The sequence below is a fragment of the Bradysia coprophila genome, unplaced genomic scaffold (genome assembly GCF_014529535.1).
Source record: "Bradysia coprophila strain Holo2 unplaced genomic scaffold, BU_Bcop_v1 contig_350, whole genome shotgun sequence".
NCBI lineage: Eukaryota > Metazoa > Arthropoda > Insecta > Diptera > Sciaridae > Bradysia > Bradysia coprophila.
Genome location: NW_023503608.1, coordinates 5,987,423 through 6,131,601, shown reverse-complemented (window position 1 = coordinate 6,131,601; position 144,179 = coordinate 5,987,423). Strand labels below are relative to the sequence as shown.

General features: G+C 33.8%; 6 protein-coding genes and 1 long non-coding RNA gene across 18 annotated transcripts; 3 read left to right on the top strand and 4 right to left on the bottom strand.

Moving 5' to 3' along the window:
• Positions 1-237: 237 nt before the first annotated feature.
• LOC119080474 (Krueppel-like factor 10) lies at positions 238-2,103 on the bottom strand. Its single transcript, XM_037188854.1, has one exon. The coding sequence runs from the start codon at positions 1,661-1,663 to the stop codon at positions 527-529; it is 1,137 nt and encodes a 378-aa protein (XP_037044749.1). The 5' UTR covers positions 1,664-2,103; the 3' UTR covers positions 238-526.
• A 5,768-nt stretch (positions 2,104-7,871) lies between these two features.
• LOC119080567 lies at positions 7,872-8,297 on the top strand. Its single transcript, XR_005088337.1, has 3 exons — positions 7,872-7,945; positions 8,005-8,091; positions 8,143-8,297. It is a non-coding gene; the product is annotated as an uncharacterized LOC119080567 (long non-coding RNA).
• A 101-nt stretch (positions 8,298-8,398) lies between these two features.
• On the top strand, positions 8,399-8,936 carry LOC119081101 (putative cystathionine gamma-lyase 2). The gene is made up of 3 exons (XM_037189841.1): positions 8,399-8,447; positions 8,512-8,710; positions 8,777-8,936. Exons 1-3 carry the CDS (start codon positions 8,399-8,401, stop codon positions 8,934-8,936), a joined length of 408 nt encoding a protein of 135 aa, XP_037045736.1.
• Positions 8,937-11,258: 2,322 nt separating this feature from the next.
• LOC119080494 (probable serine hydrolase) lies at positions 11,259-18,257 on the bottom strand. Of its 4 annotated transcripts, XM_037188891.1 has the most exons (5): positions 18,141-18,242; positions 16,888-17,047; positions 16,692-16,800; positions 15,799-16,629; positions 11,259-11,319 (listed from the first exon to the last, which is right to left on the bottom strand). In XM_037188891.1, exons 2-4 carry the CDS (start codon positions 16,924-16,926, stop codon positions 15,842-15,844), a joined length of 936 nt encoding a protein of 311 aa, XP_037044786.1. In that variant the 5' UTR covers positions 16,927-17,047; positions 18,141-18,242; the 3' UTR covers positions 11,259-11,319; positions 15,799-15,841. The 4 variants fall into 4 exon arrangements, with proteins under 4 accessions (XP_037044786.1, XP_037044783.1, XP_037044785.1 ...); XM_037188888.1 differs by lacking the exon at positions 11,259-11,319 and having other exon boundaries at positions 15,648-16,629; positions 18,141-18,257; XM_037188890.1 differs by lacking the exon at positions 11,259-11,319 and having other exon boundaries at positions 15,648-16,629; positions 18,183-18,249.
• An 11,009-nt stretch (positions 18,258-29,266) lies between these two features.
• LOC119080426 (medium-chain acyl-CoA ligase ACSF2, mitochondrial-like) lies at positions 29,267-34,540 on the bottom strand. 3 transcript variants are annotated; one of them, XM_037188777.1, is made up of 8 exons: positions 34,428-34,540; positions 31,384-31,561; positions 30,965-31,314; positions 30,768-30,906; positions 30,488-30,711; positions 30,066-30,234; positions 29,747-30,003; positions 29,267-29,687 (listed from the first exon to the last, which is right to left on the bottom strand). In XM_037188777.1, exons 1-8 carry the CDS (start codon positions 34,493-34,495, stop codon positions 29,318-29,320), a joined length of 1,755 nt encoding a protein of 584 aa, XP_037044672.1. In that variant the 5' UTR covers positions 34,496-34,540; the 3' UTR covers positions 29,267-29,317. The 3 variants fall into 3 exon arrangements, with proteins under 3 accessions (XP_037044672.1, XP_037044673.1, XP_037044671.1); XM_037188778.1 differs by lacking the exon at positions 34,428-34,540 and adding an exon at positions 32,321-32,514; XM_037188776.1 differs by lacking the exon at positions 34,428-34,540 and having other exon boundaries at positions 31,384-32,293.
• Positions 34,541-63,296: 28,756 nt separating this feature from the next.
• Positions 63,297-130,128, top strand: LOC119080423 (protein vein). 5 transcript variants are annotated; one of them, XM_037188772.1, is made up of 8 exons: positions 63,297-63,611; positions 74,448-76,795; positions 110,789-110,830; positions 116,960-117,131; positions 118,222-118,364; positions 118,444-118,558; positions 120,262-120,323; positions 128,601-130,128. In XM_037188772.1, exons 2-8 carry the CDS (start codon positions 75,583-75,585, stop codon positions 128,735-128,737), a joined length of 1,884 nt encoding a protein of 627 aa, XP_037044667.1. In that variant the 5' UTR covers positions 63,297-63,611; positions 74,448-75,582; the 3' UTR covers positions 128,738-130,128. The 5 variants fall into 5 exon arrangements, with proteins under 5 accessions (XP_037044667.1, XP_037044665.1, XP_037044666.1 ...); XM_037188770.1 differs by having other exon boundaries at positions 63,297-63,651; XM_037188771.1 differs by having other exon boundaries at positions 63,297-63,691.
• Positions 130,129-132,035: 1,907 nt separating this feature from the next.
• Positions 132,036-143,624, bottom strand: LOC119080413 (protein cycle). 3 transcript variants are annotated; one of them, XM_037188752.1, is made up of 13 exons: positions 143,277-143,617; positions 143,027-143,218; positions 137,396-137,467; positions 134,292-134,625; positions 134,109-134,226; positions 133,639-134,056; positions 133,524-133,563; positions 133,239-133,453; positions 133,101-133,174; positions 132,746-132,862; positions 132,486-132,680; positions 132,284-132,415; positions 132,036-132,221 (listed from the first exon to the last, which is right to left on the bottom strand). In XM_037188752.1, the coding sequence occupies exons 1-13, from the start codon at positions 143,507-143,509 to the stop codon at positions 132,172-132,174; spliced, it is 2,190 nt and encodes a 729-aa protein (XP_037044647.1). In that variant the 5' UTR covers positions 143,510-143,617; the 3' UTR covers positions 132,036-132,171. The 3 variants fall into 3 exon arrangements, with proteins under 3 accessions (XP_037044647.1, XP_037044648.1, XP_037044649.1); XM_037188753.1 differs by lacking the exons at positions 137,396-137,467; positions 143,027-143,218; positions 143,277-143,617 and adding an exon at positions 137,114-137,137; XM_037188754.1 differs by lacking the exons at positions 132,036-132,221; positions 132,284-132,415; positions 132,486-132,680; positions 132,746-132,862; positions 133,101-133,174 and having other exon boundaries at positions 133,235-133,453; positions 143,277-143,624.
• Between the last annotated feature and the right edge of the window lie 555 nt (positions 143,625-144,179).

The following is a 144,179-nucleotide window of genomic DNA, read 5'->3' as shown; positions in this document are numbered from 1 at the left end:
AACAGAAATTACTTCAAACATCAGCAATGAATCATTTCGAAGAAAACACTTCGCGTTTTTTGGAATAGATTGATAGATGTTTTTGGACATCATTGAGTGGTCTCACTACCATTAAGCATTGACGTTATTGCAAAGAGGTTCCGGTTTTATCTAACTTTTCGTTTGGTACTGAACTGTTGTCAATTGTAAATCTGATAAGATTCAGAAGGACAATCAATAAATACGAACGGATTTTTTCCATAAAATTCAATATATTTTGTATTTTTTTTACTTTGCTGTTCTTTTGTCCTAGTCGAGTATATATATAATATAATTTTAAGTATATGACTTCCTTTATATACACATGTAACATATATCACAATTTATAATAAAATTAATCAAAAAACATTTATATAATTCACTAATTAAAACGTTAGACATCTTCATATTAAGTGAAATCATCGGAAAGGAAAAGGATAAAAATATGTGTAGTTATGTGTGGATGTTGGTGGTGGTGCTTAAACGTCTATTGAAAACATTTTACAAATCACTTGTGCCTTCGTTGAATTTGAATCGTTTCCGCTTCATCACTAGCCTTATCCTGATGGGCGGTCATATGTCTCGTCAAATGGTGACGTTCACGAAAACTTTCATTGCATACTGGACACTTTAGTTTTTCCTCGCGTTTCCGTCGATTCGTATCATTTGTGAATTCACTTTTATGATGCGAACGCATATGATAGACTAAATCGCTGGTCATTCGAAAACTAATGTTACACTTGGCACAAACATTTTGTGCGGTCAATGTGAATGAAGTGGCAATCGTCGGTGGAATCAAAGTGGTAAGCAGTGCAGCGGCGGCTGGATTTCGGACGATGCCAGTCAGGTCGGGCTGCGGAACAAACGGATGATTCGGAGTACCGAACGGGAAGCCTGCACTGGGCATATAATTGGAGATTTCGGAACCGCCCTGATTCTGAATCGGACGGTACATTAATTGCTGTTTCAATTTTTGATGATTATGGGCAGCTTGCATTTGACTAATCGTATGGAAGTGACCGTTGTTGACGAATCGATATTCGGGTCGAAAGTTCTGATAAATGATGTGCCTGGGAGGGCTCGTTGATATGGGTGGACTGCTCGACGGACAGCTCATTTGGTCAGGACTCAACGGTGGTGGTGAGTCCTGACGTGCATGTGGAACTTTCGTAAATGCACTCCGGATAGGTAAATCACTTTCATAGTTGGGCATTTTAGCTGGCGGTAAAATCGATGGATCGTCATAGACTCTAGGTGAATTTGACGAATGCATTGTTGCAAATCGTGCTGATCGCGGCGACTCGTTGTTGTTGAGTATTTCAGCACCAATTAAGTGTAAACCGTTCGTGGGGATGATTTTCTCTTGGTCAAAGTAATTCGATTCATTGTCTTGTTCACGTAAACTTTCATCACTTTTCACACTGATTTGATTGGGATATGTAACAACTGCGTCGGCATTTAATCTTTGATGCTTTTCGTTCTGACGACTTTTCATTTTCTCATCAGGTCGCATCAGAAATGCCACATCAAATGATCGTTTGGTGTTCGATTTTTGATTAAGTTCGATTTTTGTTTGATTTTCACTTGAGATACGCGGAGACGGCATTTTAATATCCGCTCGTTGATTTGCATAGTCCATTGTCATTTTATAAAATTATTTCACAGCTAAAAATTCAGCTCGTACTTTATCACCAAGTCACAATACAATTTTCTCTTCACAATTTTCGAGCTCTTGCACAATATACGTGACATTCACTTCAATTAACAATCACCGACTGAATCACATGTCGCATTTACACAACCTTTTGTAGAATTCCTAGTCGTTACTGTATGTATATGCAGCGAGAATATTGTTCCCCCTGTACCATTATCCTTCGTCCCCATTCGTCGTACATAGATAAAATTCGGCTCGCACATATTTACCATTCTCACCCTCCGTCTGCTTTCTCATCTATCGAACATATTCTGCTTGAACAAACAACATTTTGCACTGAATTTCGTCCAACAACTTCATTGAACACAAGTTTAACGAAAAGAGACTCATCGCGCGATTTATTATTATATACGAAATTACGTACATTGAGGTTGAGTTTGGATTTATAAGCGAGGGGTTGTTGAAAGTCCTATCACAGTCAACATACGGGCTAGTGTGTACAACGAAATTTTTGGGGTGGAGCGTCTCGTCTGAATGTGTTGGAAAAATATTGGGAAAATGAATGAACGGGAGAGAGAAAAGGGCGTGAAAAAGCGTCGAGATGTTTCGTGTAAAAAAACATGTTGACTGTGTTGAATATACATGAGTGGATGAGTGCCGAGAATTTCTAAAGCTTGTTTGGTTTTTCGTGTATTGTTTGGTGGTGGGTAGAAATATATAGTCGGAGATGTTACAGCAAAGACGTCTTGTTTTGTTTGTTGATCTGTTTGTGTTTGTACACATTTAGATTGGGTATGGGATGGTTTATGAATAAAGCCATATGAGTTTGCGAATAAACGAAAGCTTTTATGTGCTATGTGAAGGTGATGAATGCTTGAAAGATAGGATATGTTTTTGAAAATATATTATTTATAATGGGGCACCTTTTTCTTGTAGCCGAGGCACAACGAATATGCACGTTCAAATTGTATTAGGAACATCTTTTTCAAGCATTCTTTTTCGGGTTAAGGAATTTTTGAGTGAATTTTTCGAAACCGATTCGGATAGAATTGTCTTGATAATTTCGTCAAACTCTTTCCAGACAATGATGGCGTTGGATGACGTAAGTGACTCATTTCTGCATCACTAAACTTAATTGCTTTGTTTTGCCTTACCATCTTTGTTTTCCTTTTTAACCATGTGAGTATCGATCGAGACATGTGATGATCTGGACCTTTCGTATGTGACAAGCCAACGCACTACGAGAACAGGCAAAAGAACAGAATGTAAATATGGGGCCCACTCGACACAGTATTAAAGTTGATAAAATCAATTCCTTTTCCAGTTCATGAATTGATTCCAAATCTTTTACTTCATTTCTTTGAACATGCTTATTAGAAGACTCGATTGACGCCGTAAATCCGTTTAAAATTCAATTGCTAACAGATGATAACCATCCGTAAGAGGTTAATAGTTTTACGTGCTTCTGGTCGGTAAATGCGAAAGATGTACTCAAAAAATTGCATTTACCGACCAGAAGCACGTAAAAATACTTTATGTTACCTTCGGCAATTCTGACTTTATTATTTTCCAATCATTTCACAGAGTATATAAATTTACAAGCTCTACGGTAAATGTGAAACGTAACCAAAAATCACCAAATACTAGCTTGTTATTGGGTCTATCACTTCCTTTGATCTAGAAATTTGAAAAAAATTTATTGGAAATCTTTTACTTCATTTCCTTTAAGGCCAGATTATGGTCGCATATATCGCAAAGATGAAAGCGGGCATAACCTGGCCTTAACAGGTATTTTGGTGTTAGTAAGAGATTTTCGGAGATACAGGAAAGCGAATCATCCCTTCCTCTATATTGTAGATTTTGTTTCGACAAGATCATTCTTAGCCTGTTCATCTAATCGAAAGAAAAGATTTAGCTTTTATTTGACGAATTTTACTAAGACATATGAAAAGTTTCATGCAAAAACATTTCCCTAATTCAATTTCACTGAAACGCACATTCAAATTTAATTCGCTGCTCCTCACCATCCAAGCAAAGCTAACGAACTTAATAATCATTCAACTTTATTATAAGTATATGAACGAACATCATAACAGACGCTATTTTATGCTTGCATTCCTCACCATATTCGAATCGGCAATATAATTAATTTGCACAACTGTAAGGTTATGAAAATTGTGGTCGTTGTTTTGTTACTTGTATTAACTGAGTTCTGCTTATTTATTGTATGGAATGTAGAAGACACGAGCAAGTGCGGTTGAAGAAAAGTTTTCCATTTTCAATTAGGGTTATGGAATAAACATGTTACGCTACACACTAAATTCAATCGGCAAAGAGGAAAATGATGTGATCTATCTGTGTGCATAAAATTTATGTTGTCAAGTTCGATTGAATCGGGTCTTTTTTCTCCAAACAGTGCATGTATTATTGGGGGAATCGGTGGTCCATTCGGTGTTGATAAGACTCTTCAATAAATATCTTCTTTTTAACACAGAAAAAAATATGGGATTACAATTTTTAGCTTTCAAAAAGTAATTCTTTCGGGATTAGATTTTCAATCTTCGGTAGAAATTGAAAAAATGTAATTCCTTCAGTGATTAAAAGTAGGACTAAACACTAATATTGGGAATTGAACGATGATACTGCTGCTAAGAATTTTCCAACGCATATATGGATTGGTGTAAAATTATACGAAATGAATATCTTATACAAACTTATGTTGGGGCCACATTTCGTCTAACAAATTTCCTCTCTAGGTATAATTACTATAAGGTTACACGATTTACGTACAAGGAGATACGGTTATGTGAGAAAATTTAATTGAAACATACATTAATTTGGTCTTAAAATGTTTCAATGCCTTGCGAAAAATAATTTTTTTTAGTCGGTTTATAAAGATACTGACAGTTTGAATAAATCATTAAATCAATGTAGACACTACAAAGATATACTAAAGACATAGAAATAGAAAGAAATTGCAGGAAGGCCACAATTAAAATAATGAAAAAATAGTGACGCCTGAAGTCATCTGGCAATTTGCATTTTAATCCCACGAGGAATTAGTTTCTTTGAAACAACGCAACGGTTCACAATAAGTCACGTTGGGATTAAGAACAAATTGCAGCAGTAGTGGTAAGATCGTAGACTGAAATGCAGGACGTCTCGGGTTCAAATCTCGTCAGGTAAATAAAAAATTAATTTCTGTTTGATAAAAACATTTCTCATTCCAGATTCACAAAAAAGCTTCTTCTCATATCAGATATTTAGATAAACACTGTAACATCACCATATCCGAAAAAAAATATGGTTTTTTAATGATTTTTTTCTTAAAAGTAGGAGGGATTCGAATATTTTTTCATTGCACTGCAAATAACATTTTGAAAGAATTTAAAACATTAAACTTTAATTCCTATAGGGAGTACTTATTTGGGGATAAGTTCAAGTAATCTGAGGGATGAAATTTAAATACTAAAAAAGATTCGTTCGCGTACTTTTAATCCCAAAAAGATTTAGATCTAGGTCCATATTTTTATCTGTGAACCTGTTTTTGATTTCCTACAAGGGAATGCAACCGGTTTTTTCGATAAATTTAGTTTACGAAGCTCCATATCTTTGTTTATGCAGCTTGAGAAAAGACTGAGCGTGAGATTACTTTCTCTAGACATCTGACTTTTAACACAAAAAACTACTTTTTAGTTAATTAGCAAAATGTTGAAAGTATAATGGTTTTTGTAAATTGAAATTCGGAAAATTTCCCGGTAATTTTATCGCCATCTAAACACTAGAAAAGCTCCCGTTCCAACGCTTTCTTATTTAACAAAAAAAAATATTTTTTGTGTTGGAAGTCAGGGGTCTAGAGATAAAAAACTACCGCTCCACTTTCACTGAAGTTGCATAAACAAAGATCTGGAGCTTCCTACACCATATTTACCGAAAAAACCGGTTGCATTCCCTATTTTCTATAACATTGTTATAATTCTTTCATACCGAGATACGGTTAAATCTCTTTTCAACGTGCAAGGATACAGTACCGAACTGGCTCGAAAAAGCCCATCGGGGGCTCCATGCAACTCAATTGCAAAAGGCCCACAAATTAAATATTGTCATAGAAAAATCGAAAAGGCCCATCGGGAATCCACCGAATTCACCATATGGCCAGTCCGGGCCTGCAAGGATATTTGATTGGAAGTTCTTTTTCTGCGGTTGTTTCGTCCGGGACTAATTTTTCATAGATTATTTTTCTCTCAACAAAAAGAGTTGTTTGGTACACATTTTTAAATAAAGCCTTTCTCGCACTAGTGCCAGCAAACACTTTAATGCGGTATTCTGTCTAGAACTGAAACCAAATGTTCTGAAGTAGAAATTAATTCCAACAAATTACACGATCAAACCTATATCACAAAGAAATCATTTGTCGTTACATTAAATACAAAAATAATCCAAGTCATGTGACTTATACCCAGCATCTGATGTGCTTAACATTTTTATATGGCAATTTCACGCTTTTTGAGTAAAAATATCCCTAATGTAATTGAGTGAATGTGTTCACAACATTCATTTCAAGGAAACACGTGTCAGATTTAATCGATCACACCTCACCTTCTGCCTTCCTGCTGCTTGGATATAAAATGATAATAAATAATTTGATGTCAAATTGCGTTGGTACTTCATCAATTACATTGAAGGTGGGTAGAAGACCTCGAGAGTTATTATTTTTTTTTGTTATTCACAAAAATTCCGATTTCCCCACATGTCCTTAACGACAAACTCATTTTACATTGATGTATCATTGCTTACGGGTATTGATTTTAGGGTTGTTCGAAAATCGAAAAAAAAATAAACAGAAGGGAAGTTTTAAACGAGAATAGTTACGAGAGATTGTTCTGATTTATTTTTAAAGGACCATATGCTGTTACCGCATCAACGTTCTATTCAACCATGTTCTGATGACAAAATCCACTAAGCTTATCTGCGTTTAGGATGTGGTTTTATTTTGGTTGTGTTACATATGTTCGCATTTTTAAAAACGAACATTAAGCGTAAGCGCTGGTAATGAGATTGCGATTATCGATTTTCTTTTTAATTAAGCTACGTAGTGAAGACCGAAAATAGAGCACGCGCATATGTCTCACATTTATTTTGGAACATGTTAATGCTGGCTAAAGTGTGTATTGTTTGCTTGTTATCCGGTGGTGATAGCTACTTGTGATAGAACTGTATTTGAGATTAATGTAAAATTCACTACGTTCATACCAACGATAGCATTGTTATCATTATGTTTTTGATACATTATCGAGAGTCATGGCAAAAAAGGCATAAAGCCTACGTAGGCACCACGGTGGGCCCACTGTAATAGCAAATAGCTGATAAAGAAATCAAATATCGGTGAGGTGAAAGTTGTTGGCACTGCCACATTTTTGTGTGGTGACTATTTTGATTTAGCAATACATTTTCACACTAAGACTGTAGAATGTCTATTATTGCTTATAAAATGGATGAAAGATCGAGGTATTGGTCCAGAAGATGTGAAATTCCCAGCTACGAAAACAATGATTTCCTTAGCCCACATCTCAAGAGTATTAAATGACATGTATAAGTTTCAGGCAGCACAGAAAGGTAGCGATTCCAACAACCTGCACCTCCCACCTCCCACGCAGATAATAGTTTTTGTTTGTGGATAACACATAATCTAACGATAACGACAGATACATAAAAATTGCGAGTTAAATCTCAATTTCACCATAACGTTCACAATTGTTTTTGTCGACTTCAAGCTACAATGAGCGAATTCAAGAAACACGTAGAAGGATTTGCTACAAAAGCAATTCATGTAGAACAAGAAACGGATTCATGGTCCGACAAACAGATCGTTCAGCCAATAGTCACCACTACCATATTTCGAATGGAAGAACCGGATCGTTGGCTTGTAAGTCACTGGAAATATTACATAATTACTTCAGAATTTACATTCTACATACTTTGATACAGCCACATTATTACAGTCGCACTGGTAATCCTACACGAAGTTTGTTGGAAAAATGTATGGCGTTGTTGGATAACGGCAATTATTGTCTTGCATTCGCTTCCGGTCAAGCTGCAGCCTCATCAGTCACATCGATTTTGGCGGCTGGAGATCATGTCCTGTGTGCCGAAGGAATCTATTCTGGGACACCGGACATTTTGAAGAATTTGAAGGATAAAGACATTCAGTTTGATTCGGTTGATTTTACTGACCTGAACAATGTGAGGCAGGGAATGAAAGCTAACACAAGGGTAGGTCGCTACGGACGTCTATAAATTATCGTGCAAAATTTGATCATTTTTTTCGTCAGATGATTTGGATGGAGTCAATCACAAATCCACTGCTCAATGTGTTAGAAGTTGAAGGAGTTTGCGAAATTGGACATTCTCATCCAAATGTATAAATCGATTTCAATGTCCACGTTCTATTATTAACTGTCCAATTTTAGGTCATTGTTGTTGTCGATAACACATTTTTAACTTCCTACTATCAACGTCCATTAGAACTTGGTGCTGACATTGTCCTATACTCTTTATCAAAATACCTAGGTGGACATTCCGACCTAATTATGGGAGCTGTTGTGCTGAATGACCAAAAAATCTACTCTCGCTTAAAATACGTTCAGCATAGTAAGCATTATCAATTAGAACATTCGACTTATTCATTAATTTATGCGTTTCCGCTGCAGCTCATGGTGCAATACCATGTTCATTCGATTGCTATCAAGCACAAAGATCGTTAAAGACATTAGCTGTACGAATGAAGCAACATGGAAAATCGGCATACAAAATTGCTCAATTTCTATCAACTCACCCAGCAATCGAGAAAGTTCTCCATCCTGCTTTGCCGTCTCATCCGCAGCATCATCTAGCTCTGAAACAATCGTATGGCCATAGTGGAATGATATCGTTTTATGTGAAAGGGGGCTACAAGAACACCAGAAAATTCTTGCAATCAATGAGAGTAGTAATCTTATGTGGTAGTCTTGGTGGTGTTGAAAGCGTTGCATCGATTCCGTAAGATCACTATCATAATTCAGTATTTTAAATAATTTGCTGACTCCCTTCCTTTACGTCATTCAGGGCATTTCTGTCGGCAGGCGAAGAAAATTTAAATCACCTGGAAAAATTGGGCATCACTAGTAACTTAGTTCGATTTTCGGTTGGTTTGGAAGATTGCAATGATTTAATAAGAGATTTGGATCAGGCACTGAATTTATCGCAGACTAACGAAAGCGAATAGTTCATAACACGTTCACTATGATTAAAAATGTATTGAAATGTGATGAAAAAACGTTAAATGTTAAAATTTTGTGCCCTTTGTTAACACGATAACTTGAGTAAATCTCAACCGATTTTCAAAAACTCTTTTTTATTCGACGAAGTGTTGAAATCCTCAGGTCAAGTTCGAAAATGGGTATAATCGGTTCAACCATCTGGGAGTAGTTCTCAGAAGAAGCCTTTTCTGCTCTTTGTTAACACGATAACTGGAGCAAAGTTCAACCGATTTTCAAAAACTTTTTTTTTATTTGATGAAGTGTTGAAATCCTCAAGTCAAGTTCGAAAATGGATGGTATCGGTTCAACCATCTGGTAGTAGTTCTCAGAAGAAGCCTTTTCTGCTCTTTGTTAAACGATAACTGGAGCAACGTTCAACCGATTTTATAAAACTTTTTTTTATTTGACGAAGTATTGAAATCCTCAGGTCAAGTTCGAAAATGGGTTGTATTGGTTCAACCATCTGGAAGTAGTTCTCAGAAAAAGCCTTTTCCGCTCTTTGTTAACCCCAGTTACAGTGTTCTGAAGCGATTTAAAGAAAAATGTTTGATAAAGCCCAGAATTCCTGAGGTTAGGTTTCAAGATACATTATATTGGTCTAACGATGTAGCTGCTGTTGCTAAACGAATTTTTTGATCTATTTCAATAAGTCTTTCTTGTTATTTTATTTTGTCTTGTTAACAAAAGCGAATAAACCACAAAAAATTAATGAGTGTGAAGTTTGCGGCCAGAGCGAAGCGAGGGCCGCAATTCACACGACTTGAATTTTTATTGAAGGCATTCATCATTTTATAGACAATAACGGTCTAATATGAGCATAAAACCAGGCCAGTAACAGAAAATGAAGTTGTGAATCAAAAATTAGTATCGTTTTATAGTCTCAAGACTTTACAAAGATTTTCAGTAAAACAAAACAGAATTAAATTATTAATGAGAGATTTAGACCGTTCTAGTAGTTCTTCTTAATCAACCAATAAATCATTACCAACATCTATAAACCTTGTGACATGGTGGGCATGAGTTGACGGGTAAGTAATCGGAAAAAGTTTTAGGTGCATTGACCATTGACAAAGTAAAATGGGAAAAGTGTCGGATATTTTGCATAAAATTTCCTATTTTTTTTACTTCTATTCGAATAATCCTTTAGAAACGGCAAACGTCACAGCACTGCTACTAGCACGAACACTGAATTGCAGTGCTGTGCAAACGTTCATCCAACAAATCTGATGTTAGATATATAATCTTATACTTCATTTGTTTTAACATACATTTTTTACTATATAAGAAAATGCAAGCCAGAGCTAATGCTTATTTTTGTCATTGTTGTCGATAACAGATGAATCTTGTTGAAACTGGTCAAACCTGATTTTGAATTATTGGCAGTTTTTAGGTGAAATCAGGACACCTGACCTGTCTCCGAACCTTAAGTTATTTTTAAAAAATTCTTATAATTTCTGGGTTCTAGTAAAATGTAGAATACCAACCTGTCGATAACCTAATCAACTTTTTCAATTTCTTTGAAAATCGCCTTTCGTTTAGAAAATTTTGGATACATCTACACACTCCAAAATTAAAAAAGTTTTGAATAATAGATAACTTCGTATGTAAAATAGTGATAAACAGCATTAATAATTTATCCGATCAACTTCGGTATAAATATCGATTTTCATTTGCGTTGTTGTTGCTTTTTTCTCTTAAAACAATGACCATCTGTTTAAAACTAAATTTCATATTTTTTCCTTCAAACAATTTATAGCCGAACATCTTCATCCCATGTATACATATAATGTTTATCGAATACCATCAACAAAATGGAATAGTTGATAAATTATCAAAATTGCGAAAAATCATCACAGATGTTTCGACAATATATTCATTGTTATGTTACATTACGAGTATATGCGAGCGAATTGTCTCGGGGTCGGGGTGTATAGCCTTTCAAAGTAATATACAAAACTCATTCAATAAATGTTAACTAACCACCATCTCGTTATCAACATATTTTATGCGTAAAGGATATGGTTTCATTCGGCATATATAGTGTACTTACTTTACCAAATTTATATAGATGTGCGTAATGGTACAAGGACCTTGCCTCATATCGTTTAAGTGGATTTTTCTTTTCGACAAGTGCATATGCACATTTGAATTGAAATGAATGTGGCTTTGTTTGGGAGTCAAAATCAGAATATATTCATGGTGTTGGTACAGTAATGCATAATTTGTACAGATGGATAGAAAGAGAGAGGGATAGGGAACTATATTTTTCATTTATGGTTTATTAAACATTAAGAGAATCTCTTCTCTTATATTATACAACATGCTGGTGCTAATGCATTATGTTATGATATTGATCGTTCCCTACGTGCACTTTGCAATATGTTAAATAATGTTTTGTGATTACCATTGAGGGGTTATTATTTAAAAAAAGAAGATTGACATTAAATATTCAGCATTCGGTATTCATTACTCTGATAAGTATAATTTATTGAGAAACCAGACCATGAGAAATGTTGGTCACCAAGAATACGATTTATATGTTATTACTCGTTAAAAAACCCGGAAATCCGTAAAGAACAGATTTTCTTGAACGGAGACATGATTTACAGGTATAATTGCAATTTTTTTACGCAACAGGGTAGTACCCCTAAGACTAGGAACGTTTTTAAATTCTTCATGAATAAGCTTTCACGTTCGACTCTATCATCTGTTGTTCTATTACACATTTGAATAAGTCGCCTTTTTATCGCGCAAAAAAGACAGGATTGCAATTTCTTTTTCTTTTCATTTTTCGGGTAATAAGGGGTCGACTTCGTTCAAATTTTAGGGGATTGTAGTACTGGACTAGACCAATCACATAAGCTACCAAATACGTCGGGCTGTTGGCTGTACTGGCTTCAGTGACTGTATTAAGAAAAAATTTCTCTGACTAATAACGGCTGCGGACATTAGCAAACCTAACGGTTTAGGGTTCCATTGGAAGTCTTAGGCGCGGTACTTCCTAAAAATATAAAAACTTGCGCTGGAGGGTCTATTGGCAATAAGAGATACTGCAATTTCTAAAATGTCACCTAGTAGTCCAAAGAAATTTCGACTGGTTGTTGACCACTTTGAATTTTTTTTTGCCTTAAATTTAATTTACAGAGTTGCTTGGTACCTCAGCTTTCCAATGATAATATTCCCGACTTTACTTCTTACATAAAATGGAATTTTGGTTGACTTTTATGAAGCAGCCGAGTTTGTGGTTGGTTGGATGCGTGTGCGTGTGATAAATGCCCCTCCGACCTTGGCCTACATTATGGAACAGTTTGCTGTACCAAAAAAAATAAATTCACACGAGAGCGAGTCACTAAAGTACCCGATGGTCACTTTTTACCAGAAATTCTCGTTTTGTTTCTGCATAAATGGAGAATTAAAATGAAAAATATTGTTTTTCCGATTGCAAACTACAACTAGTGTAGTGTAGTGTAGTGATGTCATTTCTTTTTTTACGTATTCTTCTCATTTTTTGTCCGAGTATTTCGTATCTCCAGCCACTGGTTGCCATTATGTACCACAAGAGTACTGAAAACAGAATTAAAATTACCGATATTGTCGCTTCACTCGTATAGAACGTTAGGGTCATCCAAAATAAAAACTCATCATTCCTCCAATCCAATGGAAATCCAGTTTCAGGAATAGTGTCCTTCTTCAGCCGATATATGGTGAAACAAGTGTCTGACACGCTGCACAAAAACAAACCGAGGAAAACAAAATCTTGGAAAATGTCATGAAATTTTCCAATTTCTTGTTAACTGCCGTGAACGACATATCACGATTTCGCCAAATCACATAAAAGAACTTCAACAGCAAAACAATGATGATCAGATCATCGATATTACGAATAATACTATGCCACTTCTAACACATCCTGCTACATTGGGATCAAATATAGAGGATAATAAAGCGAATAAAAGGTTTTTCATATCCTTTCGCCAAGTGTTGCCGCATCTTCGCGATGTCAAAAGCGAAGGCAATAAAAGAACTGAATTATCCGCTGAACGGATTTATGAATTTGAGTCCGGAACATTTCTTTAAATGTCCACTTCAATTGACAACCGTAATTCGACTATATAAAACCGAAGTTATGACTATTATAACCATGGATTATATTGACAACATTATCTGTTAAATACATACAGCTACAATTAACTACAATTAAATATGAATGCTTTTCGTGTGAAACTAATTGGGCTTTTGAAAATTATTGAATCTGTTGAATGAGAGATTCTATGGAATTTTAGCACTCTTGTACCAACTAGGCCCCACCTCTTGGGTGGGTCATGTCCCTTGACTGGCTTTTTTTTTCTATAATTCCAGTCTTAGTTTTCTAACCATTTTTAAATGAGGTGGTGTTTTTGAGATCACAAAATTAAAGTTACATGAAAAGGTGATGTCTCTTTTATTCAGAAAGCAGCAGTCATCACATGCTTCATTTTACTCATATTTATTTAATTTCCTGAAGAAACAAAAAGAGCTATGAGTTGAAGGTCCAGCGAGCGATGTCTTACTCCTAATATGAGTCTCCTACATAGTCTACTAAAAGCGTTGAACAGGTGGCACATTTCTTGCCTACCTCTTGAAAAAAAAACTCATGTGAATTACGGCCCTCGCTTCGCTCTGGCAAAATTCACACTCGTGCAAACACTTTAGGAACGAAAAAAATTCTTTTAAGAACACGATTTCACGCAAAAATTGTATATCGCAGATTACCAGTCCAATAAAGTCCAATGTTCGAATTTAACCACATGAATTACGATGCTGGTCGAAAACACTTAATATTTTCAAATCTGCGATTTTTGAAGCCTCTGAGAATTACTCGAGTTATCGTGTTATCAAGCAAGCAAGATTGTTCTAGACTTCTAGATTGTTCGACCAGAAATCCAGATTCACTTGCTCGTCGAATTTTTTCTGGAACCTCACTACTCCAATATTATCCATCTACGAACTTAAAATCGGGTAAAAATTACTTAAGTTATCACGATAACAAGGATCAGCGTCTGAGTATAATTTCTCCCATATCTTGTAACAACGATCACAAAATTATATTCACATGAAAAATCAATGTCTCTTTTATTTAGAAAACAGCAGCCATCACATGCTTCATTTTACTCAAATTTAATTTAATTTTCTGCAGAAACAAGAAGAGCTATGAGTTGCTGGCCCAGCGAGCGATGTTTTACTCTATTACGAGTCTACTATATTGTCTCCTAAAAAGCGCTATGAGTGTCAAATAACAGAAAACATACGCTATGAATGGAAGGTTCAGCGAGGTACGTTTACAACTTAAAATGAGTCTCCATATAGTCTACTAAATGAGCTGAAAAGGTGGTGTATTTCCTGCCTACCTCTTGAAAAAATATAACTCGTGTGAATTACGGCCCTCGCTTCGCTCTGGCCGCAAAGTTCACACTCGTTCAAGCATTTTAGGACCGAAAAAAAATCTTTTAAGAATACGGATTTCACTCAAAAATGGTCGTACATCCCAGATTACTAGTACAATTAAATTCCAATGTTCGAGTTTAACCACATGAACTACGCTACTAGTCGAAATTGATTTTTGAAGCCTCTGAGAATTACTCGAGCTATCGGTAAGCAAGCAAAAACTCTTTTGGGAAGTACTTCTTAATTGTTAGACCAGAAATCCAGAATTTCTGACAATATGTTTACAATTACTCCAAACTCACTACTCCAATATCATTCTCTGTCAATTAAAACCAAAATTTTGAAAATCGGTAAAGAATTACTCGAGTTATCGAGTCCACAAGGAAAAGCGTCTGTGTAGAATTTCTCCCATCTCGTTGCTCTACCATTATCCATCTGCAAACTTAACCTCAAGAATTTCAATCTTCGTCGAATAGCACAAAAAATTTGAAAATCGGATAAGAATTAGGGAAGTTATAGCGGTAACAAAGAATAACATTCTCTTGAGAATTATTCCCATCTCATTACTCCAATATTGCCCATCTACGAACTTAACCTCATGATTTTCATTCTCCGTCGATTAAAACCAAAATTTTGCAAATCGGTAAAGAATTACTCGAGCTATCGAGTCCACAAGGAAAAGCGTCTGTGTAGAATTTCTCCCATCTCGTTGTTCTAACATTATCCATCTGCAAACTCAACCTCAAGAATTTCAATCTTCGTCGAATAACACAAAAAATTTGAAAATCGGATAAGAATTAGGGAAGTTATCGCGGTAACAAGGAATAAAATTCTCTTGAGAATTACTCCCATCTCATTACTCCAATATTGCCCATCTACGAACTTAACCTCCTGATTTTCATTCTCCGTCGATTAAAACCAAAATTTTGCAAATCGGTAAAGAATTACTCGAGTTATCGAGTCCACAAGTGTACGGACGTTTTCTGTATTTAACGTTTTTTGTCAATGTAGAACATTTTCAAAATATCAAAGTGAACTTAGCGTTACGGACATTTAAGGGTATTTTCTTTCATAAGACCCTGACTTTCAGTCAAGGGAATAAAAATGATAAAATAGGAAAACTTGTAGAAACTTGACACGGTTTGAGAATTGGTTAAAGATTGTGTTTCAACTATTTTGAACACATTGCGCTTATGGGACAGATATATGCACCTCTCGCAATAAATCTAAGATATGCACAAAATACAAACAGCTTGGTTAAAACATTTTTTTATTTATGCCAACGCATTATGCGTTGTTTATGCCCCTCTACTTTCCTGCACTTTATTGAAATCAATTTGATTTCATTAGTTTATTGTCCATTATCACTAGAACAACTTCAACCAACTAACATCACAAAAATATCAGAAAGCAAAAGCCTTTTTTATGTCTTGTCTTACAAACAAATTCATAGTTTACAGTCTAATGGTCGATATCTATCAATAAATTTAGAAACTACTGCCGCTACCGCTTCCGGATTATCAAGGTGAGCGTGATGTCCCCCTTCCACTCGATGCAATTCAAAGCTCTGATTCGATTGCATATTTTCAATAATTCTAAGGTACTCCGTCTCGGGGAACAATGATTGTTGCGCCTTAATAAAACAAAACGGCGACACTATTCTCTTCGCCATATCGTCGTACACATCGACCGGAATGATAATTTCGAATTCCTTCAGTCGACCGTCACACGAAAAGTAATATTTGTTCGGATCACTTTTTGACGGTCTCGCACCGCGATACATTAAAAACGGAAGTGATTCAATATTCATCGGAAATGACTTATTAGAGTGTCGCTTTTTAATTAAATCGTCGTAGGTGTAGCTGGGTGGTTCACTGTTCTCCTGATTTCTTTTGTCCGCTATGTATATGTTGTTAATGTCACGAATTAAGAACTTTAAGGCAAAATCTCGCCAGAGCGTGTCCGGCTTAATCAGATCCACACTGATGACCATATCACATCGATCCGGAAATGTTGAAGCGAATGTATACGATACCATTGCACCCAACGAATGGCCCAATAGTGACACACGCTTCCAGTTGTATTTTTTTATCACAAACATTAGGACGTACAGGAACGTTGAATATGTATAAATCATTCCATGTGGTATCGGAGACGATAATCCGTGGCCAGGAAACTCAATGACTAGATAACTTAGATGAGTCGGTAGAAGCGGTATAAGACGATCAAAAGTACCTAAAGTAAAAAAGGTGGTTGTGATTGAAGAAGAAAAGAAGAAGAAGAAAATCCTAACTAACCAGCATTGTCTTGCCATCCATGTAAGCAAATTATCGGTTGTAAACTTTTTGAGCCCCACCATCTACATGCGATATGACCCCAAGGTACTTGTATGTTGAATTCATCAATCTATAAGACAAAAAGTATTTCACAGTTTGTATAGATTGTATTGTATGTATTGTATGGTCGGTGAATTAGCCTTGGAGTCAGCCGTACCTGTATTTGATGGTCTAATTTTGGAGCCTTGATTACCATAGTTGATTTGCTAAAGTTTCAGTATTCTAGTTTCGGCAATTAAGGATCACGAAGTTGTAATCTGCAGACTGGTGAAGAAAAATTGACCTTTAAATTGTCAACTGTGTACAAATAAGTTAATCTAATGAATAAAGATGACTTTTCATTTAAGATAAGAAAAGATATCGATATATGAAGTGAGCCGTCTGTATGTATACGAGAAAACACCAAAAAATTATCAAAAATTTTGACAACGGTCTCGTTAAGTGGATTAGCTTAATAGCGTAAAAATATGGGAAGTAAGTGACTAAATAAGAGATATTTTGGGAAGTTTCTTTCGAAAATTGCATTGCTATTACACTATTACATTGTCTGTCCAATCAGAGAGATAACTGCAATAGTGCAGGTGTTCAAAACGAAGAGAAGCCACAAACTAACGAAACGACATTTCTAGCGAATGAATTTCTTATCTCGATATTTCTCTTTGGAGTTGTTTCAGTCAGCTGTTATTTTAAGTCGGAGCATCAGTGAAGGAAAATGTATTAATGCAAATTCAAGGAATTCAGGAAGAGTCCGAATGTTAATGGTCCGGAAGCAGCTATTAATTTGCTATCGACAGCATTAACAAAAATAAACGATAATAACATCCGGATAACACATATAAATGTAGTTAAATGCATGCCGAAACAAATGAAGTAAAATATTTTGTATCAAGTAGTTGGTAGGTGTTACTTTGATCAAAGGAAGTAAAAGATTCGAAGACAATATAATCGATACGCTAGCTGTTATCAAAACGTTGATTCAAAGTGTTACACTCGTGCTGTTATATGGCATGGAATTCTCTTGAAGACTAGCTAGAAACGCTAATTAAGTAGCACTTACACTTAAAACATCTGGCATCTTTCATTATAAAACTTAAAACTAATTTTCAATGTATTGTGTGCATTTTGAACAGTTCTCATTAAAAAACAAAGTTCCAATTTAAATGTGCCTTCACTGAACTTTGAATAGTAAAAACTAATTTGCTAAAACTTATTTTTTACATAAATTATCCGAAATTCGATGAGTATTCAAATATAAAACTTGAAGTGATTACAGTGATTAACCAACAACTTTACGATCGGAAACAACTATACTCTTCAATGATTAAACTAACGCGATACTTAATGTTTGTTGTATCAGCAATGAAAAATATATGACTAGACTCACAACTCATTATCAACATATTATTATACAACCGACGCTCTTTCGTTAATACTGTTGTGGCTAGGTATTACAACTATTTATTTTGTTCGTCAGTTGTTCGTATTCCAATCGTTTTTTTGCTCATGTCTCACACCAGTTACACTGATAATTATGGACGTATATTGATTATTATAATTATATCTATCGACACATGTATTCGAAATTCGAAGCAACTGATAAAGTCAATTCGACAACCGTTGGCGGGTGAGTTTAAATTTTTATTCTAAAATTTGAAAGGAAAAGTCTGAAGAATAATATTCCATGATTAACACAAGCCCTGAGAAATTAATGGTGTTCTTAGTAGACGCATATTTTTATTAACATCCTTCCTGATCGAAACACACGCATTCCTCCCAAAACAAGAATCATAAAAATACATATCACCATCGTATGGACAGGCACAATAACCCATCAAAACAATAAGGTTTAAATCATGTATGTAACTCAAACTCATAACAAACTCCTGTGTATATGAGTGTAACCAGAAAGTTCATACAATCTTCATTGGATTTACCTAAAAATTATTCCGAAATGATTGCAACCCAAATACCATATTGAACATTTCTCTATTTTAACATATGGACTAGTGGTCGCGATGGGGGTATATTTTAAATCCCTGTTGATCGCATAAAACATTTTACTATATAGGGAAAATGGAATTCTTTGATGATTTAAGTTAGCTGGATGGTACATAGGGTGTTGAGTCAGTACCAGTTGATATGTGTAACACAATAACCGCGTTTAAACGAATGCGAACATTTTTCTTTATTTTTATGAAAACCAATTCAATAACGGACTACCCTGTACAGCAAACAATCAATGACAAGGGTGCAATTTGTTCATAGTAGTACCGAGCCTACCCTCTGTTTAAGTTAAATAAATATTCTCAATGAATATCTCTGCCATAATTTCCATTGAAGTCATTCCCCTTTGCCCAATTTCTGAATGGTTTTAAGTTAAACTAACACCTGTTCCAGTGCTTTTGTTTAGTGAATAAAAGCAAATTTATGTACTTAGGGGTTAAATGCAAGTTATCAGCAAATAAAAACGAATTATTAGGAAGATTTAGAGGAAATTTACAAATGAACTGTGGAGATTTAGAAACGATTTTCGTTTCAATTGAAAATATTATCATTTATTAATGGGTTTGGTGGTTTATTCGGAGTAGACTGACATCGAAGTAAATGTGTTCGTCAGAGTGATATTGCAAAGAAAAACTTTTCTGTACTACCAGTCATAAACCATTCTTTATTTTTTACTCAGTTCAACCCTGAACTGTTCAGTTCATCACTCTTTAATTTTCATCAAATACTTTTTTAAATGTAAAAAATCCAAGCCCTCTGGCCTTGCCAAGAAAATAAGCATGTGGTTTTTCATAACATATGGCATCAGGTTTTTTTGAAGTATTCAATGTTCTAATTTGAGTTGGATTTCGAATAGGAAAATGTAGAAAAAATCCCCTTTTCATTTATCCAATTCGATAGTGCGTTTCATAATAATTCGGACGATTATTCGGCAGAACCGTTTACTGGTTATGCTCTATTTTGTCAATAGTAATTTTTTGCCCAAATACTTCATTCTTGTATTTGGAGATTATAAATGCTGTTGAAAGATCAATGTAAATTTTCAACAAATTATTTTCGTGAGTTTTTGTGTGACATAACAGCTAACTTGAAATTATTAATGAGAGTAACTGTGGATTTACATAGCAACGTAAAAGTGACAGATGCAAAAATTTTCTCATACGGCAACTCGAAATTTCATTCATAATTTTAATTTTATGAATGAAATTTCGGGTTGCAGTATTTAAAAAACATTGCATCTGTCACTTTTACGTTGCTATGTAAATCCACGGTAATGTTTGATTTCCTCTTACGCCGTTTACACTCCGTTTACTCTTTAAACAATAAAAATGAGCTAAACGGCGTAAGAGGAAATCAAGCATAATAAGTTCAGGATCTTGTTTAAAATAATGAAACATGTTTATGTGATAATAAATATTATGCACGTGTGACAAAGCGGTCGAGGCTTGCCGAGACGGCTTGTCATACGTGCATATTCTTTTTTATCGCATAAGTGAAAACGAGACAACAAGATATGCGAATGACACTTTGACAATTTACAAAAGTATAATGTTTGTTTATATATCCTAGGTGAATAATTTTTTCGGGGAATCACACCGCGTATGCGATAAAAAAAAATTCTGACAAGTACTAGAATATTGCCGGTTGTGTGCTTGCTGAACGTATTGGACTGGCACCTGTTATCGACAAGTTCTGACTGATGAGGTCTTATATAGCAAAAAGCATGTTCAAAACAAATGAAGTAAAAGATTTCTGAAATAAATCTCTGAAAATCTACGATCAAATGAAGTAATAGTTGAACAGTAAGACGGTTAATAAGCTTGCTGTCTGTGACAGGTTAAGAAGAAGCTTTTAAATGGGAGAGTTGTAAGCTCGATTTTTAACGCTGTTTCTGGTATGGCTACATCGTCATAGTTACTTGGACAACTTTTATTTATAGCTAGATTCAGTGGCGCTTCTTCATAGAGACCAATTGGACCATGGTCCAGGGCGCTGGTAAAATGGGGCGCTGGAATATGCGAACAAAAATTTCATACTTTGCATGATAATTCATGGGATGTTGCCTCAAAGGAAAAAAAGTCCGCTGCGCGGCCTTCCTATCATAACACTGACATCTTTCGAATACAGTATGAGGAAATTACGCAGACCGCTCAAGTCTTTATCGTCATCCCGTCAGTGTAGAAATTGATAGTTTACTTTATTGATTTAGATCATATCTCTAAACGAGGAATTGAAGGAAATACTAGAAGTTGAAAAGTTACAAGGAATTGACTGGAAATACGAGAAATTTGACGTAAATGAAAGGAAATACGGATAAGTATGACAAACGAAAGAACTAAGCGAATGAAAAAAAAAACTTGATCTTCTCACTCGCTGCAGGTTTCCGGTCCTAGCTATTCGGTTTGTAAAATACAGTTCACTCACTGATTGATCCTTTCATTTACTTTCAATTTCTCGTATTACCAGTCAATTCTTGTAACTCCTTCAATTTCTAGTATTTACTTCAATTCTTATTATTTACCGGATACTTCGGCAGCTACGACACTGCAGTAATTTCGACGGTTTTTTTTTCGTTTTCTTTAAATTTGGAGGAAATCTTAGAAAATTATCGGAATAAAGAAAAGGAAAGAAAAATTTTAGAAAATTGTTTCTAAAAAGTAGACAATGAATTGGATAGTAACAGAAAATATCGTGGAATTCTTAGAAATTATTAGGAATTATAGGAAATAATAGGAATCAAAGTGCAAATCCGCGAAAACGGAATGTACTTTTCTCCTCGTCTCTGGTTCAATTTACAGTCGGAGAAACATAGATTTCGGGATTTTAAGAGGCATCATCGTTTTCATCGTTTTTCTGTATTCTCTCATTTCGCATGTAATTTCAAATGGCAATTGAAAGAATTACAGAAACGATGGTATCTCTAAAAATCCCGAAATCTATATTTCGACTGTAACGGATTTTTTTTATTTTCGAGCTTAACCGCAGAATAATGTGAATGGATTAAGGGACTGGCAGTTTTTGAACCTTAATTGGAATCCTGCTTTTTTCATGTATCTCAAAAAAATGTCCTACATGTCCTGCTGCAAGACACGAAACATACATTTGGACACTGGATTTCCATTTACTTTTGATTGTACCTTTTTCAAAAATGTAGACCAATGACGACCGCAATAACGACCACGAGTTTGTTAGCTTTCAACAGAGAATAGATTTGGCTGTAGCAGTTTGAACAGCTCTGAGGAAACTGAGCAGTTTATGGAAATTTCGTTAAATTTTTCTGCTCACTTTTCTTGGAGTTGGTCATTGACCAGTGGTTAAACGAATACAACGAAAACTAAGTTTTATTTAAAGCTTACACATTCGTAACACATATTGCGGTCGTACATTTTTTAAATCAGATTCTGATGAAAAGATATTAACAAAAATGAAGTACGTGACACACAAATGGCTGTAATTTTAGCTAAGCATTGATGCCTCCTAAAGAAAGAAAAATTTTCTCGGGGTATTTGTTCAATCCTGGAAGACTGAATCAGATATGATCAAGGGTAGTGTTTGGTAAAGGCTTGCTTGAAGTCGAAGACGCATGTCTCAATTTTTTTACTCTAATCTCACAAATAAATTTTGACCTATAAATATATTTACAAAATAAAAACAATCAAAAACGAGGCGCTAGATTGTAGTGGTCCAGGGCGCGCAGTATGCTAGAAGCGCCTCTGGCTAGATTGCCAGACAAAATGTAGCAGACAGATTAGAAAACGGATTTTGTAATGCAAACAATCCATTTGAGCATGCACACCGTCTCGTATTACTTCTTTCGGCTCGACAAACTGTCGTACTCACCATTTCGAAGAAAAAGAAAAGTCTGCACCCAAGACGTGACATAAATTCGAAATGTAATCAGAATACCATCTTGGTAAATTTAACAGCATTACCACTTGAGCCAGAGGAATAAGGGGACGAATAAAAAAGTAAAACAAAATCGTCCGACCAAAGAAATAAAAACTAAAACTTTACTTATGTCGTCTAATAGCATTGAAATGCTTAGATAATCTTATCTAAGTGACATAAGTGAACATAAAGAGAAGACAGAGAATATATAGAAGAGACGAGGACTGTTTTGAGATGTACATGCTATAGCTTTCCATCATGATTTGCTGCCAGCATTGGTTATTCAATCATTAAATCTGTTTTGTTGGGGATACAAGGGTGGATATATGCGGAGACTTAATTAAATTGAATTAATTAGCATTAGAGACACGCATCGCATATTAAATCCAAATAAGCAATTATAATAAGCAAATTGATGCAATAATGAGAATTGTACACTCACTCTGTACGACACATTCGATATCATTTGAGATTTTGTGTCATGTATGTTTACCAAATATCATGTAGCACCTTAATAATGAACAGAAAGGGGATGAAGATTTCATTTCGTATCATCATAGCGTAAACACCATAACCGGGAGTATATTGCCAGTCAACCCTTTTTCATGGATCCTTAAATATTATGAATTTATGGCCGTATATTATGTGTATGCATATTAAACCTTATTTTCACACAACTGAAATGTACAAATGCTGAATGCTGTATCCGATTTTGGATACGTTTGACACAAAATGTGTGAAACAATCAGATCACGTTTCGCAGCTAAAGATAACAACATACGCAATTTCAAAACGAAATTATGTGGGCCATCTTCTACTCACATTATTGCTTAAGCCGATAAGTAGGGTTAACTGTTAACAACGTAAGGGACATCTTTTGTAATTTTGTATTTCATTTGGTCATCAATCTATGTATTTCATAAGGAAGATAACTTGTAAACATTGACGCAGTCGTAATTGATTAAGTTTCCACAAGATAGGTTTCGTAACTTTAAGGTAGAAGAGAAACTAGACCCTTAACAGCACAAAAATGTATTGTACCTAAAGTGAAAGAACATAACGGGTCAGTTTGTGTATATGAACATATCTCACATCAATGATTTCTTAGTTTCAGCCACCTCCCTCACTTCTGGTTCTGGTCGCTAAGAATGCTAAACATTTTCACAGAACTAGATTTTCCATCTTTATTTCCAAGCTGATTCTCATTTATTTTCTATCAAATGATACAAGCAATCTGTAGAGCAAACGAACTTTATCTTGGACCGTTTACTCCATCTTGATCCAATATACCGGTTGCTGCTGTTTTTTAGCTTATCCACTCATACATACGGGTGAATAATTTCCACGCATGCACGTGGTAATGGCAACATGAGCTGAAACAACACTTATTTCATAGTCGCCAACTGTAGCATAAAATGCTATTTCCTGACTAGTGTCGAAATATCGGAACTTCGTGGCTTATTTCCTACGTTGTTTAGGAAAAACATTGTTCCTAACTCATAAAAGGTTTTATTAGAGAATTCGATTCCAGCTCTCGCCTCCAGCTCGCAGTCGCTAAAAAACCATTTTAGCATGCGGCAGGGACTATTATATGCAGGGACATCGCGTCGAAAGAAGTGTTTGATACACGATGTCGTAGAGAAATGAGTTTGATTGCCTTGCCTGCGAAAATTGTGCATTATATAGTAGTTTGTCCCTCGCGAAAACGATTCATTGACAACATGTAGGAAAGTTAGGATATTTTTTCATTGCAGTTCAAAGTGGAACGAGTCATTGAAAAACGATTTTTGGTTTAGTGTTGGTGGCCATAAAATTTATGGCATAAATCGATTGAATCTCATTCTGCTCGGATTTATGTTAAAATAGCAGTTTCCAAAGTTCAAAACCTCACTTGTGAGTTCGGCTCGTATGACGAATGGATCCCTCAAGCAATGAATTACTCTCGCAGGACCCAATATAATCTAATAATCACAAACTCTCGTGGCTACAGCGAGTATAAAAACATTTATCTAAGTGCATCGATCCATTGACATCGATCCAACACTGCCACAATTACCATATTTATAAATATCTTCGTATACTGTTTATCCAACGATTAAACAAAATCTCCTTACGCGGTAGGATTTACAGAAAACCTAAAACACATTTGTCATCATTCTGTTACACAAATCGTCCCCTCTCTTTCGCAATTTGCAAATCCGGACACACAGTAAAATAGGATTGGTTTTGTTGTACACGCAAAATATCACTTCCATTTAAAGATCAGTAAGATAATTAAATCATAACCCTTATTCACGGTTCAACATACTCATCATCATCATCATTGTCGGCTTTAAATGTGATTTCAAGAAAGAAAAAAATATGTGCGACGGGATGTGCAATATGAATAGGAAATGTGGAAAGAGTGAGAGTCAATTCTTCTGTCACATCTAGGGTGAGAATGGATTTTGTTTTTTATTAAATGCTGCATTCAGTGGTGCACACATTATTAATAGGATTATCTGAAAATCTATGAAAATAAATAGCGACGGATTTTTTTTATAAGTTGTAACAATGGATGAGGGGAGGGTGGCTCGGAATATATGCAAACATTTATTTATATATTCGCTTTCTAATCAACATAAAAATATTCTTTTTCTTTTCGATTGTGTCTGCTAATATAGATAAACCAATCGACCAAATACTCGATAAAATATTCTTTTTTCCAATCAAAATACAATGTTCTCCTCTGTGCATGCGATTGATTCTTTGATTCAGAGAGCTCATTATGTATGCTAATAGATTTCGTACACAGTGTTGATTTTTCAAAAGAATTTCAAAGTGCCATAATATTGGTAAATCATCTTTGCTTACATTTTACCATGGATTCGAACGAGGATTTAGATTTTTCAATTGACGAACCTTTCCGGTCGGTTTTATATTGTGTCAAAGTCAGATTTATTTTTCTCTTCTTTTTCCTAATGGAAATGCACACGAAATCACATCATCGCAACCACACGGTAACGGTAGGGTTTTATTATGTAGATAACGTGGCGATGGATCTCTACTGCGTCGGAAAGCGTAAAGGATTTCAAGGAAACAGAAGAAAAACAAGGAAAATGAGGAATCAAATGTAACTTTGGATCAAGACTGTTTTTGCTTTCGGGCAATTTTTTGGACAAGCTCGTTAAAGTCTTATTCCAGTTTGTTAGATGAATCTCATGATATTCCAGTTTAAGACATGCTCCCTGAGCAAGCATGAAATTGTAGTTTCGCCCTTTTTCAATTTTTTCCTGCACCTTCTGTCGTATTAAGCGAAACTTCTTTAATCAAAAATGTAACGTATATGAAAACGAAATGTATGAGTCTACATATTATGTCGCCTGGTAGTACTAAGATTGAGATCACGTTCACCTTTCTGGGTGTATTTCCGCAATGCACACAATCAAATGGACCTAAAATCTCGATGGAAAGAATGGTGGGATGCCGCATCAGTCCACAACAAAAACTTGATCAACGATCCAACAGCCGAAGTGAATGGTTACAACTTGCCTCGACGCACTTGGCTTCGATTGAACCGATTACGCACTGGGCAAGGATGCTGCGCCTTCCTGTTACATCGATGGAACATTATAGAATCGCCACTTTGTCAGTGCGGTGCGATACAAACGATGAAGCATCTGCTTGAAGAGTGTACAATACATCGCTTCCAAGGAACAATTGAAGATCTACATACTGTAACGTTGGACGCTATAAATTGGCTAAATAATTTGAATGTTGACATTTAGAGTGGAAAGCGTTGAGAAGTTTTCGATAGAGTTTCAAAGATTTGTAATTTGTTTTTTCTAGTCATTTTAAAATAAATAATAAACTAAAATTGTAATTTCTTTACACAGTACCACTGCCGATTCGATTTCATTTTATTGTACCGATATATAATTCCCAGCAAATATTTTTATCAAGATTAGAGTCTATGTTTTATGGATCTTTGTTTTATCATAAACTTGTAACTCATCGCATTTTTACGTCTTAACAATTTGTTATATTCTTTTCCACTCAAGATTTATGTTGATAATTTCACCATTCGATCAAAGTTTTCACATTCGAAAGACGCTTTTTTATTCGGTTTTATTACATTTTTGTATTCGTAATGGTAAATGGCGGGTGTCAATTTCCTTTCATCCCAACAAGAAATAAAACTTTTAAGATTTACATCTTGTTTTGGGCGAAAAATATTGTTGTAGTTTATGGGTTACGTCTAGGGTGTGTTATGGATGGTGACTTTGCTTTTCTAATTTAAATGGTTCTTATCCTTTCATACACAAATCTCGTTAGTTTTTCTTTTACTAACTCTTTTTTTGTTGAATAGAAGTTGAAGTTATTGCATTTTAAGACCATAAAGAACGAATGAATTGCTAGAATATATTCCAATGTTCAACGGCTATACTTGATTTATTTCGTGTCAATTAGGACTTAGCATTGACTTATGACACAGCTCTGCTCCTATAGCATCAACATAAGAAATATTCGGTGGCTTATGTAATGAAAATAGGCCTGGCATTTCTTTTGGAAAGACAGAAGTCATATTGCTTGGTGTGAATAAAAACACACAACACATGCAATCGTAGACACATATATATGCATAAGTATATACATGTTTGGAGGCTTTTTGACGTTGGAAAAATTAGTGTTCGTGCTAGGAGAAGTGCTATGCTTATGACCAGTAAGGAATTAAATGATGGTGACCTCACGCCTGTTGTCTGTAAACTCTATAGTCTATAGAAACGGCAGAAATAAGCAATAGATAAAAGTGGTCTGAAACAGGAAAATCAATGTTACAACAATGAAGTAAAAGATTTTTGTTATTTTGGATTGAAAATACTTTGATCCAAAGAAGTATCAGATTCGGTTATGAATTGAGCTAGTAATATGTTTGTTGTCCATGAAAATCTAATGTAGCAGAACTAATTCTGAAGAAAATTTGAATTGAAGACACATTTTGCATCGATTGGTCAAATATTTCGGCTCCCATTGTCGAATTGATAATTGTCAAGTGATATGAAAGTCTGACTAATTTACATTAGTTACGCTCACAAGATGCTTGAATATTTAGCAATTTCAAATAAACAAAAATAGAATAGAAAGAAATCAATTGCCACAATCAATAAATTTTAGCTTTCAAAGCGCTATTGAATGAATAATATACATAAATAGCACACATCACACACAATGAGGGACATCCTTTTGTATTCCGACCAATAATTCTAATATTCATATTCAGTTTGTGCATTTTATTTTCCCATTCTTGATATGCATATTCTTTCGCTTTATGTCTTCATTTCGGGGGTCATAATGATGATAATAAAGACATTTTTACGTTCACCCTTGTTGAACATATCCGATTCGTATACGTATTGAGTTAATACAAATATATGCACCGTATCATGACATGAATGAGAATATTGTACATCGTGAATGGTTGTTTGGGGAAAAACAATATTTTTTATTGTGTTCGCTTTGTTTAACCATTGCCATTGGAACATATTACTTTAAAATTTCCTCTTCAGAAACGGATGCTTAATGTGCTATGGTTAGAAAATAATAAAACGATTTGTTCCACTCTGGTCACGTGTCTCGTTTCGTAGCAAAAATTCGTTTCGGAAATAGATAATGAGATTTGGTCTTTTGTTTCGCAAAATTTCTTCGGTGGTGTAGTTTCATTACGCTTGCGGGTTTGTTGGCGTTGTAAGAAAATTAAAGGCAGAAAAAAGGCTGTTAGGTTTTGACGTATGGGTGTGCCAACTACCATATCCGATCGAGCACCTTTCTCTCTGCAAAGATCTTGTACGCATCGGTGCTCAATCAGACGGGATGATCCCACAATGCATGCCATCAGTTTATTCTTTCTTGTGGAGTAGACAGACCGTGGATTCAAGCCATTTTTCAGGTACACTCTCAATGTTTCACGTTTCTTATTATTTATCAAATACATCATGCAACTTAACTCCTTCCGTCATTTTTTAACAACTCTTTATGTCGTTTCGGGTTTTTTGCTGGCCGAATACTTTATAAAAAATTCTAATTTTAAAATTTGAGAACGTTGATGCTGAATTAAGGTCGTTAGAGTCTACTTTTGAGGTTTCTCTTTTCAGAAGGGCAACGATTTGGTTATTATGGAGATCTGAGATACCGACTCAGCTCGATGAGTTGAAAGTTAATTTAATAAATTCTTCAACACAATAGGATCAGTCTAAACCAGAAAATAAATTTTTTCAAAATAAACTGTTGAATCTCAAGTATTATTCATATTTCTATAGGAACTACGCACTTCAAGCATGAGTGGTACTCTAAATAGGGTACTGAAACTTGACAACGTGTCGCACAACTGTAAAACACTGTAACAATTTGTTCTTGTAAAATGGTACTCTATTTGGCAGCCGTTGACTGTGATTACACTTGCTTGAAGTGCGTGGATATCCATATCCGGGGTCTAAAATTCACTTTGGGTCAGGCGGTTATCAAATCTTTCGGATTTCGGTGTTCTCGGGTTTCGAACAGTGATGAAACAGTGTAAAGCTGTGAAATTACATGGTACACTGTCGTGACGCTGGCGTGGTGGATTAGCATTAAATTCACATGTCTCGTCTTTCATATAAACGAATGGATTGTTCAATCTTATTTTTATTCGATATAAATATTATACATACTGTACACATCTAGGCTGGCTTAACAAATTGTTCTTGTAACTTAAATTTTTGGATTTTACCTGACGTTGTTTTTGGAAAATCATCGACGAATTTAATGTACCTGGGAATTTTAAAATGTGCAATTGAACCCTTGCAAAAGTTTCGAATATCGTCTGCAGTCAAGCTCTTTCCCTTTTCACTGGTGCGAATGTGTACACAAATTTCTTCTCCCAATCTTTCATCTGGAACACCAAACGCGTAGTTCTCAAGAATGTCCGGATGAGTGGACAGAAAATCTTCAATTTCTTTCGGGAAAATGTTCTCTCCACCACGAATGATCATTTCTTTATACCGGCCAATTATCCTTCCGTAGCCATCTTCTTGCAGCACAAACTGGTCTCTGTAAACGCAGAGTTAATTTAAGTGATCAACCAAAGCGTAGAGTTCATTTCCACTAACCCAGTCCTGAGCCACCTATCGTTTGAAATTGTTTCTCTGGTTTTTTGCGGATCATCGAAATATTCCAACATTGTCGAATAGCCGCGCACGCACAATTCCCCAGGTGTACCGAACGGGACAATCAGACCTTGTTCGTTGGTCACTTTTGCTTCCAAGTGGTCCAGGATGAATCCTACTGTTTCTGTGACTTGGTACTCACTGTCTTCTTTCGTTGATATAAAACAAACCGGTGATAATTCGGTCATACCAAACACAGTCTGGAAGTTATTTCCGTTGTGGAATTACATTCTCTCTAAAAAAAGAATTGGGCGAAACTTACTTTAACGGATCTCAACCCAAATGTACTTTTTATATTGCGGAATAATTGTGGCGAACACGTAGCGCCTCCGGTTATAGCGATTTCAGCGGTTGTGATTGGCAAATTCAATTCCTTCTGCTTAGCTATGAGATCAACGTACATTGTAGGCGTACCATTAATGAGAGTGCATCTGAATTTAGAGATATAAAAGAGCTAGGACTAATTTCATAGTTAGATACATTGCCATTATATCGAGATGGTATCCTTCGGTTCGAGAATATTTGATGTAAATTCAAATCTTCCGAAGAGAAAAACATTTAGCGGGCAACTTCCGGGCTTATTTGAAATGCCCGCTCTCAGAACGAAATTTACATACAAAATCTAGAATCGGAAAACGTCTCGACCTGACAATGTCAAATCTAATAGTAATATGGAAAGCTCACTTTTCATCGACAATTGCCCGAAGCGATTGCTCCGGATTGAAACCAGGTGATGGTAATACTACTGTGGAACCATGTTCGATGGCGACGCATAGTGAAATGACGACTCCGTATGCATGGAATAGCGGTACCTGGACGCATATTTTATGATATTTTTCATCTAATTCCATGCGGTTGGCAACATGAATTCCATTATTCACAAAGTTGTAGTGGCTCATCACAGCGGCCTAAATCAGATAAAGTGATAACGAACGAAGGACCATAAAATGAGACATTATCAGACCTTTGGCTTTCCTGTAGTGCCGGACGTAAATTGTATATTGCACGGATCATCTGGCTGAATTATACGCGACCTATTGTTTAGATCGATAATGTCCTTGTTTGAGGGTGCCGAACAGATGTCTTCAAATTTGAAAGTTCCTCTACAAATAGATGATATTTACAAGATTCCGAAAACTGTGTGTGTAGGAAACTATTTACAGATGATCGTTATCGGAATCCATTATGACGGCTCGTAGACTATTGTACTCGGAACTCCTGATGATACCGTCTGAAGTATCTTTTATTTCTGGCACAATTTCACAGATCATATCGTAATAGTTTTGTGTTTTAAAAGTTTCGGTGGTCACGATTGCCTTAATTCCCACTTTCTTTATGCAGTAAGCCATTTCAGGTATCTGATACGAATGATTAATAGCTACCGATATCAGACCTGCTTTCGCAGCCGCCATCACTGCAATGTACCAGTTCATAGTATTTGGCGCCCATATTGCAATTCTATCGCCTCGGCTCAATCCTAGTTTAAGCAGTCCCGCAGCAAATTGATCGATCTGTTACGAATCAAAACGGAAGAAGTGAACCCAATGATCAGCATTTTGATTACGACCAAAAATATGTACCTTCTTTAGTGCCTGGCTATACGTCAACCTTTTACCTTCGTGATAGGAAACGATTGCATCATTATCACCAAATTTATCAGCAGCACGTTCCATCTGTTGACCCAGCGTTCGATATGCTAATGGCTCCTTTCCAATGTAGTGATAGTAGGACGATGTGTGAGCATTTTGTGTCACATATCTAAAAACAAATAAAAACTTGTTATGAATCGGCTGAAGAAGTTGTAGGAGATCACCATCGTCTATGAGGATAGGCTTCTTCATAACAAAATACTGCTCGATTAGGTAAACGATGAAACATATTACAAGTTGAAGGGCGAGGTTGAAAGATTGAAAGAATATAAAATGAACTTGAGCAAATTTTGTTGCTGGTCAGCAGAGCATTCCTTACCAGAGGATAAATGGTAAAGGTATGGTACTCTATATATTTTAGACCTGTTTAAATCGTAAAACTTGTAATTTCAATTGTCTTTTGTCCGTATTGACTTATAATTGGGTTTAAGATGTCTCCTTCTACTTCTTTTTCAGCCTGTTTCTATTCACTGCTGGACGTAGGGCTCCCCAATTCTCTTCCATTCCGAAAGACTCGTTGGCACTTGATGCCAACTTGTGCCTGTAATTCGCTTTATACCATTATTCCATCTGGTGGTCTACCTCTAGGTCGTGTTTTAGGTTCATGATCTTTTTGGTCCAACGTTCCTCCGTCCTTCTTGCAATATATCCCGCCCAACTCCACTTTAAAGATGCTATTCTTTCCATGACATCAACGACTTTTGACGTTGCTGTCGGATCCATTGATTTGTCATTCTATCTCGTAATTTCAAGCATACCATTTCTTAATTTATTTTTGGAAGCTTTTGTTAACGTTAACTTTCAGATTTAGTCCGTAAAAAAATCAAAGGTAAATTAAGAGATAAAGTGGATTGGTACTCTAGCGTACATTTTGGATATATTTAAAAAGGAAAAAAGAACATCAGTTCGATGGAGATGGTTTAACATTATTTCAATATTTGTCCTGGCTTTATTCCAAAGAAAATGTTGATGCACATTGACAGTCTTGCTGACACTGACAGTCCACAACAATGCTCCTAACTTCAGTGTTCATGCTGTACTGTGTCACATGTTGGAGTGTAAACGTTCTTAATTCAACTAAAGCTTGTCATTACTACACACAAAGTTTTAAAGTTATTATCAGTCAACAACCATCACATTATCTCGATTAAATATGTCGATAAAACTATAAAATCAATATGCTTATTATATCTATTTGTGATTGTAAAAACGTTTGCGAGTCTATGTGTGTCAAAACACTTGTTCTTAACCAGGAGACAAACTTCAATTTGTTTACCATTTTGATCAATATGCTAAAAAGTAAATAGTGTTGGAAAGTCATTTAAATAACGTTGGTCTGTAACAATGCCAGATGTTGACGAACTAATATTTAAAAGATGTAGAATACACGCCAGTTCGAGTCTGTAATAAAACTTTTGTTTCCCAAGCTTAAATAAAAGAAAAAAAAATTGTTCGCTACCTACTTTCCTCAACACACCCCAAACAAAAAATTTCATAGAGTTTGACTTTTTCGCCAAAGTTTTTTTTTCCAAATTTCGTTAGTCAACTTCAACAAATATAAAATCAAAACTGGCCCATGTGTCCACGGCAAGGTTAGTTCTGAATACTGTATACTTTCATGATTCATAGAGACTGTTTAATGCACAAATAAGTTCGCCTTAGTTTGATTTCATCCTGTTTCACTTAAGCTATGTTTGACTGATCGCCCAAAACCACTTGCAGTGACGCAAGTCCTGTTATCCACTTACAAAAGAACTGATATCGGTGTAGGTGACGCTTACAGATTCGACACGCAAAAAGATATGCATCACAAATGGCAGCTGATGAGGAAAGTACGCGAAAGTTTTATCAACAAAAATCTTAGCAGAAAATTATAACACAAAAAAATTGGGTCTCAAGTCGCAACTCGACACACTTGACACACACGTCCTATGGCCTAGAGCAAGATAAATAATTAAATAATTAATAACAAACAATATCTCATCTACTATTAGTTTGGCAAGCAATCTTCCACTTCTTTTGAACAGTTTTATACAAAATCTTTTACTTCACTATTTCAGAATACGCTTACACGCACGTAACTTTGAAAACCGGCACATTTTAACCCACAAACGCTTTTGCGCTTTTTATAACGTGTAAAACATTCATAAGTTGACCACCTCCAGGGGCCGGAAAAATCGATCAAGTTACGCAGGTGGTCAACATACAAGGCTTGCTTTTCATTTGTCACTTTTTTTTTTTTTTGTTTGGATAACTTTATTTAGAGGAATATATATACTGTAAGTCCTGCGTAAGTTGACCTCTTTGATGCTCACCACACCCAGTAAGTTGACCGCTTTTCTCATTCCCAATTTTGAAAAAAAATAACTTTAAAAAAACGAGAAATAAAAAGGAAACCTTGTGTAATCCGAGTAACTTGACCGAATTTTCCGGTCCCTCCTCAAGGTGGTCAACATACACAGTGGTCAAAACATATTATAAGTGCAAGCTCTGCCATAGTTTTCATAAGTGTTCCGAAAAAGTGCATAAGAAACATCTGACTTTTTTTTTTTGAGACTTGAAATAAGTTGAATTTTTATTTAAATACTCTTTCGTTGATTTTACAATTTAAAGATAGAAAATTTTCTATTATTTTTCTATTTTTCTATTATTGAAATTGCATAAAAACAACTTTTTTTTAAAAAATACCAACAAATAATTTGCGTCAGATGGTTTGAAAATGTCTCCTAGCTATTTCCCTATTTATAAGAAAAGTTTCTTCCGCAAATGATTTGGTGTTCAAAACTTATCAAAATTATCAAAAAACTGGATTTAAAAAGCGTGAGATTTTCATATTAAAAATACGGCAGCAGCTGTGTGTGCGTGTTTAATTCTTCACAAATATTAAAAGCTGGTATCAAAGTGCAGAAAAACAATAATCTTTAAATATTTAACTTAAATGAACAAGTATGATACAAGTATATCATTTCGCATACCTTCGAACGAAGCCACAAATATTTTTATTTATAACTTCAGCTTTTCTTATTACTTGTAGAATCGTCATATTTTATAAAACACGTCTATCCACTGAATGTTACTGAAACCGACTGAAAGAATATTGATCTAGGAACAAAATAAATTACCTACAGATCAGACACACCAAGTGTTTATCATTTGTTTTAGAGGTGTGCAGGTAAGCCACAGCGGGTGGACCGAAAATAGGAAAAAGAAAACCCAGAAAGAATTCGTTATAGTTACCTTCTATCGTATATTGAAATCTTTTTCGTCTCGCTTTGTCGTTGGCTTTTTGGTCGACAATATCTTTTCAACTGCTTACCTTTTCAATTTTAGGTAACCCTAACCCAATCTGATGAATAATTTTTTTGACTTCTGGTTTTTATTGGTTTTACTTTTGTTTTTGTTGTTTCCTTTTTTATTTTATTTTTAAACACAGCTGCTTCGATTTGGGTATTGTTTAAGCTACTTGACTTCTGGTTTGGCTTTAGCCCTGTATACGAAGTACTGTGGGATAATAAGTTAACGACATACCGAGCCAATAAGCCAAATGAAAGTTAAACCCTTTTGCGAAAATGAATGATTGTTATCTTGAGAATGATCTTAGAAACTGTTTGGTTTTAGCTGTATCTAACAAAGTGTGACTTGTGATTCGTACTGGATGTCATAACAGTGCTACGCGCAATTCTTCCGACAAATAGTTCCTGCGAAGATTTATGACAGACGCATTGAATCGGTTAGGTGGTAATGAAACGGTATAGAGATGGAAGAAAGTCTGACGAAGGCGAACTGACTCACTCTCATTTATTACGATGAATCACACCCATTACAAAATGCGATATGCACTTCCCCAGTTTCTAGTGTGCCCACATTGAAAAGCATTTTTTTATCTATTATTGTTTTGTGCTCAATTACTTAGTAACAAAATAAAAATTACTTTCTACATAAGTAATTATCGCAATTATTATTTAAAGACTCAATTTCACCTATTTAAATATTGACAACATCTGGAATTCGGCTCATATATGACGCGCCAAAAAAGTGGTATAACTATTTAAAATTTAAATAAAAGAAAGAACGTACCAACGTCAAATAAATATTTTTGTTTCTTTTACTTATCAATACCTATCACCTGACCGCGCCGTTGTTAAACAACTGAACATATGTTAACTGTCTATCATTTTAAGACCGATACGAAACATACATGGCCTAAGCGTTCACTAGTAGGGTTGAAGTATTGCCAATAAGAACCCAAGAGAGAAATCCCTGTTTTTAGTGATAGTTAAAAAAAATGTTTCTAGGGCAATTTGAGTGATATAAGTTCGGTGACGCAAAAAGCTTAAAAACTTGGATATAAGGATATATAGAGGGAATTAGGTTTTGTCACAAGTCACAACTGCAATCCAATTCGCGTTATTCATTTCACATGTGCTGTTACATTTACGTATGTGTATTAAACTATTAAACACAGATATCACCACACCAACACTCTCTCTAGCAAACAAACTTCGTTTTGGCACTGTCAAAATACCATCTTATTTCTTTGTTTGTAGACTAATTTCACATGTAAAGGCTACGATGCATTTTTACCACCTTGATGAATGTAGTTAGGTTACTAGAGAGGGTTTTGATATAATACATTGAATGAAAATGTTTCTGGCATAGAGTTACACTCTTGAGGTGCCAAGGTGGAGCTGTCATTATTTGAACATGTCTGGTTTCCCATATAATTTTGTGGTTTCCTTTGAACGACAGCGCCACCATGCCACCTCTCGAGAGGTGCCACGATGACGCTGTCATTATTTGAACATGTCTGGTTTCCCATATAATTTTGTGGTTTCCTTTGATCGACAGCGCCACCATGCCACCTCTCGAGTGAAACTCTATGGTTCCTGGTTCAATTTTTCCGCTGAAAGAAAGAGGAATGAAAAGAAGATGCTATGTATCTCATAGAGCACTTAGAAAGTCGTTAGCAGTGCTAACTTAGTAGACATGTTACACGTATTTGAATATTTTTTGCAATAGTCTCGTACGGGTGCCCGGCTACCATTTTTTTGATAAATTTCAATGGAAATGGGAACATTAACATCTGTGTTTACAAAACAGCACGAGCGACACTTTTCTTATTTTACAATTAAGTCCCGATCGTTAGAATAATGAGAATGTGAGTGTGACATTCACATTGTGAATTTCACTCGTATATTATTTTATTTGCGCTTATCGTACAATTGAAATGCAGGGTATATCAATAGTGATGATCAATTGTTATAAATGCAGACTCTCACATGTTGCAGGAAATAGGTGATTTTGCCAATCTACTCAGCGTTTTGACACATATACTCCTTTGGGAAATTACAGGTCAAAGTGCTGCTGTCATCTGAACTACTTTATGGTTGTTAAATATTCCTAATATATAACTCAAGAAACTAGTGGTTTTACAAGCCAAGTGTTTCTCGATATTTTGCAAGTCCTTTTCTTAATTCTAATAAAATATTTTACTGCGAGGTCTGAGTGTTTTTCGAATCTACCCAATCATGTACGTAAGAAAGACCTATCTCCAATCATTATTGTGCAATTAGAAATATTCTCTGAAACACATCTCAATACAATGACTTGACTCGGTCGCAAGACAACATACACCGAAAGTGCTAACCCTTTATCCCCCATGACCCTTTTATATAACTTATTATGAACTGTTTGTCACACCATAAACTCATTCACAAATCGAAATGTTGATGCATCATTTCGTTCATTATGTCAACACAATTTTACAATAAAATACACTCATTATGTATTCATAGAAACAAATTGAAATCGGCGATAGCTTGTTATGTATACAACCATATTCGGTGCTATGAAAATAGCATCCATGCGAAAACACACCTCTTTAAAATCCCGCAGGCCAAACAATAAAACGGTAGTTAAATTAGGTGTGCAGTGTTCGGTATATTAGATTGATGTTCTTCCACCACTTTATGCAAATGGAAGAAAAATCTCATCATCATCAACTGGCATCTATTCCATCATGTTTCCGTGTTTATATATATAACGGAGATATTAATAACCCGCATTTTATAGCTCGGAAAATTTTCGTATACACAACGCTTTTACGTAAACGGTTAAAAAATTTGCCAACATAAAAAGGCAATTCATGCAATGGGGATGACACGTAAAGAAATCTCATTCATAATATCGCCCTTAACAGTAATCTTTGGCTGGGTAAATTTATATGGGGAAACGATACTGTCGGGAAATTGAATAGAATTTTCTTGCAAAAAAGGCATTTCGCTTTATTTACCCGGAAGGTCGTGGCATGTTAAGTGAATGATATTTCTTGACGTTGTACTGCGGTGCAAAGGTGGAAAAAATAAATTGGGGTACTAATGTCCTAAAGAAATATGAACGTTACTGTTGGTAAAGTTAAACATGATTGGCTTTACAATCAATAGAACAGTGTTGCCTTTTTAGAAAACGAGGTAATATCTATCAATCTTTTGAAGTAAGGAGATTGTTGCAACCAAAATATATAAATTTTCCAGTTGTAGCATGTAACGAGTATAGATGTAAGGATGAATGTTGTCATTATACAATAAAACGTTATCACAAAATGAAGGTTTTTAGCTCTGTGTACTGTGTGGGTGCTCGACTTATAAAAAGAGGAGGGATGGCACTAAGTGTAATTTTTACAACGAGCTTACATTATAAAGGTTTGCATGACGTTACTATTCACTAGAAATGTACATAGTATGTACATTTTGTGTTCGCGCCTGATAGTAATTTGTGAATAGCATTCTCGTGCGAACAGTCAAAAATCTGATGATTGATCATACTAATGGCAGAAGTCATTGCCATTGTTTTCACATTCTAACCCACACAAACGTACGGTTCCATAATAATAATATAATCTACCAGCGTTGATCGGTCATTAATTATTATAAACGACGATATCTTTCCGTGTAAAACACCTAAATGTTCACGCAGATAAGAAAGAATTGAAATACAGATTAAAATATTAAATAAACTAAACTGACACCGCATGCAAGAATAATTTATGTGAACAACTGAACAAGAACAAGGGTGCAAATAGAATTAAAATTGATTCAATTGTACAATGAAGGGGAGATATTATACGTAATGAAAATATGACTGAGTTTCGCTAGCTAGACTATCGAACCGTTCAAATGTTCATTATAATTTGAAGTTCTTCAGATAAATCAATAAGCTTTCAATTTACAGTGACACCTACATTTTGCTAGTTGAAACTGAAAAAGTGGATGAAACTTTTTTGGAGGCTTTATTAGTGCTTGGTTTGAAGACAAAATAACAGTTAAGCGACTTAACAGTGACCTTTTATTTATCAGCACAAAAAACTGCATGAAATTCACTGCATCGGATCGGGTTTTCAAACCATTAGGAAGATAGTTCGATTTTCGGTTCGAGTTTAACAAGAAAATATGATTTTCGATTCCAGGGTTGGATATGACTGATTATACGACCGTGTAAGCGGTTATATTTATGCAATTCAGCATCAAAATGTGCAAAATTTGCTAACTTTATATGCATCAATCGTTGGAGAAATCGATGCATCAATCTCGGTGCAAAGTAATTTATTTCAAGATTTATCTCAAAATGATGAATCTTGATCAATATTTCTGTTCACGTTCGAAATTAAGGTATCTTCCATCTACTTCTGATTTGGACCAAGATCTCTAAACTTGGCACCACCTCAAAAATTGAGCAAAGGGTTGAGTCCGACACTATTATCCACTAAGTGTGTGTCGGTGGCTAAAGTTCATCATATTTATTAAAGATTATTCGTAACAAAAATGCTTTGTAGCAGGACATGAAAATCGATTGACTTTTTTGAATCATTGGAAATTGAGTAGCTCTCTCGGTTGAAATGTTCGTACTGCTAACTTTTCAATTTTATTTGAAAAGTAGATTATTGAATCATTTCGCATCTTGCAATCGAACAAGAAACTTTACGCTTTCCACAAAAAAACGTTAATTAAGTAACCGAAAATTAAAAATAATTTACAAAAATTAATAAGCACAAGCGATAAAATGTTATTTCTTTGCTCTTTACAAGACAAGTCTAGCTGAACCAACGACATTATATCGTAACATCTTAAAAAGATATTTATAGTCAAAATGCAGACAGTTAAAATAATATTCAACTATGAACAACCATTTTTTCGGTAATCCTAGTATTAAGTCGTCATTCAAATCGTCGCAAATACACCATTTCAAACACACCACAAACTCATACGGTTTTTACATGGAGATGTCATTCATCAGGATATTGGACGTGATTTTTCAATGGTTTCGTTCTTCTTTTTTTGAATGGGAATTTATTTTGTTCGTCTCGGACGAATTGAAAATCAAATGAATATTAATTCTCTGGGGAAGAAGATTGATCCTTCGATGATTCTTATCAACGCGTCAATACGGCTTAAGATGTGTGTTGGAAAGGAACTCGATTTTTTTCCTTCTTCTTTCTGCCTACACCTATGAGTAGCACATTGTGTATATATATATATGTGTATGTTGTACACCAAAACAGCGGCGTGATTATGTAGATTGACAGATTTAGAACTTTTGACATAATTGTGGTGAGTGGTGATGATTTATTTTCGGATGATCTCTTTTTACAATCTTCAATATCGCGTAAGCATATAACTTTTCCTTACATACTCTCGGCGACTATAAATGATATTCATATCGTTCGTAAATTATCCTAAGTTATGTATAGCCATGCATTTCTGACTAGACGTCGTTATTCATCATTTCTTAGTACTCAAGTAAATTCCAACAACAATGGCAACGTTGCAAAAATTGTCCTCTTCTATCATCTGTTATCGACAGCAGCGAAAAATGAAACAGTTCTATCTAACTTTCACTTATACAGCAAAAATTTTGAAACAAATGAAGTAAAAGATTTTGTTTTACAAAATAGATATTTGAAGGCTTTTAGTGTTACAATAAGCTTTGGTGTGAGTTAAAACACTCAACACATGTACTGTACACACATACATGAATCTAGAGGCAATTAGAACTCTGGCATACGAGTATCAATTCTACAAGTGCTATGCTACAACAAATAGTAAACAGTTTTAAATCGATTGAATATGGTTGTAGAAAGCCTATGAAATAAAACCTTCCTAGCTTGCGCATGGTACAATTTCTTAAAATTTTACATAGTTTCATTATACTTGTCCTCTATTTGTAAATGAATCTATCATTGTAATATGACTAACACATACCAAAAGGTTCAAAAATCTAATAGTGATGAACAAATAGAACGTTACGAACGTACCACGCATTCATTAAAATATCAAATACAAAATCACAACCCATTATTGCCACTGCACAAAACACCCAAATAAATATACATTTTTGCGGTAGATATTCAATTGATAATGGCAAACACATACACACAACATTCTCCGCAGAAAAAAAAAAATTTTGATTCTTTGAGAAATGTAGTAAATTAAGGATAACATTTTTAACTCACCGTGTGGCGAGGATTGGCGACCACCTCGTTGATTTTAGTTTTAAGCATTTTTAATTATTTGTCCTTGATCGCGAGTCATGACATTTTTTTACTTCTGCTCTGCTATCGTGTTCTTCACATTCTTCCTCAGTTTATTATATGCAGTTTTTGTATTGACTTTGTGTGAACATTTTTATTAATAATGCAAATTGAGATGTGCACCGAGTCTTACCACTCTGTTTATCTTTGATGCATAAACTAAGTTGAAGAAATAATCCAGCAAAATGGTATAGTTGATGGGTCTGATATCGGGCTACTCGCACGAACAGACACAGAATTTAGTTGCTAATGCCATTTTGTCACCATTTTGTGTGTACTAGTGAAATGTTTGAGGGGAAATGTTAGTATCAATATATTTTGTGAAGTATAAGTCAACGGTTGTCGACAACGAGCACGAGGACAATAAGCCGTAAGTTCTCACTTGCGTTGAAAAACGTTATAACAAAAGAAAAATAAATGATTTTCTAACAATCGCTAGAAATTAGTTGAAGTAATAGATTGAATGATTATACCCTGAAACGCTTGTTGTTCAAAAGGTTTTTCACATTCACTTTTGTTAAATATGTTTAGCATTTACTTAGAATTAAAGTGTCTCTCATGAATTTTTAGGAATTCAGATTAGGTCAAAAGTGATTCATTCGGGTTCAGGTATTTTCCGTTCAGGTTTTAAACCTGATCTGTTCCAGGCCTTACTTCGAACAACGCAAAACAAAACTAACAAACGCGCTTATTTAACGTGAAGTGAACTGAAAAGTTATCAACACATTCATTCCTCCAAAACCAGATTCAATCTAAACTTAACAAAATTAATTTTTTCTCGGAAACCGAGAGTGTTGATTCGGGCCGGTAAAAATTCGGTTCAGTCTCCCTAATATTTACTCCATAGCTCACTCACCTCTATCATATCCTATTAATTTATAATTCTATAATAAATCTACAGCCACCCAACGTTTAGCATGCTTGGTAACTTCCGTCTAAGCTATTCTTTACAAACGCAAACCGCCAGACTACATTATTTTGGTTGCATTATAAGAACTAACTTGAAACAGGAACTGGAAATTTGTGTGTCAGGATATATACATACAACCAAATTATCTCTCTACACAAAAGAAGCGTTAAATCACTGAAATACGATATACAATAAATAAACCCATAAATACCGTAACAATTGGTAATTTACCATAACAACAATAACTTAAAAAAAGGACTTCTTATTTTCTTTCTCTCTTTTTTTTTTTAGAAAACTCACCATTTATACAATTTATTGAAATGCAGCAGGGTTGTTTATTGTAAAAATGCACATTGCGCTCATACTATACTTATATACTATACACAGTCACACACCAGATCGTATTTGTTTTTAAAAATATTCAAACGTAAAATTACAGAAATTTACCTGAGGTGTTTTGACGGAAGGTAAGTAAAGCCAATAAGAATAAATAATAATAAAAAAACAACATTAAATGGACCTACACCATCGAACGGTCTTTCGTTTGATTTTCTGGTGTCTTTCACATATATTTATATATTTATTCATCATATCAACATTTCGACTCTGATGAGAGTTTAGTATATATAGAGAGATAGATGGATATATACCACACATATAATATAATATGGTGTGTATGGTATGGATCTCTGATGAGCATATGCATGCACAAGCAAGACTAAAGGCAATAGCAGACAAGATTTTGTCCAGAAACGATTAAGTAGATGATGGTATGTGTTAAACCCTATTAAAACGTGATAAATAGTCCATGTTCAGTTTATGGATCTGTTTATGTCTAAATTAAATTGGTCATCTTGATATGACTGTGTAGATATATCTATATAAAATACACACAACAATAATAAAAAAAAAACGAAAATTAATTTGTGAGAATCGACAGCAAAAACATTAATTTTATTTGAGTTGGGATATATTTTATAATGTTAGTTTTATGTGTGCCTTGCGTTTGTTAAAAGAGAAGTGTAGAAGAAGAAAAAAAAACGAACGAAATAATAATAAATTGATTATGGCTGGAGCTAATCTCGAATTATGGTGACACATCGAAATTTGTTTAATTTTTATTATTTATCTGTTCTTGTTGAATGCTAATGGGATTATATTGTCGTTTTAGATTGTTAAATCGATCAAAGTATACATTTTACATTCTTTGATATATTGGAAATCGTTTAATTGTTTGCCTTCGTTTTCATTTAAATTAATGTTGATTCTATTAATTCACTCGATCGAATACAGATCATCTTTTTTTGGTCGTAATATATTCAGCTATGTGAATTATTACGAAACGTGAATAAATTCCTGACCTCTTCACCATTTACATATGTGCGAAACGTAATTACGTTGTCAGATTTTGAGTGCTTCTCTCGGTTCCGGGCAAAGCGAATGATGATTGAATCGTAAAATTTATTGGTACAGTTAAGAACGTATCAAGCTGAACATGCTTGCGGGCTGTGACGATTCAAATTGTTTGATGTTGCACAAAAAAAAGAGAAGAAGAGTACTGCTCACTCTCGGTCAGTGGTACGTAAACATGACATGCAACAACCATTATCACGTAATTCCCTTGACTGAAAGTTATGGGTCTTACGAATGATAAACACTCTAAAAATTTTGTCACAAAATGTTCCCTGCCATGATTGTCTCCCCGCTTGATAACACAATAATTTGGAATAATCCTCAATAGATTTTCAATTTTTAGACCCGTACGAAGTACTGGGGTCTTATAGGTTTACGCATACGTTTGTAACACGTCGAATTGGACTCCCTGAGTAAGGGGAAACCTATTGTGGTTGTCTAGAGATGCCAAATCCGCGAGAAAAAAAAATGTCCGTCTGTCTGTCCGTCTGTCTGTCTGCACGATAACTTGAGTAAAACGCATCCGATTTTGAAAATTCTTTTTTTTCCCGTTTGGTAATGTCAAAAGACAGGCTAAGTTCGAAGATGAGTGATTTTGGATCGACCCCTCCCGAGCTGTGGCCCAATAAGTGCTTTACGGTTTTTCGAAGATATCTCCGGACATTTAAACGTTAAACTTATAAGTGATACGTCAAATAAAAGGTATTTACAATACCGATCGACAAAAAAAAAGTTTATGGAAATCGGATGACCGACTCGTGAGGTAGACCCCTTGGTGTGGAACAGGCACAGGGCGGCAAGCAGTTTTTGCTTGTAGGTCGGCCAAATTTGAACATATTTCGTTCGTTTTAGCTTTATTAGATAGGTATTGACCGTACCAATCAGGGAAAAAAAAGTTTATGAAATTATGTTCTCCGGAGCGTGAGCTAGGTCTCTTGGAGTGAGCTCTTATCTGGCTACTCGGCCGTACAGTGAACGTGGAGTATTTTGTCAATATCTCGAGTAAATTTTGACTGAATTTCATGATTTTTGTTTTGTTTGAAAGGTATTAACAAATGTAAAGCGTCAGTACTATTTTCGGTTTCCTAACAAAATGGCTGCCGGCGGCCATATTGGATTTTATTAAAAGTGATATAAAGTGGGAAAAATGATGCTTAGAGAGTTTCTGTTAACATGGAAATAATGTGTTAAGTGTGAGGGGTTTCAGGGATTCCATATATGGACATCTATATATACCTATATACAGCTATATTGAGCTATATACAGGCATATAGAGCTATATAATAGCATATTCCTCTGTGAAATGTTTATTTACAGTGAAATATAGGTAAATATAGCGGTATATAGCTGTTTAAATAGGAATTTATGAAATTTGACTTCGTACGGGGCTGTCTATATTGCCTCCGGCAATTTAATTGTATATGATAACAAGGCAAAGAGTGGATAATGTAAGTGATTTAAAAGGAAGAATAGTTTTTCAGCAGAGAAGAAAATGAAGTAAGAGAAATGAAGAGTTTCACATTAAAGGCTTTTGATACGAATAGGTGTTTCGTACGGGTCGGCGTTAGCTATGTTTTTTTTAATAGATGAGGAATACAATTCCTGGAGTTAAGTTCGAAGATGGGCTATTAAGGACGGGTGGTAGTCGTTTGTATAAACAAAATTGTTTTGAGTAAAATACAGTTAGAAACAGTGAAATTTCAGCATGAATTTGCTTCAGCTGATCCACATAAACTATCAAAACTGTTTATACGGTTTCACCACTACCACGTGTGTGCGTGCAGCAGCTTCAAACGTATAAACAAGTATGAGCAGTGTTGTTGGTATGAGTGAATCAGCTGAAACACAGCTGAAGTAAATTCCAGAGCCTCTGACTGTGAGAGAAATGTGCAATTTATGAGAAAGCAAGACAGCAAGCAACAATCGCAAAAATTGATTGAGAAAGTCATTCAGTTAAGGGACCTGACCCACCCAAAAGAGTCTATAAAGTCTTTGATAAATCTGAAACGAAATCATTATGTGGGCAGATACCATATATGTATTTTTATCTAAAATTGATTGTGAAAAAAGAGGTGAATTAGGTGAAATTGCGACGCTAAATTAGGTGGAAATTGAAGCAGTGATCTGACGATTGACCTCGGAGAAGTCGATCAAGTAATTTTTTCTTAAATTTACTTAATGTCGTTTCAGCTAGTCGTTAGCTTTGAGCAGTTGAAAAAAATTTGTATGAATCCAATATGTGGGAATATTCACTCTGCCATCTTCATCTTACAAGGAATTCTAAAAAAACCTTTGCTAAAACCTGAACCTAAACTCGATGCTATACCTTCTGCTTACCACATCGACGACACAAATAAACGACGAATATCTGTGTGTCTTATATAGCCAAAATTGTTAGTTGCGAGATGAACAATAAAACTTATCAAAAGAAGTAATAGACTCGAAAAGTTCGAGTTGACTTACGGGTGATACAATTCTCTAGAGAGGCTAACAAACTGATAGAATTCTTATTTTTTGCATTCAGAAACATCTTTCATTGTAACGTGTAGTCGTTGCATAATTGTTTATTATTAATTAGCACCACTATCATAACAATTTGATTATGTTTGCCAATGCAATAAAGTTCGTTGTTTGCTTGACGAAACAAACATATATAAATACAAAACTATCGGTATAAAAAGTAATTCCACCTTGTTTTTGCTTGTATATTAAACATTTGTAAATTTGAAAGAATGAAAAAAAAAATTGTTGCTATTTTATGATTGGTTGTATGAGTGCTGCATCTGCCGTCTTTAAATTGTTATATTTTTTTTTATTTAAGAAATGCGTGCGGTAGAGTTTCAAGCAAATCATTATGTGTACTTAAATTTCTTGTGGCTCGTGCCATCTTTGTTTACTTTTTTGTTGTATAATATTTAATTTGAAAAAGAGAAGTAAATTTTATTGCCGGAATGATGTTCGTTTCAACTTTTTTTTTAGTGTCGAAATATGGACCTTTATTTAGAGCATTTCAAGAATTTAACGAATTTAATTTTAAAAATTCGATGAAAACCTTTTGCTTTATTTGTGCTGGAGATTAGACAGAGAAATTCTTTACGAAAAATTGCGTGTTCGAATATGGTTACGTTTTATGATAAAAGTATCCCATCTATATGGCCCCGAAATATTAACCTGATCTTGATGTATAATCGTACATTGAGCCAGAAATGAGTCTCTGAAATCGTTTATTCAAACACAATGAGCACGAGACCCCCTTCCTGATTCATCATTCACCGTAATATGTATTTATAAATCAATAAACTTTTCTATTTGTCGAAGGGATGAATTAAGAAAGGAAGGACACAAAACAAAGGTTATACAAAATGTGTGCGACTCTACTATATTCATCCACAAATAACTATTGGGTGTGTGGACAAATGGCCAGCTCAGATCATCAATTGATTTGTAAAAGTGGCAATTACTTGTATTGACACTTCTTTTATTGTCCACGAAAATGAATTATGAGCAAAATGTATTTTTCTGTGAAATTTCGTTACCTTTTTTTGTGACACCGAAAATTATTGGAAAAATGTTACAATTCTGATTGGGGTTGAACATCTGTCTCGTAATTATTGTAAATAAGAACAGCAAATAATTGGCTTATTTGGTTGTAATTTGGTGAAATAAAATTTTTGCGATTTTATAGATTACAGAGGAAACGGAACATTTTACGATAGGCGGCCCTGTTTACATTGCATTAATTTGAAGTCGGAAACATTTGCAATGTCTGTATAGTCTGAATAATAATAAACAGAACTGCATTTCATCACTAACCTTTTAGAAGTTGCTAATTACATATTGTAGATCTTTGGCTAATGAATGTCCAAACATATGAAGTAATAGATTTTGTATAAAACATTCGGCGATACGTTAAAGAGAATGAGTAAAAAATTATATTATTACAAATGGTCAAGGTGCTCTGTTCTTAGGAGTATGCCCAAAATTCTAGTTTTCAACGGACGTTAACAGATTACCTCAATTAGCTCTTTTCATGACCGTAATACTCAATTCTTTGATCATATCGTTAAGCAAAAGCGAAAAATGGAACGAACAGAGGAGACTACAAACCATATCTTCCTCGCAACCATACATCCGTTGTGTATAGTTCTAATGACAAATATTTGTGTAAACAAAAGCCAAACAAATATTTAAACACAGCCTGTTGCAAAATAAGTTGATTTAGTTTCATTCTTTTTCTTTTTGTATCCAGACCGTAACTTGTTATTGACTTTCCTAAAAAAAATTGAGGGGCTTTAAAGTGCTGCATAAAGAAAGTCTTATTAGGAGCACGACACATGTCTTCACTGTTTACGTAAAGAATATAATGAGAATTACATTATTTACTGCACGAGAGATATAAATGGTGATAAGGAAACGAGCTGGGGTAAAAGTAATGAGGACGTTGGCCCTACGCGTTTTACCTGTCAAGTTTGCTAAAGTTAATAGCAGTCGAGGAATACTACATAGTCTATTGATTCAATTGTTAAAAAAACAGGATACTTTGCTTAGCATTAACGGATTACAGACGTACCCATTTGTAGAGCTTGTAGCCTCTTCACTGCATCATCCACTGGAAGCAAGGGCTTTCCAACTGCTAGACAATAAAGCAATAATGTTGAATTGTGGATATCAATTGTCTCCATTCCTCACCACCAATAAATATTTTTTAAATTAATTATCGCATTACTTACCCGCTCAATCGATAAATAACGTTAGTCTCATCCAAATGTTTCTCTTTTTAACGATTCTTGTTGAAGATAATAAATTTAATCTTTTATCGAAAATTTTAAATTATAACCGAAAAATGTTTATTTTTATTTTACCAACCACATTCCACAATTCTCCTTGACCAACGTGTCGAGCAAAGAATCCAAAATGCTTGTCGGCAACACTTACCATATATTCTCATACAAATCAAAAAAAAGGAAAGAAAAAACTCCGAACATAAAAAATGCAAACAATTTTCAACAAAACAAAAAACAATATTTTATTGACACCTATAAATAACGATGTGCATAGAGTAGGAGAATATTATTGGCGTCAAGATTTTTTCGATAAGATCAATGGTTGGTGTCGTATCAACGCCAAAAACGAAAAAACAAACAAACAACATAGTTGCATCCAATTTAACATTTTCGTTTATTATTATTCGGTTTTATTCCCGTGCACCAAATTCAAACACCATAGGCATCAAAACGCCGACCCCAGACATCTAAATGAGCCGGCATACACTTTGTCTGGTCGTTGCAACAAAATTAAATTCGATTCTTTGCAAAAGAAAATTCTTTTTTTCGCATGTCGATCGAATCATGTGAACATTAACGTAACACTTTCCAGATAAAATGAGGTAGAGTGTAAAGGACGAGGCTATGGATATGAATCATAAACATAAATTATGAACAATTATTTTATTGTCGGGTAATATTTAGGTTTATTAAATAATCATACCACGATACCACTCATCAAGGGCTATAGACCACTTCTTTTAGATTAACTTTACTGTAACTTATGCTACCATTTCTTACTGTGATGTCGAGATCCATTACCCTTTCAGAAGCGTCAAAGCATATTGCAGAATAAGTCTGTTATATCAATTGTTCAAAGTATCGATACAATGGTTTGATACAAAATCTTTTACTTCATTTGTTTTAACATTCATTTTAATACATAAGATATCGTAAGTTATCCATTATGTTTGTCGTTGATGTCGAAATTAACTAATTAATAGATAGTATAGACTAAAAATGGTTTCGTCAAAAGGGCTATTAGTCAACTTATATTGATTATCCCATACTTTAACCAGAACACCAATCTTTTCGCTAGACGCTTGCAGTCTCCATGAGGTTAAGCGTATGACATCATATTGATAAAACGATCGGCATCGGTAAGTATCGAAATTACCTTTAATTTTACATAGTCGTTACCGTAATCAAATGATTTCGAATTAAGATCTGTTTGACCGATAACTAACACGTAGAATTTCTATCGAAAAATTTATTATGTCCTTAGAATGTGCTACACATAAATGTAAGAATGGAATCGTTAATGTTCACAATAATCAATATTAAAAGGACGACTTTAACACCTTTTTATCTTCGCGTTAACGCACGATCTTCGGTTACATGCATATAAATTTATATATAAACATAAAATGCACACAGCATAAAATCCATATATGAATAATTTCAATATCTGTTTTAAGGTTTTTGATTCCAAGAAATTATTTGAAATCGATAAAATGTATAAAAGAAATTTATTGCTGGCCTAAATAACTAATTATCGATACTCCCATGTTCGTTTTGGTCGCGCGGTATTTGGGAAAAAATCAAAAAGGAATGAAAAAAAAAATCGAAGAAAAAAATATCAACCAAAGTTTATTTAATGAAACGAAAAATCGATGAGAAATTTCTGGATTGTTATGGGTGGTCAGTCTGGTCACTCTCTCTATATGGTTTTGGTTTATATTGTGTATGGCATGGCAGTCAAAATATTATTTTCATCGCAAATGCAACATCAACTTTTGAGCTTCTTTATATTGTTTTTTTTTTCTTCGTTACATCTTTTTTTTTTACATCACTTCGTTTTTTCTTTCGTTATTCATTAGGTAGTCGAGTTTAGAGAAATAAATTTAATTGAATATCTAGTAGCATTATATCGATGAACATTTGGTATCATTAATCTTCACTTCATATTGGACTAGTTAATACAATCTTGTGAACATAAGGACATAATCTACAATTCGAAACAATTTTAATGAGCAAAGCTGAACAGGGTAATTGACCAAACTCCGCCCGTCGAGCTGACTAGTAAAAATATTTACGACATCAAAGCTTAACAGTTCAAGTGCACTTAACTGAAAGCTCACAGCAACTTCACATAAGCTGTAAAAATGACTAGTAAATGTTTGTTTAGCAGAAGTAACGAAGTAAAGAGCTCACACTTATCATTAGTTTTGGGTCAGATTACCTTTAATGAAATTTATGCTAACATTTGTTTCTCCGGTGTAAAATGTTCACATAACAGTCCATTCGTTAAAGTTCATAACAGATTATTACACTATTTTACCTAACTCAGAGCAAACGCACCAATACTGGATTCAATATAGCTTTCCGCACTAGTGCGATAAAGTAAATGATGAAATTTATTCGTTACGTTATAGTTATTTATGACATCGAGTGTGAAGTGCTTTATTAGGCTCTAGATCTGTAATTATGGCCGTAGGCCGTGTGTTATAATACACATCGTGAGCCCAATCAAGTACTTCATACCGAGATTCATACAACGATTTATGCAACAAATTGATGAAGTGTATTCGTAATGGCTTTTTATGTCATCGAGTGGTCTCTAGATATTAGGGTGTAGCGTTTTGACGAAAGTATTTTGTTTTTTAAGGCCTGCGGGTAGGTTCGATGCAGAATGGTCCACTAAACACGAAAATACCAAATAAAAATTTTTTGAAGTTCGAAGCTCCCATGCGCACCTCTGAAAACCGACTTTTTTGGTCTCAAAGCCATAGTGAGATTAGTTCTGCCGGCTGTGTGGAAAAATATATCTTAACTGTATATGATAATTAATCGTAGAGACCGTGGCTTCAATTTGGCATACTTTAAAATTTAAAAAAAAATGAATCACCGTTGAACAATTACAAAAAGTGCTCCCGACCATTACTTTTTCAGAATTTTTTTGGACTTAAAGCTTTCTAAAATATGTGACTGGAAAGGAATATAGTCGTGTCATAGCTCATTTTAAAGGGAATTTCCCAGAATTGCTGCATTATTAACGCCAGCAATACTGAAAACAATTTGGAACCGTTTTTGCATAAATTCTGTGACAAATTAAAAAACTATGGTTTTTCTCGTACCATTTTCTACACACTAGAAGGTCATCGAATCTGCAACCCGATGACTCTTTACGTCGAGTCTATATTCGTTTGAAAGCTCTTGAAATTCCCTTTAAAATGAGCTATGACACGACTATATTCCTTTCCAGTCACATATTTTAGAAAGCTTTAAATCCAAAAAAAATTCTGAAAAAATCATGGTCGGGAGCACTTTTTGTAATTGTTCAACGGTGACTCAATTTTTTTTTTTATTTTAAAGTATGCCAAATTGAAGCCACGGTCTCTACGATTAATTATCATATACACTTAAGATATATTTTTCCACACAGCCGGCAGAACTAATCTCACTATGGCTTTGAGACCAAAAAAGTCGGTTTTCAGAGGTGCGCATGGGAGCTTCGAACTTCAAAATTTTTTTTTTGGTATTTTCGTGTTCAGTGGACCATTCTGCATCGAACCTACCCGCAGGCCTTAAAAAACAAAACGCTACACCCTACTAGATATGTGCCACAGGTTGTGTGATTTATGTAACGGAAGCACTAAAAATTTTCAGTTTTCAAACATTATGATGCTGAGTTGCAGAAATAACTATTATGTGCCGAGAACATGTATATCGAGGAAAAAGTTTGCACTAGAGGGATAAATGCTAGCCCAAATATTTAAATTGAAGCAACAGACATTAATCGTATTTATATCTATGTGTCTAATGTTTGTTCTATTTTTCGAAATCTTAAAATTTCCTTTTCAAAGCTGATCAAAACAATTTATTTTACCATCTTCCAAAGAAGAAATTATCTAATCGACCATCATATGCACAATTTCCTCGTTTCCCGTCTCATTAACAATCCATTCAACTGCGTCAAATTCATCATCCATATAATACTCATATACTGGTTCATCGAATTGATCATAAAAGGAGTCTTCGTTTTCATCGAAACACTCATCGTCGTCTTCAACCGCAATCTCCTCCGTCCAACTATTCTCAACATCAGCACCCAACGCCTGTTCTCGTGTAAGTTGATCCCAATCGATTATGCCATTCAGATCGATTAATGGTGCATCTCGTAACAGTTCCCAATTGATTTCGAGTGGAGGAGGAGGAGGATTTTGAGTTTCCAGTATGTCTGGAGCTTCTTGATCTCGTTCCAGCATTTCAATTTTTATCTGATGAATACTGACAAAATTTGATGCGAATTTCAAAGCCAATGCGTTTTTAATATGAAATAAAAATACTTTCTCTCTGCGGTGCTTTGATTAAGCTTTCATTCGACAATTTTGTAATGATATATAGTGATTAAATCGACTTCTCTAGATTTTTGGAAAATGTTTGACCAAAACACTCTTACTTTTGCGCAATCTGCTACTTCATTCGTTAAACGTACCAATTTTTCCTCGTTGTCGATATCAGACGAGTAATCGTTTTTAAATGTGGTCAAAGATTTTCAATAAGCTTTAGCCCAATTACTAAAATATAAGAACAGCCGCTAATAAAATTGATTGGCGGGTGCTGCATATTTTTCTTTTGCACCTTAAATGGAAGCAAATATTGTCAAGAGGAGCCATGTATAGCACATATAAATGTCCGTTCTGCGTATATATATACTACCAACATTTAATACACCAGCATCATAAATTCGTAAAATATTCATCGTATCTTGCATCGCATATATAGATATAAATATTTCACCTGATGTGATGTTATGTAGAAACAGAGAAGGTGTGTTCGCTGATGCTTCTGTGGGGTCTATACGACAAAAATTAAGTTTAAAAATCACTTTTTTCCCTTATGGATGTGTTGTTTTCATTGTGATCGCATTTCAGAAATGTTGTGTTCACCGTTAAAATTATTAAACGAAAAGCAAAACTTTGTGAAAAGGTTAAAATGATGAATAAATAAAAATAATGTGTAGTTACGTACGTGTAGCATATACGTATAAAAATGTACCTTTTATGAAATGAAGAAGACAAAAAAACTGTATATTGAAGAAAGTCTTGTACTTGGGATTTTGATTTTTATTTTCTTATCCATTTTTGGCTGAAATACGATGGGAATCTTTTTCGGCTTTTTTGCCCACTTTTTGCCGTTTATTTCTTTTTAAGTTTTTAATCGCATGATTGCATGATTTATTCAAAATAATTCGACAACGACCGACGGTGTATTATTGCTTAGTTAGTTAGCATTAAATAATTAAGGGAATGACCACGACTTTATCACTGACACAGTTCTGTTATTACATGCAAATGATGAATTAGCGAAATAAAATTCAAACATCTGTCCGGCGAAATTTGAGACCTACAATGGACCAGTTATATGTCGATTAATTATGAGTGTCATAGCTGGGATAATTTGTGAGTATTAATGCATTACACATACTGAAAGAACACGCTCAGACACGAAGTTGATCACGAAGGCACACAAATTTTCTAGTGGTGCCTCGACGAACGTAGATGAGAATTTTTTTTTGTACTAAAAACTCCCTAATCCCTTATTAATATTTTTTTTTTAACTTTTTTTTATTGGAGATGATTTGCGTCAGGCTTGCTTATTAAAGGGCGTGGGTTAATTTGGCACACGGTGCAAAAATAACGCAATGTTCAACTGCGTAAAAGGTGAATTCGCACACAATTTTACTTCACTAAAATTTCGTAAAAGGGATAAGTAAGTTGATGACAGAGCTAACAAACATTTACAGCATTAAATTTGTGTGTGCGAGATTGTGAAAAATGGGCTTTAAGAATGTCATATTTTTGCTTCGTGTGTCAGATTACCCGATACCTACTAACGGGCGATGATACTGATATGAAAATATTCACTGACTCGTTTAAATTTAAGTTCCAGCTGACTTCGTAGGCGACCTCTGCAGAACCTTGTATTATGCTTCACTTTCAATTTTAATACAGCGTCTCACAAGCGTCATCGTTCAAAGAACCACTTTCAAATTAAACAAAGACACCTCCAGCTATGAGATGTCACAAATCCCGACATTTGACAAAGTTTAAAATTTCATTTTCCGCTTAGAGTAATTAGTTAGTCTAAGATTTTCCGAGCGTAAAAATCTGCTTCGTCTAAATTTAAGGACTTGAATTTGGTAACAAGCTTAAGAGTCAATTTGCCAAAACTTCGAACGACTTAAAAACAAGCCATCGGCGATTTTTGGAGGGTATACAGTAATTGAATCAGGGGACCCTCCTGAGTCATTTGCAACAAAAAAAAATCCTCAAAGTAATTATGTTTTCACGCCAGAAATCATGAAAAATTGTACTGAGCGAGGGTGACCAAAATAGTTTTTGTTGCATACCCGAGGAACGTATGACACAATTGAATTAGTTGGACTTTTTTCAAATTTTATAGGTCCTGAATGAAATTTCCCGAAGCGTAAGGTAACAGTAACTCCAGTCCTGACTTTAAATTGTCTCATACGTCAGAAAAATTAAAATAGACGCAAATAAAAGTGAAATTCTACAGATTTTTTGTGTTAGTACACTTCAATCAAAATTGAAGCTCAACTAAATTCGTGCCGCGGTAGGTTCATGGTGTCATGAATAGTAGAGGTCACTACCTACCCAACGACACCCATATCTTCCAAGTCTATCATTGTAATTTTTTTTAAACACTCTCCAAAAGTTGGAATTTTTTCCCCTAAAATAGCTACTGCACCACATACACGAAAAAATTTCGAATTTTTTTAAAGGTCAACGTATTCGTCCTCAACGTCTCTGCCAACCACTATAATTTCAGATAAATGCGTTACACATTGTTGGTGATATGCAACAAAAACTATTTTGGTCACCCTCGCTCAGTACAATTTTTCATGATTTCTGGCGTGAAAACATAATTACTTCGAGGATTTTTTTTGTTGCAAATGACTCAGGAGGGTCCCCTGATTCAATTACTGTATACCCTCCAAAAATCGCCGATGGCTTGTTTTCATGTTTCATACAACTTGGTTGAAGTTTTGGCAAATTGACTCTTAATCGCGAATGGATCAATACTGTAAAGCCTTTCATAGGCGGCTAACATATGACTACTACAATTATTAAATCTGTTGCTTCTTTTATATTGAGTATATCTTCAACAGATCAACACGAAATCTTTTACTTCATTAGTTTTAATACACATTTTGCTTATTGTTATTTTTGTCGTTGCTGTCAATAACATGGATGGACCTTCATTTATGATTGTTATGATTCTCTTCTGCTTCATAGATTGTGTTAGATTCACCATTGAGAGCTGACGTCAGCTTAGCTTTAAATTATCTTCTACATTTCTTTCACAGTCGAAAAGCATATTTTCACGTTACGACAATGTTGTAGGCTTAACAAATGATATTTGTAATTATTCAGCGAGATAGACTACTATATGACGTGACAATGTGCGGAGTGTGCCAAAAAATGAGCCATACTATGCGAAAATTAATTGCACTTCGAAAAGGCTACTGCTTGAATAATATTTTACTTCCCACTACTATCATAAATCAAGCTTTCTAAGTTGTGACATATATGCGAATATGGAATATTATTCCAAACCCACCAGATTCATCACACAGCAAAAGAAAAACATCCTTTGCATTTCGAATCCCACAACAAGAAAATTGTTAACATTAAAAATCAACAGAGATGGATTCGTACGATGTGATGCTCTCCCTCTGTGGTCCATCCATCCAGCGCTATCGAGCAACATATTCAATCGACACTATACGCGAAAAATCATCACAACTGAATGTTCGCTTCCGCAAATAATCATTTTTGTTTAAAAGAAATGAGTAATTAAATTCACAACAAAAAATAAACTTTCTAAACTTACGCGCGTAAAAGAAAAATTATAAAAATTTCTCATTTTTCTTCGTTTTAGTTTTTTTTTTACTTTGCTCCAAACACCGTTTGCCTATGTTTTTTTCGTGTTTTTCTTATGTTTTATAGTAAATTGAATAATCAAATTCGCATCTGTAATTTGCAGGCGCCAACTATCTTTATATCCTGTAGCGTCTCGACGGCGTCGTTTATGTTGCCAAGCAACTTGCTCGTATCGGGCGAAAAAAAGTTTTTTTTTTCTCTCGGAAAATCTATGTAGCGATGATGGGTATATTGTCGTATGAAGTATAGCCGTTCAGTAATGTATAGGTTTGATGTTGTGGACGATGGAATCCTCATGTTCTATAGAAGTTCTTCTTTTCTACCACTCGTGTGGCTCGGGCAAAATTATTGTATGTATAATAAATGTTGTGGTACGTCGACCGAATTTATAGTAAAACGGATAATTTTATTTTTGCTGGTGGTGTATAGAGGTATATGTATGAGTCGAATAGACGTACTTCATGATTATGGATGCATGACAATAAAAGCTTGTGGATTTTATGTGGGTTTTGTAGACTCATTCGAATTACAGCGTTCTCAGATATTGACGCAACCATACAAATTTTAAGGCATTAATTTTGACTACATTCAATCTGTTAGATTAGGTCATCAAGAATTAACTATTTCTTTTCCATAAGATCTTTGGACACAATTTTAGTAGTAATTCACATAAAATGAACCATCAAGTTCGAAAAACGTTTATAAATTTTTTATGAAAGCTATCATGCTATCAGACTGTCAGACAATAAATAAAACAAAATTATGCGAAATTATGGAATTTTTCATTGGAGAAATTTTTTACTAAACAACCATTTCCCTTTTTTTACTACTATACATAAGGTCGTACGCGCTCATGTAATTGCCGCAGTCAATTTTTCATTTTGCTATCGTCTACAGAAATATCAAAAGACGACATATAAAAGGATCGTATAGAGCATGATAATAAAAAAAATATTATTGTTAAAAGATCCATCTTTGCCAGAGAATACAATACTTTGAAACGAATTTTATGTGAGGTCATGGTACTGTTGAAAAGCTTTTCTTTCGTTTTTTGATATATATCGACGCGGTTCTTCGATTGGCGTAAGTACTGCGTTCTTATTAATGTTATAAAAGAAAGTGGATGTGAAAAACGTGTCAGTCAGTAATATTTGAATTGTTTTTTTGATGAATCATTTGTGAATTTATTTGTAAATTTTGCTAAATTGGAAATTAATTTCTATTTCCTATTTTATGTCACAAAGGCTATCCCTATTGTGAATGGAAGCCACAGTCGAAAAAATTTTATTTGTAGTCCACAAACAAAATACAGAAAAGTCAGTGATAATATATATTACACACTTGTCACGAAGAAGTCGAGGCTTGCCGAGACTGATAGTGACAAGTGTGTACTCTATTTTATCACATAAGCGAAAACGAGACAACAACATAGACCTGAAGTGTAATTTTTGAATTTTTGAAGTAATTTTGAGAGCCGAACACCGCGCTTATGTGATAATAGTAGATTATTCACCTCTGTCCACATGTTTATTTAGACACTTGGGGAGTTATTGCATGAGCCGAAGGCGAATGTTCTAACCCCAAGTGTCTAAATAAACATTTTGACAGAGGTGAATACGCTATTTTATCTACCAAAGGCGAAATTTTATCTCCTGCAAGCTGATATTTCATACATTACGCGTTTCTGCATATAAACACAAACACATACATAACCACAGCCTATACGATTGGATAATTCACACATAACCCACCTAGGGTAAATTTACTTTCCATCTACATATTTGAAAAAAAAACGCCGAACGGCGGAAGCGAACACGGGACCAGCAGCATATCAACCAAACATGCTGACCACTACGCCAACAAATCACATAACGCGATGCAATTGGTGTCGGTAGTGGTTCGTTAGTCACTTCTACATCGATCAAATAATCAGAGTAGTCGGAGTGATGTGATTTGAACGAAATGTTGAGGTGGATAGTATATGTGTGTGAGTAAGTAAATAAAGGATTCTCTGTATGATGTTTTTTTTGTTGTGAATGAAAACAAATTTTTGTGGTTATTTCGCTAATGTATGAAATATCAGCTTGCAGGAGATAAAACATTGTTCTACCTTGGTGTATATTTCTCGAATATTTCGCTGGCGCTCGTTATATACAATTGTACATACGAAGTTATTCTCGAAATATACACCAAGGTAGAAAATGTACTATAAAAAAATAAAAGATTTTACGTGTTACGGCATGTTTCATTTTCATTTACATTGCCTAATCACGTAAAGCATTGTACTTACGAGGTTCCAAGTTGTTATTTGACAAATGGGGAATACAGCCCTCCCCTTCGGGTCGGGCTGTAACACCCCACTTATCAAATACACAACTTGGAACCTTGGAAGTAATATACTATTACAAAAATAAAATCTAATAAAATAGCACTCTCTCCCACCCACAAGTCCCCACTTAGTAAACATAGTTTGGTAAAGTCGTTTATCGTAACATATTGTTTTTGAAATTAAAAAAAAAAATAATATATATTGTATTTCAATTGTTGAGTTTTGACTTTAGATATAATAAACTCCAGGTGATTCCAGAGTCTAGAATCCAGACGTGAGATATACATGTAACTCGGAAGTTTATGCTGGAAGATAACCTAAACTTTCACAGACATTACGATTATCATGAGGATAATAATTATCGAATCTATTACTTGATTTGGCATAAACATTTATCATTTGGCATTCGACTATAATAATCTTTTACTTCATTCGTTTGAACAAGAATTTTGTTATATATATGTTGACGTTAGTCAGATCTGATTGATTATATTTGTCGTCGTTGCCTGAAACATATGTTATAACCTGATATAACTCGTGTATCATCATGTTGTAGAAAAGTGTATGGAAAAATTAAAGTGTCACTTTTATTTCGGGAATCCCGTTTTTGCATCGTTACATCACGTAAAAATTGCCTTGAGAGAGATTTGAAATAGGATTTGAAAATCTTACCTGTCACAGTTAACTTTGTCTCCAGGTAATCCACAATGCCTGTAACAGCTGTACTTTTTGTATGGGGAGCTACAGCTGTAGCAGCTATAGTGGATTACCTGGATACAAAGTTACCTGTGGCAGGTAAGATTTTCGACTCTTCTTTGTCAGTGTTTGGCAGTAACACTTAACGAACTTTCCAGGTCTCTAATAATTTTAAATAATAATATCTAAAATTTTGCAACTTCACAACGAGAAGGGTTCGACTTAAGGGTTCCTAAGTGATTTCATTAGTTTTAATGTATATTTTCCGACAATAAGAACGATATAACTATACTCTTGTCATTGTCGATAACAGATTCTAATGCCAATTTCTAAAAATTGTTCTTTAGCTAATAACGAAATATTCGAACAAAATGCTGCTATAGAAAAACCATCGACGAGGAAATAATATATATGACGTCGATATGTCTAGTGTAATAAAATGGAAGAGTCGCAGTTAGCAGAAAAGTCACAAATACCATAATAATATACACAACACGTTATGTTATATCAGTTAAGCTTGCTATAATAGCTCACAAAGCGACAACACGTTTTAAAAGTCATCCATGGTATGTTCTTGAAGAAAGAAAAAAATTGTTGAAAAGCAACAAAAACCAGAACAAATGCAAAGAACAGAAATAAAACCACGGACAGATCGGTTGTTTTTCTGTTTTTCTCTTCTCTTCCAGTACATAGACATTGGAATGCATTTACAATGATTTCAAGTGTACATATGATTTGATTAGTCAGTTATGTTGGTAATTTTATTTATTTTTATTATTTGCGCGACATGTGAATGTGAAATCTTTCGTTTCTTGTATATTTACATCGTCGTCGTTTTTTTATTTAATATTTAAATTAGAAATCCAGAAGGATTTTCTCACATAAAATGACATTGCGAATATGGACAAAAATATTCGACATCAAAGGACAAAACCATATCAATGTTGACCCTATAAATTGTATGTTATATGTTGTGCGCTTATTATATACGTACGTACGTACGAACATGCATGCGATATTCGAACCATATAAAATTAAATTGATTGTTCCAAATGAAAATAATGTCATGGGATTTTATTAAAGAAGGAAACTACAAAAAAAAATAAGAAAACAAATTCATCCAATAAAATGCCTCCCATCAAAAGATCATTTAAATTCATACCATAGCCATTGCCATATATTCAAACCGAACCATTAAATATTACAACATTTAATGTAAAAAAAACGAATTCTCTTCGCAAAGTTAAAATAAACAATACCTCACTACTTGACTCTTCATAAAATAACATAAAATTGCGTCTTATGGTGTGTAGCCACCGTATTTTATTATAAAAATACAAAACTTCTGGTGAGTACACATATTTTATATTCTGGTGTACCTTCCACCGTATATACCATCCAACTGCGATCAAATGCAACAATTGTTCTTTATTTGGTGAGACCAACTTTGCGCGCAATATATTTTCTTTTTGGATATACATACCTAAACTGCCTATATTTAATATCGAAATCAACTAACTAATCCAATTGCCAATTTTGGCACACGTCGCAGAAGGTTACAATATTCCGTTCCCATCCAACCAATAATAAGTTTTATAAAATTTTATGTATTTATCGGATACACGGCTCGGGCTCTCGGTATATCTGAATCACATTTTTACAATCACAATATAACCTTTATGTGTGTACTCGAACGGCATTCAAAATATGCGCCAATTTATGACTGATATATATTTGTGTCGGTTTTTTTTTTTGCATGGAATGGGCTCTCTGGTGGAGTTATTCGTACAATTTCGTTTTGGAATTTTTTTAACTTCAATTTTCAGAGCATATAGTCTCTGAAGATTTGTTGTCTATAATGTGGACTGTAGACAGACAATCCAGAAATCTCTGAAGAAATTCAGGTTTTCCGTATGACTTTTTCGATAAATTATTTACGATAATGAGCGTCAATGGCGAATTGAGCAGAAAAGGGTCAAATATTGAGTTCTTTTGTCGAAAACAGTGTAAATTCTTAATGATTCTATCTATGTGATACTTTTATGAATAATAACGAAAATGACACAAGCGGTAATTAAATAGAGTTGATAAGATATACATTCCCCAAATAGCCTTGTAGCTGAGATCGATTTAAAGTCCTAAGCAAACTTAACTTAAAGTAGATCTTTTAGATTTTTTGTGAATAAAAGCGACGTCAATAAGGAAATTGCAGAGAACAAAAGAGAATAAGCAATCCAATCAAACAAAACCATTCGCCTGACTTTAGATAGTTTGAGCCAAGGATGATAGTATTTGCCGAGAAATTTCCGCTTGCCTTAAATTAAGGCCCTTAATGGGAACTGATCTTTCCTTGAAACTTTTACAAGATAAACTGAAAATGATGCTATGAGCAAGTTTTGATTGGAGACGCTGGTTTCTAAAAATTCTAAGCATATTTACCGAGCAAATAACAATTTTAACAAAAGAAGTAACAGATTTAACGATCGTTTAAGTGTACCGTGATATACCTGATTTACTATTAAAGTTTTCTGGTAATCCCAAATGTATTTCTGAACTCGAAGAAATTCTGGAGATTTTCGTTTCTCAACTATTAAATACTCGTTTTAATGGAGTTTCCTATTCTTACTACTGGTGATTATTCTCAATTCCTATTGGTAATAATTACATTTCAAAGAACTGCCAATAATTTTACTAGTAAAATCACATGACTGTGTACGACACCTCATCACCATATAACGTGAAATATTTTGTTTATTTTTACGTTTCTAATTAGTTTGTTTTCTGTTACGTGTAACGACCCAATAGCGGAAATCCGAGTGATTAATTTCCTATTTTTTCGTAAACGTTACCGAATTGCAAGCATGTCTACATCTGATGTAGTATGACACTGTGTGATAAGATACGATATAATCAGAGCAATTAAAATGATAAAAATTGTGATATGCGGTTCGGATAGTGACGATTATGTTTTTTGAAGAAATTCCAATGATGACGCATTTTAAATTATAAATAAAACAAGTGGATTCTCATACACCTCTCTTCTACTATGACTTCTAGAATTTTTGTTGAAAAAAAAACGGGAAGTCGCATTGTCTACGCAAGAAGTAATTTTTTTTTGACACCCCACACACAGGTACTGTTTGTTCACTCTAAGACCGTAAACAACATCTCTATTATTATTTCACACTTATAATAGTTTTTTCCACTTTCGTGCTTACACCGTCTTACAATGTGTCTGCTCATCGCCCTAAACAATAATAATTCATGGTCTCTTGAGCATTATCATGGTATGCAGACCGTTCCAGTAATTGCTTAGAATGAGTTACGACAAAAAGATGTCCTGCTCTAATTGTGCAACGAAAAATGATGTAGGGAAAGTATCTAATCCACTGCCACTGATTCAATTTAGATTGCATTTAGCCTAGAATTTCTCGATTAGGAAATCTACACAAATCGATCTATGGATATGGATGATTAACACCCTGAATGAGACGATAAATGAACAGAATAATCTTCCTCTATCATGAACAGATATTCGTGTATAGTTCGTCTCTCAACAACCTATAATCTTTGTCACACTTCAATAAATAATTCCTATTGTGTCCGAGATACTGCTAAATAATTTCTAATAAAAAAAATTGAATAGATTTTGTGGTTCCGTCTCTTTCGCACATTTACATCATTTTTTAAATAACATCTCGGTGAATGTCTATGTAGTGTCCAATTTGATCCGTTTATTTAATAAAGATTGTCATAACAATCAAATTCTCTCACAAAAGTTTTTCTTCCATCAACACAACATTATTATTGTATGTACGGATATACGTACGCATATATTCGTGCCACTGAATCGAAACCACACATCACTCTATTTTTCAACTATGTCTACTCTCATTCTCATCGCCTCTTTGCCGATATGTGACTGGTGTGTGCTGTTGTTAGGTTTAGGAAATTCGGAAGAAGGCAAAATGGGTAACAGAAAAATAAAACACCAAAGAAGAAGAGCAAAGCTACTGTGCATGCACACACAATCCATATGTACGATTAAAACATACCTACCTATTGCCATACAACAAAAATGTATAAAATGTACATAAAATACTGAAAAATATAGAGCTAAACAAAACGAAACTCGGCAAGTCGCAAAGCATACACACATTTTTTTTTTCGGTATCCACTGTACTACATTGAGTTAGTCTTTAGTCGGCAGCGAAACTGGTCGCACGGTTTTTTTTATATATCGTAATTTCAAAATAATAATAAAAAAATAACAAAATAAATAGCATAAATAATACAAATTTATTTATTTGAAAGAAAAAAAAACTCTTTCTCATATAGCAGATAAAAAAAAATAATTTAAATGTAAACCGATTTTTATTGTCGTTGGATTTAAAACAAAAAAAATTATTCTCTGTGTATGATGATTTAGTTGTTATAGACCCGAATGGATAATTGTTCAATTTCAGTTTTTTTAATATATTTTTTTTTAATTGTAAGTGAAACAAAGTATTGACAAATTTGTGACATCGATGGTATTTTAATGATTTCTACTCAATTTTCTTAATTGCATCGGTAGACACAAAAATATAAAATGTATAAACGAAAGAAAGAAAAAAAAAAATTAAACAAACGTTGTGCGAGATTCAAAGCCGAAAATAAATAAATATAAATTTTGTGCACATTGGAACGGTTGTTGTTTTATTTTTATTTGTGATTATTCCGAGAGAATTATCAACAAATAACTAAAACGACTTTTTAAATACTTAATCAATTAATTATATTTTTTTTGCGTGGCGATAAAAATTTGAAACAAAAAAAAATTGGTTTAAAATCGAATGGAGATGAAATACACCCACTTGAAATTTATCTCTGTTAAATAGTGCTTGTTAAGACTGAAATTTCCGATTGTGTTTATGAAATTTGGAAGGAAAATAATTCGCTTTTTTCGTTATTTTTTTGTTTCTTCTATATTTTTTCTGGTCGACATGTGGACGAACCCAAGAAAACAATAAATAGGAAGGAGTTAAGTATATAAACTATATGCAAGACGCATCCTATTTTATTATATATGTAATACACCCGGTGCGTAAATAATCGATTACGATCAATTTGTTAGTTCAGTAGCATCGAATATGTCCTGACATAATTTCATTTTAGATTTAGCGTTTCGCTTCATATACGTGTAATTTCAAGAAAATTATCTTTGGCAGAATTAAATTTAATATAAATTACGATCAGATACATCTGCATATTTCGTCGGGTGATTTTTGAAATTTGCATGCAAAACTTTTTAATTTTAAAATGAGATCTCAACGTTTTGATTTAATTGTAAAAATGTAATAGCAACCGATCGCACATATACAATTATGTTGGTGAGCTTCTTTTTTCATATTGAATTGTCGTCATATATATGGTTTTTCTTTCTTCAATTGTAGTTGGGTGCGAATCTATCGTTTAAAGAAATTGATGTTGTAGACTTATAAACCACTTCTCTTTAAACGTGTATACGATCGTAAATTACATCCGTAGATTGTTTTGTAAATTTCAATTGAAATAATGTCACAATTTGTTGACTTTGTGTCTTTGGCTTCTTTTTTGTCTTACGGATACAAAAAATGTTTTGAGCCTTTCCTATCCATATATCGAACTAAATGATTTGGTAATATCCCTACTGGATTCATAGGGCCTAGAATAAGGCTGCTTGTTATTGACTGGTAATTGTCTGACTTAATCCATTACTTTAAAGATAATTGTATCGATTGATACGAAACCGAACTGTTTCTTATTACCTAACTGGAGAGAGGAAGTGTCTTGCATTTATTGCAATTGAAAATTTCATTTGGTTTATCTTCCGTTCATCCTCAGTAACAATTTTAGCTTAAACCACTTATAACTATATCCTAACACAGCCATAACATTGAAGTCTATGGCAGACCGTATGCTCAAGGGTTCGTTACTTTCTGCCGACAATATCCGGTCAAAAATATTTCAATATTATGCCTCACCACCAAAGGTATTCATTTCGATTTTCATCCTTGTGCATTACACTAAAAATAGAAAAATGGTGAATAGGTACCCGGTGCGGTGACTTTATCAGAAAGTAAATTTTATTCATTATCTTTTTGACTACTGTCCACTCAAATCGTTCCAAAATTTATTTTCGGTACGCATCACCTTCCATCGATTATTATTAACATACATTGCCTTTGTTGAGGAGAAAGAAAAATGTTCATTGTGGCTGTGTAAGCGATAACGAATAACGTTTGTGTGGGAATTATTATGATGTTGTTCTCGCAAAAAATGTTATCCTTTCTATTAATCATCGCGTCACTATATCTTGAGAGTTTTATTGCTGTAGGTCAATAAATTGATACGGCTGTATTGCGAATAGCTAACATGTGAACGTTGAAATACTCCAGTTGTACATAGGTCGTTATAAGTAAACCATATGCTTAGTACTTTTCACACGTAATTCCCTTGACTGAAAGTCAGGGTCTTATGAAAGAAAATACCCTTAAATGTCCGTAACGCTAAGTTCACTTTGATATTTTGAAAATGTTCTATATTGGCAAAAAACGTTAAATACAGAAAACGTCCGTACACTTGTGGACTCGATAACTCGAGTAATTCTTTACCGATTTGCAAAATTTTGGTTTTAATCGACGGAGAATGAAAATCATGAGGTTAAGTTCGTAGATGGGCAATATTGGGATAATGAGATGGGAGTAATTCTCAAGAGAATTTTATTCCTTGTTACCGCGATAACTTCCCTAATTCTTATCAGATTTTGAAAATTTTTTGTGTTATTCGACGAAGATTGAAATTCTTGAGGTTGAGTTTGCAGATGGATAATGTTAGAACAACAAGATGGGAGAAATTCTACACAGACGCTTTTCCTTGTGGACTCGATAGCTCGAGTAATTCTTTACCGATTTGCAAAATTTTGGTTTTAATCGACGGAGAATGAAAATCATGAGGTTAAGTTCGTAGATGGGCAATATTGGAGTAATGAGATGGGAGTAATTCTCAAGAGATTTTTTTACTTGTTACCGCGATAACTTCCATAATTCTTATCCGATTTTCAAAGATTTTGTCTTAATCGACGAAGATTGAAAATCTTGAGGCTGAGTTTGCAGATGGATAATGTTCGAACAACGAGATGGGAGAAATTCTACACAGACGCTTTCTCTTGTTACCGCGCGATAACTTGAGTAATTTTTACCCGATTTTCAAATTTTTTGTTTTATAATTGACAGAGAATGATATTGGAGTAGTGAGTTTGGAGTAATTGTAAACATAACTTGTTTACCACGACATTTTTGCAACGGATTTCCAGAAAAATTTCTTATTTGACGAGTTGTGAAATTCTGGATTTCTGGTCTAACAATTAAGAAGTACTTCCCAAAAGAGTTTTTGCTTGCTTGAGAAACCGATAGAGTAATTCTCAGAGGCTTCAAAAATCAATTTCGACCAGTAGCGTAATTCATGTGGTTAAACTCGAACATTGGAATTTAATTGGACTAGTAATCTGGGATATACGACAATTTTTGCGTGAAATCCGTATTCTTAAAAGAATTGTTTTCGTTCCTAAAATGTTTGAACGAGTGTGAACTTTGTGGCCAGAGCGAAGCGAGGGCCGTAATTCACACGAGTTATATTTTTTCAAGAGGTAGGCAGGAAATACGCCAAATTATACTCAGACGCTTTTCCTTGTTATCGTGATAACTTAAGTAATTTTTACCCGATTTTAAGTTCGTAGATGGATAATATTGGAGTAGTGAGGTTGGAGTATAATTGTAAACACAACTTGTTACCGCGACATTTTTGCGACGGATTTCCAGAAAAAAAAATTTATTCGACGAGTAAGTGAATCTGGATTTCTGGTCGAACAATCTAGAAGTCTAGAACAATCTTGCTTGCTTGATAAAACGATAACTCGAGTAATTCTCAGAGGCTTCGAAAATCTTACTTACTTACTTACTTAACAGCCATTTTTAACCCAAGCGGGTTTTGGCTGACTCCACAACAGCATTTCGCCATCTTTGACGATCCTCGGCAACAACTTTCCAATTGCGAATACTCAGCTCACGTAGGTCCTCTTCCACGCAGTCAATCCACCTTTTCTTTGGGCGGCCTCTGGGCCTAGTGCCGTCAAATTGGCTCACAAAAACTTTCTTTGCCACTCTATCATCGTTCATGCGGATCACATGACCCGCCCATCTTAGTCGTGCAGCTTTGATGACGCTAACAATATTTTCGGCACCAAAAATTTCCATGAGCTCGCTATTTGTTCTGATTCGCCACGTATCGTCCACTTTGACTGGTCCACAGATAGAGCGTTGAATTTTTCTTTCGAAACACCTCAGCCTGTTTTCTTGATTTACTGTTAAAGTCCAGGTTTCGCAGGCATAAGTGGCAACACTCCTAACCAGAGTTTTGTATAGCCGATACTTCGTGGTAATGTTTAGTAGATTGCTTCTGAAGAGGTGTTTCAATGCATAAAAACACCTACTAGCTTGCACCGTTCGAGTTTTCAGTTCTTCATCCAGATCGTTAGCAACGTTGACAGTGGAACCAAGATATTTGAAAGATTGAACAACCTCAAAATTGTACTCATTCATGGTCATGTTTTGTCCAATTCTGGATCCCTGACTCCTATCTAGTACGAGGTATTTGGTTTTGTCTTCGTTAATCACCAATCCAACTTTCTTTGCCGCCTCGTCCATTTCCACCAGACTCTCTTTCACCTTGATAGTGCCTCTACCCAAGAGGTCCGTGTCATCCGCAAAAGCCGTCAATTGTTTGGATGTGGTAAAAATTGTTCCATTCCAGTTAATCGACAGTGCTCTAGCTACTTTTTCTAATGCCAAGTTGAAGAAAAGAGTAGATAAGCGGTCTCCCTGTTTGAATCCGGTATCGATGGAGAAGGGGTCAGATAGCATGTTCTGAATCAATATCCTGCACTTCGTGTCCGTCAATGTCGCCTTTGCAAGTCTTATTAGTTTCATTGGTATCCCGAACTCCTCCAAGATATAGAAGAAAGCATTTCTGTCTAGCGAATCATACGCCTGTTTAAAATCCACAAAGAGTTGATGAATCGTGATATTAAATTCGTATGCTTTCTCCATTATCTGTTTTATGGTGAATATTTGGTCAATGGTCGATCTTCCTTCTCGAAATCCGCCCTGGTACTCGCCAATTATTTCTTCCGCGTAAACCGCAAGACGATTGAAAAGGATCGTCGCGAAGATTTTATACGCCGAGTTCAGGAGGCAAATGCCTCGGAAATTGTGACAAATCAGCTTACTCCCCTTTTTGTGTATCGGTATCATAACTCCTGTCTTCCATTGTTCCGGCATGACCTCCTCATTCCATACCACTAGCACTATTTGATAAAGCCTCCTCCATAAAGGTTCTCCGGCTGCTTTGATCAATTCGATTGGTATGTTGTCCTCACCCGGAGCTTTAGAGTCCTTGAGGGAATTCATCGCCGTTACCATTTCCTCAAAAGAGGGTTCTTCGATATCAGGTTCCGCACGCTGATATGAACAATGTGTTTGCTGAACTAATTGGGGCCGATTCAACAGGTTCTTGAAGTACTCCGTCCACCGATTCAATATTGTTAAGTTATCGCTCAATAATTCCCCATTTTCATCCTGAATTTTCGTAGAAGTCGGTTTGAAACCGTTTCGACTCTTTTTCACCGACCTGAAGAACTCACGAACATCACCATTCCTGTTGTGCGCTTCCAAAGTTTCGATTTCTTTGATAAGGTGTTCCCGTTTCTTTCGCCTCAGTAGCCTGTACGTTCGGACATTCTCTAGCTTGTAAGCGGCGCTGTTTGCTCTAGAATTTCTACTCAGCACCCTCAGCCTTAATTCCTTTTTCTTCAAAACTGCATTCGCACATTCGTCGTCGAACCACCCCTCCCTTCTTCGAGATGATGCTCTTCCAAGGACGTCGGTAGCTGCATTGCAAATGACTTCATTGGTTTTTTGGGTCATCTCGTTAAGGTCGAACGGATGCGGTTCATCAGTCAGCTGGCTTTCTACTGCTGCTTGGAAACGGGTCTTCATATCACCTTCTTTGAGACCATCTATGTTGAACTTGGGGCGTGCATTCACTATTCTGTTATTACACCTTGGCAACTTGCATCTCAATTTTATTTTAACAAGCGCATGATCTGAATCATGCAACGTTCCCCTAAAGCTCCTGACATCATAGATGCTGTTCCTGTACTTTTCCTCGATCATCACATGGTCAATTTGGTTTTTGGTAATTCCATCATTCGAATTCCAGGTAATTTTGTGGATGTCTTTCCTCTGGAATTGAGTGCTTCTTATGGTCATACCGTATGATGTCGCAAAATTTACCGCCCTGGTGCCGTTATCGTTACATAGAGAGTGTAAACTATGTATGCATACAATCTCTCTGTAATAATCTTCTTTTCCAATCTGCGCGTTGAAATCACCTAAAATGATCTTGACGTCAGATGACGGGATACCGTTAATTATGCTCTCCAACTGGTCATAAAAGGCTTCCTTGATATCGTCCTCCTGTTCTTCCGTTGGGGCGTGTACATTTACCATCGTAATTTTGTATGTCTTGGTCTTGAGCCTAAGCGTGCACATATACTTGCTAATGGGCACACAACCGATAACCGTGTGATCCACCTTCCTGTCCACAAAGAAACCTGTACCAAATTCATGTGCGCTATTGTTTGAGCCGCTAAAATAGAACGAATGATTGGGTAGCGTGTGTATGCCGCTGTCCAACCATCTTGTTTCTTGCACTGCTGCAACGTGAATTCTGTATTTAATTAGATCGGCCGTTGTATTTTGTAGCGCTCCACGAGCATAGAGAGTTCGTAAATTCCATGTCGCTAAATGAAGATCATGATCCTTTGAACGTTGCGTGGGTCGTCTTCGTAATTCCGTTGTTATCCGAGGCTGTTGTAGTGTTTCTTGAACTAGACTTTTTTTCCGAGGAGAGGTCGTTAGCCCCTCGCTCAACCCACTCTGCCTTCCACGATTTCCCATCCAGCTCGTAGGCAAGCTTTCAGGTAGCACTCTTAAGTTTAGCAAATTTGATAACAAATCAGTACCCGGGGACTACGATTTGGGCGTAAAAAGAGCACTTGTTAGTTGAACAGTTACACACCTGGCATATGACCCGGGCTCCTCCCTTCCGTTCATATACGGTCAGATGCCACCCTATCCAACTAACCAGCCCCCTCGAAAATCGCAGATTTGAAAATATTAAGTGTTTTCGACCAGTATCGTAATTCATGTGGTTAAATTCGAACATTGGACTTTATTGGACTGGTAAACTGCCATATACGACAATTTTTGCGTGAAATCGCGTTCTTAAAAGAAATTTTTCGTTCCTAAAGTGTTTGCACGAGTGTGAATTTTGCCAGAGCCGTAATTCACATGAGTTTTTTTTTCAAGAGGTAAGCAAGAAATGCGCCACCTGTTCAGCGCTTTTAGTAGACTATATAGGAGACTCAACTTAGGAGTGAGACATCGCTCGCTGGACCTTCAACTCATAGCTCTTTTTGTTTCTTCAGGAAATTAAATAAATATGAGTAAAATGAAGCATGTGATGACTGCTGTTTTCTGAATAAAAGAGACATCACCTTTTCATGTGACTTTAATTTTGTGATCTCAAAAACACCACCTCATTTAAAAATGGTTAGAAAACTAAGGCTGGAATTATAGAAAAAAAATAGCCAGTCAAGGGACCTGACCCACCCAAAAGGTGGGGCCTAGTTAATAAACGAAAAAATTCTGTCAATGAGTCCAGAATTGCTGAATTTTATTCTTGTGGTGGGTGGAAATTAGCAACTTTTTGTCAATTAGACAATGTAGCCTAGATGTGGAACGCCGACAATTTTTTCTTGTAAATTCAGATCATATCGGGTCGTTATAGCGTATTCGCGATGACAGTGTCCAACGTCTCTTTCCAGTTACGGCCACACAACCGATGCATATACCTACTAGATGTCAAGGTTCTGAAACCCTGTGTCTCAGCCACTTTATCCTAAGAACCTTATCTCAAGAACAAACAATACAACTTAAAAGAAAACTGTAAGGAAGGCACTCTGAAGTAGTAGATTCTGAAAAACTAAGTTCGTAAGATTGTTTAAAGGACCGATCAGAACATGTTTCAACTGGTATTTCAACATAAATTACGTGCACGCATGCTTCACTGGCAAAACCGTTTATGACATACATGTATTCTATTCAGGTTTCTGTTGCAGTTTTTTATTAGTCTAGCACTGTAACCTGATCCGTCGGCAATAATGTTTGAAGACTCTTTTACTGCTATTTTTCGCTTCATAATCGCATGTTCATCGGATTGCCAATAAACGTTTAGAATACCAATACTAGAAAGATCATCCATCTCTAAATAGTAATTATTTTGATAAGAAAATTTCTGAGAAACTTTACCTCTTCTTAAAAGTAATGTTCAATTAATTAAAAAATAAATTCACACGGTAAACACTAAGTGTGCTAAATAAATCCCACATTACCACCAAAAATTTTGTTCCAAAAAACGGTTAGATCGGCTTTTGCCAGAATTCTGTTCGTCATCAGCAAAAGCAGAAATTTCTCTCAACCCGTAAAAAAATGATATTTCGTAGGAAATCCTTGGGCATCATTTTCTTGTAAGCGCTTTCGAAATTTTTCATCGTCTCTCAGCGAAATTATTTTAATAATAATAATGCGAATGAATCACACACAAATGAATTTTATGTTAAAATTAAATTTGCATTCAAAAGTGAGCACTCAAAATATATCGTCGGGTATAGAGATACACATTAAATAGTCAGAAGTCTGTGTGTTGAATGTAAAATGCATTTTCTTGTTATTATATAACACATTATGATTTACTCCCATATACCTACTTAAAGTAAGATCGAAAATAGAGAATTTATTTAATCTCAAAGTACATAACAAAAAAAAAAAACCGTCAGTATACATACATATATGTGTTGTTCCACTGTTTCACAAATGTAAATATATATAAATATACTTGCAAGTGATCAGACTGAACCATCATGCAATACAAATCTAATGTAGAGTATAAGTAACACACAACAGTAAGTTCATTCATTTATCTGTTTGTACGAAAATAGCTTGACATAGCCATAAAGTTCGGCATTTTTCCTGCTCGTTAATTAAATTGTTTTGCAGTTTTTCCGACACAAATGAATTGTTTGAAACTTGACGTTGAATCACAGTCCACAAAATTTTCACGGTTCAACTCTTGATTTACAAAAAAAAACGAATTATTATCCGATGGATATTGATTATAACAATTGAAGATTCAATTTTATTTCGAGACATTACGTTGGCTATTCATTTATTCTCCATCGAATTTACATGGGTGTTCAATTTGATTTTGCCGTCGATCGCCAAAATTAATTATTTCCTCAATTTTGTTGATATATTGTGCTATGATAAATTAGACTACATTTTAAAACATATGACTGTCTGATATCTATATCTGTATACTATATACTATATGGCTTATTTCAAATGATGATGTCTGCAGTGCGCAGACGCACACACAGAACCATGGCGATTATTTAATTTAGATGAAATTGATAGACATTCGGTCGATTTAGTTGAGTCGTCAAAAAAAATTGTTTTATATTATAAAATGCTGATAGAATTATCATCGATCGTTCGGGTGTAGACAATACATTAGCTCTTTGTCGTCGTTGCACGATTCAAGGATTACCGATTTTTTTTAAACTTTAAATGTCGAACAGAGCGACATCGATTCGGTGAATCATATTTTGTACAGAAATCCCCAAAGTAAATATAAATTATAGTTACAATGGGTGTTATGAATCCAATCGGAATCATCAAGATTTTTCTGGTCAAATTTTATTTGTCCTTGTTGTCAGTTGTCACACCGGATTAAAGAATCTTGTGAAATCGTAAACAGATCCATAAACTTAACCATAACATTATCTCTGCTATGAAGTAACTAATCTTCCACCTAAATCCATGTTTCCAATAAATTTTACTTCATCCAAGGAAATCCGATCACAGACTCGTAACTTTGCTCTCAAAATTCATTCAACTAATTAATCAAATTGCTTTCTCTTCAAGAAAATAAAATAAAAAATCAGCGGCCCTAGCCCGTTTCTCTTAAAACGCTAAAACGCACACCTATTTATATTTATGAGATGGTTGTTATAAAAACGACGTCTCTGACAGAACGTCAAGACTTTTATTTTTCATCGGAGTTTTTTTTTTCTTTTTTGTTTTTAAAGTGCATCCACGAATGTATGCGTATTTTAAATGTGATGTCTCGCACATCAGTCGGTGTCGTATACAGAAAATTTTCCTCACTCTCGTTCGAAATACGTTTAGCAGCGTACCAGTCTATTTCCATTTAGTGTCTTTCTCGACCTCTATCAAATTGAAGTTAAAAAAAAATTATTAAAGAAAATCAGAAAAATTATTGAAAGAAATCGACATCGAAAATGCTGTCATGGTTTTGTTGTATTGTTTGTGGTAATTTCAAGTGAACTTTTAACAAAATATAAAAAAATAACGAAAATCAACTCGTCTAATGAGACAAAATTTAACAAAAAAAAGAAAGAACTCACAGCACACACAATCGAAAATTTTTGGAAGCTTTTCCTTACAAATGAAAAAAATTGGAATCGAAATTGATCGAAAATCTAACAAAATTGATTATAGTGACCGGAAAAGCGATTGCAAAGAAAGAAAAATGTTTATTTAATTGTGATGAATAAAAAAGAAGGAAAAAAATCAAACGAAATCTATAATTAGTGTGATAAACCAGTCTTTTTTGAAAACGAAAAATCTGTTTTGAGTGAAGGAAAAGAGATTTTTTTTTGAAGAAAAGACCGCCACAGAATCGTCACGTAAAATTCTGTTATATTTGAAAATGATGTGCACCAACAGAATCGATTAGATTTATTGATCGTTTTCTCGTTTGTCATATTGAGAATTTATAATTTCAATTTCGTTTTGTTCAATCATCACACTCTATAGTACTATTCGTTACAACTCGAATATCTATTTTATTAAAAAAAAATACACATCTGTTATACTACTTAGTGAATTACAGTGTACATCGTTGGTAATATAAACGGACACCCAATAAAACATAAAAAAAATAGTAGACGGCGTTTCTATATCGGTTTTGGAAGACACACGTCGTCTTTACAATCTGGTGTGTTGTATAGAGAGTGTTTCCAAAAAAAATTGAATTTTTTTTTTCTTTCTTTCGTGTGTATAAATCACTAAGCAAAAGTAGTGAATATTAAATTTAAAAATAGACATCGAATGGAGCAACACTGAACTACAACATATGAAGGAAGAGAAGAAAAAAAACTACTATACGGTAGAAAAAATCACACACCATCGAGTTAGTGTTAAAAGCAGCGAGTTACATACAACAGTCGTCGAGTCGGTTGAGTGATAAAATAAAAAGGAAAAGAGAAAAATCTCTTTTCTTTGACTTAATTTTTCTTCGTTTTTTTTTTTCAATTTTCGGTTGTTGTTTTTTTTTTGTATCGAAAAGAAGATCAAGACACAACACAAAACTGTGTTAAAACAAAAAGTAAAGAAGAAGAAGAGTAAAAAAGAAACGAAATTTATAAACAGAGTTCCTTATTAAAGTAAAAAAATTAAAGTAAAAAATCGTTTATCCTCAATTACGAAAATAAAAGAAAAACTAAACACCGCATACAGTGGCTATAATATACCTACTTAATTCACATAAAATACACTTTTCAACGCAACAATTTTTTCTCTTCTCTTTCGTGTTTTTTTTTCGAAATTTATTTATAATTGAAGTGAAATGTGTTATTTAATACTTTCATGGAACCACAAAGCTATATTGGGATTACTGACGGAACGTAGAAGGAGGCAACCGTTTATTATTAACGGGAAGTGTTAAGAAAATTACGAATAGGGAAATATTACAAAAAGTTGCCGTATAGAAGGAAAATTAAGTGGAAAATATATTCCGTTAACACGTTTACACATACACACACATACACGCACCCACAAATCTCAAAACGTTTGGGAACACAAAATTGAAGAGTGTTTCTTTGGTGATCGATTTTTGAAAGGGCCCGCAGTAAAAGAAATCATATCGGCAACGATCAACAATGAAGATCAGACGTAATCATCTGTATGACGAACAATATGTAGAAATAAATTTCATGTGTATACATCGATTGACGAGCCACAACAAATACCACTAAATAGAAAAAGAAGAAGAAAATTCGACGGGCCGGAGAATAACATTTTTTTTCTTCGTAAAAATAAAGAAAATAAACAACCAACCAATTGAATGTGCAACGATTTTAGTTATTTTCTGTTTGTTGATTTCGACAACATCGGCAACAAACAACAGGCCAATCACAACAAATAGTTTCGCCACAATAACGGTGTTTTGAGTAAGCCATGTATGCGCTGGTTTTGCGCAAATGGAGTCTGGCCAAAATTCTAATGTACCTGTGGTTGGCAGTTATTATGTTACTGGTGTATGGGTGTCAACTGGGTGCTTCCATGCGCCTGGCACCGAACCAGCAATATTTTGACAACATCAACGATAATAACAGCAACAACAACAACAACAACAACGATCCATCGAGTGATGTGATTTGGTACCCAAATCAATTAATTAGCCAAGTTCCAAATGTTCCAAATTATGAAAATAGTCAAATAATTAATAAATTTAGAGAATTTAATTTTAATTTAAATAACTGGCGCAATGATGATGACGGTGGTGATGATTATCTAGCACCGAATGACAGTGATGTGATGAGGTCGAGAAGGACAGTTCACGAACGTTTTGAACGAGTTAGCGACACCAAAAAACGACATTTAACGCACAATAATAAGCGAAACGAACAATTCGTTTCACCAACGAACGACAATAGATCTGATGAGCCCAGTGAATCTCTGCAGCGACTATGGACGCAACGATATGTCGAAAAACGTAATCGCATAGCGAACCATCGGAGGCGTTTGGCCTCACACAATCCACAACAATCCGTTGCACAAAGTGTCCATAACAATCATCTGAATACTCCGATCGAGAATGCAACCCGAGTAAATGATCCCAATTCAATGCAACTCAAATTCAACAATAGACACAAATTATTAAACATCAACGCAATATCCGGACGAAATCGTCGTGAGTCACGGCACCAGCAACAGTTTCAACCGAATCAACCATTTCATCATGATACGCGACATCATCAAGTAATGCCACGTACTCGTCCGCGGCGATTTTGTTCAGCCCGTGATCCCGCTACGCTTGCATTTGAGGCGCCAACAGTATTCGAGGGAAAAGTGCGTTCGATGAGTTCGGATCGACGAAAAAACTTTTCAGTAACATTCGAAGTGAAAGAGGTGTATAAGAGACAGCCGGGCTTCAAGCTGCCATTATTATTAAGGTTACAGTTTTCCTATAGAAATACGAGTGAATGTGACATATATAGAGAAGTGTTACGGCCACGAGGCTATGTTAGAGACGAGTTGGAACAGGGTAAAGTGTATATATTGTTTGTGGAACAGTTGGATTTGCAGAATTTTACGATACTGGGCCAGCCGTTAAAGAAGACCAGACGTGTAGTGAATGATGTTAAGCACGGAGTGAGCGACAAATATGGTGAGTCTGAGTTTTTTAATTTTTATCGCCTTGTCATTTGATTAAAATTCATTTTTATTGGCATTCGAATATCTGTTTCCAAACCAACCAATTTTTAGAATAAATCGTCGCGTTAATCAATCTCTAGCTAAATCAAGTTACAATTTATTAGAACAACTTTCGATGCCATAACTATTTCACTTTATGTTTCAAACCATTTTCTGTGTAACTACACATATTATCAACTGAGAACTTATCTGGGAATGTTTTTTGTTTCTTAATCTTTTAACATAACGAAATTCCGTACCATTTTTTGTGTTTTACCTTTGGGCATTGAGTGTGTGGCGGAAGTTACTTATTGTAATATTTAGATAGAAATTGCACTGCATCAATATTTTTCTACAATTTTTGCTGGAAGCACAGTCCACACACAGTGTTATGGGTTACGTTATTTTATTGTCTTCTCTACGTATGTATGTAGCGATAAAATTTGAAACTCATTTTATCTAAATTGGGACGAGTTGTCGTGTAAGTTAGTGGTCGGTCAACTATGCACCCCTGTCACAGTAAACAATCATGTCCTTTATTTCAATGCCAATACATTTGCTACTACTGTCTCTATCGAATTCATTCTGTTTTTTTCGGGACACATATTTATAGAAATACTTAGACTCAACATACCTAGGCTGGTATTTCGTACGATAAAATGTGGTTCTGACAATCTGACACGTAGAGTTTTTCACTTAAACATGTATGTGTTTTGATCATTCTAGTAGTAGGGAAAAACTCTAATTTCCTGTCTAGGTATGATTAGTCTAAGCAATAGTGTGGAAGAGCGAAATGGCAAGAAAGTCACTAGCTTTTTTAACTTGTTGTTTAGAGTATCGCTTAGTTTCGGATACCAAATCTTGTACTTCTTATTCTTATTTGTAGTGATACTTTTCATGACCTTCTAGGACTCTACTTCTAAAGTTAGCTAAGTTATTGCTAAAACTCTAAACTCATCATTAAGATGTGAAAATACATTCTAATACTTATCAACCGGCAACCTCATAAATTTAATAATCTGTTAACGACGTCCCATCATTACTGGTTATTATTATCTCAATTTTTTTACTTCTTCCTAACATTTTTTATGCTACACTTTTTCTACGACTTTTACACTTATAAAGTGCTAAAATGACCTTACTGATACTTTATTCGAAAATAAAGCCATTTTCATGTGCTCTCTTTCTTATTCCATTCATATTATTAATTACATTGTATGCTCTAACACATAAATAATAATAATAAAAAAATAAAATGAAATGAAACAAAGCAAAGTTATTTAAAATTTAAATTTGATGCGTATTCCCACCATTTTCAAATTATAGAATCTCAGAACTTTTCGTCGGAAAGAAATAATTAAAATGACGTTCATTAAAGTATTATACATACAAGCGAAAAAAATACATCGCTGATGAATGTATACATTGTTGTCTAACGACAACATAAACTATGTCCAATACTAATGCAGTGATGACCAATTCAGAACCCAAAAAGAAAAGCAAAATTTAAGTTTTTTGTCTATGAAATGGCTTCACTTTACAAAGCAAGCTTTAAATAAATCAATCCACCATTCTTCTTCCTATCCAAATGATAGGTGCAGAGATTAATGGAGCCTATTCTTAAATTCACCAACAACCACTTTTCACTTTTTCAATTTTTGTTTGAAGCGTCTACAGCCGAATTCTGACGTGATTTGGACCAACCGAGATGTGTTTCATACTCAGAGCCCGAATCCTACCTAACCACTGTCAGTTAACAAAACCTGTTGCCTAGTGGTTGTTCGATCACTCCATCAATATCAGAAAGAGGTCTTCACCAGTAGAGAAATCCCGTAGGCCTAGGGCACCATAGGTTCAGAATACGAGGTATAAATCTCCCTGGAACAATATACGTAACATACGAATGCGGTATAAAGTAAACGTAAAAGTCAAACAAAACAAACCACAGCTTTGCAAAGATCCGAAATTTTCACGTGTATTTCACGTGTTTCAACGGTAATTCTCACTGGTATTATTATCAAAACAAAAAGTCGTCACCAGTCAAGCGTATACGAATATCATTCACTGAAACAATTTCGTTTTACCAAACTGAATTTGAACTCAGAAGTAACTCCCTTTTCATGTGGATTTGGTTTCTGTGTGTAACGTTTTTTAATTGACCGCAAAATTAACTGCAACAATGTAATGTTAAGTTGAGTTTAATTTACAACCCATTAAAATAATTTTACGGCAGATAATGTTCACATAAAGGCCTGGATCATGAAGTTACAAGTTCAATATAATTAAGTAATACATTTATCAGAAAAATACTTCAGATTAGTAGATATCAAGAAATAGCTTTGAATTTCAGTCAATATCGGCAATCAACCGACACCTTGGTCGGATGTTTTAAAACTGTTTCCAATTAGAGATTGCAAATCAATTTTCTTCGTTTTTTTTCTCTCTTCTGCACGGCTAAAAATAAAATAAAACAAAAATAAACACACGTGACCTCTAATCAATTTATTTAACTTTATAAATAATTAACAAAAAAAAAAATTAAAAAGAAATTTTATGTGTGGCATCTCTCAAACATGTCAAAATGTTCGGAGTTCAGAAATGTGAATAAAAATTGATTTTTCATTCAATTTTTGGTGTTTGATCTTGTTTTTGTGACTTTTTTGACCCATGGATGGAAGATAAGTCGACTTTTTTGTTCGTTCGTTTTAAGTAGTTTGGATGATTAATTTTTCAGTCAGTTAGTCAATGTAACACAACCATATGAACGAAATTTTATTCATGCAACGAAATAAATTTCGAAAAGTGGATTTCAATTTACACATTTTGCATTGAATAATTTGCTTGGACACCATCACTCACACGTCATACCCAACGAACGTATCAGAAAAAAAATGAATTAATTTTGATAAGAAAACCAAAATTGACGGACCACATAATTCAAAAAATAATCTGAATTAATACACGCTGTACACAAAAGGTAAACGTGCAGATTAGTAAAAAGAACAATTAAATAAATATTGAAGTACTAGATCACCAAAAAACTAATTTATAGATTGCTAATTGCGAAGGAGCGTGATATAAAGTTTTCATTTCAATCGTCTTATCACATGTTGCATAAATCTCTTACTTATTCTGTTAAACTTTTGCGGTTGTGTCTGATAACATTCATTTTCCTAATATAACAATGCGCTGTTGGGTGCTCATTATAAACAAAATTTTTATCATTGTTGATAACTGATGACTGGCGCTGACCGTATGTGAAGTCTTCTCATATTGATTGATGTCATATTTCACTTTATGTGGCCTATCACAGGCTTAGCAACATGGCTCACCTCGTTCTCTCTTTCTATATCTTAATCACGAAGTGGAAGGCATGTACGTATCAGACTGACTCTTATTAGACTTTCTTAGACTTTTTCTGCATCATTTCATACACAACAATAATATTTTGAAGGAAAATCCCCCTTCTAGATATAAGATAGAATTTATACAATTTACGGATGATCCACTACAGTTTACGAGTTTCAGTCGTCTTACAAAGTATGTTAACGAAATGCTAGCTTCAAATATCTTTTGGAAATGAAAGACTGAAAGCCGTACAAATTTTCGCATTGTGATGATAACCTAAGTTCATGCAGACCAAACCATTGAGACTATTATTTTCACTCTGTACACACAAATACATTCTCTGTTCTTTCAAAAAATTGAAAATAAAAAAAAAATCTTTAAATTACTTTTGCTAAGCTGAATGTTCGCCAATGTACAAAATCTTTTCCACCACATTGTCTATAGTATGTTATGTCTCACTTTCTCTACATAATATCGTATAACATCGCACTTTAATACGACTAATTAATGGCAAATTATAAATCACAGTCTATTGACCTTTTTTCGCGCACAGAAAATTTGGCTTCGTTTTCCATCACCGGCATGACGTCGAAATGATATATATCTGTATTATTATGTAAAGTCCAATGAGTTGTTTACAGTATGATTTTATTTTCGATTTGATATTATTAGGAAGATTAAACATGCGAAATTTTCTTTTAAAACTGTCTGTTGGAAAATATAGAAATTCGAAATTTATGAAATTTTCTTTTACGAATTTTTGTTTTTCTTTTATTTTATCCTAACGAATGTTATCCCATTGGAAATAATGGAATTGATTTTCGAGATTCACTGGAACGACTACTTTCGCATTTTTTTTATTTTTAATTTTAAATGTTGATGGGTGTGTGTGTGTGTGTGTTTGTGTGTATCTAATTTTATATTGAAAAGTTTAAATAATTCTCTGTTTTCGGATGCAACAATACTTGAATTTTGACGAAATCTACTTTAGTTCTTCAAACTTCGATAACCAGTTTATTCAAATTTTCCGCTTTACTGATTCGCGTGTATTTAATTTTTTATTGTTTAACAATATCACATAGTCTTTTTTCAGTTTAAGAGACTTGTAGTTCAGTTCCATTATTCCATGTATATTATACAGTATTCTTAATGACATATACATGGAAAAAAATGAGTTCTGCCCGTTTTGTTGTAGAAATATAAAACTCACAACATTAGCATTCAACACTCAAAAAAATAGATTAACAACTAAATTTGATTAATGTTACTCCAAAGTTGTATAACTGTTATTATCACACTGACGCCTGGCTGCGTAAAACGTACAACGCTGAATCTAAAAAAAATGAAATGACCGACGCCACTGGTTTTGGTAGTTTTCTTTTCTTCTATTTTTTTATAAATGTTTTTCGGATGAAAAGATAGACGATGTGTCTATTTCAGGACGTCTTTACCTCTTTTGCACGGTTCTATTGCTTCTATGGCGGCTTAATAAAATATATACTCTTGGTGTTGTGAGGTTACACGCGTTTCTTTCCCGCTGAGTGTTCGCATCAACACTAGTTGAGTAATGGACATAGATATCCGACAGAGATAGCACACATATATGTTTCTTTTTATTGCTTGAGTGTGTATGGTGTTGTGCAATTACAAACTTTTAAGGAACTTAATTCGAGTTGAAAGAGAATAAGTTCGTTCTGGGTATCGGTTTTATTAGTCGACATTGGAATAGTTTTGGGATCCTGTTTGCTATTGCGGTAATCTTAATAATGAATATAACGTCGATTCGGTAAGAATTGCGACGCATCAACCGCTGGTCAAGATCGATGATGATTCCGTTGTTTAAAGTAACCGAGTTGCAACTCCTGCAATTCTGCAATTTTTAAGAGTGGTGATACTTCAAGAGTTGCAACTCAACAAAAATAGGTCCCATCTCTACCATGTTATGACTTTATGGAACTCATGTAATTACTATTGAAAGTAATAAACGTTCGGATGTAGGTTTTTGATAACATATGATATGATGACTTAAAGAAAGTCGGCTCGAGTCGGTACTTTACGAATTTCAAACAAAATCTCTTGTAAATTGTGTCATACATTTCTATACTCCCTCCCTTCCGAAGCAAGTCTAGCAAAGGATTTTACGACGAACTGTTCACCATCAAACCTTATCTTAATCTTTTAGAAAACACTAACAAATAGATTCAATGATCAACCGTCAATTTGTTACATAATGTCTAATGTAGAAAGAAAGACAAATCTTTTACTTCATTTGTTTAAATAATAATTTTCCATATGATATCACACTATAAAGTGTTCATCTATCACATTCGCTGACTTTGAAGATAACAGATGCCATCGAAAGGAAGTTCTCATTTATACTCCGTTCCGGATAATACTATGCATTCTAAAGGTTTTCTCTGCACTAATACATAGCTACGAATTTAGTTATGAAGATTTACATTTTTGTTAGGAATTATAGCCATGAATCTGTGCAAAAAAAAGTAGAATTTTGTCCACATTTCCATTCCATAATTGTGTGAGAATAGCCAATAAATCATCCCACCAATCCAAAATGAATAAATAAAAATTAATCTCAATACAAAATGCATAATGGAAAAAAAAAATTTACGATGATTGTTTGTAAATGCCTTCAAATAATATGTTTTTCGGTGCTTGAGTGTGTTTGTGTGTTTTGTTTATAAATTCAAAAAGACTTTATGTACTTTAATTGAACAACACACTTTTAACAGCTGTTACCCGCGCTTGACATTCACCAGATTTCCCTATAACTCAACATCAATATCGGTACCACTTTGAAAAAATTCTAACCATAAGTTAATTTATGTGTGTATATATGGCGTGGCGCACGTTCCTCGAAAAAAAAAACCTTCATCGCATTATTGAGACTGGTGGCGAGATCTTGTATATTGAACGTCATCGTCATATATTAGTTATAAGTATATGTAGTACATAGATGATGATGCACCTATTGATGTTCTAAAGGTTTAGGTTTTTTGTTGTTTTAGGGCTAAGATGATGTGTATTTTTATACAATGAAAACTGAAGCAACAGAGAGACAGAGAAAGGGAGTGAAGAAATTAAGTGGATAGTTAAGCGAATGCGTATATTTAATTATCAAATTTCAACAAATTATGTTTTTATAATGGATTCGAGCATAATAATGATGTTAATATCCGGTAGTTTATTCTTTTCTTGTCTATTTATTTTACATTTTCGGAATAACAGAAAATTGAAGTATCATTTGACCAAAGTGACAGGCGGCTAAACATATCTGGATCTTTTGCACATGGCAAGCATATATCGCATATATCATAGAGAAATCTATTGAATCTATTACTTCATTTGTTGAAAATACTGATATATTTTCAACAGATTGATAGAAAATCTTTTACTTCATTAGTTTTATCATAAATTTTTCGAATATAAGATCACATCAGGAACAAGCCATAATTCATCCTTTGTCGTCGCTGTTGATAACAGATGTATCTGTATGATATGTGATATAGAAATTAGTTTCGCTATCGGCAAACCACTCTTCACCACTGAACGAACAGAAATGAACGAAGTGATCACGTGACTACGGAACAATGACTTCGCTGAATTAAGCGCACATGTGAAAACATTACGAAAGTTTCAAATTTCTAGGAAGTCTACCAGTCAGAAAAAAGGATGGAAAATTTTCATTTCAGTAATTGCCCAATACAAAACCTTTGAACCATTAACATTCTTTTTCATTAACGCAAACGTTCCAGTTTGTATACCTCGTCTCTCAGTGAGTATACATACATTTTCAGAATGGGAAAACAAAATAAAAATATATCGAATCATTTAACAAAATATGTGTGCAACATTTATATATCTATATAAAATGTAGGCTCGTAAAAATAATCTTTCTTAATTATGCATTAATTATAAATCGCATTTCAAGACATATCTTCATCTACATCTACTTGAAAGGCTAATGTATCGTACTGCTTCTCGTCGATCATTATAAACTTTTCGCATTTATGCTTTTTTTTCTTCCTCTTTAATTTAAAAATTAAAGAATAAACGTGGTATAATGAAGTCTTTGGCATCACAGAGTGCATCCAACACACACTCACATACAGAGTATATTAAAAATATAAGCTATTGTGCACAGCTGTTAAAGAAATTATTTATCTTTGACAATAATCTTGACATGCTGTTGTCTTTCCTCGTATACACCATCAGTGCATCACAGCATATTTTGTTGATCAGCGGAATATTAAGACATATATTATGTTTATTTTTATGTCTTCCAAATCCCCAATGTAAACCCGAATGCATTAATTTGTACATTGCTGCCGATATACAGTGTAAATGAAAAAAAAAATAATATTAAATCCGACTGAGAACTGACTATAGTGTGGCAGTGGGGGTCATGTTTTCATACATTCATACATGACCGATAATGTGAAGAATCGTGAGATCAGATCTCAAATTGTTAGAATGCCATTGTAATTGCGAATGTGTAAATGAATGCGTGGATGTGATAATAATTTGATCTGGGTAATTTACTAACGAAAATTGACTCCGTTATCACCCACTTTATACCCGTTGCTTCCTCTAAACGTTTGATTTGTGAATGTTTGTCCAGAGGTGCTATTCTCTACAATTATTATTCTTGAGAGTTATTGTCCTCGAGGGCTATAATCAACGAATATTTTAAATATTGAGTGATACTCGAAAATTGTAATTCTTATAAGAAACTACAATCTTTGTAGATGATTTTCTTTTAGTGGTTTATATACCATTCCGCATCTCTGACGTAGTTCTCTCACACACGATCAGATATTATGTTAAGGACATTGAAATAAAAACCAGCTGATCTTTGGCATTAGTTTAAAATTGTACCGTAGTTTCAAGTGTGCATTTTATGGATAGATGAAACGACCATAAGTTCGCGGCAATGTACCAGTAGAACAGAATGAAAACGTAAACAAATGTACGAATGCAATAGAAAAAATGGACCGGTGGTCAGTATAATATAAAGTTAAACCGTAAAATTATGTGGAACTTACCCATAAAAATATTCGAAATTAGCTGCTGTTAATGTGGCAGAAATGTGATGAATAGTGGTTTTAAGTAATTTTTCTCCGGTTCTATTGTTTTTCAAATACCTAAATGCTTTACAATCGGATCGTTTTGTGTTACATCTTATTACGCAAAGAAATGGCAGAAAGTTATTGTTGAGGTCGTTGTGCACACATTTGCTCGATGCATATTATTAACACATTTTGTTTGCAATTAACAGTTAGGCGTCTAACGTTTAGATGGTTTTTCAGAGCTATATAATAAAAGGGACAGAAATGAATCGCAATGCTCGTTATAATATCTTGCATCTGATTTTAAGTGACTTTAAGGGAATGATTGATGTACACTGCAAGTTACAGGTATCCGATTTTCGATCGCTTATGATCATTTGTTATCGACAGCAACGACAAATGACAGTGATGGCCTACGACTCATTTTGTCATTCAGTGAAATGAATGTTGAAACAAATGAAGTAAGCGAATCTGTGTTAATCGCTACTCGACACTCGAAATGAAGTAACAGATTTAATGATTATAACTCTATATGCTTTCCATTTCTAAAAGGGTTAAGGTGATTCCTAAAGTAATTTTTCGCAAATAAAAGTACCATCAGTGAGAAAGCTTATCTCATGACTCATTTCAAACACAAACGTAATTTAAATGTTTCCCCATTGAATGCATTTTATTTTCAGAGAACAGTGTAAAAAAATCGTAATTGACCAAGTTTTAATACAAACAGTATATATACGTTCTGAGGCTTCTGACTTTTGACAAATTCCTTTCAAATAAATAAAACTATGTTCAACTCATGCAGGTGTACCGTCACGACTATTTAGTCAATGTAGTATCGTTTGGATAGAATGTTAAAATGTAAATTTGCATTCATTACAAATGAGTCTCACCAGCCGCTATCATGTCGCACAAATGCTCATTGAATATTGCATCTAATTGAAATTGATGCATTTTAAAATCAATTTTTCGAAAATTGGAATATATTGTGGAATTATATGTCAAAAGAGTGCGTATAATTGAATATGTATGGAAACACACAGAACGAAAAAAAAACCTCTAATTGATTTGATTTGAACAAATGATATTTAAATTAGAATTCAAATTATTAAGTGCCCGTATATTGCATTACGATTTTTGGTTTGTTTGTTTCTATCTTCTTATTTTTCTCGAAATGCAGAAATAAGCATAGAATGAGTTGTAGTTATCGTATAACTATGAAAAATGTTGAGAAAAAAAAAACAATTAAAATAGCAGATTTATTTCATATTCCCCTAAATGGAATATTTAAGTGGCGGTAAATTAAAATATATTTGAAAACGTTTTGTGGACTCAATTTATTTTTAGAAAATGACAATCGTCCTTGCAAGTACTTTGAAACAATTTTGTATTTTTTCTTTCTAGAAATGATTAATGCAATTTGCTTGTTAAAAAAGATTTGATTAAAAATGTTTCTCATGAATGCGCATTTTCTTAACCCAGACTTTTCTTGACAATAAAATGTGGAGCTGGTTTTCATGTACATATTTTTCCATGATAAAAATATTCAATTCGTTAAATATGCGCTTCTTAATAAAAAAAACAAGCACACGAAGTGTATGTATTCAATTCACCATACACACATCGGTCTCTACAGTCACATATATTTATGATCATTCCACCATACCACAAATATATATATTATAGCATTGCTGGTACTGGTATAATATAATATAACACAATAAAATAAATTGAATTAAGCCATTTTTAGTGATTTTAATTGTCAAAGCAGACACTCAGACCGATCAGGCCAATTAATAAAAATATACTTTTCGTAGATTATTATTATTGCTGACACATGTCTTTTGGCTAAATGAAATTCTATGAGCGTGTATCCCATAATCATTATAACCTGAATATGCTGATTGCCTTAGAGCAATTGAAGAAACCCGTACGCGTGTAAGAGAATAAGAAAAGAAAATTTTGAAAATATAAAATGACAGAATTTATGCTAAACATCTTCGAACAATGACATACTCAATACAATGTAAGGTGTGTGTAAAATCAATAAGTGATTATGTGTCACGGTTTTCCAAGCATATATTCTGATGGTTGAACATGTTTTTTTTTATTTTCAAAATTGCTGATTTTTATTTATATGCTTCATCAGGAAAGCAACAAAATTCCAGTGTGATCGATTAATGTTCAACGAGTTGATTAATAAAAATGTATTTTTTGTGTTCATTTAAATGTTGTCTACAAAGTCTACAAATAATAGTGTTATCAAAACACATTTAATGGCCTTTTTTGTTACTCGTTTAATGATCTTGCCTCTGCGAATATAGAGGACCATATAGTCTTGATATCGATTACATCGGATCGATGTATTGAATTTTGATTTGAGTACAATAATAAATTAATCTATGAAAATAGTGATCGTTATGTAGAAGGACAGCCACTGACACTTTCCACACATTGACTTTTTTTCAATAGTTATAGATGATATAAACAACGTAAGCAACTTCGATAATTCGTCTTCATATTCAGATTTGGTCAATTAGGATCACTAGTATCATTAGTTGGGGTAATGCTATCAATATTTTTTGGGACTATCATGGTGTCTCACTTTTGACGACTCGGAGACTAAAGACTAAAATTAATCATTGGTTGTACCACATGACATACGGCATTTTTTTTTAATTTAATTTCTGTTAACTTTACCAACCTGTCGAGTTTATACTTTCATTGGTTGTACGAAAATGTCTTCAAATTGTTGAAATTTTAAATTCGACATTGCCGCAGCCAAGCTATAATGTGTACGTATTTTATATGAATTTTCCGAAACTCGCTTTCAGCTGAACATATTTTTTGATTAAAACACATGTTTGTGAGCCAAACAAAAAAAAAAAAAAACAAAAAAAGACGAAACCAACAAAATGTTAATACCTCTACACGCATTACAACATGAATTGTATAAATGTTCTAATTGCAGTCATTAATCCACAACATAATTAATATCTCAAATCGCAAAATGCCAAGTGGTATAAAGAGTTTTTAATTGTGAGTCGGATTGTTGATTATATCGCATTTTACATATGGTGCTAAGTAAAATGATAATCGTTTGCCGACGAAAAACTCACTTGAAATTAAGTTGTTGCAGCGAAGAGAGAAAAAAAAGATCGGTTTTTTCTTCATTCAATAATTAAATTAATATTTAAATACACTCGAAGAAAATTGGCTGTTATTACTTATACTAAATACCATACATTCAACGATCATTCTTTAATTAGCACAAACATTCCAACTTTCTACATCATTCCTTAGTGCACTTTATCGAACTAACTTTAACAATTTCGTAGGCTTTCTGATGATCAAGACTTGAAAAAGCTTAATTGGGTATAACTTTGGTTCAATTAACGGATTAACATTAGCCACAGCTCCGACACGCTTATGTATATATACATATAACTAGCTACACACTACACATTCAAGATGATTGCGATTTGTACGATTTGTATTATCTGTGTACACAAATGGTCGAATATATTTATCTCGTTGTATGCATACATATATGTACCGACATATGTCTACAATATAACATTATGATATGATATTGATGTTGATGATCGTTCAGCATCTCTCTACCGTCAAAAGAGCTGTTTAAGAATTCCACAAAGATCATGTAAATATTAAGATTTTCCTTTTTGCATTTGCTAATTTACAACCGCATATATTGCAACAACCGTCAGATTGGTTCTGCCTTCGAGTTATTTTTTAAGTGATCTTGCAACTTTGTATATATAATACATGATCACTTCGGTCTATATTTAAATAAGTTTATTGCATTAAAATATTGATATCTCGTTGGATTAATAATAATCAATATCTGACTTTCGGTTAAAAGATAAAAATCATTTTCGGATTGAATGTATGTATATGTATATCGGGAACGTAATAACACATAAATTCGAGGGAATATCATTTTGATTTAATTATAGTTATCTCTAGATACAAGACACGTATGTATATATCATGTATATATAAGATGTGTGTCTCTCTTCTGGGAGTAGGATACATTTCGAAAATAAATTTTTATTTTGATGATTTGGTGCTTTAAAAGTTCATTAAATACATTCCACAAAAGTTAAACAAACAAATCCCCAAAAATATATGGCAGATTCATTCATTTTCCAATATTACATGTTTTGCTTGTGGTTTTTTTTGCTTTGCTTTTCATTTAAATGTTTTAAATTGTGCTAAATGCAATAAAATTAGCCCACGTAGGTAAACCCAATATAAAGTGAATTATTATTATTTCATATCTATTTTTATGCGATTTTCCACTAAAGTGGGCACAACAGATAATAGCGGCATGACTATTGTATGGTTTTGATTTTTTTTATTTAGTCGGAAAATGATTAACTCTTCTTTCGCGTGAACGCATTCACAGTATGGCTGCTGTATTGAAACGATGGTTTAATTAAAATTTGAACGGTGTGGAATAGTGTACGAATCTTAATTAGCGTTTCCAATCATCTATGAAATTGTTTGTTTTATTTTCGTCCTTATTATCCATTTGAATATATGTTTTCGATGTGAATGCGTAATTTAAAAAATAATTGCCAAACAGAGTGCCAAACAGCTTTTTTACATTATTTTGGCTGCTCTTTGGGTCACAATTTGATTAAGAACATTGAAAAAAATGTAAAAAATATATAAAATGAGAAAAACACTTCTTAATTTTGATTTTACTGTCAATTCTTTCGACTCTTGGATTTAATCTTCGTTGTATTGCTTCCGACTTTTAACGTTTATTTACATTTAAATATGTTAGTGTTAAGTTAGAACATTGAAAATACATGGATTTTATGATTTAACACATTCAGACCAATTTTGATACTCGTCACAATATTATGGAGGGGTGTCGCACTAAATGACTAAATACCCTACACGGTGTTTAAGTAGAGCGAGATGGAAAATCAACTCGGGGTCTGCTGTCATCGATAATACAAAAGAATCTGACAGCAGACCCCGAGATGGAACAATAGGTTGTCGTTTCGCCATCTCTCTCACTTAAACACTTTATAAGAATATTATTGTTTCCATAAAGGCCCATTACATTTACAATTAAATTTGTTGATGACAGCTCTGATCTACAGGCGAAAACCTTACCAAAAAAAAATCATTTTAAAAAATCATCGAAATTTAGAGCCGTCGTGAGTCTAGAAATTTGTAATTAAATTGTCGACCAACAGACCGTAAAGAGGTCACTTGAAATTTTAGTAATCCTTGGGAAAGTATCGTATGAATGATACTTCCGAGCATAAATAAGTTTTCTTACTATCACTACAATGTACACAACTAAAGCCGGTTAGTGTTCAATTGTTAATATAATCTTAGTATCTTAATATCTTAGTGAAAAATTGTGAAAAATTCAATAAAATTAGTAATTATCAAGGCGAAAACCTGCCATGTTATTGAGTTCCTTCAATGTTTTTATGGAATATATTTGATCTTCTTAAAACGTCTGTTGTTTGAAGTATCTTCTAAAATAATGATAACAAATCTTGTACTTCATTTATTTAAACATTTATTTTACTATGTAAGACCACATCAACAGCAGAACATCGACTATATTTATCGGTGCTATCACTAGCAGATGATTAGCAGTATTTAAAAAAGTTTCGCTCGAAAGATTCGATATTTGTTAAAAAAAGAAATACTAGAACTCTTCGGGGGAAAATACACTCATTAGGTTAAAAATATCTCGACCGTTTTGCCTTTCCTAACTTAGACGCCTTAATTGAGGCATCACTTCCATAGAAGAAAAAGATGAACTGACTAATCAAGCAACAATTTCGAGATATTTCGATAATTTTAATTGAATAAAGTTATCACTTAAACATACACGTTACACACGTCATTCAATTATCAAGGTAATTAAAAGATTGGACTCTCATATCCATTATAGATTATGAGATCCAAACAAGAAGTAAAAAAAAACACTGAAAAGAAAAACTTGAACATAAGAAACGATCAACTAACAGGAGTAAATTGAAAAGTAAATATTTAAACAAGACAGACGCAATTTTTTTGTGTGTTAAATTCTCCGACCAACACTGATTCTATTGTTCAATATGTGTGTATAAATGTGGAAGATGGTGTTGTGTGTAGTGCTTTTATTATACTTCTTTTTTTCTTCTCTCAAATGCAAGTTTTCTATAAAACTGTGTGTAAACGTACTCTAGATAAACGTGTATGGTACGATTTATACAATTTTTCTTAGAAATTTAATCAATTAATTAAACATAAGAGTTAATGTACACAAAAATTAAATTGTAAATAAACGGATTATAAAACTATTATATGCTCGGTGATCGTTCACGGATTCGAATTTTATTGGTACACATATTTGAAATTGCCTACAGATCACATCAGTACGATGTAATTTATTCATTGATTGATAGCTCTGGAATATTAATAAATTTAGAAATTACACTGCGTCAAATGCAGTGTCTTACTTGTTATAGATTTTTTTTTCTCGCTTGTTGAAACAAGACTCGAATATAGTAGATTACGTACTTGCTTGGAAATTGTTTTTTTTTTTCACTAATAAGTTCTGAGCCGAGAGCAACGGTCTCAAAACCACAATGTTTAAGGAAGAACGGTTTTCATGCTGAAGGGATCCGTCAGCGATTTTCAGCATGAGCAATGATGCCATTACGTATTCGAAGATTGTAAAAACATTTAAAATATCTAGGCAGCGCGAATTGAACATTTTGTTCGTGCATATTCACTAAGATTAGGAATTGTTAGTTAGAATATGCCATCAACACTTTTTTGTTGTGTTTCTTGTTCACCTCGTCTGTCTCACGACAAACTAGCGTAGACTTTTAAACACAATGAAATTCCATTGTGTTTTTGGGAGATACGTCAGTTTGTCACGAGATAGACGACCTAATCAACTGCCAAGACTATTATTTTTTTATTTTTCACAGTTATACTCAACTTAAACTCTTCTCTCGACCTCGAATTTACAATCACTTCAACATACTGATTTATTAAAGCTATCAATCGGGATACTGGCTGATTTACCAAATAGACTACACTGAAAAACCTTTCCTCGCTCAAGCAACCTGTTATGTCTCAACTGTCTCACTGACCTTGACCTTACAAACTTTGAGTTCAGAAATTCAACGTCCGATCGTTTTGAAAAAATGTCAGAAGCACAAAAAAAAACATCCGCAATTTGTCTTCGAACAACTGCAATGTCAAATTTTTACAACTATACGATATAAGCTTGTACGAAATGACACTACTTCGACTGTCCAACAAGTCAATCGTAAACTGTTTTTGCACTGATTCATTGATTCAATTCACTCCGTCATCAACGATTATTTAATTAATTGAATCTATTACTTCTACTGTTTTAATTATAATTATTCTATAGCATTCGATAGAAATCTTTTACTTCATTTGTTTTAACATTTATTTTGAAATAATGCTATATATTACCAATTGATAAAGTGCTTCGCCTTTGTTAGTAGTTGTTGTCGGTAACATATACCGTCGTCCGTGGTGTCTTAACTCTTCTACAGTTACAATTAGAGTCTGCATTAGCTAAATATTAACGAAAATAATTTCCTTATTCAATATCCTAATTCCCGTCAGTACTGTCTAACTGTCAGTTAAATTTTTCCGATAAAAAACTAGTGACGGAGAAGCTACAATAAATTTAACGATAGATAAATTTATGCGAATTTTAGAATAGAATTCAATTTGTAATTTTTTACAGCAATTGGGCTAATGTTATCGGTGCTGACGAGAATTGAGCTAATATATATCAATGTGTTATGAACATGATCTGAAGTACTAGCCATCAACTTAAATCAAACTTGAAAACACTTCTCACCGTAATAACCGTAAAACGACAATGTCCTTATTCGACATGTAAACAAGCTTTTGTAGCGTAATATTAAATGAATCTATTAACGGATAATTAGAACAATTACAATAAAATAAATTGATGAATAAAGAGTTGTTACATCAAAAATAATAATAATTCCATTTGCATTATTATTTCATCGTGATCGTTTTGTTCAGCAACCAACACAACACACATCGACCGTATAATACCTAAAGTTAACCATAACTACTCTATAATGTGCCTCAGTTCAATAATATGTAATTCAATAAATAAAAATAATGCAAAACGATGCAGGCAAATAGCTTTCTACAACTCCTTTTTTAGTAAAATTGCAACTTTATAAATATCTTGTTCGAGTCAAGTTTATATAGATTTAATACACTTGGCCACTGAGCTGTATGTTGCGGATTTTATGTGTGTACAGTACACACAAATTCTGAAAAATAAACCTTTATAGTTTGCGGATTTCGTTTCAATATGAGCTAAGAGTTTCAACCATATTTCTGATCCATAGAAAATGTTAGAATGAAAATTCAGCAAGTTCAGTTGTTTGGCATTACATCCTCTCATTGATTTTCATTCGTTGTTGTTGTTTTATGGGTTTTGTGGGCCCACATAACAAACAATATAATTTAAAAAAAAAACTTAAATAACAACAATGGAATTTCATCTTAAGCGCCGCGAGCAAATTCATAAACAGCCAAGATATCGACGGACAGAGGAAAATTATTTGTTTTCTCTCAATTTTTCTCGTTTTCTATTTTTCATTTGTTTTTTTCGTTACGCAAAGGTATTTGGTAATCGAACTCAAAAAAATATGTGTGTCACACAAAGCACATTTAGACTTTAGTTGTTTATCAAAAAAAAAAAAGTCACTGAGTGATGATTGAGCATTGACCAACAAACATGAATAGAATCGCACGAGATCCTGTCTCGTTCTCGTGAAAAGTGTATCACATCCATACTGTCACGAACTATAGTTATTTGTTTTCCGAGGGAAGAAAACACTAAGTTGTAACAGGAGCAAAGTTTGCGGCCTGGGCGACTCTTTTCTCAACTACGTTGTAAGGAATTATTATATAGGGTAAAACTACCAGATATACGAGCCCCTGCTGTACGAGTTCTCTATTGTCTTTTCTTTTGCTCGTTTGTTCGAACAGAAGAAAAGATGATGTATAACTTGTATTACAGCAGCGCTCGTATATCTGGCAGTTTACCCTATGATGTAAACTTTTATTTGATTCTTTTGTTTCGTTTGGAAGGATTCTTCTTTTAGGAGTGTTTCTTGCAAAATGACAGTAAATTTAGATAAATCATCACCATACTTCACAATTAACCGAAACGACGCACAGTGAATCGCATTCTTTAAACCTACTCCTTGACATAATTCAGACCCATAAATTCAGGCCGTTCATTAATGTTCATGTTCAATGTTCTAGTCGAGATTCCAAGTGAAAATTACAAAAAAAATATCAAAAATAAAATGGTCGAATAAATCAAAATTTAAGCGACTGCTGAAAGTATACCGAACATTAATGCAAACTTTTCACCAAACAATCTAATGGATAACATCAGTTTTGAGTAAAGATCGCTTAGGTAAGAATTAATTTCTTTAAATTCATCATCACCCTCTTTCCATTTACTTCAATTTACCATCACGAATCACTATGTGACACAATAATATGGCTAATGACATTTTACTATTAATAAAAGTCAAAAATAAAACCTATTTTAAAAATATCTTTTAAATATAGTGTGGAGGTGACTAATACTTGATGCCACAGAGAGCGTTGAAATTCAAAACAACAACAACAAAGTAGAGTAAAAGGAATTGATTTTGAACAAACGAAGTATGAGGCGTGTACTTTATTGATATTTTGTGCGTGCATTCAGTTTCAGTTTTACCGAAAATAAAGTGGGAAATACGAACAGATGGAAATATTTCTGAAATTATTGTAAATCAGAGAGGAATCTGCAGCAATTTTGAAGAAATTTAGCCACATAATTTTCAATCGCAATTCGACTTATAATTTATCTTACATCAACGCAGCATAAGCAACAATTAGCCTGAAAGTGTGAAATACCTTAAAGGGCTGAGGAGTCTAGATGAAGTAATTAGAAGTTCGGTTAATAAGAACGCAGAGCATTGCTGGACCGCAACTTTTACCATTAAACACCTGGGCTTCTTTTAAGATTTTTCTTTTCTTCTTTACAGTGAACGACATCTCAAATGTCTCACTGTCAAATTTTTCTGAGAATTTTATTGTGTCATTGCAAATTCACAATGACATTCTCTGAAAAAAATGACAGTGAGACATTTGAGATGTCGTTCACTGTAACATAATCTCAATTAAAATGTCAATGATTTTGAAGTTTCTCAGCATTATTTAATTTCAATTTTTGACATACAAAATAATTATCTAGTTTTACTTTTCGTCACTGAGTTGAGAACTGGTTGTTTATGACATCGAGTGCAAAGTACTTTATCAGGCTCTAGATGTGTAATTATGACCTGAGGTCTCCTCAGGCCGTCGTAATACACATCCTGAGCCTAATAAAGTACTTTCTACCGAGAAACATACAACGATTTATGCAACAGAGGCATCTAAAGTTCGTATTTTTCGAACATTGTGATGTTGAATTGCATAATAGTTATTTATACAACCGAGTGAAAAATGCTTTTTTAGGCACTAGATGTGTAGATTGTGACTCGAGGCCGCAGACTGATCGTGTGACTAAAAAAGCATTTATAATCGAATTTTGTACAACGTTTTTCGAAATAAAGGCAACGGAAAGTCCTACTTTTCGTCACTTGTTGCAAAAAATGAATTTTTGAAATTCTGTCAGACATTCTGCCATTGAAAATCCTTCATTTAATTGGGGAAACAGATGAAGAGTCACATTTTCGTATGGTTTGCCACATATTTATAATTCTCACACCAAAACTGGACTTCTCGTAATCTAAGTTATGTAAATGTCACCCATAAAAATTAAGAGAATTTCATAACAATGCAGTTAATTATTGTTTACGACTGAACCGATAGCCGTAATGAAACAAACGATCATTTCATTATTGAAAGCGATATTGATTGGAATGTGTGGAATGTGTGTTAGTGCTAACAAATTTTACTCATAATCTTGTAAAAAATCGCTCTCAAGCACATAATAGATTCTGCGGACAAGTGCGTACGAAATACTACATTGATAGTTACAATAAATTAGTCTTAACATAATTGAGTAGCTACGGTTAATTTCGTACATCAAAATTATCAAGTTTAAGATGATGAAAAACTGTAGAACGAAAACTAAATCAAGAATGAAACTTAATTTTCTCTCTTGTATATTTTCCTTAGAAACATTAAGTTTCGACTTTTCGTAGAGCTCCAATTTACGAATGTTAAATGTAAGTTAATGATATTTGTTAGGTAAATACTAGGCTTATATGAGAAAGAGTGTTCGTTCGTTTTTTTGTTTAGACTACATGTCTGGCCGATTAAGTACATAAATTATTGAAGAGCTAAATTTTTTTTGGTTAATCAGCAAATGAAAGATTAAAAAACTTCAACTGTTGGTGGTTTTTTTTTCTGTAAATTTTGGATAGCTAGGTAATATGGAAAAGAAAATGATTTCCAAAAGAAAAAAAATCTTTTTTTTTATTTGGGAAAAGTTAATTAACTTTTTGGCGAATTAAGGTGTGTTTATAAGTGTGTTATATTTTGATGTAAACATTTCGCTCTGTGTGTGTATAATGATGGTTTATCGTGCGTGCTGTGCGTAGAAAATATTTTGTTTGTTTTATGGATATAATTTATTTGTTCTATTATTTTGGTTAGCTTTTCTTTTGATATATTATTTTCTTTTTGAAATTAAGTGGAAGAGGTTTTATTTTTCTTTAAAATGATTTGAGGTGATTCAGTTAATTGGTTTCGAGGTTATAAACACGAACGATCGGTTTCTTTTGATTTTGTAATATTGGAGAATGATGTTCTCGGTGCGTTGAATCCGTTTGTGTAACATGATGGATGTTAAGTTAAAAGTGAATTTCATCCTTTGTTTATACACATCTCCAGCAATGAAAAGCACACACACCGTCGATGTATAAATGCACAATATAACTTTATTGTATAACCTGACCAGACGCATAATCTTTTAAATTAATTTTTGTGTGCTATAAATTTCATTTTCACTGAAAGTATATTTTATAAACGTAATCGGGGTTGACTTTTTAATTTATAGCAGACACTCTTTCTTCATTTATAAAAAAAATAATTCTCTAATTAATACTTAATGTACATGACAGTCATGAAAGGAAGATGAAAGGTTTACAATTTTTGGCACGATATATTCTATTAATGTATTAATTTATATTAAGCCATAAGTTTGTCTTCATTCTGTGATGAGTGATTCGATAAGAAGAAGAAGACGAAAAAAATTGTAAACTTTTTCACGATGACTTGTTGTCTCCTCATTTTATTTTGTGCTTACGACGGAATTTTTATTTCGAAATTTACGATGAACGAAATGTATTTTCGTTGATTAAATTTTTGGAATCACCGGGCCACATATTTTTTAATAATTTTTTTTATTATTTCTCACCTTTCGGTACCGAAGGATTGCATTTTTTACATCATTCCTTTATTCTGATTTATAATATGCGAGTTTTCAAACATTTGGCAATAGATTCTTTTTTGTAGAAATAAACTAATGGTCTGAAGTGTAGACGGGAGACCATGGATAAGATAATAACATAATTAAATTGATGTTTTATAAAGAAATTGACAGATCTTCTTGGTCTGATTTATTACTGGTGTATCGTTAGTCTTCTCACTTCGAATGGGAACCTTACGTAATTATCCGAGACCGTACAGAATATCGTTAAGACCCGCGTTCGTCAGATTTTCGTTTGACTTAGGACTGATAAATCTTTGTTAATTTGATAGCTGGTTCTTGAGTCATGCTTATTTCCTATTTTGATTTAATCTTGAAATGGGTTGATATAATCCGACTAGGCAATACGGTCGATAAACATATCATTAGATCGAATCTATTACACAAGTACTTTAGCAGATTAAAAAATCTGTTACTTCATTCGTTCTAACATGTATTTTGCTATAATATGACGTTAAGTTGGAACTTACTATTTATTTTTGTCGACGTTGCCGATAACAGATGGTAGCTCATGAAAGTCTTTAGTCTTAGTACCACTCCGAAAAAATGTAGTGTAGCAAAATTACTCAATCGCCTTGTAGGAGATTCGGCTATAGATGTGAAGTGACATGATTTATAGTCAGGCCAAACGAAAAGCCAGTTGCAAATATGTGTGCTTCAGAACGAACATTTTAATATTTCATGCTGGTGAAACCTGAAAATGTTTAGCATTATACATTCCCTACGGTATTAGTGACATGGGTAATGAAAGCCCCTGATAGCGGCTACAAATACATAATACTTCGAACTATTGCCAAATTATCGCTAATTCGATTGAAGTTGAACTGTTCCGAGCTTTAGATAGTCTTGACAAAAAATATCTTGACTATACACCCGAATCATAAGCTTACAGTATAATGAACGCATCTGCATAAAATTATGTTGTGATCCGACCGTATAAATTCATTTATCGAAAATTTATTTCCTTTTTGTTATGACAATAAAAAACAGTCTCAACAGACGGTACTTGTCATAACTACATTGAACCGAAAAACTAAAAAAAAATCTCAACTTAATGGTTTCGATCGTAAATGCCTCATTTGAAGTGTTTATAAAGCGATAGAAAATGTTTGTTTTTTACAATGCATAAAAATCTAAAATCTAAAAAATTCATTAAAGTAGAACATTCCACGCGACAGATTTATTTTTTATTTACTTTGTAATTTAATCCGGAAAGGTCATAAACAAAATATGTTTTTTGTTTTTTATTATTTTCATATCACCTTGTTGATTTTCGTATATATAACATATATATTGAACTACAGCAACAACATTAACTGGTAGCAAAAAAAAATATATAACGCGCTTTTCATAACAAATTTTCTTTAAGTCTAAATATATTAAACGATTTATTCATATGCGAAGCAGAAGAGAAAAAAATATAATAAATTAATAATCGTGTTTTTAAAGCACCATTAATCTAAATCTGCACAGACGATTCAGTCATCATCAGCACGTATAGTGCGTGTATATATTATGCCAGTGCATATATACGTATACAATAATTGTAGAGCTAGACATATATTTTTGAAGAAAAAAATTTTTTATTTGCAATTTTTCTGATGTGTCTGAGTATGTTTTCCTTTCATTAAAATTTCTTGGAAATTTGAAAAATTTTCCACAGACAAAATCGTTTTATTATTTGATTAGCGAAATAATAATTTGAAGACAGGTATTATAAAGTGAATATGGCTACGATGTGAGCCACTTAATTTTCGGATGACTAATAAAATGGAAAATGTTATTTTTTGATGAATAAAAACGGAAAATTTATGTTTTTTGAGAGATGAAAATTTTGAAAATAATAAACGAGCTTCCATAAAAAATAAATTAATTAAAAAATTCAAAGTGTTATTTGATGGAAAAGTGTAACATTGTAAGAATATGCACGATAGTGAATTTTTTATTATCAAAAAAATCATTTGATAACCTCATGGAACTTTGCCGAAAAAGTTTTATTTTATTGCAATAAAAGCCAAATAGATTCACATTCCTATTCTATTTGTCGATTTTAATCGCACAAAATAACAAAGAATCGACTGAATAAGAAACTAGATTCGACCAATTCAATTGTAGAAGTATGTGGTTTTTGTTGGATTTTCGTAGGATAACCTTAAAAATGAGAGGAAATTCTGCCCGAATTCCATGTCGGTTTTTGTTTGATTGCGCTAGACGTCTTATCATAAATCACAACGCAATTTTACAAAATCGTTGAGGCAAGATTTTCGAACAGATTTATCCGGATTTTCTAGGATCAAACGACTAAATGAGTACTATTCCTTTTGCTGTTATATAGACCAACCAAAACCTATATTTCACGTTGAAGTAGAATTATCCGCGAGCTCCTACTCGAGAAGGGAACTACCAAAAAGAATTATGTCATAACAAGAAATCCCAATCAAAATCTTTGCAGAATCTTTGTCGCTGCAAATAGCTCGACGCAATGTCAATTTTTGAACTTGCAATGATAATTAATTGTTCTTTAAAGTCGACCGAATTTAGAATTTAGGACTTTCATATTCTCTGCAAGTAGCAGTCAGTGTGTGACCAAGTGTTCATTTTTTAAGATATTTTATAAACAGCAAGCGTATCACGGTGTTCATAATTCTTAAATCTGGTACTTATATTGTTGGAAAAATTTTATAGGTGTTGGCTAGATAATCTTTTACTTCATTAGTTATAGCACATAATGGTTTGTAATATAAAAGATGTTGTCGATAAAAGATGATTCTGTTCATTTTATTAGTAGTATTGCGAAACTCCATCAAATGACGAAATAGTGTAGAGTTTATCAAAAGTTTTATAGTCTTATTTGAACACATTTCAACATTCTTCGGTACGGATCAATGTTCGAAGAAGTGAATACAATTTCAACGACGCTATTTACAAGGGATCGTTTTCGTAATCATTTATTGCTTTAAAAGAAACTAGAGTTTCATCAACGAACTTACTTAATGTTTTAAATTAATTTTTCGTGTGAACTGTTTGCTTTTTCTTAAGTTAAAAAAAAGTAATATTTTGTTCACTAAATACCCATCCGCATAATAACTGATGGAGATGAAATAATTTGTATTCGAAAAAAGAAACAACAAGAAGACTGCTACATTTAATACACAATGCCCAAATAAACATATTGTTTTCCGAAACGATATCAAATATTTACTCATTCGCAATTCCCACAAGAAAATTTTCATCTATCGAACTGATGACGATACATTTTGATGAATTACGCATTCAAATATGTTTATTATTGTTTGGGAGTCTTTACTGTGGAGACATACATTGTATGCTTTTGTTAACAATAATTTTGTAGCTCAAAAATTACGAACAAAGAATCGACTGTAGGTCGGATGGAATAATAATTTAGTTTATCCCAGAAATATTTAACTAAACTTACAGATATTCTTATTCACGAATTTCTAAGTACTTTTGTTGCGTGTTACTGTTGTATTCTTCACTTTTTATTTCATTTACACGAAACATCTATGCTAACCAATTATTATCTAACTTTACGTTCAAGTGGTTCAAGGGTGTCAGCAATTATGTTTTTAAACGCTTGTGACCAATTGTTAGCGGTAATGCAGCTTTTTACTCCCTTTAAAGTCTGGGAAAAAAAAAGAACAGAGTTAGTGTGGAGGACATTTTTGAAAGTGAAAGACCACTTTTACATTGAAAGTTGTGTTTTTCATCAATTTGTTAGGAGTTACTTCAATAGACTGTTATGATCTGAGCGAGAAAACCGAGGTACGGTTAACAATAACTAGCGTTGGGGTACTTGTCATTGATCAGATCCTCCAAGGCAAGTTAAAATAACTGGTCTCTATCCTTCTCTATCATCATAACACTCTATAAAAACTATGAATTATAGCTGAGAAAATCAACTTAATTTGTAAAGTAAATTATGAACGAAAAAGTCTCACGTAAGCTACGTTCCATGCTACTAATTACTTGGAATTTCCCATCAATAGCTTAAATTTCAGAAAGCTTTTAAAAGCGTCATGATCGAAACATTGTGAAAATTATTGGAAAATTCAATCAGTACTCCTCACGTCCTTAGATGACTTTTTCGAATGCAACCAAACAACCCACAATGTGCGTAATTCAATTTAAAGAAGAAAACAAGAAAATAAAATCCAAATTCCTTTTATCAATGTCAAAAGTCAAAAAACCCACTCGTCAATCTCTAACCAATAAATACATGTCTAGAATGCGTAAAATATAAGCCAAAAATACGAAAAACAATCGAAATGTGAAAACTAAAACCCATTACTCACAAAATTTTAATTCAAATTCACAAAACACAATCCGAAATTCCCGAAAAATATAAATTTAAAATTAAATTCCAAAAACGAGCTGAAAATAAAAATATAAACCAAAAGGCATGAGACATGTAAGAATTTTCACCTTCTCGATTCCACATACTTACCTCCACTCTATAAAAAAAACACAAACAAAATATTATGCATGTTACATTGTTTGCTTATTCGGGAGGTAATATAAAAGTATCGTTTGAAGAATAAGAAGAAAAAAATGAATAAAATATAAAATATTCTAAATTCTTGAAGCGCACGCCGGTCCTAGACAAAGCGATCTTGTGATTCGATTGTCATGCGCCGGCGCATATTATTATATTGCCAAGTGCATCGTCTTTTTATGATTCCTCTTCTTCCATTCCTTTATCAATTCAATAAAGTCAAAAATTGCAGTCATTGTTTTCGTTCAGTTTTGTGGCTGTTGTTGTTGTATGACAATTAATTTTCCCAATTCCTCTTATCCGCAATCTTGACGAAACGGCAAAAAAAACATTCTAAAATTTATAAGTTTCTTGATCCAGATTCTAGACCACTATCGACTTATATATCTTTATGCTTAATTGTTTCATATTAATAAACTTTTTCTCTTCTTTTTTCCATTTTATAAACGGTAATTGCATTTTAATTGTAGGTTGTGCTACACTGAGTAGCGCTGAATAAAAAAAATACAAAAAGAAGAGGAAAAAAAACGCAGTGTGTATTTCACACACAAAAAAATTTATAAATTCATTTTAATGCTTGGAAAAAGTTAACAAAGCGTACCGATCGCCATAATATTACATTTTATGTACTCTTTGGACCCCAAACCGAACTCCGTCCGAACAGCCAACAACACTGTACACAAAACAAGCATTGGAGAACATTTTACAACAATATGTAAATTAGATTTAGTTTTTTTTTATTATTATTTTTTACTTCTTCATATATGTGCCTGTCTTGTATTTTACGATATGGGAGAAATACATTGTTAGAATAAATTTATGATAAATATTTGCATTTTCTTGTATTCGCTGATGATATACATTTATAATAGAAATTATTATTGGTCGGAGCACCATAAAATTAGCTCTCTGAGGTAAAAAAAATAAGGAAAAAAATACGAAATTACAGTAAACACAAAAAAAGTTTTACGTGAACCCATCACGCGGCTAAGAATCTAGAATTGACAAAATAGAATTGTACAACTGGATAATATTTTGCTTAGCTTAAACCTATTTCTTGAGGACTTTTGTCTTCCAAAAGACAATCAAACAACCGAGTAACAGTACAATACCAAAATTTGGATTTCCCATTCAAATCTAGTACTTCTCGATTTTTTAATATTTTATTTTTATTGGTGTAACAAAGATGCCGAAGCCCAATAATATGTTGATCAACAATACAGAAAAAATCAATTAGTAAATACAGTCAATATTACTTAGAAAAGTCCAAAGGTCCACCAATCAGTGTTCGAGATGACATTGGACAAGCTTCTTAAACGCCGATAATCTGTCGTTCATGATATTTAAGTCTGAGAAAAACATATCATGATGCTCTTGCAGTCTGAATATTATTCGAAATAATTTATAATAACGGTAAATAGCATAGAATTTCAAACACTACCATTTTTGACAGATGATTTTTGAAGCTTTATTGGATAGAAAAAAAAAACTTTACTTCAATACAACTATTTACAACTAAGTTTCATAAGAAAACACCGTAGCCAGAAAATCATTCGTATGATTTTTAAGGCGTCATTGGGTCTACTTATTTGCAACTAAATGAAAGAAAATCTTTTACTTCATTAATTTTTTTAAAGTGAAATATTACTAAAAGACCTCAAATTAGGAAGTGTGCATCATTTCAATTCTACGTTACTATCTATAATAGATTATTTAACAGTCCGAAAGAGGTAAAGACATTCTTGGAGCTTTCAACCTAAGCCAACTGAAAACAGCCTACCTTTTAGTCAGATTGAAATTTTGAAGCTGACACACGCACACGTGTGGTTGCGGCACAACCGTATAAATACGTATAAACAGTTCTGATTGTTTGTGTGGATCAGCTGAAGCAAAGTCATGCTGAAATTTGACTGCTTCTAACTGTATCTGGAGCCTTTAACTTAAATAAATTTCAACTTCTAAATTTGTTGACATCTCGTTTTACTACTTTAGTACTTTATACACACTAATTTACACCACAAGTTGCTTAAGAACATAAGTTCTTGACTCCGTGATGACAACATTAAACTCATAATTTTGAAACATATTCCAATGTAAAGTTGGTTCAACAAAAAAAAGCTTTAAATTTCAATTTAACAACAAAGGTTAGTCAGTCATGGTTCTATTCTACAATGTAACAATCAATTAATCAAAAACTTGTCGAAATTGAAAACGATTACATAAATAAAGCGAATTGCATTTAGAACGGTGTATAGTAGATATATTTATATACAAAACTCTTTTTTTCTCGTTCGTTTCGTGTGCTTGAACTAAAAGTCTAAACATAACAATAATTGTTTGTTTTTTTGTATATATACCTAACCGCGCATATAATACCATTTATGCCATTTATGTATACCGAATTGTCTGTTTTTATAGTTAAAATGTCAACATATTTTTTTTTCTGAAAATTCTATCTCCTTGACTGTTTTTCCAGTTCCAATGTTGCATTTTGATCGTGTGTATGAAAGAAATACAAAAAAAAAATCGCGCGCGCAGACAATATAGAGATATATATTATCCTACAAACCTAATGTAATAGCCGAGATGTCGATGCAATGGTGATCTTTATTTTGTTTAAATGTGCTGTACATTTTACACTTTACAACACAATCTCTATATACATAACATTAAAATGTTATAAAAATTCAACTCGCCAAATGCAATTATGTGAGTAAGATGCAGTTGATGTGCAATTTATTGAGAATTTCAACGTGTGCTTGCTCATAAAGTCATGAAACTGAAGGTCGCGTAAAATTGTGTATTTTTCTTATCGTACGCTCTAATTCCGAGTTCGCTTATGTTACATTTATTAATAAGATTTTTTTTGTTTTTGTAAAGAACATATTCATATAATGTCAGATGTATTGGGGAATGTCAAGCAATTTGCTCCAATTTTACTTATAGCATGACACTTAAATGAATTGAAATGCTGTTCTGAGATACAAATTTTCGAGGAAGTCACAATATTCTTCAAATTTGCAATAAATAAGGATACGTAAGTTGGAATGATAAAAGATTTAATTATGTGCGATTTCAACAGGGAGAGCCGTTTCATGAAAATGGAATGCCCCTGAGCATGTAGAGAAACCTCATTAAATTTTACCACATTTTGATATGCAACGGAACCAAAACTATGTAAAGACATTGAGTGAATTTCCGCTCTTCTATCCAAGATTTGGTGAAACCTCGAAAATTTAAAGAAAATGTGGAGTCATTTTCCCTCTGCATATGTGACCTGTTGCGGTCGGCATCATCTGTTAACGACAGCGACTTCAGAAATAAACGAAAGGCTGTAACTATTGCGATCTTATATAGCAAAAAAACATGTTCAAAAAATGAAGTAAAAGGTTTGAAATCTCTTGAAAATAGTTAGACTTAGACAGAGATGAGCCGCCTATCCGAAAAACCGAGATTTGAACCAAACCGAAAATCTCGGTTCGGTTGTGTCCGAACCGAAAACTTTTATTTCATTCGAAACAAGTCAAAATAAAGCTAGACACTTAAGAATAGATTGGTTTTATCATGAGCTAACTAAAAATAAGAAAATGGAGTTTGTCGGAAAACCGGCTCATCTCTGGACTTAGATACTTATGAAGTAATTGATCTGATTATCCGATAAAACTGCTGATATGCTTAGCATCTGGGAAAGGTTAGATAGTAGTGATGAGTTCACTATCACTATCATCACTGGCGATAGTAACTATAGTTACAGAAATCAGGAACCAGTTCTATCGTGTTGTTTTTTGCGTTTTTGCTCACTTTCATTGGCAATCACTTGAAACAATTTCCAATCATCGAAATGCAACCGATAAAGTTCAACTTGTCTTATCCAGTTTGGCGAACTAAAGACTCTGCAATTTTCTTCAATTCCAACAACATTCTCATGAATGTTTCGTATTATTCTCAAGCATTGTTCAGAGTGGCAATAAAATGAACCGATTTTATTTATTGATTTCCCATGACGAAAAGACCACGCACGATAACATAATATAATTACCAACTGCACTCTTTGACTTTATGAATAACATGGGAGCTTACGTTTCGAAGTGTCGAAAAACGTATTAGAGCCCAGTGTTTTGCGCGAATGCATGGTCTATTTGTTAACTTTTATTGTTATTAGTGGAATTATTACCTCAAGAGTGAGAGTAAATTAAATGTCTTATTAACAAAATTTTATGTATGTACAACATAATCGTGTGAAATAGTGAAATGCATGTGCGCATTGTGGGTGGGATCGATTGAAAAAAAAATTGTTGGATGCGATAAAATACTTTGAATGTGATGGATCATGATCCAGATCGTTTGATATAATTGTCTTAAAAACCAACGTGTAATATCTTCTCTTCATGTGACCCATATGAAAGCGATTGAAATGTCAGAGCCTGGTCTTGAATAAAACAAATTTAACTTTGTTGAAACACTTCATAGGCTTTACAAATCAATTTTCGTCGAGTTAAGCTGAAGGAGGGTATCGATAATGAGGATCACCCATGTCTAAGTCCGTCTAACAAGTACTTTGAGGTAATTGGCGACAGCTAGTAATAGTCGTCTCGTTTTGAATGTATTTTGTGATATGGCACATGAGGTGCTATAGTGAGACTGAATTCATGAATGAACATTCTCGTGTTTGAACGCACACGAAATGTTATTTTCGTTTCAGTGACTCCGAAAGAACTTTATATTCAAACGTTGGAATATAATAAATCAAAATTAACGAAACTGAAAATAAATGACGACAAAATGAGTCAAACACCATTATTAACGAATACCATTTCCAATATAACGAATTTTCATCTTGAGAAAACTAAATTTACATTACATCATTAGCGTAATAGTACTGTGCTCCTGCCTGCACGTTACGATTACACACTGACTGTATAACCGATCTTGTGTGTAAATATGTACACATAAATTAATATACCGTGCGTCTATACTTAGGATCGCGATGAAATCCCATAGATATTCCAACATGAAACTTCCTTCATTTCTTTCATCAGTTGCGAATTTTATTTTATCACGAAATTAGTGTCCAATGTTCTGAATTTATCATTATCCGTCGCATTTGTGCGTATTCTACATTTTTTTTTTGGTTGAAATCGCTCGAGGTTCCAATGCTACATAACATTGGAGAAAATGTTCAATGTACGAAATGACGCAAATGATCGCAGCACTAAAACGTTTTCACTGTTGTTATTTAGCGTCACTTAAATTTTCGTGTGGAAATTCCATACTTTCATTGAGCACTTCTCAGAACATAGCAAAACATTTTTTGCGGTTTTCATGTCTGCGAATCTTTTTTTGTGGGCCTTTTAGACATTAATGAGTTACGAATTGTGTGACGTCTGTTGTGCTGTTATGATACCGGAAATGTAAACCTATATAATGTAGTTAATGAATATACTATTCGTTTTCACCATTGTTATACGTGATACGTTCAATGTGGCAAATTTGTATTTGGGTAATTTGTAAGAAAAAAATCGACTGCGAAATGTAATATAAAATGAACCGGTTGAATAGTCTCGGAATTAATTGATATCACCGGTTTAAGGGAGTTGTTGTAGTAATCTGGGGTATGGATCGGTAACAGAAAAAGTTGTGAGCATTTACGAATTACGAATAATTATAATGGGAAGAGTAAAGGTACGATAGGTATTCTTTCATCCACAATGACGAGAAATATGTTTTTACAGTTCTGAGTACTAAGTTTTGATGGAAAATGAGCAGTAGGAAAGTTTAAGACAGGGAAATTTTAAAAATTATTTTATATCTTTGAAAAATGTGGCTAAAAATACAATGTTGCCCCTAGTCACACTCTAAACTTTTTTTAAATTACATTTTGAAAGTATAATTTATGGCGAAACTGCAACCCTTATTGAAATTGCACATCGTGACCATCACCGGTACATTCACCTTTACATAAGAAGCCCCTCGGTGACTTGCACGTCTCCAGAAATCTTAAGGAATTCGATAACAAAATTATTTCTTACCTTATCGGCCTTGTGACAAGAAAAAACAATCGAAATCATTAAATTCAATCAAGTTTAAACACAATATAAAAAAAATTATCTCCACAAATGACTTTAGACCCTGCATGATAAATGCGAAAGGTATTTCCCTGATGACCGTTTTATCGCCGGTCGCACTAATTGTTCGCATATTTTCAAAGAGATTAGCGAATAATCAAAGTCTGAACAATTTTATTACCAACAGTAATATAGCTTAATCGTCACATTTCTTCTCTTTTTTTTCGAACTGGAAAAAAATAAACGTCGACGAACAGCAAATTCATGAATGAACTTGTTTTGGTCTCAACATATATCACATGCTCTTCTGATGAATGCGAAAGATAAACATAAATACAAAATGAATTGAACGGAAAAAAGTGAACAATAATTATGCAAAGAGAATAGATAAGAAAATGTTATCATTTCGTATAATATTTTTTCTTCCATTTTAAATAGAAGTATTGTGTAATTGATATCGCTATTTGGAATTATATTTTCTTTTTTATTGTTTTAGTGATACGTTACGTATGCTATTGGTTAAAAAAAAATTGTATATGACGGCATCACTAAGATTATAATAAATTCCAATTTATAAATGGTTGAAAATTCAATATTGAAATAATTTTAGTAGTGACGCTAAGTTTTTATGGATTGTTTTTAGATCAGTTGTTATATCCTATTCTTATCTTTAGTGGAAAACTTACAATGACGCTAGAATGTTGGCCAAATTGTATTTATGTACCAGATTGCGTACATTTCCATATGCAGATTGCGTATATTTCCGAACTGTAAAGAAAATGACTAATTTTTCGAATATACATTACCTCGTCACCCGATAATTAAAAGAAATGATTCACCACCCCTAATACGAAACTAAAAACTACACCTGTAGTAATCGATAATCACCTAAAAAATAAATCGTCACCACTACCTATACTTCAGTTCTTGCTTCAGCCACATCACACCCAGATTCTGACTTTGAGTAATCTTAACGGATACCAACTAACCTTGAAAAGCACCACAATCGGCTTTGTAGCATAGTACAACGAATTAATGGATTTTTTTAACTTTCCCAGTCGTTGAAAAACTCTCATATTGAATTCAGGAAGTGCAGAAACGGTACCAAGAACCGGTTCTTTGAGAACCGAAACATGGTTCTTTTTAGTCTGGAACCGGTTCATAAATATCCCTTTTTTCATGATCGATAGCTGGCTCCATGCGCCAACAAAGCTCCTGTCGCACCCAGTAAGTTGTACCTAAAAAATCAAATAGTTCAGCAACATTAAGTTGTTAACGTTAACCTGTTGCAGACGGCAAGCATATGACCAGTATTATTAGCTGGTCTATTACTTCCATCAATCAAAGTATTTTTAGTCGGTTGATTTCAAATCTTGTACTTCAATTTCTTTGATATGTATTTTACTGTATAAAGGACCATATTACCCAGAGATTGCCATTATTTTTGTCGTCGTTATCGATAACAGATTCAAATTGAATAATTATATTGGCTTGTTGTCCGGACATTCTGGGATCGAAAGTGAACTTGTGATCGTATCATTTTGATGCAGATTGATCAAATGTCAATTGGATATTTATGTGAATTTTCTTTGGTTTTATGAAACAACTTCTTTCAAATGATTGACTCCACCATTTTGTTTCACCAGTTTTTCAGGTGGTCCATTAAAAAAAAGTGCTTATACACGCACACGCGTGGTAAAGGCTCTTATTTTAAAGATGCCGGGTGTAATGCGAAAATTTACTCACGCAATATAAATAAACAGTTCATTAACTGTTTACAGACTACAATATATTAACGGTGGCAATGACAAAAAAAGTGCAATATTATCTTGCGAAAGAGGACTTCAAATGTATGCAAAATAGATGAAGTAACAGATTTTACATAATTCCCTTGATCTTTGTTCAGATGACACGAAGTAATAGACTCAGAATCTAGCGATCATGGGCTAAGAAAATTAGCATCTATCTAATGACGTTGATTCATCGATTCATCCCAATTATCCACCAATTTATTGTCTCAATTATTGTCTGCTTCAAGTCACTTAGATCGATAAATAATCAGCTCTTGTTGTTATGCATACACGTGTGTATCGTTTCGTTGAATGTCTCTTTTGTTTTTCTTTTTCCATAAAAATATACAAAACGGTCGAAGAAAAACAGAATTTGAAATTTGTTTATTATTTTGCAGAAAAACAACAACATAATATCCTCGGAACATATCACAGAAGTGTGTTATTTACACTGAATGTTTTCCTTGATTTTTTTTTTGTTAAAATTCCAACAACAACAAAACAACATTTTTACAATACAAACATAAACTTTCATACACATAAACAATGTCAGACACATACGAAATGTCAAATTCATTTTATATTTGTTTTAGATCACAACTGGCACAACTCAACGTCTATAAATCCAGTTACAGGTAATGCAACCTTATACCTCTGGTATGATTTATGCCATAACCATATTGGCTTACAGAAGAAGAGAAAAAATTTGTTATGAAAAAAGTAGAAAATATTATATACGCTGAGCCTGAGCATATTTTTCACATACATCCAACCACACATATATCTAAACACTTCCATACATTTTTCTTTATTTTTAATAATCATAAAACATAAATATTATACACGCATTCAGAGTGAAAAGTCATAAATTTTGAAAATTTCTTTGATGAACGAGTTTTCGTTCAGCAAAGAGAGAAAGAGAGCGATGGAGAATAGCCTGGGCAAAAATCATAAAACAATTCACTTTCCCAATCCAATTTTATCGAACAAACATACATATCACGCATAATATCATCGTACTGCAAGGGATAACACTCTCAGATAACATGTCATCTCCGATGCCATTTTTTATATTACGTTCAACACAATAATGATAAATCAAAATAAATACAGAAAAAGAATGAAAGAAAGGATGTTCTCACAATCCATGCCATAAAACATTTTTTTTAAATAAAATTACTTAAGAGAAGAAAAAAGAACTTTGATGAAGATGTGACTGTCTAGATGACCTATATTTTAAGATGGAAATAGACTCACTTTTCCTATAGTTTTCGTGTAAGGTATATTTACCACCACAAGCACGTAAAAAACGCTTCACACTTAACCGAATATTATCTTATATTTTTTTAATGTGAATGTTAAACCAACAATAGTCAGTCGAAGAAAACCCGATTTATAAAAAAAGAAAGAAGGAAAAAAAAATCTGTTGAAAAACATATTTCCACACTCTGCACGCACTATGTGTATAGCTTTACGATTTTTAATATCATAATTTTAGTACTTATAATATCGTTGCTCTTCCGTTGATAAGTGTGTTAGTGATGATTTATTTTATTTTGTTCAATGTTTATTTAAAGTGGTTTTTCAGATGACAAAATTTGAGGTGTAATAATCGTAAAAAGAAAATTTGTAAAAGCGTCCCTTAATTGCCATTCAAAAATAAACTTTTTTTGTGTGTGGATTCTGTTACGAAATGGTGCTTCGCTAGCAACGTTTGTTATTTTTTATTTACGTTAGTTTTAAGCTCACTGGTCATCATTGTGGTATCGTTGGATGTGTTTTTCATCAGATTTTGGGCAGTAGACTTAAATCAATCGCAATAGCAGTCATTTTAGCGTTTGCGATTAGGTTGTATTAAGATCTTGTAAGCGTTAATTCGATTTATTTCAAGTGAAAGCGACAATATTTGTAGCATACTAAACCATTCAATGCTTTCGCCTGAGTTGAAACGCTTTACTAACTTGAATTATGGGCTTTGTTGGGATGGAAATCTTTCTGTGATTTTCTGTGACTCTTTCCAACAAAAATATGTTCCGTATGAAAAAATCGGTGCCGCCTTTTCCATATGGGCCGAATGGGCAAATGCCCGTGGCGCCCGAAGTAGAGTAGAAGATAATGGCGCTCGAGGTCCTTAAAAAAAATTTAGCGTTACTAAATTGGCGCCTATTTTTCCAATTGCCCGATGGCGCCCAAAACCTAAAAACCTAAAAGCGGCACTGGAAAAAATAAATAAAAATGTAGTATCTGCCATACGATCAATAATAATAAATGATGAATGATTGAATGAATGATTTAGGAATAAGGATAATTACGACAGTTAAGCTTACTGGCTCGAATAATTTCTTTCTAATTTCAGTTTGACATGTCCTGATAAAACGTCAAACCTTTTCGACGCCCCATTTTCTTTTTATCTTATATTGGCAGACAAAAGTTACAAAATTGCATAAAGTCAAAGCTCTTCAAGCAAAATAAAGTACTATTTTATACTATTTACAGTGCCACTCATACTTGAAGTGCTTTGATAAAATACGAGTAGAGAAATTAGTCCTATACTTCGAATGTGAAGTCTCTTTGGTTTAAAAAATGTGACGTCACACTGCCATATCTCGTCTACTGAGAATAAGGCACTTCTAGAATTTACTTTTCTTAAAGTGAGTTTCACGAGATTTTATTAGCTGGATTGCCGTCATCAGTTTATTTGACTTGACACTCGATTGACAAGTGTTTGGTACATACAAAAACTGCCTTAACCTGTTACAGAAGGCAAGCATATGACCAGTGTTATTATTGGGTCTATTGCTTCCATCAATCAAAGTATTTTTAGTCGGTTGATTTCAAATCTTGTACTTCAATTTTTTAACATGCATTTTACTATATAAAGGACTAGAGCTTTTATTATTTTTGTCGACGTTATCCATAACAGATGGAGCTTCTAACTACCAAGCTTTTGTCTGAACTACTACTACTTAACCACCAAATTAAACTGTTCGACAAAAATAGGTACTGCATCCCTCGGTATATTTAACTTACGTAACAACAAAGTAAGTGAACATAAATTACTCCATAAATATTAATGATGCACAAAGCTACACACCTGTTTATCGTCGTACCAACAACACTACACTTCTTGCCATACATTTTATGCGTGAGAACCAAACGAGAAGAAAAAGAACTTATTGAAGAAAACCCGTAAAATGTGTTTCACTATTTTACAATTGGAAATGTTTTTTGCTTCACTGACACGGCTATTTGTTGTGAATGTTTGGCGTTGAGTAATATTTCAATGAATGCTCTCACTCGAATGGCAATATTTCTATAACAATGAAAAGTCTTTCAAAGTTCGTAAGTGGATGCGTCAGATTATGTTCGTTTTATTCGATAATTCCCAAAGTACTCCGCATCGTAAAATTACTACAGTAAGGAAGATTGGAGAAAATTTCTTTTGGCTGCAATTCAAACCTCCAAATTTATTTATTGGTAGACGAATGCAGTGCGTTGTAATCCATAACGTCTGAATGTTACATTTTATAGTACAATTAATTTGTATAAAAATTTACGTAGACATTGCATACGGAAAAATATATGCGCACATAGTCCGTCAGAACAACGACCTTGTAACGGCGACCGTTTTGTTGTTTTGGAATACAACATTGTAGTATCATTCAAAGGTTTAAATGATTATGAAAGTGTCTCCTACCTAATGTTCACACTCATATCATCTCTGTTTCAGAATAGTGTCGCATCAGTGTATCAGAGTGAACGATCAAACGAATTGATAATAAACAAAATCCCAAAAAAAATTGTGTGGGCCGATCGATCCACTAAAATCCTTTACATGCATAGCATGATTGATTTAAATAAAGACTTGTTGACTGACTCATCAGTGCTGACTAAAGAAAACAAATCGAAGTCTCTCTATATTTATCCCGTCCTTATGAGAAATAACGACCATTTCATTCACCTTTTTTTCCTCACATTATTTAGTGCAGTAATTTAGATTAGGATGTATAAGCGACTCTCGTCGAAATAAATTGTTTCTTTTTAATAGTACACACCGGTGTGCAATGATGAAACAATTACAGATGCGGTAACAATGCTTTTAAAATTGGAATCAGCCAAGAGCTTAGATGTGAATCATTTTGTTTTTGTTCGGTTCATACACTTATACACATTATTGTAGTCTAATGAGAATGTGTTAAAAATGTTCATTGATAAACAATGCTGCTTCTCACTTAACGATTACTTTATTTTCTGATTTGGCACGATCGAGAAAAATTTGTAAGTTTCAGCATCAAAGCTGAAGATTGTGTAGTAAAACGTTATCGTTAAAATTGAACGTGCAGTACAAATTGATATTGTCAGTCACATGAGAATTATTTTTATTTATCAAAATGTAGATTAGGTTGTAAAGTGTGAGCGATCGGCTACCTGCTAATAATGATTACAATTAATAAGCTGAGTATTTTGATGGAGTGACGAGATTTATTTGACAATAGGGAAAATAGAACGGACTAGAAACGTTTACGATACAGAGGTAATGTAGTCAATCTCATACGTTCTTATCCCTTATCGGATGTGATTGAAAGAATTCGATAAGTTTTGTATGTACATTTGAAACCCACCGAAAATTCAATCGACTATCCTCATCATCTGCTTCTGCCAGCACTACAATTCTCCTTTTGTTTCAATAGTTTGAAACTTTTCATCAAATATGCATTTGTTGATCTGTTAGAAACAAACTTATGAGGACGAATTTAATGCATTACACTCATCGTCATATATGCTAACAAATCACAGATGTTCTGAACTGTGGAACTGTGGTGATAAATTAAATATTTTGAGTAAGAATTGGAATAATAATTATCAAGCATAATCATCACTTAAAATGTGAGACATTAAACAGATTTCTGGTCTGAACATTTATTATTTGTAAACAGTGTTCCAATATTTACATTTTGCATTATAAGCAAAACAAAATAGACTTCTTTGAGGAGACAAAGATGCATTTGTGAACCGTCAAAATATTGAGTGAGTGAAATAAATAAGGTTTAAGAAACAAAACGTAGTAATATGGCGAACCTTAACTGTATGACGAATTTGGGCCTGCCGATTGTAAAATCTTTCTAATTTGGGAGTTTTTGTGGGTTGCAATTGATTCCACAAGAATTTTGTTGAACAAATGAAAATCTAGATTTAAATTTTCTGAATTTTGGTTGGGCACTTCATCCCAACAAGAATGAAATACTAAAATAAAAAATCTAGCTTTTCATTTGTTAAACGAATTTTGTGTGGAACCATTTACAAACCAAAACAACTTTCAAAACAGAAAACATGTCGAATTTCAATTTTCTCACCCTGCCTGTACAAACTTTGAGAATTGTTGCCTAAAATAAATGTTGAAATCCGATGTTACAACGCTAAACTAGTATCTAAATTACGGATCAGGAACAGAAGTCGCTTACATTTTGGTTCACTTTCCATCTCTTTAATTTTTCGTCACCTTATTCATTTATTTCTGATCCCTGGTCCATACCTATATCTACCCGATTCTGGTTTACTTTTCCTTTCTCCAAACTAATAACTAAAAACCAATAACTTCCGAAGTAGAGTCTTTTTACTTACATAATTTAAGTGTGTTGCAAATGCAAGTAGAAGCTTTTTTGCAGGGAAAATGTAGAAACTGACATTTATAAGCCAACAATTGTATCGATTTATTTAGGTTGTAAATTATCCGCTAATTACGTGTGGCCTAAGTAATTGAGGAACAGAAATTGACCAACACTTTGATGATACAATTTTTTATCAACAATTATTTAGTAAGACTTGACTTGATCCTTTAGTTGCGTTTCTGTGTGGTTTTGATCCACCTCAGAAATTCCTTTGCAAAAATATTTGCGTAAATAAAATTCTGCATTTGGTCAGGAATGCAGCATTTTTCGTTAGAAAAAATATGGTTTTCAAATCATTTGAAATGAGTTTAAAAATATTCAAGGCAGGCGATCCCAGTAATATGTTGCCTGCAGCGAATCATTAGCAATGTTATGACTTAATAAATTCGATTTTATTCAAAAACGATTTAAGATTAAAATTAAATTACATCCAACTGTTGATCGATACTGTTGTTCGCATCAATTATTATCAAGGTTCTCTCGGATTAATTCATCAGCGGAATTTATAGTTTCGGTACTATGTATACTAACGATCATCGAATTATTCTGCTTTGCCCATTTGTAACATGATTTAACGCACTGAATTAATTTCTCAATCAGTTCGTAATACTCCCCCACTAAATATTACATCAGGCCGATGCATATTAAAAGTTGAAATCGAAAACATCGCATCACACGTCATTTTATCACCCGACAAAAATTCGCTCCAATAATTTATTGTACAGAGAAGCCAATAAATAATATCTAATTATTAACATTTGAATAAAACGCCAATCTACTTGTTACAATTTACCCGTATAATTGCCTCCATCATAATGTAATCCGTGCCAAGCCGTATGCAAAATATGTGCACGAAAGTTGACTGTGTATTAATGACTGAAAAAGTGACATAAGTGCGCGCTTGTTTGAATATTTGATCAAAATTGTAATTTATTTCCATTACACAAAATTGTTATTTTTGATTTATTTGATTTCGGCTTCCATCCAATTAGTTTACTGCGAACACACTGACAATGCGATGGTTTATTATAGTTTTATTTCTGCCGAAATTAAATCAACTTTAATTTGTACTACAACTTTGACCATTTGTTGCAGGACAGCGCGCTTCGATTGAATCACTGATGGCTAACAATTCGACGGCCAGAGAAGGTCGACGAATACGAATCGTGTGCAAAGTTCGAGGTCAACCACCGCCAAAAGTGACTTGGTTTAAGGATGGTCGATCGATCGGCCGGAACCGAGCGAGATATCAATTTGTACATTTAAGGTAAGTTTTATGTACGAAAAATGGTTTTTGTCTTAGTTCAGAGCGGGTACGGAGCATAGAAGCGAAGTCGTTGAGATAGTGATTTTATTCTCCATGCTCTATCAGTGTTACTGCCTTCTTAACCTTTAGGTTACAGCAGGCGTATCGCCATGTATTTATCTACAAAAAATCTGTTACTTCTGTTGTTCAAAATATCACCTTGCGTTTTATACGAAATCTTCTACATTATTAGCTTAACCGTAAGTTTTGCCATATAAGGCAACACGTAACTGAGTTCAATTCTTTTCGTCACTGCTGCCGACAACAGATGACTAGTTTCTTCCTAGTCCTAGTGCATTTTCTACGACGGGTAATAGAAAAAAATAAAGTAGTACTTTAATCGAAGTATGCGAATATTTCCATACCTTTTTTTCATAATGCGTCATTGCAAAATTACCATTAAGGCTGCTAATGGTATTATTGGTATCAAAAAACTACTCTATTTGACGTGTAAAAACCTCTATTACCCGGTGCCGAGGAATTTCGCGCCGCGCGAGATTCCTACACTAGAGGTGGAATCTCGCGCCCATACATTTTCGATTTTACATTTTCAATATTTCCATAAACTGAAAATTGAAAATGGGTCCGAACTCGATTTTGGACACTTTATTCGTTCTTAGGAAATTCATCCTTTTACGAAATGCAAAGAAAAGACATTTTAATCGTTCCAAGAGAATTCATCCTTTTACGAAATGTACCATAAAGGCGTTTTGCTCGTTCTTAGGAAATTCATCCTTTTCCGAAAGTGTCAAAAATTGAGTTCGCACCCGTTTCCAATTTTCAGTTTATGGAAAAGTGTCCAAAATCGAGTTCGCGCCCATTTCCAATTTTTCTTTAAATTGAGAAAATTCAAAGTGTAAAACCGAAAATGTATGGGCGCGAGATTCCACCTCTAGTGTAGGAATCTCGTGCGGCGCGAAATTCCATTTTTTACTATATAAACGTAGGAATTTCGCACCATATGGGCGCGAAATTCCTACCAGCCCTATTACCCTGCTAGGTGCTTTGGACTTATATTTCTTCTGGTTCTAATTTCTCGTTTAATTTTTAGAAAAAGGTCTGAGCTGATAATCAAATCAGCGTTTAGGAATGATTCTGGATTATATGAGTGTCGGGCCAAAAATAAATTAGCTCGTCAGCCGGTATCCCGATCAATTCGAATCGAGGTCCTTCCAAAAGAACATGATGTCACGAGTGAGTATTTTTATTGAGAAAAGACTTAAAAAAGTTTTGAATTTCATTAACCATCAAACAACAAAAAATTGTTTCACAGGACCACCAAATAATTGGACACATTTAGGATCACCTTGTCCTGTGATAGGAAATGCATTTTGCCTGAATGGAGGAACGTGCGTTTTCTTTAAAGATGTTGGAGAGCCAGCCTGCAAGTAAGTCACTGCAATTTATTTTTACGAAAATAATTTCACTTTTTCATCAAAATAAAGTGAAATAAAATATTCGATGATGCGGGCGTGCTTACAGTTATACTCATTTTTTATGAGTCGCATAAATTTTGTCTACCAGGAATTTTGAACATTTTCTTGTTTTTCAAAATAAAATCATAAAAGTTAAGCCAAAATGTGTTAAACAAAACAAGTTTTTCGATGGTGCTAAATCACCACTGTTAATTGAACAGTTGAGGAACGTTTTAAAACGGTATGCCGAAAATAGATTCACGTACTATCATTGATGCATTATGATGCGCACTCATTGATCTTCATGAAAACGGTCCCGTGTAAACCGTGCGGTTGGCCGATTTCGAAGAAATAATATTTTCAATTTTGTTTGGTAAACAATGAAATCAACAAATTTTGGAGTCGTCGTTAATCAACGTTATTATTTCACGGGAAAGAGAATTCATTCAACTTTTGTTTATTTCGTTCGCATAGAAATGCAAAAGCCATTCTTGGTACGGATAAAACAGCGTCTGGTTATAAGTTAAAAACAGACTTATATTACGACGTCAGGCTCACAACAAATCTCGTAATCGGCTTAGCTAGCCACATACCCTGGCCAGCCTGGTTGGTTTATGGCCTTAAAATAATTCGTTTTTGAACAGACGGCATGCACATTACCAGTATTATCAATATTGAGTCTACTACTTCGTTTGATTCTATGTGTTTCCAAGAGATTTACGGCAAAATCGTTTACTTCATTAGTTTCATCATACATTTTGGCATATAATACCATATGTTATTGTTCATCGATTATATTCTTTCTATCGCTGTTAATAACAATTGACATACACGTTAATTCAGTGTAAGTCTGCCCATAATAAAATTTACGCCGTAAGTGATCTTCAGAATTTGAATTCACGGTGAATCGATGGATGAACCAATGAATTAAAAAGTAAATTTCAATGCATTCTTATGTGATAATAAAGCGAGTTGAACAAACACACGCTGCCCGCCTTTTATTTGGTTGTTTTGGACTTGTTGAATTTGCAGCGGACTAAAGGTGCGAATAAAAAAAAACCTTCCATAGATACTCGGTAGGAACGGATCTTCTTTCATATCTGTTTCCTTTCAAATTGATTATACAGTGTTGACAAAAATAATCAAAATACTTATCAATAAAACGAACACAATCCTACCGAATCTATCTTTCCACCCGGGATCTACAAAATCGTTTTAAAATCCACCGAGTGATTAATTCTTTTTTAGGCACTAGATGTGTCGATTGTCACCAGAGGTCGTAAGCCTTATATCCGCCCTCCCCTTCGTCCCCACTAGTCAAAATAAAAATTTGGGCAAACGTGCTTTACATGATTATGCAATGTAAATGCATCTTTCATATGAGCAAAACGCCATTAACATTGCCGTAACGCGTAAAAATGCATGATTACCGAGTTACATACGGCGTTTTTCTAATCCAACGAAAGTTTCACTTTTCGTCACTGATTTGAGAAAACGTTTGTTACTTGCAGCACCCTGCGAAAATGAAATTTTCGTAAGGGGCACACCGTTGACACCTGCGATAATTTTCATTTTCGCAGGGTGCTGCAAGCAAAATACCTTATTTTGCAACAAACCTCCCTCTCGGCAAAATTAAGCCTGCCCTATAAAATTAACATTTTAAACGAACTTTTCAGATGTCCGGATGGTTTCCTGGGAAATCGTTGCGAAACAAAAAATCCAACTAATTTACAACCGAGTACGTACAACAAAAAAGAGCAACAGCAATGTGGCGATAATAAATTTTACGGAAGTTACTATTGCTAAAATCGGCTCTATAGCACCAATTGTTGGACTAAGTTTTTTTTTGAAAAAAAAAATCAATCAATTGATCGATTTATCACATGGATAGAAAAAAGGAGGAGGAAGAAAAACTAAATAATTAATTTTTGATTTTTAAATTCAGTGTGTGTATAGTACAAATTTGTTGTATATAATACAATTTATTTTAGAAATTTTATTATTTTTAATTTAAAAAAAGAAAAAAAAGAGGAAATAATTTAACATGGTTACACATTCCATTTCAGTTTTTTTTTATGCCAATTAATAATAGTAGGTGTTATCGTTCTTTCTTCTACTTTTTTTTTAAATTATTTTATTATTTTTTTGCCGTGCATTACTTTTTAAACTTCTTCAAAAAAAAATTAATTTAATTTTTAATTTTCAATTTTATTCTTCTCTTTTATTTATTTTTTTTTAATAAACAAAATAACCAAAAAATCAAGTAATTTTATTAATTAAAAATTGCCGATATTCATCGGCCTACCAAAGAAAACAAGAAAACCAATTTATTCTTAAATGAAAAAATCATCTCAATAAATTTAGTGTTTACGTATTAATGCAATTTTTTTGTTCGGACTAACAATTGGTGCTATAGTTGTGACGACAAAAGAAAAAGAAAATGGAAAGGAAAAGTAAGAAAAACGTTTTTCCTTTCATTATAGAACAAAATACCATTCTCTCAATCCTGTTTTTTATTATTATTTATTTTTCATTTTTTTACTGCCTAAAAAAATTTGTTTATTTTGTAAATATAATTTTAATTAATTTAAAACACACACCAGCACAACATAAATGCCCTGCGCTTGTATAGTATTGTTCGTATTAAAGACGAAAAAGTAAAGAAACATCAGAATTTTTCAACCCTAATGGTTATAATAAAATCATTTAACAAAAACCTTTTGTAATTTTTTTTACAATTTAAATTTAAATTAAAAAACCAAACACTTCGGACAACATTCGATCATCATTACGACCAACCAATTAAAAAGAAAGTGAAAATTTCACATAGCCAGAAATCGGAATATGAAAACGAGAATATTGGTGTTCATTTGTACGAAAATTTAAAAAAAATGTTTGCATTCGACCCAAAATAATAGAAAGATTTTGTGATTTCCTCTTATTATTTAAGTTTCACATTAATTTCCCAGTTACACATTTGAAATGGAAAATGTGTGAAAACTTACAGAAGACATAAGACCTTCAGATCTATTTTGAGCAGAATGCCTAGAGAGGAAAAGTTGAAATTCTAAGTGTTCGTGTAAAATTTGTAAATCTAAGACGTCAATCCATTCAGGAAGGAAATGATTTACTCAGCTCAACCTTCAGAAATCTCCTTATAGTAGATTGTGGATTTGAACACTATTTCACAGGGCTCTCAATGATTGACGCTGTCGGCAAGTCGGTCACTTCTGTCACTTCACCGATCAATATTTTCATGGACAATGTGATCGAAAATTTAATTTCCTAACAAATGATTTTGATTTTCAAATTTCGTATCTCAAAAGACCGACTCGAAGGCAGTGCCATCGCTGATTTTTGAGGTAGTGACGATAACAATTTCCACAATCTGTTCTCATACATAAAAATTCCTAGTTTTCACTCTCCCTTCAAGTTATGCGTCATGTGCATTACACTACGAAGGTCAAAAGTTTGAAGTGATGAAAAGTACGATTTGAGAGTGTTCACATAGATTACGTAAGCACGTGAGTCTTAAAAAAGCAATAAGAAATATTTCTATATGAGCGCTACTCTGTTGTTTCCATTCGTATTACGGTAATTGTATTCCCTCTGTATTCAAAATTGCCGCCCAGAAATATTAAACATTCAAACTCATGCAAAGTTTTTACACTTGGGAAATAAAGAGCTCATACTGCCTACTCTGCTAATTATGTAAAAAGTACCATTGCATCCAAGTTGTTCTATTTAATCTCGACGAGATACTGAAATTGCCAATGAAGTCACCAACAAAAATGTTGTCATGCAGCTGTGCTGTGAAGCAGATAATTTTTTTGTTTTCAAAATTTGATGTAACTTCAATTTACCAAAGAATCGAAATAGAAAAAAGGAAAGAAAAATTGTTTGAACAAAAATAAAAGAAGGAAAAGAAGGAAAAAGTTTAAAAATAAATTATTAAATTTTGTAAATATTAGGACTTAAGGAGTATAATTCGAATAAATTGTAAATTCTTCAATGGCAATAGATGCTTCAGTGGAAATCCGTCAATATTTCAATCTAGTGCAGATTTAAGGAAAATCATTTTCTGCAAATCTTAGAAACAATATGTACATTTTAAGGTAAGGTAAAAGAAGAGTCGTTAATTTTCGATAAGTACTAATATGTAGCAACAGAACACTACAGAAAGCACAGGTTAATCCAGTAATGAAAACGTACCTACCCTGTGTTTATCTGATTTTCCACACTTCAACATCAAGATTTATAGTACGGATGATAAATCGAATCGGACCTAAAAATTACGTGTGCAAAGGTTCAGGTCGGGTAGGATTCGAAACTTCTCTGAAATCACTATGTTTCTCGATTCGGGGTAAATGCGTCAAGGTTAATTTCAATTCGGAAGTCGACATCTCCAAATATTTTTACGTTCAGAACATGTGGGTAAAATTACATTTCGTGTAAATATTCGCCTCATCAACGACTCCTTAAACCACTAAAAATGCAATTTCAAATCCAAAATTGTTTCTATTTTTGCACTGTTTTTCGTTGAAATAGGTGTAAGAGTGGGTTTTCCTCTCTTCTTGGATTCCACTGAACCGGTATTCTATTGCTAACTTGCATAAATGTAATGAACATTTTGGAAAAAGAGACGACGAAGATAGAAAGGAATGAAAGTAATAAAGAGAATCGAATAATTATGGAAAGCGCAGAGAAAAAACTAACTAAAAATTTAATTAAAATAATTTTAATTTAGTGAATATGAAACAATTAAAGCAAAAGGTATTATTTATTTATTTTGATGTTAATTTTCTAAGAAATCCAACAAAACAAAACGAAAAATATTTTTTAGAAAAATAAAAAAAAATTGTAAATTTTAGTTAAAATGAAACAAACAAAATGTAATCATTTTCCTTTTTCACAACACAATTTGGACTACACTTTATAGCAATTTTATCGATCAATTTTTGTTGATCCATCCTAACGCACAATTCAATGTCTGAAAATCCATTTATGAAAAACGTCGTATCATTTACTCTAGATAGGTTTATTATACTTTGTTTCGCTAATTTCTTCATTTTATTTTGTTGAAAAAAAAAAATTAAAAAAATGATTTTATAAAAAAAAAATATTTAAACATTTTCTACTTATGATTGATTAGATGAATTCATTGACAAACAAACCAATAAAACGAAGAGTGGCTTAAATTAAAATATGAAAATGAATTTGTGGTTGTTGTTTTTTTATTATCTTTCATTCCTACCACATGAGTTTACGCAACCAAAGAGTTCTAACGAAATAGACAGATGACAGATTAGACGTTCAACAATAATTTCCCACATCGATAGAGCCACAGATAGACGTTATTTTCGAATATATAAATTTCATATCATAAAGGTAGAATTTTACGGCTTCAGGTGTAGATTTAAGCTTACAAATATGATCTTAAAAAACAATTCTTGCGTCTAGGCCAAAATGGTATACTTTTATTTGTTTACTTCAACACTATAGGAAGTCAATGATTGACGAAATAGTCATTTATGTCACCGAGTGATAAGTATGTTTTAAAAAAAAACATTTATCATCGAGTTGCATACAAAACTTAAAAAAAAAAAAAAACTTCTCTTTTCGTAACTGAGTTGAGCAAAGTTCCTTTATTCCATTCCAGGACAAAATCTTAACTTTTTCTGCGATGTTACATCAATAATTTTAATTGCAGTTGAGCATGAAAAAACTTGTTAACAACTTCAATGTAACTTTGATATCGCTGAAAAATAAAGCATTTTCATACTAGTGCGATAAAGTGAAAATGTATCTATTGAAATACAAAATTGTTTATTATTGACAATTTTGGCATCAAAGTAAATAAAACATTGTTTTATAACAAGCAGGGCCTAATATTAAGAAATATTTCACTATTTCATCAAGTTTCACTAAAAAGTCAGTAACTTTGTTGCATTTTTTTTTAATTTGGTGAAATTTAGTGAAATATTTCTCGGTGTTTGGTCATCTTACCGCTTGTCGGAATAGTCGGAACTTGAATACAGACACGTACCTCCTTTCGTAACAGAACTCTTTGGTCATAATATTTGGCACAAAATCATTGTAAAAGACTCGGTGAAAGATAGATCAAAATTCAATCACGAAAGAGGTAAGACTGATTTAAAAATTGCTGGAATGAATTTGTTGTGTTCATGTTTGGAAAAGTAACATAAATCTAAAAATATCACTAATTTCACTAAAAAAGCAGTTATCGACTTTTATTCACAATTTTCTTTAAAAAAAACCGATGTGGTCTCGATTCAAAGACTAATAATATTTCTAACAAGATTCTAATTTTTGTTTTGACTTAATTAATATTAAGAGTACGGGAAAATGTATGAAAATAGCAAAAAAAAAATTCATTGTGACCATGAGAATTTAAGAAGAAATTGAACATCAAGCAAATGGAAGCCAAAAACAAAACAAAAAAAACCGATCGCTTCCTTTTTTATGAGAAAAAGAAATGCGACCGACAATTCCGTTATTCATAATTAGTGAAGATTACGGGAACAGAGAAGCACTAGTTGAGTTAAATTTGAATTTAAAATTTATAAAACAGATTAGCCACAATTCACCTTATTAATATTTCGCTGGTGTTAAGCAATTTACCAGTATTATAATCGAATCTATTACTTCTTTTGACCGAAATATTTTCGACTGTTCAATAGTTTTAATAGCACCTAATAGCCAGAGCTGCTGTTTTTTGCAGTCGCTGTAACACACGGCATATACGACAAAATTTGATCTTTTTTCGATCATCATTTCTTGCACAGGTTGATCAAAATTCATAAAAAAGGAGCAAAATTAATTGTTGATCGTTTTTTGAGCATTGTAAAAAATGGTATATTTATCGTGAGATTACAGAAATATTTTTTTAATAATTCGGAGGTGGCTCTGAAGAAGTCCGAATTTAAAAATATTAAGAAAGAGCATGAATGCAAAATAATATTTATATAAAAATGCCTGAGGCTTGAACGTAATTTTGTGCTAACCTAGAACGTATAATGAAGAAAAAGTATTTGAGCAATTGGTTTTCAACTGATGATTGAACATTGTTGCACCATTAATTGTGACGAGCTAATAACTGTCCATACAATCGCCAATAACGACAGAAATAATAAGAATGTGTGTGTTTTACATTGATTTTACTTTTGTAGATCTAATTAATTAATTAATTTCTAATTGTTATATAATTTATTTAAAAAGAAAACAAAGAATTTTAATGAAAAATTATAAGAAAGAAATCGAAAAGAAAATTATTACTAAAAATGCATGAGTTTTTGTTTTCGTTTTTTTACTTGTGCTAGTTTTTTTCCTTTAAATAATTTATTTTCCTTCTGCGTTCTAACTGGTACTTCCCCTTAAAATCTATCCCGCAATATAATGGTAACAGTCAATTTTAATTGAATAAAACTATGCTAAGACACCAGCATAAAAAAGACAACAGCTTATGATTAATGACTCATGATTCAGGGGTTAAGGGGTCGAGAATAATGACTCCATGATATTTTGTTTCAATTTTGACACCACGCTTGTTGCTTAAAAAGGTCGAAAATGGTCCAAATTCCATATTATCATCATTTTTCAATGACTTTTTCGTTGGAATAGTTTACATCTATTAGGTGGACATAAAAGCCCAAAGCTTCGGGAATGTTCTTTTCACTTGATTATTAAGTTTGTGTATTAGTTCAGCCTTAGCAATAATTTAGACATATAATGTCAACGATTTTCCAAAAAAAAAAATGAATTAGGGTAGGCGTACCTATCCTCGGACGATTAACTTTTTTTTCGACTTTGTTTAAGTATTACGAAGTTACAAGCTTTTATTTTGGATAGTTTGTATTTTCATCAAAACACAAATTTAATTAAGATTCGTTTCATGTAAACTAATTAAATCATTTATTTCTGAGTTATTTTTAATTAACACTTTCATTCGGCCGAACATGAAAATCCTATCGTCGGACACTTTTCTCTGATGCTCGGACACCTCTTCTTCAATGCTCGGATGCTAATTGAATTAAATAATTTCACGATTTTTTTTCAATAAAATAAGAAATTTCAATTGTTAATCATTCAAATACACTAAAAATGAAGTGAAAACACTAAATTGAATAGATAAAACCATTTAAATTACAATTAACAAAGCATTTTTGAGTCACACTATTTTGGTACCATTTTCGGTGTATTTAACATGGCATATGTTGAATTTGACACTTCATATGTTTTCCATATAGTCCGACTACTGAATCAAAACCAAATATCCTGTTCGTATCAACCGGACACCCGAAAAATCGTAGAAATAATTGTTTTTAATCGTGTTTGAGTGAAAATAATATTAAACTGAACATTAAGTAATCTCAAAAACAATAACACTGTGCAATATAAGTAATTTTCAACTAGAAAAAAGAATTGTTTTGATCACCTCACAAACTATTTTTCAGGTAGAAAATTACACTTTTTTGTACGTGGTGCCACTGTTTCAATGATTAAAATTACACAGTATTCCTAGTGAATCCAATTTTACGACCAATCGATAGTGAAAACTACAGATTACAACTGAAGGATAGTCATCCACAATATTTTCGAGCTAGATGTTAATTAATTTACTTTTAATGTCAAAGTGTCCGAGGACTGGTACGCCTACCCTACATAAAATTGCTCTATTTTTCTTTGTTTTAGTGAGTACTCTTCTACGCGTACGCTGTCTTTGAGTCAAAAATGTTCAGCTTATATATACTTACTTACTTCTTACTTCTTCAGGTTCTATATGCAGAGAAGATATCGTGCATAGGATAAAACACTCTCTAGACATTAGACCACAAAACTTTTGATTTTTAAGAATTTGGCGCGATGAAATCTATCATTGACGTTTTAGAAGAGTAAAGCATATCTGGGTGTAATCATTTAATCTGTTACTTCTATTGTTCACAGTATCGATTTTTGTTTGATTCAAAATTTTTTATTTCATTTCTTTTAACATTATTTTTACCAGATAAAGGTAGCATTTATTGTAGGCCATCGTTTATTTTCGACCGTCGATCACAAATGATTAGGCGCTTGTACTCGTGAGGAATGTGCTTATATGGTATCAATATAAAGGTTAAGACTCAGGCTATCGGATACTATCAACTTTCTGCCAAAACTTTCCCAAAAATCTATGTTTTGTTGGTGAACAGTATCCCAAAAATTATGTATCTCAAAAACCTCCCGTACAATCGATTTTAATTTTTATTGGCAAATGATCAGGGGATAGTCCTCGAGCATAAACAACAATAACATTTTGGGTACAGCCACTTTTAACTAAAAAAAAATCAAGCTCACCGTGTATCGTTTCATTAATTTTTAAAAGAGTTGTTGTGTAAAGATCTAATTTATATACTTCATCCTCATCTTATCCCCTGCTAGTGTTCCCTTTTCTCAGAAAGTACCTAAAATAAACCGTACACCACAGATACGTATAGATGCTGAGGGCATAAAAAACTCGTCGAAACTTTGAAGTAAAGTTGTAACACATGTACACTAGCGGAATTTTGAAAACCGACACATTTTCTGTTTCGTGGTTTACTGGTTTTTTTGTGAATTTTGCATGTTTTTTTACGGAGAAATCAGAAACTCAAGTAAAACACAGAAACAGAAAATGTGTCGGTTTTCAAAATTCCGTGCGTGTAATGAAGCATCATATACGCTTACCGTTTGTAAATGGTTAAGGATTTTTAGGATTTTCTACTGGTTGTTCTTTGAGTTGTTTGATTACATCCCTAAGCATTATCCTCAGCCTTACGACCCGATATCCAAAATCCAGCTTTGATTTGATTTAAAAATTAATTTCATTTTTTTGTGTAAGTAAAAATGTTGGTATTGTTAAGTGAAACATGTTTTTCTTTTCATTTTGGAATAATTTCACTTTCACCATAACAGTACCCATTTTCTAAATAAGGGAGTGGATCTTCTAAATTATCTAAAATATTCGTACACATTCCAGGTCCAACACGTCGTATTCAGTATTTTGACCACTTCATCGATGATTCGCTGGTGCCGAATGAATTAAGATCGATTAGACCGAATCGCCATCATCATCCCTCTCACAATAGAATCAACGATCATCGCAAAGGGTTTTAAATGGAATCAAACAACAACAAATTTAGAATTTAATCCGATTTTTTTTCAAAATCATGTTATACCAAAGAATAGAAAGTGAAAATTTGGGAGGTACAGTGAAGGAAGGAAGTAAAGTAAATTAAAATATGATTATTTAATATAAAACAAATTAACTGTAAAATGATCTAATTTTCAATTGCTAAATGTTGCGTAATAATATAATTGTTTCAAATCAAATTATTTAGGAACAAAAGCAATTATTCGAATAAAGGTGCGAAATTAAGCTTTAAACGAAATATTTACTTTAATCATGAAAAATGAAAAACAGTTTTTCATTGTCAATCATTGAAAATTTACATTAAGGGAAAAGGGTGTGCTATTTTTAACAGAGAAAAAGAGAACTGGATCTTTCGTAGATAAGACAGTCGTTTATCTGCAACTATAGAATATAGTCGCTTACGCTACGCAGTCAAAGTCTTTTTTGTTTTGTTTGTGTTTTTTGATCATTCCTGAGTCAATTCTAACAAATTTAATTTTTTGTTAATTGTTCCATAATTAACCTGTCAACAACTTTATGTCAAACCCTCCCTTGCAACCTAACTAAATTTATTAAGGTGGTAATAAAATAGAAATTAGTCAACAAATTAGTTCTACCAAACAAAGTACTAAAGTGGTTTTTTGACAGCGTCAAAACGAAGTTTGTTTGCTAGAGAGGATATTGGTTCAATTTAATTCAAGAATAATTTTTTTTATAGAAATTTAACTCGAAATTTTAAACTTAGAGTTACTAGATAACTCAGGTCCAATCAAGCACTTCTGCCTGGTTAACTTTACTCTGCCGCGGTTTTTAATTTACAAATTTCGTCTCTGTTTAATTTGGTTTCAAAAGCGGTAATTATTTATTATACAAGCGATCTTGTGCTTTCATGCTACAATCAACCTCACAATCAACAATGCGCAATCTTAGTACATAGATGTTTACAGGTTAAATAACAATTTCTAATTATCCATCCAGGTTTTTCTTAAAGAGCATCTGGTTTGTGTAAAACTTTTTAAATTTCATAAGTGCTGGTTCCACAAAAATGGACTTCGGATCATCAAGTTAGTACTTAGCTGAAGAAAATCTTCGGGGAATGAATGAATGAATTCACTTACGATTGAAGATCGTATCTTCACCATAGGTATCAGTATTAGAACACATTAAAACCCCTAAATAATATGTTACACAGACGCACAACGTGAAAAGCATTTATTTGTAATGATAAGTATTCGAAATAAATTAAAACAAAGAAAATCCTTTTGCCAGTCTTACATTTAAGATTTAAAATAAACGAAAGATGACAGTTTAAACGATGACAATTATGAATAGAAAAATTATTATGGAAAATTTGCTGTTAATCACAAAACAAAAATTAAAAAGGAAAAGTATTAAATAAATGATAAACCCTAAAGTATTTTCAACAAAATTTTATGGAGTTTGGAATGTTGCTATTAGAATGAACAAACCCACACGGAACGAAACTTAAATAGAGTCGCGATATCACCTCTGATTTTTCTTCAATTTTTTATTAAGGGACTCGAGTACTATAAGGAACCACATTGAGTTCGCGGATCCATCCAGCCGTTTCGGAGAACCGGCACTCATCGCCGTGCAGGACCGACAAGTCAATTTGAATACAGATTGTTATCACAACGGATAGAGGGACTAATTCTAAGCTAATGCGTGTTAAAATGGCTTCCCTCGACAACCTGACCACGTAGCCACAGCCAGCTAAAGTCGAAATTTCGACATTTTTAAATCGTGATATGTCCAAGATGAAGAAAGTTTGAAACTCTTTGAATGGTGAAAATACCATTTTTCAAGTATCGTACAATTCAGACAAATTTTGTAAAACTCATTATCGGGGTTTAATACAGCATGGAATCCTCTACCAATATCGCCATTCAAAGAGTTTCAAATTCTCTTCATTTCGGACATATCACGATTTAAAAATGCCGAAATTTCGACTTTAGCTGGCTGTGGCTACGTGGTCAGCACGGCCATGAGTGCCGGTTCACCGAAACGGCTGGATGGATCCGCGAACTCAATGTGGTTCCTTATAGTACTCGAGTCCCTTAATAAGAACATGAAAAAAAAATCAGAGGTGCAACCGTGCCACTCGAAAAAATAACGAAGTAGCACAATTTTGTTTTTGTCCAGATACTACATTTTACTAGACCCACAGGAGTCACAGGAGAAGGTGTCATTGGTATCGAGCTAATATGCAGAGCGTAGGGCCGCGCGTCTGAATGGCATTGCCTCCCCAACTATATCTACCGTTAGTATTGAATGGATATTTTAATTTTTTATTGATTTTTTCCCAATCGAAATTTTTACCGCACACGTGTAAGACCCAAAAAACCATTCAATATGAAAGCCGTCAGAATCTGTGGGTCTAGGAATAAGTAGAATTTAAAAACTAAGTTGTGCTAAGTACTTATTCATTTTTTTTGTCTAATATTACAGTTCTTTAAACTCAACCCTTTGAGTCAGTCAAGAAATACGACAATCATTTCTCAGACAGCGAGCATATATCATCATATAATTAACGAATCTGTAATTGTTTTGGTGTTAAATCTTTTATTTCAAAAGTTGTATACCATGCAATATCTCGTCAATCAATTTCGCCTGCAAATTTTATCATGCTGCAATTACTTGAGCACATTTTAATGAGGATTTGGGTTTAATGTCGATTCTGTGATTTTATATTGCTAAGTTGGTTAATAGAGTTAGAGCCCGCTGGAAAATAGTGGATAAAATTATAATTCCTTCATTCCTTCATTGCATCCGTTAATCAATTCGAACCAGCTACAATAACAATGTGCAGATTAGTCGAGAAAACTTATAAATAGATATAGTAAATAGCTTCAACCAACGCAATTCAAGCATGAGCGGTACTGTAAATAGGGTACTGAAACTGGACAATGTATCGAACACTGTAAAAAAATCTGGAAATTTTTTCGTACAAATTAGTACTCTATTTGGCAGCTGTCATTAATAGCACTTTTGCTTGAAGCGCGTTGCTAAGTTTTTTTTTTTATTCCAATGCAAACGAAATACTAGATTCAATATTTATCAAAGAAAAATGGCAAATCTAGTACTTCTAGTACATACCCTGTAAGTAGATCTTATGTTTTTTTTACAGATCCTTTGCGATAATATTTACTAACTGAAAGGTGTTTAATGTCAGCAGGGTTTGAGATTTCAATAAAAGATAATTTATTAAGGATTAACGATTTTAGAGCTCTGCGGAATGTTAATTGGATTTCATATTAAAGAAAATGTGGACCCAAAAAATTGTTTAATAATTCACAGCAACTTCGAATTGTACGTACATATTAAAACATAAAGCTATAAGTAAACAGTAAGAGTAAACGCATCCGTTTCAAATTCAACTCGAAATCAGATTGATATTTCAAGGTAACGGCCACGGCAGACCATTGAAATCAACTGGATCGCCGAGACCTATGTTCAATTAAATAACTTAGCCCAATTGGTGTGCAATATGACACAAGAAAAAACCCTACCTGCATCAGCTTCTAATAAACTCATTATAACAGCCATTGCGGCCTCATCGTTGCCATCGGATGTTGTTGTTGGTATGGCCGGTTCTGGTATCGCCGAACTACCCATCATTCGAATTATTTCGGAATCTGAATCTGAGAACGATTAAAGAAAGAATGTCGCATCAAAATATACGGAAACGGTTCCAGAAATTCATTGGTTTACCTTGATCAGGTGTTACTATCATAGACGTTCGCATGTGATTATAACCTGGTAAGGTTCCATTAGCCCGTTGTTGATGAGACGTGGATGCATATTCTGTGTTAGGTATCTCGTGACCGGAACCACTGTTTTCACATGACGATAATAAGTGGGTGCTAGTACTCGGTTGAGGTTCGTCAGATGGAAGCGGACTATCTTCTTTAGAGTTAATGCGAAATGAAAATGAATTTTTGATTGAAACAGTTTTCTGCTGAAAGAGTTACCAGACGATGAGTTATCAAAGCGTCGATGGTAATCAATTACTTGGTTGGCAATTTTGCGTCCAATTTTACTTGCCTCGACATGGGAATTGATGATCCAGTGCATTTCACGTCCGCTTGCTGTAAAATGAAATGGAAGATGAATGGAAATGTTAGAAGGGCGTCTACACAATAGGTGAGTATGTAAAAAGATCAGACAAACGAAAGTTGTGTCCATAGAGTGAGATAGACTTAGACAGTAAGTGTAAGAGTAATTTTGACGCCGGCGAGTAATTGATCCAAAATTCAGTGGAATGCTTGTGCTCCACTTCATTGCGCAATTGAGTAAGATATGAGAAGCCTGACTGTCTATACTTACAATTATCGAAAAAGTCGATATTAGCTGGCATCTGTTGTCCGTCCTCCTTAGCATAATTTTCTTGGAATTCAGTTCTACAAATCGGAAATGTATTTAACTCGAAACCTTATGTCGAACGGTAACAATCGATGCACTCACAATATCACAGAGTTCTTTGAAATCAAATATTCCACGTCCTTAGTCCATGGATTCTTGAATGACTTCCATTCACTTTGCAGCCGCACAAAACCTTTGTCTTTAGTTTTAAAACGATAAATTGGCGTCGTTATTTTACCATGCAGTAATGCTTTTCTGTGCGCATCAGCCATATGTGATACATCGTCATGTTGATAATACTCATACATGGATGTGCCCTGAAGAACGATTCAATTTGATGTTCAAAGAACAAGGACAGAATAAAAATGAGTTTGAGCCAAAACTTACAAGCAACTCTTGCGGTAGGAATCCGAGGACTAGTGTTGCGCTAGTTATGTGCAATGCAAAAAATTAATTTCCATGTTGCCTGTTACGTTACAATGAATTTTAGCGATTAAAATACCTTTGATCGACAAACAAGAATTTTCCGTCCATAGCATGTCGAGATATGAATTGAATAGTTCGTAGATGAGGATAATTGCCCGTCGTGGGTATCTTTGGCGTGAAAATGTTGGGCGGTATTCTTCCGACGGCTACTAAACACGATAAATTGCATGTGTCATTGTCACCGTCAGTTTCTTGTTCTTCTAAGCCGATTTTGGCCGGAGCCCATGACTTTAAATATCCAGTGCATTGGATGACTGTGTACTTCTTATCCGTCGATATCTGTTTTCGTCGTCGATGCGAACCGTTCGATGTTTCTGCCTCTTCTTTGACTTGAGTGGATGTTTTACATTTCATTCGACAAAAGAACGAACGCCTAGCTCCTGGACACAGTCTCGATAAGCCAAGAGGTTCGTCAGTTCGGAGTGGCAGCATTGCTGAAGCGACATAGGTAAGTGAAAGTGTCAGAATTAGATGTCATTCTATTACTTTTTGCATCTATCAGTCTCTCCCTCGGGCTTAAATCGGATGATGACAATTGTTCTTTAACTTTCGCCACGTCCTTGGGGTGTAAAATATCAAACCAACTTTGTCCCAGCAAATCACCCTAAAACATCCGGTCAACTTTGTTGCATTTAGTGGTAATTCGGTTTGAATTTGAACAGTCTGTACCTGTGAATAATTGAGAACTTGCGAAACCGACTCTGAAACATAAAGTATTCGTCCCCGATCGCATCCTACAACGAATAGGAAACCTTCAGCCGCTTGCAATATTAACATTTTCAGTTCTTGTTCGGACAGAAATGCCGGCTTGTAGTGACCTTCTGTGTAGGAATGCACCGCACCACGTATCGACTTCAAATGTTGAACGGCCATACGAAGTACGGTAAGTTTGTCTAATTTTCGATGTGACATTGAATTGCACATGGGAACCATTGACGACAATTCGGTTATGTAAGTGTTCATCTTATCACGACGACGTTTTTCGATCTCGCTATGATTATGCCTGGCGAACATTTCAATATAATTTAGAAAATATTTATCGAGATTCAGAACTTAATGTTTAAGATATGTGTTGGCCTCATATGGTTGATGTCGGATATATTTGCACCCCCAGTAAATTTCTAATCTGTAATATGACCGTGAAATTTTCGTTTCAATTTCGATCAACCTTTGTATGGATTACGTTAAATTACATTGACATCGAGTACCATTTCAAATCACAAACAGCAAGTAACGTACACCATACACCTCGTAATACTTCATTAATACTTACACGGTGTGTTTAAATTCTTCGTCATATTAGACGTATATGTTGTTGACACTGTTGACCTAGTCCTAGTAAGGTTTCGTCTGTCAATATACCACTATATACTCATTGCAAAACATTGTAACACTCATGATGTAGAGGGTTCTATTTTCAATGTTAACTGATCTATTTTTATGGTACCGTATCGAACGTGTACTGTTGTTCCGATAGATTTTAATCGAAAATCAAGGTTTGCGGAAGTCTTTAATTTTTCAGTTTTTCACATATTCCTTGGATGTTTGAGTAAACCCTTAGTAGATACAAAGAAGTCTCATTTAATTAGCTACGTTTAGAGCAAACAACCCCAAAACTTCGAACATGAAACTAGCAAATTTCTACAATTTTGTAAAGTCGAAACTATTTCTTGATCTTAAAACTTTCTGAACGGACCGTTTAATTTAAAGGGACCACTCTCACCAGTGCCACCATATCCTCAGGACTAGTGGGATATTTATGCAGCGATATGAGGCGCAAGATTTTTGTCATAAAATAAAGTCAGTAATAAGCAACTGTATTATGGGATACCAAGACATCGTGCAGTTTATTAAAAGATCGTTTTTACTGCTCCTTAATATATTAATACGAGAACGAAGCGAGCCTTTTTATTAAGTTATTAAGAAAGAAATCACTTTTTGATTTTAATCGTGAATGATTAGTCTCTATTGTCAGTTAACATTAATTAGCTCTATCTACCGTAATAGGTATCTAAATCAAAAAAATGTTCAGAACATTTTAATAAATCAATTCAAAATTGTGATATCTTTCCAAAACACATTGGTCTGCACAAATATTTTGCAACAATCTTTCCATTTCTTTAGTTTGCTCTCGACTGAAAAACTCCCATACTCACATTGATAACTTTCATTTCCCGATTTCATTGATAAAATGGAATTGTTGTTTGAATACCTAATGTTGGAAAATCTCGGAAAATCTGTCCATAATTAAAAATTAAAATTAATTTATTTATCGCCTCTCCCAGGGTTCCGGCATAACGTTATTTTTAACGTTATTTTTTGTTACGTGGACGTAACGTTACAAAAACGATTCAAATGTAACGTTATTATCATAACGAAAAATTTAATGGTACATTTGTTACAGTTACACAATCTAAAACGGTTTTTGCTAACGAAATGTTTTTCGGTACATCTCGTAACGTTACAAGAAAACGAAAATTTTTCCGGTACATCTCGTAACGTTACAAGAAAACGAAAATTTTTCCGGTACATCTCGTAACGTTACAAGAAAACGTAAATTTTTCCGGTACATATCGTAACGTTAAAAGAAAACGAAATTCTTTCCGTTACATTCCGTAACGTTACCATGATACGGAATATTTTTCGATAAATGAAATAACGTTAAGACAATTAACTGTTCCAATACAGTATCTTGAAAATTAGAGTAAATTACAGTAATAGCCTGGTCTAAAGGGAGGTTTATACGAATATTTTCTATCGTAAATGTTTTTTTTTATTGAATTTTGAAGTAATATAATTATAAAACGGAGCATTTACAGCTCCGGAAACCGCAACTTTTTTGACACTAATTCTTTTTTATTTCTGTAACGTTACAATCTTTCCAAAAACGATTTCGTTTCTCTTTGTAACGTTAAGCCATACCGCAAATAAATTCGTTTTACTTCGTAACGTTAAGGCATACCGGAAAAAATTTGGTTTTACTTCGTAACGTTAAGCCACACCGGAAAATATTTCGTTTCTCTTTGTAACGTTACGCTATACCGGAAAAAATTTCGTTTCTCTTTATAACGTTAAACCATACCGAAATAATTTTTCGTTACACCGATTTCGTTATGAACTGTACCGAAAAAGCAAAAGTTCTATTTCGAAACGGTACGAAGTGAAACTTTTATGATAAAGTTTTAACGTTAAGGAACCCTGCCTCTCCTTAAAAAAATCAGCGAGAACTTTCGGATTCGCGTTTCCATCAGCCCATTACCAAGGGCTCCAAAAATCTGGTGGTGACACTGACTCTGATAAAGATAAAGTAGTAACAAACTTTCTCTTAAAGCCTGTTATTTCATTCTATTTTATCATTATTAGCACATTGAGTAAACCTAGTTCGCCACGATGTTTTGTTCCCTCCCATTTCAAGATTTGGACAATATTTCAAGGGGTTCAATTGAATAGACTTGAAAGACATTACTTTCAATAAATTCATATCAACTTACATTCTACAGTTCAACGACAAATACCGAACTGAAGCAAAGTTGTAACAGAGGTAGGAACGGTGTTAGGGAATCTCGCGCCGCGTCATTCACAATAACTCACAAAGTGACATCTTCCTTATACAAAATGTGTCAAAATGTGAATTATTGTGAATGACGCGGCGCGAGATTCCTAGCAACCGTAGGAACAGACCTAATATCAAACACTAAGCGATACTTGAAACAAATGAAGTAAGAGATTCAATACTTACAACTGAAGAATAAATATGACTTAATTTTACTTACTTTTTATTGTTGTCTGTCGTCCGTACTGACTTGGCATCGTCACTGGTCTCATCATCAAAATCGCTCCCGTCTCTAAAAAGAATTGTGAAAAACACATGATCGGTGGAAATTTTGATGCGCTTCCATTTTGGGTTTCAATTCCTCATAAATACTTTAAATAGTTTATCATTATGGTAACGTGGAGTAGTTGTTACATCCCACGAAACTGAATTTTCATGGAGAACATGTGTGCTAATAATAATTTTAGCTGAAAGGATTTACGCAAAATAGTATTTCTATCGGAAGTTCCAATTCCACCTACGACCCGGGTGAATATCAATTCGACTAAATCTACCGAATAGTCGAAAACGTAATTACAATTCAGAGTAAAGTGGTAGTTTAGCCGTAAAATAGCTATGTTCTCACAGAAAATTATCCATCGAAAGAGGTTGTGTGTAACAACCATTTAACTCTTTTCACATCAAACAACCTCAACCGGTATATATAACGTTAGATTCTTTGAATTTGAAAAGCAATTATAACATTCAACTTTGAAAACAATTCCCCAATGACGTCAGTTCGTCATTTACGATTTTATTAGCCTGGCATAACCTTTAAAAGAAAATGCATTTGCAGGGTTTCATCTAATTTTCTTGTAGAATGAATCGTGTGTTTAACCTGATTTACAAATGATTCAAATTTACACTATACGTCTACAGCGCACTCACCTAATGTAAAGTGTAAAGTAATTTCATGTTTGAAAGATTCAATACAAATTGTAGAAATTGTTGAAAAGAAAAGGGTTTTGAATTGAAACAAAAAAAGAAACTGTGCATTGTTTCGAGTAAAGGACTTCTCTAGCGCACTGTTAATACGGAATAACTTATTTATGGTGTCGAAATAATTGAAAATCTTGGTAAATGTTGTCCTACACATTTTCTATAGTCGTTTTCCCTTGTTAGAAGTGCGGTAAGGTAAGCGAAGACAAGGTGTTGGAAAATGGGCAGAGTCGGACGAGTGGATTCAGAGATATGTTTGAAAAATTGCCATTTCGTCAGGATAAAAATGTATGAAAAGTTCGGCCTGCTCGAGCCTATGCTTATTGTAAGACTTATTAGAGATGTGTCTCGTATGCCTGCTGATGGATAATTGGCTCCGAAGGTAAAGTTATGACTTTCCCTTCGGAAACAATTCTGTAGAAGGAGTCTTACAAGTTTACAATGTTTCTTTGCCGTATTGTTCTAGATGCAATATTACAGTTTCGGCTTTAGCTGGTCTTTTGTTAGATGCGTCATTCTATCGACAGAGAGGGAAGAGTGAGAGTACGTTAACATATGGCTTTGTGTGACCTGAACAGTGTTCATTGATCACATAACAGCTGTGAATGCTTATCTATTTAAAAATGGAGATTATGCCATATTTTATCGACAGTAACGACAAAAATAAATGATGAGATCTGGAAGAGATCATGATCTTAGCCTGTCACAGACGGCAAGCATATTAACAGTTTTACTATTCAAACTACTGCTTCATTTGATCGAAGATTTTTAGAGATCGATTTAAGAAACATCTTTTACTTCATTTGTTTTGAACATGTTTTTTTTGCTATATAAGACCTCATAAGGCAGAGCTTGTCGTTTATTCTTGCTGTCGTTGTCGATAACAGATGACAACCATCTGTAACAGGTTAATTGGTGTAACATATATTATATGTTATATTAGAACAAATTAAGTAAAAGATTTTGTGTCATTCAAGGAAAATCCCTATAATCCTAACGGGAGTAACAGATTCGATAATACCACTGTTAATATGCTTGACGTCTTCGAAAAGATAAATGTAAAATATAATAATTAAATTTGTATTACGTTGAGGCATCGATATCGATAATTATATTTCGCTGTGTTGGAAGTCGAAGCAATTTATTAGCCCCGTACGAAGTACGAAGGGGCTTATAGGATTACGATGCCGTGTGTAATTGATGGAATTCGAAGCAGACGGTAAGGGCAAAGTGTTTGCCTATGTTCATAGATGACGAATCCGCAATAAAAATTTGGGCCGTCTGTCTGTCACGTCGATATCTTGAGTAAATCAAATCCGATTTCAAAATTTTTGTTTCCCCTGAAAGTCAAAATAGTGAGGCTAAGTTCGAAGATGGGCATATTCGGGTCGGCCCTTCGTGAGTTAGGGCCACCTAAGTGATTTAAGGTCTTTTGGTGATATTTATGGCAAAATAAACGATGGAAATGTAATTGACACGGCAAATGATATGTATTGTCAATACCAATCCAGGAAAAAAAAGTTTTTTAAAATCGGGTGAGTGGACCGTGAGTTAGGGCCTTAGAAGTGAAAAGCTACTAGGGCCCTATGTGTATTTTACATAGAACTCAAGTAAATTTAATCCGTTTTTCGTAATTTTTGTTTCATTTGGAAGGTAATCGAACGCCGAATAGAAAGTTGTTGAAAAACAATTAAATTTGGGTCCTTGGACTAAGGCCTACTAGGGCCCTATGCGTATTTTACATACAACTCGGATAAATTTCATCCGTTTTTCGTAATTTTTGTTTCATTTGAAAGATAATCGAACACCGAATAGAATGTTGTTGAAAAAAAAAATTAAATTTGGGTCCTCGGACTAAGGCCGCTACTATGGCCCTATGCACGGAAAACTCATATATGCACCCCAGACGAAGAAATCGGGAACAGCTTCGCGATTATAGAACATTAGTTGTGTGCTGCATATTGATCTGAGGATCATACAATGCCCGCCTAATGAATATTGTTGTTGTGTGCTGGATATTATTTTTCAGCGTGCAGTTCTTAGCTGTATGCCTGTTTTATAATATAAAATGACGCCATTTATTTCAATTCAATAAACAACCTAATTTATCGTTTAATAGAAGAAATTGATTTAATTAACTTTATCAATTTTATTTGCGTTAGCAAAAAAAACAAAAAAACTTTTTCAAATTTTTTTTTTTTTTATTTTCAATTTTATTATTATTATTTGTTATTAGCCGTAGATTTATATTTAAATTCATCATATTAAATTGTTAACAGATTTTTTTTTTTTGCTTACGTTTTTTCCGGTCACCCACCCAAGTACGGACCGCGACCATCGATGCTTAACCTCAGTTTCTGACTGCCAACGACTTTACCACTGCTGCTATACTGCTTGCATATAGTGGCAGTTTTATTTCGAACCGTTGTTACTTTGCTTTATGCAGCACATAGGCATATTTATACCTGCATGCTGAATATTGACTAAATGAATAAAGTCGTCCGTATTTAGAATGGGTTATGCAACAACATTTAATTGAATTTATTTTCTATGAAATGTAGTACTTCTCCCCACTAAGCAATGTCATCGGATATTATTATTTTAATTCTGAGCCTGGTTCTGAATTAGAGGTTTTTTCAATCGTTCTACAAAAAAAAATGTTCACATTAATAGTGAGCATCTATTACGCTGTTAACTATTCCTATTTTTGCTCTGTTTTTATTATTGTAAAAAAATTTTTTGGGATGATTTATCCTGAGTTTAAGTTTTTTTGAGGCATTTCAGTTGGTCCTGTGCTAATAATCTTGAAGTTTTTCTTTGAACCTTCTGTTGAAGGCTTTTGGGCTTTGGGCTTTCAAGAGCTTTTTTGATTTTTTATTTTTTGAATTTTTTTGAATTTTCCTGATCTGAGTTTTTCTTGTTTTTGGCTTTGTTTTTCGGGTAGTACTTAAATGTCCTTCTAGTCCGTTGCTAAAGCGTAACGTAAAAAAACCCGGCGATGCCCTTATGTCGGTTGGTGACGTGAGTACGGTGCATGAGAATTTTTATTTTTTATTTTTTACTTTTGAAGCTCAGGCTCAGTTCTTTTGTTTACTTTGCTGCATTTTTTGGTGATTTCTTAGCAGCTTTCCGCTATTTCCCCAAATTTTCCATCAGCAGATGGCAATTTCTCAATGCAAACTATCCTACACTTGTTCATGGAACGTTTTGCTGCTGTCTTGTGTAAGAGGCTAGCGGAAGCAACTGAAGATGGTCAGTCCACTCTGACCAGTGACCGCCGTTAGTTCTCGAGGTCGAAACAGCTTTTCTTTCTTCTTTTTTGTCACTTTACGTGATGTGTGGGCAAGGGAAGAGCTATAGCTCTGTTTGTCGTTCCGAAGGATAGTTTCTTTGTGATTTAGTGAATGTGAAAAAGGAGTCCTGTTTTGGTTTGTGTGCAGATGTCCGGTTCTTACAATTTGCGCCCCTGAGCTTTTCGTCTCAGGTTAAGCAAAATTGGCATGTGCGAAGTTGTTTATGTCGTCGTAAGATGAAAGGTGCCCTGGCACTATCGTTGTCCACTCTTACCTTGTTAGGCGGCGCTTATTGCATGGATTGGGGTATTAGCGTTTTTTGGGGCTCCCATTGTGTTCCACTTTGCAAGAGGGAACGAGAAGTAGCTGTGTGAAACGAAACGAATGAATGCAATAGCCGTGTGAAACGAATGCAATAGCCGTGTGAAACGAATGCAATGTTACTGAAATCTCTGGTTGGTTTGTATCCTGATTTCAAACGTGATGATGAATGTCTGATCTGCCTGATGGTACGCGGAATTTCTTTAACGGACCTACGCGACCTGTGGGCGAGAATCTCATCAAGCCCGATGTGGACAAAATCGTTCTGCTCGGACCTGGATGATGCAATTTGATTTGGGTCGGGCCAAAAAACGGACCAAGAATGAATGATTGGAGTTAGGGAGGAAAGCAGGTTGTGGAAAGCGAAAGCGAAAGCGAAAACGGAAAACGGAAATGTTACTTTGTGTGTTGAGGATTGAGGTCAGTCTTTGCAAGTCGAGTGCTTGTGAGTCACTTCTTGCAAGAGTCATTTTCGACCAATGATTTTGTCGTTTGCTGCTGTGCTTCACTCGCTGTTGATCGCTTTAGCAGTCATCATAGTTTTGCTTATACTGTTACTTCACTCGCAATTGTAATTTCGTAGATTCAGTTACGGTTTATGACGAATTTTCCGTGTGCATATTTTACATACAACTCGAGTAAATTTCATCCGTTTTTCGTAATTTTTGTTTCATTTGAAAGATAATCGAACACCGAATAGAATGTTGTTGAAAAAAAAATTAAATTTGGGTCCTTGGACTAAGGCCGTTACTAGGGCCCTATGTGTATTTATACTCAATAAATTAAAATTTTAGGGCTATTTGAAATTTTTGTTTTATTTGAAAGGAACGTCGTACGGGGCTTCGTAATTGCGCTATGCGCAATTTCTAAGATGTACACATTACATAATAATTTTACTTTAACTACTTTAACCGGCGCATAGGCTTACGGTCAAAGTAGGGTGACAGACGCACTAGGGTCACGTACGCAATAGATATACGGGTTTGTACGGGGCTCAGTCGCAGCAAACGCTCCGACTGTTCTGATGGCTCGTTTTTTAAGAAAAACTATCCGAAAAATTTCACACTGTCAATAGACTAGATGTCTAGATTCTTGTGATTTTTGATTGAGGTTTCTACACATACCGTGTACTACCAAGTTCTAGACAAATTGGTATCCGACCAAAGATGAAAATGAGTGCAATTTTGAAAGTGGTTTCTTAGAGTTCAGTATAAACATCACATAAGTTTTGTATAATTAGGTAGCCCTTTGTTACTTACGTCGTACACAAGCTTTTCCTTTTCCTAGACACGCCAACACTTGTGGGCGAAACAGGAGGTCGTTGGATGATAACATTTTGATGTAGTTGTTGTTGTTGTTGTTGCGGATGCAACTTTTGCTTTTCTATTAACGCACTGGAATTCGGCAATTTACCGTCATGTGTTACTTTCGTCATATCATTTGGGTATAATCTAAAACACCGTCAGTTTAATTACAATTCAACCCATTTACTACATTGCGTCAATATACTCTATGGTGTGATGTGAATTCAAATCGTAATAAATCGATTGTGGACTAAACTCCAGATGATGTGTTCCAGAATTGGATTCCGATTCATCGTTGCGATGATGGTTGGATATTCCTAATTCGGTTAATTGATGTGGTTTCAATTCTTCCAGATTTAAGAATTCGCGTTCTTCATCGGGAACTTGAAGTAATCTTGAATACGGTATATCTTGTACGGAAAAGTTTCTTGCAACCATTTTAGTTGGATTTTGAATTTTCGGTTTTTTATGTGTTATTGTAGTGACGACGGTGATCTTTACATTTCTTGTTGTATTAAGTATACTTTAAGAATACTTTTCGTTATATTTGACTATAAAGGAACTGCAAAGCCATAAATAAACCAAAATTGAAATTGAAAATCAAAAATATTAGCTGAGAGCATCGTAATCATATTCTAAGAAAGAAGAAAAAAACGAACAGACGGCTAGATCATCTGTTATCGACAAAAAGGATAGAAATTAATAATGAGCTATAACTAACGTCGTGTCGCCTTATATAACAAAATCTATGTTAAAACAAATAAAGTGAAAGATTTTATTTCAATTTATAGAAATTACTTAGATCAAATGAAGTAATAGATCTGATTCTTATCCTAATAAGATACATGTCCGCCGTCACGGTGGGTCGACTCCAGCTGCACGTTATTATTGTAAGAAATGCTTCAAATAACTTAAACCACTTATTTATGAAGAATCGACAACAATTACACTCATCCTAAAGGAACGGGCACTTGAAGATAGATGATAAATTGAAAATTTCATCGTAGAGTGACCTTGCTCGAAACAAAATGTCGTAACAGATACTTGTTGTGAGGCTAGTATGGCAAGTGTGGTATCGTTGTTAAGCTAAGACTGCAAGCTGATCAGG

What these genes read in the sequence shown, in the direction of transcription:
- LOC119080413 (XM_037188752.1), bottom strand. Translation starts at nt 143,509, where the DNA reads ATGGTTGCAAGAAACTTTTCCGTACAAGATATACCGTATTCAAGATTA. An exon ending in TATCGACTTTTTCGATAATT is followed by an intron (nt 132,863 to 133,100) that starts GTAAGTATAGAC and finishes TTCATTTTACAG; the next exon opens with CAAGCGGACGTGAAATGCAC. An exon ending in CTTTGATAACTCATCGTCTG is followed by an intron (nt 132,681 to 132,745) that starts GTAACTCTTTCA and finishes TTAACTCTAAAG; the next exon opens with AAGATAGTCCGCTTCCATCT.
- LOC119080494 (XM_037188888.1), bottom strand. Translation starts at nt 16,926, where the DNA reads ATGGTAATCAAGGCTCCAAAATTAGACCATCAAATACAG. An exon ending in AATTAGACCATCAAATACAG is followed by an intron (nt 16,801 to 16,887) that starts GTACGGCTGACT and finishes TTTGTCTTATAG; the next exon opens with ATTGATGAATTCAACATACA. An exon ending in TGGATGGCAAGACAATGCTG is followed by an intron (nt 16,630 to 16,691) that starts GTTAGTTAGGAT and finishes TTTTTACTTTAG; the next exon opens with GTACTTTTGATCGTCTTATA.
- LOC119080474 (XM_037188854.1), bottom strand. Translation starts at nt 1,663, where the DNA reads ATGACAATGGACTATGCAAATCAACGAGCGGATATTAAAATGCCGTCT.
- LOC119081101 (XM_037189841.1), top strand. Translation starts at nt 8,399, where the DNA reads ATGTTCATTCGATTGCTATCAAGCACAAAGATCGTTAAAGACATTAGC. An exon ending in GATCGTTAAAGACATTAGCT is followed by an intron (nt 8,448 to 8,511) that starts GTACGAATGAAG and finishes CAACTCACCCAG; the next exon opens with CAATCGAGAAAGTTCTCCAT. An exon ending in GAAAGCGTTGCATCGATTCC is followed by an intron (nt 8,711 to 8,776) that starts GTAAGATCACTA and finishes TACGTCATTCAG; the next exon opens with GGCATTTCTGTCGGCAGGCG.
- LOC119080426 (XM_037188776.1), bottom strand. Translation starts at nt 31,644, where the DNA reads ATGAAGAAGCCTATCCTCATAGACGATGGTGATCTCCTACAACTTCTT. An exon ending in GATTCCGATAACGATCATCT is followed by an intron (nt 30,907 to 30,964) that starts GTAAATAGTTTC and finishes ATCTATTTGTAG; the next exon opens with AGGAACTTTCAAATTTGAAG. An exon ending in TTGGGTTGAGATCCGTTAAA is followed by an intron (nt 30,004 to 30,065) that starts GTAAGTTTCGCC and finishes AATAACTTCCAG; the next exon opens with ACTGTGTTTGGTATGACCGA.
- LOC119080423 (XM_037188772.1), top strand. Translation starts at nt 75,583, where the DNA reads ATGTATGCGCTGGTTTTGCGCAAATGGAGTCTGGCCAAAATTCTAATG. An exon ending in GTCTATAAATCCAGTTACAG is followed by an intron (nt 110,831 to 116,959) that starts GTAATGCAACCT and finishes CATTTGTTGCAG; the next exon opens with GACAGCGCGCTTCGATTGAA. An exon ending in AAAAGAACATGATGTCACGA is followed by an intron (nt 118,365 to 118,443) that starts GTGAGTATTTTT and finishes ATTGTTTCACAG; the next exon opens with GACCACCAAATAATTGGACA.